This window comes from Moschus berezovskii, chromosome 7 (assembly GCF_049115385.1).
Source record: "Moschus berezovskii isolate FMDL1 chromosome 7, NW_MosBer_1.0, whole genome shotgun sequence".
NCBI lineage: Eukaryota > Metazoa > Chordata > Mammalia > Artiodactyla > Moschidae > Moschus > Moschus berezovskii.
In genome coordinates, this window is record NC_142466.1 from 71307395 (window position 1) to 71431224 (window position 123830).

The 123830-nt window shown below is 47.5% G+C and overlaps 1 protein-coding gene across 1 annotated transcript; it reads left to right on the plus strand.

Moving 5' to 3' along the window:
- Positions 1–2205: 2205 nt before the first annotated feature.
- Positions 2206–107679, plus strand: COL15A1 (collagen type XV alpha 1 chain). Its single transcript, XM_055427133.2, has 41 exons — positions 2206–2680; positions 2765–2850; positions 38166–38713; positions 40221–40295; positions 41824–41904; positions 46931–47078; positions 50781–50890; positions 54159–54311; positions 55233–55385; positions 57346–57495; positions 58012–58152; positions 61698–61757; positions 62913–63005; positions 64606–64731; positions 65311–65373; positions 71327–71362; positions 71777–71917; positions 72099–72164; positions 72965–73000; positions 73104–73187; positions 74604–74669; positions 76925–76960; positions 79482–79544; positions 81942–82010; positions 82120–82155; positions 86375–86428; positions 86523–86582; positions 88051–88119; positions 88235–88276; positions 90611–90656; positions 92430–92510; positions 92922–92971; positions 93075–93185; positions 94051–94195; positions 98539–98603; positions 100103–100231; positions 100379–100438; positions 101200–101259; positions 103661–103846; positions 105446–105561; positions 106533–107679. Exons 1-41 carry the CDS (start codon positions 2670–2672, stop codon positions 106744–106746), a joined length of 4119 nt encoding a protein of 1372 aa, XP_055283108.2. The 5' UTR covers positions 2206–2669; the 3' UTR covers positions 106747–107679.
- The last annotated feature ends 16151 nt before the right edge of the window (positions 107680–123830 follow it).

A 123830-nucleotide genomic window follows, 5' to 3' on the forward strand; every position in this document is an offset into this window, starting at 1 on the left:
ATTACGGGTGGATTCTTTGCCAACTGAGCCATCAGGGAAGCCAGGGATGGTGGGGACCATGGCAAACTGGAGAAACTGGCCTTGACTGAAGGTAGCAGCCCCTTTCAATGCAAATCAATCACTGGCACAAGGAACACAAGTCCTATGTTACCAGGTTTTCCAAAAATTTAAAAAGAAGCCAGAAATCTGGATTTTAACATAAACCAACTAATTATCAAATGTATTGCTAACTAATTTAATTTGGAGATTGACACCAAGCACCTGAACAATACTTATCTATGGGCTAAACTGAGCCACCAGTTCACAGCCTTCAGTTTTAAGTGTTAAACAGAACAATAGAACTATTATATAATCATAGTTGATGTGGCTCTTTCAAAGCAATATAGAATTATAGTTCTAAGAAAGTCAATTACATTCCCAGTCAATATGGTACTTTATAAAACAATAAAACATATAGAACCAAGAAGGCAAATTCCTTATGGTTAGTAAATCATAATAAAATGATATGTCCAGCACATCGTGACTGCAAGTGGGAAAGAATTCATATTCACAGAGTATATGAAGAGAGTAAGAAAGAAGCCTGACCGTGTTGTTAGGATGCACTGGATCTGGTGTATTAGTTTCACGGGGGGCCATCCTAGCTCTAGAGCTCCCTTGGCTGTTTTACTGCTCCCTCCTGCTTGCACCCGCAGACCCCCAGTCTGGGTTAACTTTACTACTCTCTTGAAGCTTCTCCCGCCTTCTCTAGGCCATGCTGAATTTTCTTTGTTTTGAAGACTGTGTGCATTAACCCCAGCCCTGACCCCTCACATCTGTACCGCACTTTACGAGGGACATGCAGCACTGCTGCATGCATGTGACCTCACTGAGACTCAGTCACGCACTCACGGCAAGATCATCACATCCATTTTATAGATGATGAAATAAAAAGTCAGGTAAGGACAGGATCTGCCCAGTGTGGGCCAGAACTGGACGAGAATCCAGGCTCCTAACTCCAGGCTTGAGCTCCCTTTGGAGCCCTTACTGCCTGTGCGGGTATTAACCCCTTCATGCCTGAGTTCTCCATAACTCCAGTGTGATTTTGCTCTCGAGGGTGGGGGAATGGGTCTAATCTTGTTACAGACACGTAGCATGACAGAGTGGTGAAGAGCACAGGTGTTGGCCAATGTCATGCACTAGCTTGGGCACTTTTTAGACCTCAGCTTCCTCATCTATGAAATGAGGATCACTGAAGTACCACCTATCCAGGACCGTTGTGAGTAAAGCATTTAGCACAGGGCCTGGGACACAGTCAGCACTCAATGCATGTTAGCTACTATGTCCACCACCATCCCATCTCTGCAGGGCCAACTCGTATTACTGTCTCACTTGGCAGGTGGTGACTTGTCATCTAGAAATGAAAACCAGGAAGTGACCACAGAGCCACAGCCCAGTGTGGCTACTTGGTGCATGAGGGAGAGAGGACCCTGCGCCTGCCTGGCTTCAGAACTGTCCAAGTTTCAGCTGATCTCAGCTGCGCCTCCTCTCCCCCAAATATCTTACACTACTGGGCCTGGTGGTAATCATAATAAAGAGCCACCATTTGAGGGTTTAGCCAGTGCCAGGCCCCGTGCTATGCTCAGTGCATGTGGAACAGTCTACCCTCTGCTCCTCTTTCCCCTGTGAACTCTCCTGATAGCTTTTGGAGACAGACTGGTTCATCTTTCCCGTCATCACAGTGCCTGGAGTAGTATCTCACTTAAAAATTGCGTTGCTTCCCCTGTTTATTGGCATCTCCTATGGCCAGGTACTATTTTAGACCGAGAACAAACAGATGTAAATTCTTGCTCTCCCGGAGCTTATGTTCTGGTGGTAGGAGATGGTGGTGCAGGCAAGGCACAAAGAGAAGCTTGGAATATTAGATATATTTACGTTTTTTTAATTAGGATTCTCTTTATTGCATTTATTTATATGTATCACTTATTCCCCCCCAACCCCCACCAAATGGGCCATTCCTGGGCGTTCAAGGGGGTTGCGAGTCAGGGGTGCAGGGTAGGGTCCAATCCAGCTGTGTGACCTTGGGACATTCCCTGCATCCCTCTGAGCCTCCAGGTTCTTCGTTGTCATTTAGGGAAATCACAGCGATTCCTGCCTCCCTTGGCTAGTGAGAAGATTCCATTGGCCTGTGAAAAGGGAGTGTTTTGTCGGCCGGGCAGCCCGGACACCGACAGACTAGAGGGCGGGAGGGAGCTGCCCGCTGACCCAGACGAGCGCGGGCGCGGGGCTTTTCTTGGTCCCCCAAGGCCGCCCGGGTGGAAGCTGCGGCTGGGGGGCGCGCATCCGTCGAGGGGGAAAGGGGCGTGGGCAGGCGGTAGTTGCAGCCAGGAGTCCCGGGGCTTGAGTGCGCCGCTGCGGCACTGCCCGAGGTGGGGCGCGGCACTGCCCGAGGTGGGGCGCGGCGCGGCGCGCGCGGGAGCGCCGGGTGCGGCGGGGTCGGGTTTCAGAGCGCGGGTGACTCAGGACGCGGGCCGTGCTGGGATCCTGCCCGCCGCTGCCGCTGCTTCTGCCGCTGCCCCTGCCCAGCGCCGCCTTTGTTCCAGGCAGGAAGGACGAGCGGCCCGCGCGCAAAGTCCGTTGCCGTCTGCGGAGCTCGGCTGCCCGGTGCCCTCGGGGGCTCGCCGAACTGCGGGATGGCGCCCAGGTATGCCTCGCTACCAGCCCCCCGGCCCCTACCGCCCGCCCCTACCGCCCGCCTCACCTTTTCTCCCTCGACCACTTCTTGCAGGAGGGACGCACAGTGCTGGCGCCTGCTTTTGCTGCTTTCCACCTCCGCGCTTCTCCCCGGTGTCACTCGGACCCGCGCCGCAACAGGTAAGCAGCCCGGCCGGAGCGCTGCACCGGCAACCTCCGCGCCCCAGAATAGTTGGTCTTGGCGGCTGGAGCGGCTGCGGTGCGCGCCTCATTCCTGGACATAAAAGGGAGTCCTCGCCGCTCGGGGCGCACTGGCGGTTCGGCTGCGGCTTCCCCAGGCGGTGCAGGGGGTTCGAGGGGGTGAAAAAGAGTCTCCGGGCGGCCGAAGCGGGTGGAGCAGTATCCTGGAACCCGAGGAGTCTGAGCTAGGGGCAGCCCTTTCAATCTTGGGCATAGAGGGACTTTGGAAGCCCAGTAACAGTGCCAGCGGTCTCCGCTGGAATAGTTCGCTCCAGCTCACCCCGCGCCCGCGCTCAGGTGGTGCGTGCTGGTTGGCTCGTTGCAAGGGCAGATGTGAGGACCCGTCTGGACACAGGTGCGGAGGCAGACCGCCGCCACCTGGCGCTTTGCCGCGCAAGAAATAACGGGACCGAATTGCTCTGATAGCTAACTTAGCCCTGAGTTACCTGGAGAGCCCCATCCATCGTGGGCAGTGACTCTCTGGATGACTGGGAACCAGGGGATCTGGTACCTTCTGTTCCTTGGTCTCTCTTTCCCCACCAGGACCCGGGCGGTTGTATGACAAGTAAGAACCTGAGTTAAAATAGTTTTGACCTAAGGTGTGTGCCTGGGTTAGGTGCCACTGGACAATGACTCTCACTGCTCTGTGCCTCACTGTCCACCTCTGAAAAGGAGAATACTTACTTAGACCACCTTTCCTCCTAGGGATGCTGTGAAGATTAAAAGAGATATTAGAAATAATATGCTTTCCACACCATGGCACAGAGTAAGTGATGGAAACTACAAGTTGATCCTTGCAGTAGCTGTGTTGGAAAGCATTGCAGGCATTTTTACAGCAGAGGATACTCAGGGTGAGACAGACTTTAGAAACTGTTCTGTGCAAAAGGCAGGGCTTGGGCCCAAGTCCCTAGGCTTTCCTTCCCTGTTCAGCCCTTTCTCCATGCAGTTTTGCAGGAGAACTGCTGCTCTCCAAATAGTAGTCTCTGACTGCTTTTGGATTTAGGAGATTAGTACACAGTCTCAACAGGATAAGTGTGCAGTGTGCAGGGAGACTGTGGTGGGAGAGACAACCTCTAACCCTGGAAAGAAGCTGAGAACCGCCTCGCTGGCTGTGTTTAACTCTCTGTGTGCCAGAGGAAAGCTGGGACAACCCAGACTGTGTCTCCTTGGGAGCAAGACTCAAAGGCCATGACAGCTTTTCCTGCCAGAGCGTCCAGCCTGGCATTTCTTATAGATCAAAGGGCAGCTGGAGCACAGTTTTGGCTTCTCAGCACTGTGGCCCATGTCAGAACGTTGTACTGTGATATAGGGTACTGCCAACTCAGTGGAGGAGGGCATCTTAAGATTCTGTGGTCTTTTGTGAACTTTGCTGTAACCCCATCCCCCAAATGGAGAGGGTTCTAGAAAAAGAAGTGTTTCTTTCTCCTCCTGCATTTGTAGGCTGGCTCCCTCAATGCCAGGTCAGGGCTGTTTTTCTAACACAGAGGAAGTCCTGTAAATATCCATAATGTGGAAAGGGACTGCCAGGAAGCCCTCAGGAGATGAAAAGGGCCTGGAGAGGGCCATTTGCAATTGATGGGTAATTGATGAATATTCGGTGTCCCTCTGGGATTCCAGAGAGACTCTTCCTAGATGTGGAATAGCCTCTGCAAGTCACATTTTGCATGAAGTTTATTGAGGCTAATGCTTGTAAACCACTTCATAGGTGTGTATGATATGTTCATACTTCATTCACCCAGTCCTCACAATCACTGCAGGAGCTGGGTACTGGGACTGTGCTCAGATGAGGAAACAAGGTCCAAAGTCCCAAGGCTTCTCAGCTCCCGGGGGTTTCCTGGCCCACCCTGTTTAAAGAGACCCTTGTCAATGGGACCCTTGTCCCCCACATCGACCTTTTGTGTCTGATTTCTTTCACTCAGCATGTTTTTGAGGTTCATTGATGTTGTAGCATGTATTAGTACTTCATTTTTTTATGACTGAATAATGTTCCATTGTATGGATATAGTGCAGTTTGTTTATCCATTCTTCCACTGATGGAGCCATTTGTGTTGTTTCAGCCTTTTGGCTGTTATGATTAGTGGTTTTGCGACATTTGGTACAAGGACTTGAGTGCTTGTTTTCAATTATTTTGGTTGTATACCCAACAGTGAAATTGCTGGGTTATATCATAATTCCAAGCTTAAATTTTAGCAAACTCTTAAACTATTGTCCATAGTAGCTGAACCATTTCAGATTCCCACCAGCAGTGTGCAAGCGTTCCAATTTTTCGTATCCTTTCCAACACTTGTTATTTTCTGCTTTTTAGGTTACAGCCATCTTAGTGGTAGCATTCTGTGGTTTTCATTTGCATTTCCCTAATGACTAATGATGTTGAGCATCTCTTCATGTGTTTCTTGGCCATTTGTGGGTCTTTTCTGGGAGAAACTCTGATTACTAATCAGGGCAGGTTTAGGATTTCCCGCTAATCCTCTCACTCTTGCTGGTGGCCAGCTGATGTGCTTTCCTGAGTGAGAGACAAGGGGATAAGAGTCACACCTAGGATTTTACGTCACTGGCCTCCTGGCTTACCTGTGCTCTAGCCTGTAATGAGTTCCTGTTGTCCACATACCGTTAGAAGTTGTGAGGAATATGAATGATTGTAGTATTTTAATTTCTGGCTAAATTTTTGGTTTTCTCTAAAGTTGGGAATGCCTATGGTGGCATAAGGTCCTGCTTATATGTTTTACAGCAGATTGAAAACTGTTTTACAGCGGATGAGAGTCCCTTATACTGCAAGGAGATCCAACCAGTCCATTCTAAAGGAGATCAATCCTGGATGTTCATTGGAGGGACTGATGCTAAAGCTGAAACTCCAATACTTTGGCCACCTCATGCGACGAGTTGACTCACTGGAAAAGACTCTGATGCTGGGAAAGGTTGGGGGCGGGAGGAGAAGGGGACGACGGAGAATGAGATGGCTGGATGGCATCACCGACTCTGTGGACATGAGTTTGAGTGTACTCCGGGAGTTGGTGATGGACAGGGAGGCCTGGCGTGCTGTGATTCATGGGGTCGCGGAGAGTCGGACACGACTGAGCGACTGAACTGAACTGAACTGAACTGAGGCTGAAAACCCCCAGCACACTGAACCACGCATAGCTCCCCATGTATATTTGGGATTTTGTAGTTCCCTTGACTGTGCACAAGATGTGAATGAATCTCCCTGTCCAGAGTACATTTCCTCACCCTGTTTCTCTTTAGGGTCTAATTCTACCTCCCAGCTTAAACAGCATCTCTTCCAGGGAGCCTTCCCTAGGTCTCCCCAGCTGATCTTTCTCATCACTAAGCCACCACAGCCCTTCATCTATCTTTCCAGCACCAGCCACTGTCTCACCCTGTGCTGAGAATGTATTTATTTCACACTTTTTTTCTATGAGGACACCTTGAGGTTGTGGATCATGCCTGATTCATCCAGAGTTGGCCACTTGGACTTTGGCCATTTCATCACTGTGATAAATAGTGCTCTTGGGAACATCTTCAGACTTTGTTTTCTTTGGGGATTATTTCCTTTAACTAGATTTCCTCAAACAGATGTGCCCATCAAATAACAGACTAGTTGGATAGTTCTTAATATATATGTAGATGGGTCTTTCTGAGATACAAATTAAATCATGTTGCTCCTTAGTTTAATTGCTCTTGCTGGGTTCTCCGTGCACCCAGGATGGAGTAATACTTCTTGCCTCCAAGTCCCCCTCGTGTCCCACCTCTGTGTCTTTGCATGGGCCAGTCCCTTTTTGAGAATGCCTTTCCCCTTGTTCACCTAGCACCCCCTCATTCATCCTTTAGGATTCCTCTCTGGGAAGCCTTCCTGTTCTACCAGGCATGTTGAGTGTCTGTCCTCTGGGCTAACACTATATATCACCACCTCTCAGTCACAGGGCTGGACCATGACCACTGATTACTCATCTGCCCCCCCTCCTAGACAGGGAGTTCTGTGAGCCAGGGACTGGGCCTTGCCCAGATTCTGAATCCCAGAACCTATCATTGGGCCTGGCACAGAGTAGGTGCTCAATGACTCAAAAAGGGAAGGAATGGGCAGGTCCAGCCTGTGGTCTAGGGAGAAGGCACCCATTTACTATTCCTCTACTGTGTCTAAGTCCTCCCCGATTTTCCACGGCTCTGCCAACAGTGGAGTGGCCATGGCTGAGTAATCAGGGCACGTTATAGGGCTTTTAGTTTTATTTAATGACTTTAATAACTAGTTAGGCTGGAATTTACCCTAACGTTACTTTGCTCTTTATCTTTTTTCCATTACATCTATTTGTGTAAACAGTTTATTTTCTAGCTTATCCCACTCATACCTGAAAGCCTCTATTGTGTCAAAAGCTGTGCATTTATCTTTCTCTGCTAGCTTAATATATGAGCTTATTTTCAAGTTTTCCTTGAATGTCCACAGCTTGATCCATTTAAAATGGACCATTGATTAAATAGATTCCATAGAGTGTATTCTGAGGTTAGTTCTTTTCCAAACTGGAAAAGATTTCCTGAAATACTAATTAAAATGTAAACTATTTTTCCATCATAGCATTGCTTCTGGTTATCTTATAAAATTTTCCTTTTCATGATAGAATTTTTTTGTGTAATCTTTATACTATTCTTATGCATATGTGTTATTTTTTTAAAAGTTTCACGTGGTCCTGATAATTATTGTTTTGTAATATGTCTTAAAATCTGGTAAGGGAAGTTACCCCTTCCTCCTTCACTAAGTCATAAATCCCTAGCATAGACTGATTTATCACATAATTTTCTCATGAAATGATTGGATACTGGGAGTGTTGTAGTGGTGGTGGGTGGGTGAGGGTTATAAAAAATGAGGTAATCTTACAATAAGATTCAATTTAAGACCTTAATATGCGGTAAGGAGAACAGATAAGCAACTAAGACTTCAAAGGCAGAGGAGCAGTTTGTGGGGCCTGAGTTATTGCTTTTGATATAGAGCGCAGTTTGCTGAGATGGGTCAGAGGTGTTGGGAGGAGCCCAGTTTGCTCACTGATCTCCTCTTCCTCTCCTTTTCAAGAGAAAAAAAAAGGATAGGGTTAGAGCAGAACCTGGAGAAGGCCCAGATCTCTTTCTGGGCAAGATCTAACGAGGCAACACATGAGGCTTAGGTCACCTAGTGAGTACAACCCACTCCTTACCTCCAATCAGAATCAACTCAACTCAGCCCAACCTAATCTCAGTGTAATCCATCCCAACCCAACTTTATCCAGTCCAATTCATCTCACACTTGTTAATGCCTTGTTACATGGATGACTTAAAGAACTGGACAGGGCAGAAAATTGTTCTGAGGGCCTTCATATCTCTCTTGAGTGAGCAGGACCCTTGATTTCAGGTGTTGGGGAGTCCTTTTCCAGTTTGGAGAGCTTGGCTAGAATCTGGCCTGCAGAAAGCAGTGCTGCCTAGGTCTTTCCAGGAGTCACCCCTCCTGTCACTGAATGCCTCAGATAGGGCCCAGCTTAAAAGCCCGCTTCACCACTGGGAGTTCTTTGCAAGTAATCTCCTCCCAAAGTAAATGTCTGCTGAGGTCCTCAAAACTGTCAGCTCTGTTCTGTGTTCTAGCTACTACTATAGATTTCTGTCTTTCTCCTGTATTTCCTGGCTGCCTGCCCTCTGTAAGGCCCACTGGGGTGGGTGGCGAGGTGAGTAAAGAGCCACATGGGACCCTGTGCCTGTCCTGGAGGGACTCATAATCTAGTAGTAGAGACTGAGGTGCAGCAGCTGGCTTGAATGCTGTGGAGCTTGTCCTGAGTGTCCTAGTGTGGATGCAAGCAAGCCTCTGCACCACTAAAGTGGGGGTGTCCATTTACACCAGAAGATGGGGGAGGTGGAGGGAGGTGAGCAAGCTGTGAAAGAAGAGATTTGTATTTTTCATTAATATTAAAATGTTTTGATAATAAAAATAATAGTCACGGTACAAATCTAGGTTGAAAAAAAAGGAGTTTTAAAAGGTCACATGTTATCTCATGACTCAGAGATAAGCTCTGCTAACATTTGTGGACTGTTTTTCAAGTTTATTTTCCTTGCTTAAATATGCACATGTTATAACATGAATAGGTCATTCTGTACATTGTATTTTGTTGCTTGATATTTTTTCCCTTAACTATTATCTAGACACTTCCTCTGGAACATTGAATTTTCTTCCCTAAATCCTTTGTAATTGACATAGTATTTCATTATGTGGATTTCCTGTAATTAACCTAGGCCTCTTTTAATCCTTTAGGCTGTTTCCAGTGTTCTTTCCATAAACACTATTGTGATAACCCTATTCTTCTTTTTTTTTTAATTTTATTTATTTTTTATATTAATTTTTATTTATTTATTTTGGCTGCACTGGGTCATCATTGCTGCGTAGGCTTCTCTCTAGTTGTGGACAGTGGGGCTACTCTCTAGATGCAGTGCTCGGACTTCTCATTGCAGTGGCTTCTCTTGTTGCAGAACACAAGCTCTAGACGCACAGGTTTCAGTAGTTGGGTTTCCTGGACTCTAGAGCACAAACTCAATAGCTGTGGCATACGGAATTAGTTGCTCCGCAGCATGTGGGATTTTCCTGGACTAGAGTTTGAACCTGTGTCTCCTGCATTGGCAGGCAGATTCTTTACCACTGAGCCATCAGGGAAGCCCAGTGATGACACTATCCTTGTATCTTTGTATTTGACATTTTCTGTAATTATTTCTTAGCACAAACTCCTAAAACTGTTGGGTCTGGTGCTTGTCCAATTTTTTCAAAGTCTTTCATTGTGTGTTTTTTTTTTTGAAAGGTGTAGTAATTTATATTCCCTGCAACGGTGTAAGAGAATACCTGCCTAACTTACTTCACTGTTGTCCACTGCTGCTGTTTTTCTCACTGAAAGGAGAAAATGGCAACAAGGCAATGGGACAGTGCCCAGCATCACTGCTCCAAATTGTCCTTAGTTGAATGGTGTTGGGGATTTCCTCCTCCTCCCTACTGTTTGTTCATCAGTTTGGCATGGGCCTTGTGGGAGGGCTAGAGGAGAAGAGGGTTATTCAGGAAATTAGAATGCAGGAGCTCAGGTCACAAGGACTTTGGTGGTTCTCAACCCTGGCTGTACCTTAGACCCTGATGCCCAGTCCTCCCCACGTCCAGGGTTCTTAATTTTCCTGGGGTCTGGTCTTCTGCAGGTTTTTAAAGTTCTTGGTGTGATTCTAAAGTGAGGCCAGAGTTGAGAACAAGCAGTGCAGTCCAGTGACTTCCTTTCAAAGCTGACAGTCCTGAGTCCTAGAAAGGAAAGGTCTTACCCGTGATTGTAACACAAATGAAAGGCCGAGTTGCCACTGGACCCCAGAGGAGCTGTGGGCGCCCACACCCTGGGTTCAGATCTCAGCTCTGCTACTCCCTGTTGAGTGCCCTCTCTTGTCCTTATTTTCCTTGTCTGTCAATTGAGACAATAATTCCTACTATCAGGAGTAATGAGGGAAGCTTGGGGCCTGTAATTGGTATAGTTCAGTGCCTCTTTCCTTCCGGCTCCCACATCTCCGTGAGTCCCTGGAGGGCAGGAACCCTACATTATTTATCCATGTTTCCTCAGCGTCTGACATGGCACCAAATGGACACAATGAGCATTTGAACACATTTATGAAAGGATCATTCAAAGCCTGGGACTGTGGCGATCTGAGTGAAAACCAGCATTAGGAACCCTGGACCATAGCAGAGTCTATGTGAACCTCCAGCTCTGCTGGAAGACCACCCACAGCCATCCACTGTGATGAGGGTGCTGCTGCTGCTGCTGCTGGTGGAGGGGCCAAAGCAGAGCGGTAGCAGGGGCTGTGTGTAACAGATTCGTCAGGGATGGAGTACATTCCATGAAAGAAAATTGAAGGGATGCTTTTCCAGTCCTAAAAAGTTATAACCGTTACATTCTGTAAAACAGAGAGTCCAAAAGCGGGTGACAAACGCAACCTAAATCCATGCAGTTTCAACAGTGCCACACACTGTTGGGTCAGCCAGCTGCTTCTCCCCTTTCAGCTGTGCAGCCTTAGTGCTAGCTTGTCCTGTCTTTGTTTTAGGCAAGCGTGTCTCCTGGCCTCCATTCTCTCCACCTCTCCCCTGTATTGCAGCCATAGGAGTCTTCTAGCTTCTTTCCACTTAGGTGTGACCCACCAACCAGCAGTATCAGCATCACCTGGGGACTTTGTTGAGCTGCAGACTCTCCAGTCCCGCTCACAGACCCACTGTATTAGAATCCACATTTTAACAGGATCTTAACCTTTGAGCATCAGTGTAAAACCAGCTCTTAACTATGTTACCCCCTGCTTTAGAACCTTTTGTCATCTTCCCAAGCTAACCAGCTGTGATAGGCAAAGTACTGGCCCTCCAAATATGTCCACGTCTTAATTCCCAGAAACTGTGGATATATTAGGGTACCAGACAAAGGGGAATAGAGTGCATATGGAGTTAATGTTGATAATCATCTAACCTTCAAAAAAGGAGAGGACCCTGGGTTACTCAGGTGGGCCCAGTGTCATCACAAGTGTCCTTGGAAGTGGAAGAGGGAGGTGATGTGAGAAGGACTTGACCTTCAGCAAATCAGTTGTATTTGCTGATGTTGAAGATGGAGGAAGGGTCCATGAGCCAAGGAATACATGTAGCCTCTAGAACCTAGAAAAATCAAAAGAAAAAAAAAAAGACTTTTTTCTTTAAAGCTTCCAGAAAGGAGCATGATCTGCTTAATTTTGATCTAAGATCTGTGTTGGACTTCTGACCTACAAAACAGGAAGGTATTGGTCAATTCCATAACATTGTATGGAAAAATCCAAACAAACTTTTGAACCCAATAATACATTTATGTTGATTTAAGTCACGTAACTTGCAGTAACTTGTTACAGCAGCCATAGAAAATGATTTTAACTCCCCTTAGCATGGCATTTGAGACCCTCTGTAGTCCTTGCAGTATGCTGTTTTAGCCGCATCTCCTGGAGTGTCCCTCCTCATAGCCTTATCTCAAACTGCACAGTCCCCAGGGTGGCTGGAATGTTGGGAGGCAACCTGAGAGTCTGGACTAACGTTATTCTCCCTTGTACCTCCAGCACCTAGCCCCATGCCTGGCTCTGGCAGGTACTTGGTCAATGCTTGTTAAATGAATAACCCAGTGGAAACCTGCTGTATTCTTTCAGATCGCCACCAGCCACATAGGGTCCCTAGTAGGCTGGAGGCAGATATGGCAACAGAGGGGCTCTGCTTCGATGTTCCCCTGTTCTTTTGTTTTGGGCAAATTGTTGGCTCTCTATGAGCCTCAGTTTCCATATCCTGGAAATAAAGGAGTTGGACCAGATGAACCCTAAATGCACTATTAGCTGGAACTTTCTAGGATATCTGAGTTTATTTTGCCCAAACTTTGCGGCGGCTGTGGGAGGTGATTCAACTCAGCAGCTCTCAGTCTGGTTCCCACCCTTCACTGACATCCTTTTCCATGGGTCAGGGTACAGAACTGTGCCCAATGGCTGTGTGTATTTGGTACAAAACGGCGACCACAGATTTTTCGCCTTTCCTCTCGAGTTAAAATGTCAAATTACTCACTCTCTCACAGGACGAAAAAGGGAGGGAAAAAGAAACCATTTCTCACTGCAGAGTTTTTCCATGTGACACATTTTCTAATTTTATTTCAGGTTTAACTGGCTAGAGTAGGTGGTGCCATTTCAGCGTCTCCCCCTCCCCTTTTAGAATATGAGCTTCCAGTCGAAGAAGTGGAATAGTTTTGCTTGTTTAACATTTGTAAGTGTGGGCTGCTATCAAACTGCAGCTGAATGTCCTCATTTTCTCTGCTGGAGAAAGTGCCTTTAGGTGCATAGCACTAAGCTAATAGTAGGATTCCTGGGGTCTGGACCCTCTGTGGGGAGCTTGACCAAGTCACTTCCACTCTTGGACTCAGACACTTAATCTGCAAAGAGAGGGAAAGGCTGGGTCACTACAGAGAGTGCATGGCCCATTGGAAGAACTGTTTGGTGGGCCCTGTTTCTAAGAGTAATTTTGTTTGAAACTTTCCTGGAATCATGTGCACCTAAGTTTATATTTGCCATCAGCTTTGTCATCTCTGCATTGTCGCTAGAAGTGCATGGAATGACTGAGAAGTTTTCAGTGCCTGGGAAGAGTGTTGTGACTTTGTTTCAGAGAAATTGATTCTGCCCCTGCCAGGTCGGTTTCATCCAATCTTATCCTTTCATTCCTTCACCCCACTGGGTTTAGGCCTGTGTCATGCTCAGTAAGGGACTGTCACAGCAGCTGCCTGTCCTGGCCAATAAGACCCCCATCTGTCTGACCTCTAGTGCATTTTCTCACTGCAACCTGAGTGGCAGGTGCCATCATGTCACATCCCATTAGAACCCTTCCCTGCTTTCCATTCAGTTCAGTCACTCAGTCGTGTCTGACTCTCCGCGACCCCATGAATCACAGCACGCCAGGCCTCCCTGTCCATCACCAACTCCCGGAGTTCACTCAAACTCATGTCCACAGAGTCAGTGATGCCATCCAGCCATCTCTTTCCATGACAGCACCTGAAATTCTACCCCAAAGCTCTTAGTAGAGTGCCTGGAACACCGTGAACCCTCAGTGAACGGTAATGGCCATGGTGATGAGGTTCAAACTCAGTGCTAACTGGTGAGTTAAACTAACTGACGATCCCTAAACCTTCCTGTAGCCTCTTTCAGAATAGCTTGTACCTGGTTTCTTCCATCAAAATCACTTGTAAGTCCATCTCTCTAAGGACTGGGAGAGCCAGGAAAATGCCATTCATCTTTGGAGTTCAGAGTCATTGACCTTGCAGTGGAGGGAGATAAACAGCCATAATCCGATGTGGGAAAAATGAGATATAGTTAAGCATGGACTTTGCAAGTATGGTTGAGTGAGTTGGATAGATATAATGCCAAAATTTCATGATAGAAATGGTCATCCTGCCTATCACAGCCTGGTAGGTTTTTTAGTCACTCATTTGTTCCCTCACATTTATTTAATAAATATTTATTATCTGCTTACTGTGTGCAAGGCAGTGTGGTACATCCTGGGTATAAAATGATGAACAACGTAGGCATGGGTCCCCACCTTGTGGAGCCTAGACTCTAATGAGGGACATAAACACTAAACAAAGGGTTGTACAAAAAGCACTAAATACCTGTGAAGAGTAAAAAGAAGTGTGGAGAAGTAGGGAGCTATGAGAGGCTTCCCAGGTGGCTCTAGTGGTAAAGAACTCGCCTGCCAATGCAGGTTAGACATAAGAGATGCGGGTTCAATCCCTGGGTCAGAAAGATCCCCTGGAGGAGGGCATGGGAGCTTTCCAACCCACTCCAGTATTCTTGCCTGGAGAATCCCTTGTTCAGAGGAGCCTGGCAGTCTGCAGTCCATGGGGTTGCAAAGAGTCGGACACGACTGAAGCAACTTAGCACACACGTACAGAGGGAATTGTGAGAGCACATTCATGGCTGCTCTGATCTGTACCGTGGTGTCAGGAAACGCTCACCAAGTCACGACAATTAAGATTAAGATCTGAGGTGTGACTAGATTTAGCCAGGAAAGGGGTGGGGCTGGTGGATTAAAAGCGAAGGAGAATGTTCTAGGTAGAACTGAATGAGAAGAAGATGGAAGCAGCCTCCTGGTGTGTGGCCTGAGCAGTTAACTCTCCAAGCCTAGTCAGGGAGGGAGGCTGGGATGGGACAGGACAGGGTGGGACGGGATGGGGCTGGAGTGTGTATGTCGGGGGGCGGTCTCCAGTCTCCAGCATGAAAGCAGAACTTCTGTACAGTGGCTGCTTTCCTGACCCTGGCTCTGGGCGAGCTTCTGGGCTTCTGCCATGCCTGAGTCCTGCCCAGTGCTCACAGCCCTGGGTGCTCCTTCCTGCCCGGCTCTTGCCTCTACTTACCCAAGAGCTAATGGCTTCAGCGAGGGGCACAGGGTCTCCACCTTTGTGTTGCCCAAGAGACATGTTTGTGAGGGACTTGCAGTAAAATGATAGGGAAGCAGGAGTGAATGAGAGCCCAGAGCAGAGTCTCTGGCCCCACCTCGGCCACCCAGAGCCTCCTAGGCCAACCCAACTGCCCAGCTGAGAGGTCGGGAAGGTCACGGGGAAAGGATTCTAAGAATTGCCCTCTGCAGTTAGTCTACAGTTAGTCTTGGCTCTGAAAAGCTTCTTCCTGTCTGAAATGAAGGGTTGGCCCCGCCCTGAGGCTCATCCAGATATTATCTCTTCTGATTTCTCTCTCTGGATGTCTGTGTTCAGAATGTGTATCCACAAGCGCAATACAGAATTCTCTTGCCAGGGAATGGAGAGGTCTCGGGAATAACTCGGGTGGGAAGTTTTAGATGTTTTCACTTGGGGACCAAGTCCTTTAGAGACGGCAGCAGAAGAGTGATGCATTGCCCATTTCTGTCCTGGCCGCCCCTTTGCAGACCTGCTTCTCAAACAGGGTGTGCTCATGGTCCCTGGCTGTGTGACAGTGACGTGCAGAGCCACGTTGTTTATTGCCGCATCCATTTGACCCGGCGGTTGGTAACTTGGGGAGTCCAGTGACAACTGGGAAGTAATTTAGAACATTTTTCTACTAAACAGCCCACAGTTATTATGGAGTGGAGTGCAAAACTTAAGTGCTTTTAGCAATAAAGCAGGAGACTGATTAAATTTCCAAGCTCTGAATGGGGTTGGGGCAGGGGGTGGGAGGGGTAGCTCATTGGGTAGACCCAGGCCCCACGGTATAGGGTCCCCTCTCTCTGCTGGTAGGATGCTTTAGTGGAGATAATGTTATATATAAATTTGAGATCCCCAACTGGTGGGAGGCTTGGCATTATTGTAGTGGCTGCCAGAATCCATTCTTGTACAAACATTTCCTCCATCGATAGTTACCTAATGCACTTGTGTGTGGAAAAGACTATGGATGTATTTTTAGCTATTGATAAGATGGAAGTCACTATTCTCCATAGCTCTTGTACTAGAACTTTCAACTCCACGAGGGAAGAAACTTGTCTGTCACTGTTGGATCCCCAGTGCTTAGAACAGAGCTACCATACAGTAGGTGCTCAATAAGTGCTAGTTGAATGAACAGATGTATGTGTGTTGGTGGCTATAAAAAGCTTCCCTCTCTCAGTCAGGAATTACCTTTCCAGGAATAAGTGTGTGGGGAGCATGAGCATGGGAAGGTTGGGTGGAATGTGAAAAATGCTGTTCATGCATATGCATGCAGGAGCCTGGCCAGTCCCACTCAAGTTCAAGGTTTCTAAGAATCCTTTTGAAGGCAGCCTCCTACCCAGTGTGGTCTGGGCCCATAGCAGCTCCTTGTGGGAGAAGGCACAGATCACCATTCATGCGCCTAGGGTAGCCGGGGATCCTAAGCTCCCTTCTTGGGATCCTTGTGTCCCTCAAACACCTAGCTCCTACCAAAACCCACTGGGGACCTTGAGGACCCAGAAAATGCTGGACTTTCAGGGTCCTCTATCTGGCTCTCCTAATTACAGAGAGGTGGGTGGAGGCTCAGAGAGAACAAGGGACATAATGAGAGTTGCACAGTTCAGATACAAGGAGCTGGACGCAGAGCTGCGTCTTCTGATGTCCTGGTGGCTGGCATCTCACCACCCTCAAAGTCCCAGGTTTTGCTGCTGTTTCACCATAGACACGTTGTCCCATCCTCCTCAGGGATGTGGAAGGAAAGATGGGGACAGGACTTCGCACATGCTAAGGGTCTCTTCTGTGCCTGGCAGCCTATGGTTACAGCTAAGCCTTGGAAACATCATGTGCACGTGCTTAGTCCCTCAGTCATGTCCTACTCTTTGCGACCCCACGGACTGTAGCCCACCAGGCTCCTCTGTCCAGGGAATTCTCCAGGCAAGAATACGGGAGTGTGTTGCCATTCCCTTCTGTGGGGGATCTTCCTAACCTAGGAATTGAACCTGGGTCTCCTGCATTGCGGGCAGATACTTTACCACCTGAGCCACCAGGGAAGCCCTTGGAAACATTAGATGGATTTCACATCCCAGTTCTTCCATGTATCAGCGGAGTGACTTGGGAAGATGGCTCAGAAGGAAGGCTGGTTCCCTCATCTGGACAGGGGGTAGTGAAGGTCCTGCCTCCCGGGCTGTGCGAGGCACTCGGCGTAGAGCCCGAGATGGCACAGCCTTGGTGGGTGAGGGCGCTCCCTGAAACCATGAACCTCACCCTGTACATATAACAGCATCGCTGGGGAGCTCTTAAGACATAGTGAAGCCTGAGCCTCACCCCCAGAGATCCTGACTGGGGTGGAGCTGGGTATCAGTCTTCTAAAGCCCTCAAGTGGTTCTTCCAAAGCCCAGCTAGGAGCTCAGTGCTAGAGCATACATGCTGTGAGGGCAGGGGACACGTCTGTCCTGTTCACTCGTAAATCTTCCACAGTAGCAGTGCCAGGCATGTGGTGGTTGGTGCTTGAGAATATTTGTGATGAATGAACAAACAGATGACCAAGGCAAGCTTCCCTCTCTCAATTTACACTTACCTTTTCAGGAATAAGTATGTAGGCTCGTGAGTTCCGCATCTGACATTACCCTGTACCATCACCCTGAGAACTGGCAGTGTCATCTCTATGTCCAGATAATGAAACTAAAGCTCAGAGGAGTAAACGAACTGGCCCAAGGTCACCAGCTAGTAAGTGATGAGTTCTCTCTGGAATGGAATTTCATGTCTTTCCCTGCATCTGCTGGGCAAGGCTCAAGGCTCAAACTCCTGGGGTCCTCTGCTCAAGGTCACCCTCAGTTTCGGGTCTCCAGTTAGGGGCATCTCCTGGGTACCCAGCTTGGAAGGGCTCATTCCCTCTCCCGTTACTCCAGAAGTGCACAGGCTCTTCTTCCAGCTAACATTTGGAGGCCATCAAGCTGTACTTTCATCTAGATTGAACAAGAGTCAGCCTGTTTCAAAATATGACTTCAGGGTCACCATCTGTTCTGGCTGTTCCCTTAAACTCCAGTCCCATTTCAGAGCCAAACAGGGTTCCAGCAGCATGCAGAGAGCACTTCTCGGCACAGTGGAGCAGAAGAACCTGTATAAAGCAGCGGTGTGCTTGATAACAGCTGTAGGACTAGGTTCTTATGTCATTCATTTCCCCCTACTCAGTGGCATCAGGTCATTATATGTGTGGACCACAAACCACCCCCACCACCACTATGCATCCATTCCCATATTGGGCACCTACTGTGTACCATGCACTTCCCCATGCCTCACCTTCTTAGGGAAATGGGTGAGAGTAGCCTGGATGGTGGGAACATGATATGCTGGGCAAGTCACATTGTCAGTCTGGGCCTCAGTCTTCTCATCTAGGGGACACTGGACTGAAGTCCTTCCCAGCTCTGGAAGTCACCCCAACTCTCCAGGCCTCTATCAGCCTAGTCAGTGTAGGCAAGATTGCACAGTGCCTGCTGATGCCATGAGCTCATTCTGCTGGCTTCCTCCCTGCTCTGGCTAAATTCACACAAGCTCATCTGTGGACGCCCTGGGCCATTCCCAGGGCAGCTTGATTTTGCCCAGGGCATAGCATGCCAAGTGTTGAGAGGCTGCAGGAAAGTATGTCTCCTGCTGTTGCCAAAAGACCGCCTTCACTCCGCATTCCAAATCACCCAATCCACCCTCTCCTTGGCAAGGGAAAGGAAGGGGCCCGACTGCCGGGGGCAGCAGCTCGAGGTGAAGTGGCGATGCCTCCTAAAATGGGCAGCGGCAGCCTTCCTCAGAAACCTTGCAAGGCACCCCATAGCCTGCAGCATAAATTTTAGTCTCCTCAGCTTGACATTCAAGGCCCTCCCTAATCTGTTTCCAATCTCCCAAGTGAAAAAGTGATTAAGAGTAGAAAGAGCTGGGAAGGACCTCAGATGACCCACACGTGGGCTGCAACCGCCCCATTCCAGCTCTGTGGTCTTGATCTCCTTCAGCCTTGATCTGCTCATCTGCAAAATGGGAGAGTAATAGTCCCCACCTTATCAAATTGTCCTGAGAGTGAATAACCTGATATTGGCTTTACACTTCTGAATCTGGCTTTGTAATTCTCTCCTTGCTGCTCTAATGGTGGAGGTTACCTGAGCGTCCTATTGCCCCCATCCTCCAGGACCACTCACGAACCCCTCAGTTTCCTAACTCCATGGGTTTGCCTGTGCTCTGCTTGTTCCACTGTGTTCACCTATGCAGAGTCCTCCAGTTCAGCCACCTGTATCAGGGCTCTGTGTGTTGATGTCTTGCCCCCTTTTCTAGGCTGAGAGCTATTCGGAACCAGAGTCTGAGTTTTCGTGATCTCTCAAAGTCCAGCCAGGCCCGAGTCCAGAGTGGGTGGCCACTGGGTACTGGAACCCTCGACTGGGACCAGGATAGAGGGAAAGACAGGGAGGTCTGCTCCTGCCTTCCCTTCCAAGATCCATCCTCCCTTTGTGGCTGCCTTCTCTCAGGGCGGCACAATGTAAATTCTGACTAAATTGCATGTGGTTAGCAACTCTGTAGATTTTATGGACCATGTGGTATCTACCATGGGAAAACAACTCAAATACCTAAGGACATGCCTCACTTAGAGACTTAGAAAGCTCCAGAATTACTCTTGCAAGCTCCTCCCATCCCAGTGATGCCCCTCCCACCTTAGTACCTTATATCAAGAGGCTGCGGTGGGGGGAGAGTAGGACATGGCAGCGAGGAGCGGGAGTCTTACCTTTCTTCCAGGACCACGAGAGCTGGCCTGTCCCATCCCATCTTGCCCAGTGGCCCCAGCTCATGCCCTAGCCCCCAGGTGGCAAGGAGCAGCCTCCCTGAGGTCTCCAGCCAAACCTCAAGAACCTTACGGTATATAACGAGAAGGGGAAGCATATGTGGTTCACAGTCCCTACCCAGACGCTTGTTTCAGAGAGGGAGGAGGTGGAGGCAGCTGGAATTCAGTCTGAAGTCTAAGAGGCCAGTGTGTTTTAGAGCGGCACTCCCAGCTCAGTCGGTGGGTGAGAGCCAAGGCAGGCATTTTTCAGAAGACTGGTCATTCTGTGCCCTCCTGCTTAAGGGTCAGCCAAAAGGATGGAAAATCGCAACACTCAGGAAAGTTAACATCAGGCCTCTGTGTGGCTATTAAGATTACATTATGTTTCAACAGTGGGATCAGCTGAGAGCTAGACTATTAAGTGCATATTGAACTAAATGGTGCTGGTCGGATGACTGCGACAACAGCTGGTGTTCATTAGAGTTCTTTGTAATTGACGACAAAGACTATTGATTTTATCTGTTGATGAAAATAAATGTGATATGGCAAGACAGATATATGGTCACTCTGGTCCAGAATCCGTCAAGCTCCGTTATTCACTCACATGCGCGTTATTCATTCATTCATTCCTCCATCGATGCTCAATTCTTGCCTAACTCAGGCAAGCCCTGTGCTTGAAGGGTGGGGGTGAAGTTGGGAGATACAAACATGAAACAGATGATGCCTGCTCGCCCAAGGGCCCACAGACTGGTGGGAAACATAGGCAAATAAACAGATAATAACAGAGTATTGAGGAATTGGACCTTCCTGGGAAATTTACCAAGGGAGGGTTTCTTGGCAAGATTGGGTGATTCATTTGTAGGCATTTAGGAAAAGTCAGCCCCAGGCCCGCCTTCCCGTGTGGCTGGAGAGGAGTTCCCTGGAGTCTTCAGGCCCCTTAAGCCCTGGGCAGGGCAAGGGGACAATGCGGGGGCAAGGGAAATAGTTGTTGCTACCCCTCCTGGAAGGCGTGGGCTCTTGCTTGGGACAGGCTTTCTCTAGGGGAGCAGCCCCCTTGGAGTCACAAGTTTCCTCTTGGCTTCAGAACCCTTGCTGACATGCCCAGTTCCCCTGGGCTGACCTCCCAAGCCTCTCTGCATCCTCAGACCACCAGCCTCCTTCCCCCAGCTGGGTTCACTTGGCTGCCTCTCCCTGTTAGTTAGTGGGATCTAGTCACTCAGGGGACTCAGCCTCCCATCAGCCTGTCTGGGAAGCAGCCCATTCACTGTGGCTGTGCTGTGATCCGAGGGAAGCCCCGTCTCAGCTGGGGCCCTGCCTAGCCCCGTGCCTGGGTCTCCGCCCCTACAGTGGACTTCTCTGCTGCTGGCTGCCTGCTCGTGTCTCCTGCTCCATGATTCCCCCACTGCTGGCCTCTGTGCAGGTCACAGGCCTCCAGCTTCTGCTCAGCAGCACAGTGTAGGGCAGTGGGTCTCAAACTTGAGTGTGTATTGTATCATTACCTGGGGGGCTGGGTAAAACACAGGGCGCTGCTGCCCTCTTCCCTGCACAAGGTCTGATTCAGTAGGTCTGGAGAAGAGCCAGAGCATTTGAATCTCTAGTAAGTTCCCAGGTGAGGCTGATGCTGCTGGTCCGGGAACCGCATTTTGAGACTCGTCGTTGTGGTTAAGCAGGTGGGATATGGCACATGGACCCAAGGTGGGTCCTCGTCTTATCTCTGTCACTTACTAGCTGTGTGACTTCCTCCCTCTGCATCTCGGTCTCTTCATGAAGAATATCCGGTAGTAACACCTTCCTCACTGACTCAGTCCAGGCGCTGCACTCAGAATAAGATTGGGCATACAGTTCAGTCGCTCAGTCGTGTCCGACTCTTTGCGACCCCATGGACTGCAGCATGCCAGGCTTCCCTGTCCATTACCAACTCCCAGAGCTTGCTCAAACTCATATCCATTGAGTAAGTTATGCCATCCAACCATCTCATCCTCTGTCGTCCCCTTCTCCTCCTGCCTTCAATCTTTCCCAGCATCAGGGTCTTTTCTAATGAGTCAGTTCTTTGAATCAGGTGGCCAAAGTATTGGAGTTTCAGCTTCAGCATCAGTCCTTCCAGTGAATATCCAGGACCGATTTCCTTTAGGATACTTGGCACACAGTAAGTAGTCAATGAATGCTTTAGGTTCCTTGTCCGCTGTAACAAACTACCACAAACTGGTAACATTCTAGAGGCAAGAAGTCCAAAATCAAGGTATCAGTAGGGCTGCACTGCCTGTGGAGGCTCTGGAGGAGAATCTTTCTTTGCCTCTTCCAGCCGTGAGGGCTGTCCACAATCCTTGACTGCATCACTGTATCACTCCAGTCTCTGCCTCTGTCTTCTGTCAGATCTCTCCTTTGTCTTATAAGGACATGGGTTATTGGATTTAAGGTCCACTTGGGTAATCCAGGATCATCTCTTCTTCTCGGGATCCTTAATTATATCTTCAAAAGACCTTTATTCCAAATAAAGCCACATTCACAGGTTCCAGGTAGCTGGCATTTTAGAGGCCATCATTTAGGTCCTCTGCAGTGAACACGGGCAATTATTATTATTGTTTAGTTACTGTTTCTTCCAGCTGCTGCAGTTAGCCTGCCTTGGGGCCAGCAGGGGATTGAGTGGGAATGCTATACCGATTTCTAAGTTGCAGCTCCCCTTGGTCAGCCCCATTTTATTCACGCCATCTCCAGGCTGGGGCAGGAGATTCTGTTTTTGAAGTTGCATTGGCCACATTACAGCATTTCAGCATGTTCAGATTTCACGAATCTGAGAAAAATAGCAGTCTCCTCCCCCAGACACCAGTTTAGAGTCCTCTGCCCATTTTAGTTGTTCCTCATACCTGAGCAGGCTAAAATTAACAAAGCATTTTCTCATGCAGACCCACATTTGACCCTCACTGCAACTAAGCTGAAGGAAATCATATCCCCCCATATTGCAAGTGAGAAAACTGAGACCCAGAGAGAAAATCGCACAAACCTACCTTTCCTGGCAATTATAGACTATAGTTCAACAGGGAGAGAAGAAGGCTAATATCATTGACGATGACTGCAGTAGCAACGCCCACTGTGCTGTGCAGAACGTATCCTTTGCTAGGCCCTCTGCTTAGTATTTTATGTCTATTTCTCAAAACTCTCTGCTGAAGCAGATGGCATTACTCCTGTGTTATGGGTGTAGACTCCAAGGCTCAGAGAGATGAAGTGCCATGTCCAAAGATGCACAGCTTTTAAATGATGAGCTGGGACTTGAAGCCAGAGCCGGCTGACTGGACTGCTTGGAGGTCCTTTTCCAGTTTGAAAGATAAGTTAGAGCAGCCAAGATTAGAAGTGGCTCTCCAGGTCCCTCCCTAGATCTGCTCAGAAGCTGAAGCTCGTGAGAGACTGTCTCTCTCTGGTGCTGCGTGCTGATGCTCAGAGCGGTGGGGCAGGGCAGCAGGGCAATGGGAATGGAGAGGCAGATGGACCCAAGGTCACTGAGGGCTGGGACAGTCGGGGTGTGCTCCCTGGAGTGGGCCCCCCTTGGCTTGAAGTGACATTCCTGGGCAGCAGAGGGAGACTCAACTCCTCGCCTCAGGCAGATGGGAGTTTGGAATCGCGAGTTCTGGGACCTGATAACTGTGTGCCCTTGGGCAAGTTATGGAGCTTCTGTGTGCCTCTGTTACCTCATCTGTTGACTGAGAGCAGTGAGAGTCGAGTTGTTGTAGAGAGCTAGGTAAGGGGAACTGTGAATCAGCACCAGTTGGGGTGCTGGTTCCCAGGCCCTGCCTGGACCAACTGAATCAACATCTCTGGGGGTGGGCCTCTGGCATCAGCATTTTCAAAAAATCTCCCCAGTGATTCTGTGCAGCCAGGGTTGAGAACCACTGCTCTGCAGCTAAAGTACATGGCACCCAGGACACAGTAAGGGCTCAGTACACATGGTCCGTCATTATTCGTCCCTCATACAGTCATGAGATTAACATTTATTGGGGTCCTACCTGTGCCAGGCTCTACCAGGTGCCCGTATCACCTGCAGCGCATACTTCTTGCTCAACCGTTTCTAGCACTCATTCCAAGAGCTTTAGTTAATTGGGTTCAATGCTGTATGAAGACATGGTCCACATCTAATATTCTAAAAAGAAAGTTTTACTGACAAGGGGGAGAATCTGGAAAATGTGCCCACATCAGAGAAACAGAAACCCTGTGTGTAGGAAGAGCAGTCAAAGATCTCCAGCCCTTTACAAAGGCAACTGGAGAAGGAGTGGGCTGCAAACTTGCTGTGGGTCCCCTGGTGAATACCTGCCCCTACAGTGCCCTCACTTCAACATCTATAATGTGGAAAGGTTTCTATTGGGTATCTCTGTATTGGGGGGTTAGTTTTTAGCTGCAAAGTTCTTTCCAAATGAGACCATAATTGGAACCCAATAAATTAAGCAAGAACTTCCCTGCCACGCAATCCCTGGGGGCGTGGTAAAGAATCTGCCTGCATTGTAGGAGCCGCAGGAGATGTGGGTTTTATCCCTGGGAAGATCCCCTGGAGTAGGAAATGACAACCCACTCCATTATTCTTGCCTGGAAAATTCCATGGACAGAGGGACCTGGTGGTCTATAGTCCATGGGGTTGCAAAGAGTTGGACATAGCGACTAAACAAAAGCATTTTAAGCAAATCAGATCTGAGTTGCTTTGGTGTGAGTGTGTGGATCAGGATAGGTGAGTGAGCATGTGTGAGAGTCTCCATGAACAATTTGCAGGTGGATATGTGTGTGAGTGTGTGAAGGCGTCAGGGTGCTTGAGCATGGGATGAATGCAGGTGAAGGTATGTGTCAGTGTGAATGTGTGTGTCTGGGTAACTGTAGTGGGGTGAGTGTGTTCATGGGACTGTTGTGAATAGGTGAGAGTGTGTGTATGAGTGTGGTTTTTGAGTGTGAATCTGCATGAGTGTGTGGGATGCATGTATGACTGTCCGCATGTGTTAGGGGCCTGGGGGGCAGGCCTCCTCCTTAGCCTCCCCTCTCCTGCTGGTGGCCTTCTGCACATCCTGCCCTGCACTCCTGCCTCCCCTGCCCCCGGGGAACAGTTAGGAACCATCTGGTCCACACATCTGTCCTGACCCCGCCACCCTGCCAGCTTTGGTTCTATGTCCCCTTGCAGTGCCGAGCCAGGCATTGTCAGGAGCTCCTGAAATTGCCTGCTCCCAGCAGGTCGCCACCTATTCCTCTCTGGTCCCTCTCATGTGCCCCAGGCAGGCCCCTTCTCCTCCAGGCCAGTGAGTTTTCCTTGCAGATCCGGGGGCCGAGTCCTCCAGAGCTGCTGCCTGGGGTGATGACTCACCACAGCTGATGTCATCCTCAGGAGCCCAGGCCTCCATCACACTCAAAGAGGCTTTGTTCCCCCAATGGAAAAGGACGGGCCATAAACTGAGAGAAGTTACTGCAAGACTCTTCCCAGATGCCCACGGACCTCGTGTCTGCCCACACCTGCCAGCCTTTACTGTACCACATGGTACATGTGGTCCCTGCAGTGGCTTTGAACCCAGGTTCAGGGAAGGCCATGAGGAAGGGGTCTGAAGGCCCTCACTGCAGCAGGATAGCAAGACACACTGCCTGCTTCCTGGGGCCCAAGTGTGGCTCTTACACTGGAGTCAATTCCGCTTAGCTCACGGTGTGTGTGTGTGTATGTGTGTGTGTCACGGTGTGTGTGTGTGTGTGTCACAGTGTGTGTGTGTGTGTGTCACGGTGTGTGTGTGTATGTGTGTGTGTGTGTGTGTGTGTGTGTAGCAGGTGGTGCAGGCCCTGGCCACAGGATGAGAGTCATACCACTCTCCAGGCTCAACTCGTCAGTTCCCTGGTCTCTGGGCCTGCTTGTCCAATTCTGTTATTTATTCTGTAATGGCTAACAGTTGCGGGATGACTGTGAGGGGAGCTGCAGAGACCACAAGGGTACCTGGCTCAGAGTCCGTCTATTCGCTGGGTCCTGAGTGCTCCTGATGTGCTGAGCCCTGTGCTGAGCACGGCCCTTGTCGGGTTGTCGATTCTCTCCAGGACAATAGAATGCTGTCCATTCTCTCCAGTCTCTTCTCTTGTTGCCTTGCTCTACAGATTAGTCTACAGCTCAGACTTGAGCTTGCCCAATCGGCTTGCCCACCCCAGTTAGTGGTGGACCTCGGGCTCACACCCAGGTTGTTCTGCTCCCAAAGCCCAGGTGGTTAACCCTTACCTATGTCTACCAGCCAGGCGAGGGCATTAGACTCACCCAGGCCAGACTCTGGAAGACTCTGATTTGATAGGGCCGGGCAGGAAGAGCAGACCCCTGTCTTTCCAGAAGCTCCTTGGGTGACTCTGATGAGTGGTTAGGACTGGGACCTTCACACCACGTCATACTACATAGTCAGATTTGAATCCTGACTCCAGTTACTCATTATCTTCATGACCTTGGGGGCAGTAATTGACTTTTCCAAGCCTCGGTTTTCTGTCTTGTAAAATGAGGTTAATAATATTACCTACTTCACAAAGAATCAAGGGTGAAGAAATGATGAAAAGCTCTTTGAATAGTGCCTGTCGCACAGCACACCCACAGTAAATCTTGGCCACAGATCTTATTGTTTCTTTTCATCCCTTTATGGGTCACCCTTGCCAGACTGTGCTGGTACTGGGGACCGAGAGATGGGTCTGCATGTTCCATGCCCAGGAGCCCATGTCTATGCATATCAGGGAAGGAAGGGAGCTAACCACCAGAATGCAGAGAGGAGTGTGTTGAGGTGGAGGGATGGTCAGGGACTGTGGGGACGCAGATGGAAAGCCGTGGGGGGAGCCAGGAGGCACTGGGCTATAATAGGTTGGCTCCTGCACTGTGGCTTCAGGCGAGTTACTTCCCCTCTTTGGGGCTTGATTCCTTCCTTTGCCAAATGGGAGAATGATCCCCATCTTGTCTCCCTTCTGGCAGAGGGAACAGATGAGAGGATGCTTCAGAAACCACAGGGGATGCTGCTGGGGCTCCCAGCTGGATCCAGCTCCTTCCAGCTGCCAGGCAGGGGAGCCAGGCTGCAGAGCCCAAACCCTGCTAGGTCGCTGACCACCTCCAGGCTCCTTCAAAACCATCCTTTTCTCAGTTGAGGTCAGAGGCCTGAAAGAAAGAGACAGAGCGAGAGAGAGAGAAAGGAAAGCTCGTACAGTAACTTCATTGAGCAGGAAAATTCTTGCGCTATATATGAAAACCGGAAAAGGGAAAGAGGCGTTCTAAGTTTACATGTAGAAAAATGCTCTTCTGTAATTCAGAAAAATGAGGTCTTTGATTGTTGGCAAGCCCAGGTCTCCCTTCTAAGTTGATCCAGGATTTTTTTTCCCTGGCAGGGAAACAGTTCTTTTTTCTAAGAAATGCATTGGGTGGTAGGTTTTTCTAAGAACCTCTTGAATCTTTGCTGGGTGCAGATAGAGCCCCTGCAGCAGGAATTCTGTTGCACTAATTTTCCTTGGGAAGGGAGTCAGGTAGAGCTGGGCGCCTCAGGGACTCCAGGCTGGGTGGGGTGATGTTTCCTCCCAGGCAGAGCCATGACATTTTCCTGGGCACAGTGCTCATCGCCTCTGGCCAGGTTGCGCTGCCCAAAGGCAAGGACATCTGTGGAGGGGGAGGGCTGGATTTGTGCTGGTCCTTTTTGGAGTCATTTCTTCCAGGCCTGAAAGCTGTGGGCTGAAGGAACCGGCAGTTAAGAGTGGTTAGAGAAACTGGAAAACAGATGGGAGATGAGGATGCAAAGTTGGAGACATTCAGACCTGGCAAGGGCCTTTGGAAGCCATCTGATGCAAGCCTCTCATTTCACAGATGAGGAACCTGAGACTCAGAGAGAAAGGAGACCGCCACATTGGGCTGGTAGCAGAGTCTGCCTTGCAGGCCAGGGTCCCACCCTGTATAATGTCTGAGAGGCCATGGTGTGAAAGTCCAGGCTGACTCATGTGTGGTCCAGAGGGCAGAGTTAGGCCCAGCCAGGTGGGTGGGGGCTACAGGGGGACATGCCTCAGCTTACTGGAAGCTACAGGGGGACATGCCTCAGCTTACTGACTTCGATTTGCCCAGCAGTGGCCAGGGTTGCCCTGGAGTGGGAGATGAGCTCCTGGACAGTGGACATATGCAAGCAGTAACCAGATGGACTTTCGTTGTGGGAAGGGAATGTGGCGGAGGAAGCTCTTTCTCCAGATGATGAACTGCACATTTTCTGCATCAAGTCTGTGGCTTGGTGAACTTGCAGCAGGCAGCATGGGAGATATTTGGGATCTCCCCTCTGAGTGCAGGGAAATCTAGGAGAGAGATGCCCTGCTGGGGCCCCCAGGACAGTCACGCGCACTTTACCTATACATACTAGGCCTGCTGGCTCCAGTAACCTGGGGTCATCTGGACCCCTGTCCCTGCCCCAGTGGGAGCAGGAGGAGTCAGTGAGTTGCTGTTTAAGCTGACTGAAGTGTTCTGTAGTCTTCACAGCTACAGGTGGAAGTGGGATGTAGGGAGGGAAATACCCTTTGCCTTCCCAGACAGCCAGGGTAGGAAAGGGGCAGAGGATGGGAGGAAGGCACCTGGGTTCTAGTCCTGGCTTGTCCACAGTTTCCAACTGACCTCATGCCTGCTCTCTACCTGACTGTGAGTCTATTGCTGGGGCCACATTCTCCCAGTTTCCCCAGGCTCAGGCAGTGTCCTTCTCAGCTGCAGCCCAGGAAGCTTTTCTTGCGTTTCATGGGTGCAGTTCTTTGTATGGCCACCAGGGGCCGCTGCCGCGCGCGTTCCTGAAGTGTCCTCAGCCTCCCTGTCTGGCTTCTCTGCAGCCCTCTTTGACCTAGAGCCAGAGGAATGCTCTTCAGTCCCTTGGGGCTGACAAGCATGAGCCTTGGGCTCAGGTCCCAGATACTCATCTGTGAGATGAAGATGGAGCTTTGCAAAGCCAGATTCAGTTCCCTAAGGAGGCAAAGCTCCATAGCCCAGGCTAACCCCAGGCACTGCTTCAGGACCCCACAGGTGGGAGGGCTGAACCAGCCCATTTCCCAGAAGGAGAAACTGAGGCCTGCTTGGGGAAGAGAGGTGTTAGCTATCCTGGAGAGGAGGAGAGGGAAGGGTTCCAGTTCTTCACCTCCTCTGGCCGCTGGTCACTGTCATCTCTGTGGAAAGAAAACCTGAACCCTGCCCTGTTTTGTTTCTTCATCACTAGAATTCTGTCCCAGTTTCCATGGAAACTGGCTTTGGCCCCCTGGGAGGAAAGTTGCACCATGTGGTGACTGTTCAGATTTTCCTCTGCCCAGTCCACCTCTAAAGCCGTCTGATTCCTCTTCCCTGTGCCCTTGGGAGGGGCTGCTGCAAAGTTGTACTCCGGTGCCCAAACCAAAGACTTGAGGAGAGTGAGGCCCAGTTGCATCTGTCTGTCCCCTTTCCTCAGGCCACAGCACGGAGTGCCTGCTGTCTGCCAAGCTCTCATGTGGGTATTTGAATGGGGGAGTCATGCCTGTGGCTCTGTGTATAGTGTAGGAGTGAAGCTGCGGGGTCTTGGGGTGCAGCTGAGTGCGCTTAGAAAGATTCAGCTGTGAGAAGACGGGGAAGGTGTTACCAATAGAAAGAACAGAGTGGGCAAAGACAAGAACAGGAAAAGGGAGAGAATGAAGAGATGAATCAGAAGGTGTCTGGAGTGGCATTTTGACTTGACTCTGAGGGTGCTGGGGAGCCATTGAAGGCTCTGGAGTTTGTGAGTAGCTGACTGCTAACAGAGACATCTAGATCAGGAACTGCTTGAGAGCCTGCATTCTGGTTTCAGTTCCACATCCCCAGCTGCACGCAAGGCATGATGTGGGGACTTCACAAATGTTACCAAATTCACGAATGGAAAAGTGGGTTGAAAAACCCCCATTGAAATGAAGCTGTGTGTGTGCGTGCCAAGTTGCTTCAGTCGTATCTGACTCTTAGCAACCCTGTGGACCACTGCCCACCAGGCTCCTCTTTCCATGGGATTCTCCAGGCAAGAATACTGGAGTGGGTTGCCATGCCCTCCTCTAGGGGACCTTCCCAACCCAGGGATTGAACCCACATCTCCTGCATTGGCAGGTGAGCTCTTTACCACTAGTGCCACCTGGGAAGCCCAGAAATGAAGCTATCCCTATGCATTAATGAAGTGAGATTAAGACTGATGTCAGATGTCCTACAGGATAGGCAGTTATCTATGGAGAAGTGTGGCATCCTCCCACAAAGGGCCCCAAGCTTCCTGAGGCTACAGAGTTCTATGATCAGTCCCCTATTAGCACCACCCCCTCCAGTCTTGCCCCTCAAGGATGGTGGAACATCCTCCCACCAGCTGTGATCTCCACCCCCCCGCCTCCCACCCAGCACAGAGCCATCCCAGGACAAGCCTATGGACCTAGCTGCTGGGCCTGTTTGTCTTGGCTTCTTGGCTTCTCTCCTCTCCCTGGTGGCTGCCTGAGCAGGTGGCCCTCCTGCCAGAGGCCAAGGGGAAGTGAGCCAGTAGGCCCAGGCGCAGCCCTGAGCATGGGTCGGTCCAGGCCAAGGGTCATTCCCTGCCATACCACAGCATGCCGTGGGACAGTGTGTGTGGAGGGAGGGGGTGGTTGCTGAGCGCACAGCAGGGACTGACTTGGGCTTCCTTTAGGTTGTGGCTTAGCTCCCCCTGTAGCTGACCCAGTGGAAGCAAGACCTACTGCCTGCTGCTTGCACGCTGGTTCTCCCTCATAGCTGAGGTCTGGGCAGCAGGCGGCAGGTAGGATTAGGAAAGTATCTCTTTGCAGACTTTGATTTTTACTAAGTTTATACCTTTGGATCAAGCAGAAGACCAGTTTCTACTGTTTGTTGAGCCCTTGTACTTTTCCTCCATTATTTCATTTGGTCCCAATGTGTGAGATGGGTGGAACATTCCTACATCACCAGTAAGTTATCCGCCCAAAAGCTGCCCACTTGGTAACTGGCACAGGCTGGATCTGAACCCAGCTCTGTCCAGCGCCAAGGCTGTTCTCTACAGGCTGCCTCTTCCGTCCACTCTTGACCTGGCCCACCAGTGGCCTGTGCCTAGCGTGGCTAGGGCAGCCCAGGGGTCGTGGAGGGGCACCAGTTGCGGGTCACCTGCCACTCCAGGTCACCCCAAGGCAGAATCACATCTCCCCTCAGCCCTTTCCTGCTTCACTGCTCCACCTGTTACTTCCTGGATGTGTGTCCTGGTCATGAAACTCTCTCCTTAACCGTTATTTCCCTGTCTATAAAATAAGGAGGTTGGCTAGATAGGTGTTTTGTTTTTTTTTTTCCTGAAGCAGAATCTTCCTGGAACTAAGAATTCCCAAAATGGCCATGTGGAAGCCTGGGCTTTACTGCTTTACATGGCAGCACTGGGCTGCTTTAAGCAGGCTTCTGGATGGGAACCTCTCAACCCCTGTCCCGGAGTCCCTGAACCCCTACCTGTTCTTTGAGCCCTTGGGACACCACTTAGAAACAAGCCTCTGGATACAAGGCCTGAGTCATATACCCACTGTGGAACCATACATCCTGCAAACCTGGAGCATCCCACTGGAAAGGGGCTTCCTCTCCTCAGTAGGAGAGAGAGACGAGCTGGAGGAAAAGCTTTCACCAGATCAGATGCAGAAGACAGAAAGCTATCAGCAGGGTACTCATGCTTTTATTTGGTTTTTATCTTTAAACTGTGGAGGGGAGAAAAGAAATCTCAGTGGGGTCTTTGCTTTTATTTCTATTTCTTTTCTTTTCACTGTTTTCCCCTTTCTATACAGAAATGGGCTATCTTTGAGTGAGGAAAAACATGAAGAGAAGATTTTGTACTTTCTAAAAGAGGATGTAAAGAGTTAATATCTTTCTTTTTTTACTTTTATTTTTATTTATTTTTTTCAAGTTGAACAGACTAAATTTCTTTAAACAAACTTACTTATACTCCAGAGTCCTTTAAAAACTTAATAGCATTTATACATTGAAGGTATTTGATTTTCTTGTAACTAGCACTTCAAATGCAACAAGCATTTGAAGCAACAAGCATTTGACCCAACAAGTAAAACTTTCTACAGTTCATAACTTTTATAAATAAAATAAATTAAATGTACAGTGAATAAGTTCTCTGAAATATTTCAATATTTGTGCAGGTTTAGTAACATCGTAAAATACATTTCAACTAAAATTCACAAATCTAAAAACCTGTTAGGCATTTTTAGGCGTTTTAAGATGGAAATGAAGACCAGTGTTACATCGTAATATGCCAATTACAAATAGTACTTCAAATAGCAAATACTACAGTTTGTCCCAAACTTTAAAAACTATTCATGAACTCAACACTGAACTATTGATGGCTATGAGAATTGTTTCCTAGCCTTTTTGAAAATTTCAACCCATTTACGTTTAAGGTAATTATTGATAAGTACGATCCCGTAGCCATTTTCTTTATTGCTTTGGGTTCAAGTTTATACACTCTTTCTGTGTATCCTGTCTATAGAAGATCCTTTAGCATTTGTTGGAGAGCTGGTTTGGTGATGCTGAATTCCCTCAGCTTTTGCTTGTCTGTAAAGCTTTTGATTTCTCCTTCATATTTGAATGAGATCCTTGCTGGGTATAGTAATCTGGGCTGTAGGATATTTTCTTTCATCACTTTAAGTATGTCTTGCCACTCCCTTCTGGCCTGAAGAGTTTCTGTTGAAAGATCAGCTGTTATCCTTATGGGAATCCCCTTATGTGTTATTTGCTGCTTTTCCCTTGCTGCTTTTAATATTTGTTCTTTGTGTTTGATCTTTGTTAATTTGATTAATATGTGTCTTGGAGTATTTCGCCTTGGTTTTATCCTGTTGGGGACTCTCTGGGTTTCTTGGACTTGGGTGATTATTTCTTTCCCCATTTTAGGGAAGTTTTCAACTATTATCTCCTCAAGTATTCTCTCATGGTCTTTCTTTTTGTCTTCTTCTTCTGGGACTCCTATGATTCGAATGTTGGAGCGTTTAACATTGTCCCAGAGGTCTCTAATATTGTCCTCATTTCTTTTAATTTGTTTTTCTTTTTTCCTCTCTGTTTCATTTATTTCTACAATTCTATCTTCTAGCTCGCTTATCCTGTCTTCTGCCTCTCTTATTCTACTGTTTGTTCCCTCCAGAGTGTTTCTGATCTCATCTATTGCATTATTCATTGTATATTGACTCTTTTTTATTTCTTCTAAGTCCTTATTAAATCTTTCTTCCATCTTCTCAATCCTTTTCTCCAGGTTATTTATCTGTAACTCCATTTTGCTTTCAAGATTTTGAATCATTTTCACCATCAAAATTTGAAATTCTTTATCAGGTAAATTCCCTATATCTTCTTCTTTTGTTTGTGTTGGTGGGCAATTATCTTGTTCCTTTACTTGCTGGGTATTTCTCTGCCTCTTCATCTTGCTTATATTGCTTTGCTTGGGGTGGCCTTTCCCTCTTCTTGCAGTTTGTGGAGTTCTCTTTATTACGTAGTTTCTTCGCTGTGTGTGGGGTTGGATTGGTGACTTGTCCGGGTTCCCTGGTTAGGGAAGCATGTGTCAGTGTTCTGGTGGGTGGAGCTGGATTTCTTCTCTCTCCTTTAGAAGACAATGGGCTGCTTTTCTGGGAGCCTGATGTCCTCTGCCAGTATTCAGAAGTTGTTTTGTGGACTTTACTCCGCATTCAAATATTCTTTTGATGAATTTGTGGGGGAGAAAGTGGTCTTGCCATCTTATCCCTCCGCCATCTTGTTCCTTCCTCGCAGAACACTGGATTCTTATATTCCACTTGGTCGTGGAGTATCTCTTCCCAGCTGCTCCAGCAAGGCGCAGCCGCTGTACCTTACCTTGGACGAGGGGTATCTCCTCAAGGCCGCCCCTCCTGCTTTGAATGTGGATCAGCTCCTCTCGGCCCTCCGGTGCCCAAGGCAAGAGTTAATATCTTTAAAAATATGTAAATGTCTATTTTTCACATCATGTACTTGAGGTAAAATTCAAAAAGTACAAAAGAGTATCCAGTGAGAAGAAAGTCTTCTGTTGTCACTCAGCCACTAGCTTCCTTCTCTGGAAACAGTCTCTGGCCTCAGCTTCTTGTGTATCTTTCTAGAGATATTCTAATATATATTTTATGTATTTATATGTATTCATATATGTACTTCAATGGATAGCGATTCTATTCTGCACCTTGTTTTTCTATTTGTTTCTAGTTAATACATCTTGTTGTTGTTCAGTTGCTCAGTTGTGTCCGACTGTTTGTGACTCCGTGGACTACAGCTTGCCAGGCTTCCCTGTCCTTCGCTGTTTCCCGGAGTTTGCTCAGATTCATGTCCACTGAGTCGATGATGCCATCTTCTGTCACCCCCTTCTCCTCCTGCCCTCAATCTTTCCAAGCATCAGGGTCTTTTCCAATGAGTCGGCTCTTCTTGTTTCATATTAATACCTAAGGAATCATACCTTTTTAAAGGCTTCACAAGCGGACTTCCCTGGTGGTCCAGTGGTTAAGAATCTGCCTTGCAGTGCAGGGATTGTGGGTTTAGCCCCTCATTAGGGAACCAAGATCCCACATGTCACAGCACAACTAAGCATGATCAACTAAGACCTGAGGGAGCCAAATAAATAAATATTTTTTTAAAATAAATAGAGGCTGCATTGGATTGCATTGTGTGACTATAACAAAAGTTAGTATTTCTTTAACCATTCCCTGAGAATTCCAAGATGGAATGGTTTAGATTTGTTCAGATACATTTTAAACAGTGCTACAATGGATATTCTTATAAGTTCTTTATATGTCACATATACAACTTTATCTCTTTTAAAAATTCATGGAGGTATAACCACTGCGTCTAAGTACATATGCACTTTTAGTTTTGATAAATATAGTGAAAGTGCTCCTCCCACAGATGTTATCCACTTTATACTTCTACCAGCAGTGCATGCAATGGCCTGTTCCCTCAAACCCTTGCTAAACAAAATGTTATCCAACATTTTGATCTTTGCCAGTCTGATAGGGAAAATGCTGTCTCTTCATAATCTTATCTTGTATCTTTCTTGTTCTGAATGAGGCTAAGTATCTCTTCATAGGTTTAATAGCTGGTTTTTTTTTTTTTTCTTTTACTGTGGAAAGCGTTTCCTATTCTTTGCCCAGTTTTTTCTTTTGGGTTATTTTGCTGTTGTTCAGTCTCTCAGTCATGTCCTACTCTTTGCGACCCCATGGACTGCAGCACACCTGGTTTCCCTGTCCTTCACCGTCTCCTGGAGCTTGCCAAACTCACGTCCACTGAGGCAGTGATGCCGTCCAACGGTCTCATCCTCTGTCATCCCCTTCTCCCTCCTTCAATCTTTCCCAGTATCTTTGGATTATTGACCTCCTGCTTATTCATTTGTTTTGTGTGTAAAGGTAATTTGTTTGTTGTCTGTGATATGTGCAGCAAATATTTTTGTCCAGGTTGGGATTTTATTTGACCCTGTGGGAATTTATTTTTGCTATGGAGAACTTTGAAAATTTGTGTGTCATTAAATTTAACCAAATTTATGAATCTTCTTATTTTTGCCTCCTTGGGCTTGCTATACTTTACTTTCTGTTTTAATGCAAATTGCAAAGTGGACAGAAAAAGCATTGGATTGAGAATCAGGTCTGTTTATAATTGCCAAACCCCTTCCCTCTTTTAACCTCAGTTTTTCCTTCTTTCTGTAGACTGAAGAGGTTGAATTTCATTTATTTGTTCATTTTTTTTCATTCATTCATTCCTCAGCACTGAGCTGGATGCGGGAACATAGAGATGAATGGTGTGGTCCAATGGGGAGAGAGACAAGTGACCCAGCAGTGACCTGCAGTGTACAGGGGGTGAAAGTAGGGGACCCTAGTGTGTTTTGAAGGGGGAGGAAGTAGGGATTTTGAGGGGGGTGAAGAATATTCTGGTAAAAATAGCCAGTGGGATGGGGTGGCGGAGGGAAGAGCATTTGACATTGAGGGGGGAGGACCTGAGATGGCCTGGGGGGCTGGAGGGACCTCATCGGCCGTGCTGGGGAGTCAGAGTGCTGCTGGGTCTAGACCACAGAGGCCTCTCCAGCCAGATGCCGAGGGCCGCTGGGGACCCTGAGAGTACAGATGACCAGAGAAGCCTTCTCATCAAGGCCTCAACATGATCAGACTCGCCCTTTTGCTGAAGATTTAGTAATCATTTTCTTTAGTGTTGTGAAATGTTTACCATGACAGTTTTTAACAAAGAATACTACAAGGAATACTTTCGAATATCACCTAGTTTAAGAAATAACATCATCGTTGTTGAAAAGCCCCATGGACTGCTCCCCAAATCTTATCTCTGTACCTCCCAGAGATAAATGTTGCCAGGAACATGCTTCTGGTGGGCGTGTAAAATAGCACAGTTGCATCTTAATGAAAATTAAGATGATAATTGCATCAAAAAAGAAATGATAATTATGGCATGTGATGTGGGCGTTAACTAATGCTAGAGTGGTAATCGTATTGCAATATACAAGAGTATCAGATCAACACTTTGTTCACCTTAAACTTGTACAATGTTATTTGTTGCTTATATATCAGGTTTTTTTAAATGGCACAGTTGCTTCAGAGAGCAATTTAGCCGTACTCAGTGAAGTTACAGGTGCAAATGTCCATATCATTGAATAATTCCACGCCTAAGTGGTGGACTCACTTGCACAGGTAAGCACAAGGAGATGTGAATAAGAAAGTCCGTAGCAGCAGTGGTTGTAAGAGTGATGGGAAACCTCACTTTCCATCAGCAGAAAGATGAAGTAATCCACAGTGACTTATTTATACATAGAATACTGCTGTGAAAACATGAGACTTGGAGCCACACTCACCAGGAATAAATCACAAAAATACAATGTTGAGTGGGATAAAAAGATTCCAGAATACATGCAGCCTGCCAACACTTGTATGAGGTTAGGAGACAGACACTGCAGTGCTGTGTTCTGTTAGAGACATATACCCATGTAGTAAACACACAAAGGCATGCCTGGGGATGATAAACAGCAGACCCCTAGAGTGGCTGCCTCTGGGGCATGGGCAGGGGGAAAGGATTAGAGAGTTCCTGAGAGCTTTGGCTAAGTTGACATTTCCTTTCTTAAGTGGGGTGCTGGGCCCATGCCTATTCCTCATGTCATTCTTGTCTTAAAAATGTTAATAATATATTTTATATAGCCCAGAGTTTCCCCAAATTATCATCTCAACAAGTAATCAATCTAAACAGATTAAATAAAATGACTATCTTACATTCCTTTTTTCAAACATTACGTTTTCAAAATCCAGTTTGTATCTATTGTCCATCTTCAGGGTTCCTGTCCACCTCTCCCTGGGACCTGCATTCTTATCTCATCACTTTAGGTGCATGTGGGTGCAGGTCACTGCAATCCACCCTGCAGCCTTCTCCCAGGGAATAGTGGTTGGGTGGCTCAAGGCTCGTGAGCCTAAGTCCTCTCCAGGCTACCACAATGGAGCCCTATATTTCTCCCAGCAAGGGGTGGTGGTTAAGAGCACAGCCTCTTTAGTCAGATGCTCTGGCTTTGGACTTCGGATGGGCTTACTTTGGGCAAATTTTTTTACCTTCTCTAAGTTCTCTCTGGGGCTTCCCAGGTGGCGCTAGTGGTAAAGAATCCACCTACCAGTACAGGCGATGCAGTTTCAATCCGTGGATTCAGAAGATGCCCTGGAGTAGGAAATGGCAACCCACTCCAGTGTTCTTGCCTGGCGAATCCCATGGACAGAGGAGCCTAGTGGGCTACAGTCCATGTTGCAGTGGGGCACAACTGAGCAAATGAACACACACGCACGTTCTCTCTGGAATAGAATGGGATAATAGTGCCTATCCTCAGCGTTGGTGAGGGGTAAATGAACTAATATACGTGAAGAGCTTAGAGCCTGCTAAAAATGAGAGATCAGGGAATGTGGGTGATGCTGTCATAATGACGACAAGTGACAAAGGGAGTTGACAATGCATGACAATGATGCAAATTTCAGTTGTCCTAAGGTTTTCCTTTTGTCTCTGCTTTTCCCCCACATCCTGAGGCACTTGAACAGTAGACCTCATTCAAAACACAACAAAACAAACCTGCCCACTTTTACAGAGAGAAATGGGGGGAAATCCCTATGTTGATGTGGGGGAACATTGTAGAAATATTCTAGAAATATTCTTATATGTTTTCCAAACTGCTGATCATGACTTGTTCATGGGTAATAAAATCAACTTAGTAGGTTGTTTCCAGCATGCTTTTAATAAAATAAAAGAGAAAAAGAATTGTTAAATGGAAAGGAAAACATCATAGTGCCTGGTGAGTATTAAAAGTAAATAATGTTTTATGAAACATCTGTTTCAGGGTTACAGATATATATTTGTCTAAACGTGCATATTGGGTGGCCATGTAAATGTATTTCTTATTATGGAAAATGTTTGACAACCAATAATTAAGACGCTGCAGTGGGGCTCTTGAAGGATCCCATTTCATTTCCTGAGTGTATTTCCTCCTTATTTCCAAGCAGAGCAGAATGTATGTGTGAAGCATGGCCTCTTCTCTCCCTCCCTGCAGAATTTGCTTCCCAGGGCCACCTGGACCTCACGGAGCTCATTGGTGTCCCGCTGCCATCATCTGTGTCCTTTGTCACCGGCTATGGTGGCTTCCCAGCCTACAGCTTTGAGCCTGGTGCCAACGTCGGCCGCCCAGCCAGGACCCTCATCCCGTCCACCTTCTTCAGGGACTTCGCCATCAGTGTGAGAGTGAAGCCCAGCAGCTCCCAAGGCGGTGTGCTCTTTGCCATCACGGACGCCTTCCAGAAGGTCATCTACCTGGGCCTGCGGCTCTCGGGCGTGGAGGACGGCCGCCAGCGGGTCATCCTCTACTACACGGAGCCTAGCTCCCAGGTGTCCCGCGAGGCCGCCGCCTTCCTGGTGCCCGTGATGACCCACAAATGGAACTACTTTGCTGTGGCCATCCAGGGCGAGGAAGTGACCCTCCTCGTGGACTGTGAGGAGCACGGCCGTGTCCCCTTTCCGAGGTCCTCCCAGGCCTTGACCTTCGAGCCCAGTGCGGGAATCTTTGTGGGCAATGCAGGAGCCACGGGGCTGGAGAGATTCACTGTGAGTTCAAGTCTTGCAGACGAGGAGGCTGCTGGACACTGCAGCAAACACAAGCGACTGTTCTTCTTATCATTTTATCCTTATGTCCGCAAAGGGGCATGCGTGCTAGTGCGACGAAAGCTAGGCTCGAAACTCAGACCTTAGATTCTATTCCTGAGTTTTATTAAGTTATTTAAAGTGTAGCCTGATGATTTTAAACAGCAGCTGAATTCTCTGATCCTCTCTGTGTTTTCTTATCTGTGAGTGGGGATTAGAAAACTTAGGCTATAGGGTTGTGGAATCGTGTGAGCTAGCCTGTGTGAAAGCAACTTTGTTTTTAGGCATTATAAAAAGGGTAAGGTTTGTAATATTTTGCAGTGATTTTATCTTTGGAAAAAGGTGACAGCTGCATATAATTTCTGCAAAGGTGGAAGAGCTGAGATGAGAGTGTGAGGTAGTTACTCTCTCTCCTTTGGGACAATGTGCCTTGAAAAATATCAGAAGACTGATTCTACTGTCAAAATGGATTTTTATGAACGAGCCATTTTGAAGCAAATCCCAAGTTACTATAGTCATTCATTTAGTCAGCACTATTCTTACTGGGTGGGGAGGATCCCCTGGAGGAGGGAACAGCTACCCACTCTAGCATTCTGGCCTGGAGAATTCCGTGGACTGTATAGGGTTCGCAAAGAGTCAGACAAGACTGAGCAACTTTCACTTTCACTTTGATTCTTACTGATACCTTCCCAATTGATTCAAGACAGGACTGGGCTGGAGTTTGGGTTTATCTGTAATACAATGGAATATGGATTTTAAGAAGGTAGAATCCAATGAACAGTTTTGAAACTCTCACTTGGAGATGGGCTTCCCTGGTGGCTCAGATGGTAAAGAATCTGCCCACAGTGCAGGAGACCCAAGTTCAATCCCTGGCTCGGGAAGATCCCCTGGAGAAGGGAATGGCAACCCACTCCACTATTCTTGCCTGGAGAATTCCATGGACAGAGGAGCCTGTCAGGCTACAGTCCATGGGGTTCACAAAGAGCTGGACACAACTGAGCGACTAACACCACCACCACATATGCAGAATGGGCTGTCGGGGGTAGGGAGGGGAGGCAGAGGGGAAGCAGGGAGCCTGACTGACAGCTACTCTGGGGACAAGTCCTCCCAGCTGGGAAGCTTTGAGCCATGGGGGAGAAACACTTTCTGGTGGGGGAGGCGTGTACTTTAGGGGTTCATTGCTGACAAGTTAGGGACCTGGGGACCTGTTAGGAGGCTGCTGTTATTCTGCACTTTGAATACTGAGCTCTCCAAGGACCTCTCTGGTTAGTGGGGCTCATTTTACATTGTCCCAGGGAGAGTCCCCCTTAATGAGAGCAGGCCTGGAGATGGCATGGTTTTCTTTCCATGGCCTTGGGCAGCATTTCTCACTCCTGTCCTTTCACTGGTTCTGCTCTGTATAAAAACAGTCATGTGTCCCAGGGGCTCTTGTGCTGTAAACGTGGCCTCTGACCCCTCTGCTTTCCTCTAGGGTTCCATACAGCAGCTCATCATCCACCCTGACCCCAGGACTCCCGAGGAGATGTGTGAAGCTGAAGAATCCTCGGTGAGTCCTCCCACTTCTCCCTGTAACTCCCTCTTCCCCCTATCACCCCCACAGTGGGCCCTGAAGCCCCAGTAGCCAGAGAAGGGCCTGGCACCCAGGCAGTTTTTCACCCCAAACGTCATGGAGTCTCTGAAATCCCTTATCTTGGCAAGCACTGCATCAAGTCCTATTTTGAGCTTTTTGGCTTCGTTATTATTTTTGAGAACTTCAGCCATGTCTCTGGTGTATGGTGGCGGGTTGGTGGGGGGGAGTTGTGTTTCTTCTAAGGTGTTAGGTTCTCCCATGGCTGTGCCAGTCAATGGCCTGGTTTCCAGACTTCCTGCCAAGAAAGGGTGTCAGGATTCTAAAATAAAAGTTAAAACTCCAAGACATTCTGAATGTAAATTCTTGTAAAAACAAACCTAAATTTAGCTTTTATGCTTGGCAAATGAATCAGTTCCTCAGTTAAAGGGGGTGGTGAGCAGGGAAAAAAAGATGGGTCCTTTTCCCTCTTCCTCCCTCTTCCCCCTCCCTCCAGGACTGACCGAGTAGCTGCAAGGTGACAGACCCGGGGAGATGCTGGAGATAAAGAGATGAACTGGGGATCGTCTGCATCCTCAAGATGCTCAGACACACCCAAAAGCAGAGATAGAGCTGAGTGTGATTGGTCCTCAGACCCAAATTCTGCAAGTCAGGCAGGGGCAGGAAGGTGGAAGAGGAAGACTAGGAAGGTCAGGAAGGAGTTGATACCTGATCAGTGACGAGCAAGAGTCAGCCAGATGAAGAAGAAAAGGTATTCCCAGCAGAAGACACCGCACAAAGAAGGAAAGTCATAGGCCAGCAGAGCATGGCGTATCCGTAGACCTTCAGATCCTCTATCTGTCAGCCCCAAAGCTAAGCATAAACTGCTTTCATTTATTCAGTAAAAAATGCTGCCAGTGTAGTTGGAAAGCCAGCCCCTCAGAGGTAGAACTTGGCCCTGGGAGAATATTTGCTCTCCTCGAGTCCATGATTCCAGCCTGGCATTCCCATGACGCTGAGAGAAGGGAAAACTTGTGTGTATATATTGCTTCACCTCTATGGTGCTATTAATATTGAACAAGCAGAAACAATCCAAGGGTCCACAAGTAGGTTACAAAATCATGGCACACGGTGTCCTGGCTGCCATCAGGGGGCTAATTGTGAAGACTAGGTAACAAGGGGAGGATGTTCTTCAAATGTAATGGTTCCCAGTGAGAAATTCTGGTAACAGTCACCAAACAGGGAGTGCCTTTTGATCAAGATAGCAGGGCACCTGGGCAAAATGTAAGTAGGCATGTTGGAGAGACTACATTGACTGTATTTTTTGTTTGTTTGAGCAATAAAATGTGGAAGGAGACAAAAAGAATAGCTAAACCGCATGCTTTCTCCTCCATCCCACTTTCTCTGTACCCCTCCATCGACATCTTTCCTTTTACATGCGCCCTGTTTCTCCATAGGAGTCTGTTTCTATGACTCCCCGGTTATAAACTTTTCTCCCTCTCTGCCCACATGATTTGTTTCCACACAGGCGTCTGGAGAGACCAGTGGGCTCCAGGAGGCAGATGGAGTAGCTGAGATCTTGGAAGCGGTCACCTACACTCAAGCCCCAGTGAGTACTGGATACTGTGCTGTGTTATCTTGGTCAACTTTTAGAGGGTTAGGCATTGTCCGAGAGGACCCAGAGTCTTGGTCTGAAATCTCTGTTCTCACACCTGTGACTTCATTCGACAGCTCATCTGGGGAAGTCAGGAAAATACTGGCCAGTGGGCATTTTGCAAAATCCTCAGTGTAGGCGAATGCCGGTACCCAGATGCCACCCTCTGCTATGCCCAGGGGAGGGCTGTCCAAAGGCGAACTCTGTGCTCCATCGCTCCCAGCTGTGTGAGCTTATTTGACTTACTCAGCCTCTCTGAGCCTCAGCCCCTCTTCCACCAAACGATAATTAGAGTGCTGTCTTGTGGGGTCCTTGCGAGGTCCGATGAGGCTGTGCAAGGGAAAGGTCTCGGTCCAGTCCTTGGCACAAGGGAAGTGGCTGTTGTCGCACTTGTTCTGGCTCTGGCTATGAGAGGGAAGTTGGGGCCCTCACTCCTATGAGGTGCAGAGCCCTCCCAGGAGCTCATTTCTGGTCCCATGGGAAAGGCAGCCATCCTCCCAGTGGTGTGGGCCTCCTCCCTCCTGGGAATGTGCCCTGTGGCCGAGACAAGGAAGTGGTTTTGAAAGCACTGAATCAGACTGTGGAGACACGAAGGAGCCTGTTCTAATAAAAACAGCCAGCAGTGTCTGAGTCACTGAACACGGAAGCCCCAGCCATCTCCTGGACTGCTCTGGCTCAGTCTATGGACACATCTCTGGTGGAAGAAAGCAGGGAGCTGGAAAGAAGGTGGAGGCTATAAATCATAGACCTCCAGTGACAGAGGTATGGGTGGAGCAGAATAGAACCAGAGTCTGTTAGTGCGAGAGGGACTTAACGGTCACCTCGTCCTGTTCAGAGATGTACAGAAAACTGCCCTTGGTACTACCGAACAAACTGTGAAGTCCAAAGAAGGAAAGAGACTCGGCCTAGAGTGTGTGGCTGACCTGAGGCTAGAGCACAGGTCCCATTATGCCCCATCAAGGATTTGGCCATGACCCTGTGCTGCTGGCCTGGGTGGTGTGGCAGGGGTGTCCCCTCCCTGGGACCACAGCCAACTTGGGGGTAGTTGTGATGGAGAAAGTGAAGGGTCCAAGGTACCTGCCTGGGTGGTGACTCAGGATAGCTGTGCTGAGCAGTGTTGCAATCCCATGAGCCCGTCATCCCTTGGCCATCCACTGGCATGTCCAGGTCGTAGGCAGCAGGGCACAGAGCCATGGTCCTCTAGGCTTTCTGGTCTGATGCTGCCCCCCAGTGTGCCAGTTCACAGCTAGTAGTGAGGCTGACTCGGGCAGAGAGACTAATAACCCAAGGTGGTCCTGAGGGACGGACATGAAGTGGGGCTTAAGAGCATGGGTCGCCATGGAGGTGGCGGTGGGTCAGGCATGGCTATAACCTCCTTCGCAGGGCGGTGTTTTCCTTTTCTTCCCCAGAGGAGGCACTGAGGTACACGGGAGTGCAAAGCTTTGCCTGAGGGTGTTCAGTCTGGAAGCGGTAGAGCCTGGTCTCTAGTCTGGGTCCAGGCCACTGTTAGTCATGTCAGCCCCAAACTGGGGACTGCCCCCTTTCACCCTCCCTGGCTCCCCGCCCCAGGACAGGGGAATTTCCCTCTTTGGCTCAGACATTCCCCTCCCTTCTCAATCTGGCTTTTCTCTTGGAATGAATCTCACTTCCCTGTCCTTACCCTTTCCAACCTGCCACCCTCTAAGATACAAGCCATGACCCTCAGACTGAATCATGGACTGCCTGAGCAGTCAGGGACTTAAAAAGCCAGCCCCTCCTCACCTCCTTCCCCATTTAGGGTAGGAGTCCCTGCTGCCCCATTCTTCCTCCTGCTAAGTCAGTGTCTGCTGACACACCTTTCCATTTCTGGAAAGTTCTATCTTTGCTGAGTTAGAATTAATACCCTATGGTTCTCAGCCCTGACTGTGCATCAGAGTCCTGAGTGTGTGTGTATATGTGTGTGTTTATATATAGTATGTGTATGTATGGCAGGGGGCGGAGCTGGGAGATGGTCTTAAGAAAAGCCCCTTGCCTGGGCACATGCCCAGACATTCAGATTTGTGAATGAATGGAGTGAGATCAAGCGTCTGTCTTACACAGATTTCTGCAGAGGATTTTTCTCCACATCCAGGACCTCTCTTCCAGCCACACCCAAGGGTCGCAGATTCCCAGCACACCCCGCCCTTTCACCCCTCGTCCATGCCTTGGCTCCTGCAGTTCCATTTGCCAGGCGGGCTCTCACCCATCCCAGCTCTACCCGGCCAGTTCCCACTCCTTCAGGGGCCAGTCCAAAACCCCTCATTGGAGGCCACGGCCACACTCCCCTCCTCATGTGTGGCTCTCCATCCTGTAATCTCACAGCGAGTAGTGTCTGGGTCTGTGTCTCCCCGATTGTCCAACAGTTCAAGGACAGATGCCCTTCTTATGAATTCATTTCCATATCCCAGGGATCAGCCAAGCCGTGGAACACAGTAGGGCCTCAAGACATATGTGTTGAATGAGGGCCAGCAAATTACCACATTTTAATTTAAAATTAGAGACTCAACATTCGTGTTTTGTCACAGACCACACTGGTTCTCCATCTACACTGATCCCTAAAAACCAACAGCAGCCTGTTGGAGGCAGGACCCCTGACCCTGACCACCAAGGGTTAGCTCACCAGCTCTTCCCTGAACCCAGGCTTCATGGCTGCCTTGGTGGAGTTTGTCTAAAGAGGTTTTTAGCTGACAGGCTGGAGTCAGTGATTCCCTGTAACTCAGCATTTGCCACATTGAGTTACTAAGCTGAGCCCACCCTTTCCTGACTGTCCTTTGTTTCCGGCACCCTGACCTGCCCTGCCTGCCTCATCTCAAATTCCACGTCCCTTATGAAGCCACTTGGCTTCCAGCACCAGCAGCCTTGTTCCAAGATAGACACAGGCTTTCTTGGCCCCATCAGGGAACCATGTGAAGTGGCTTCCCCAGGACCCTTGGCAGGGAGAGGAGAGGAGAGGACCTGCCTGGGCCAGAGGTCCTTACTGCTCTGCTAGATCACCATACGGCTGGGAATGAGGAGCTCTTACTTGGTGTTCTTCCTAGCCTCTCCTGGGTGGGAGTGTGCCTGGGTCCTGCTTCTCCTCCTCCTCCTGGTTCCTGCCTCACCAGGCTTCTTGAGTGCATCCTCCTGGTCTCCCGGCCTAAACCTCAACCCCCCAGATCCATGCTCTCATGAACACCAGGGTGAACTCCCTAAAGTACACACCTACCCAGACTCCCCCATCCTGATACCCGCGGGATGCTGTTTGTTGCTCCTGGTACAAGCCCAGATTTCTCACCTAAGAGCCAGTCCTTCCCTCTTGCTGCTTCCCTAGGCTTTTTTCCCTGCTACTCCTCCAACCCTCTCCAAGTTCAGGTTGTCAGACTCTGTCAGTGCTTTGTCCCTTCTTAACTCAATGCCTTCCTCCATTCCTGCTTTCTGAAACAGTTTATTCTTCAAGGCTCAACTTCTTGAAGCCTTCCATCCTTGTTTTCACCTTGGAAACTTTATAGTACAGTAAACTACATCTTTTTTTTAGTACATAAATATTCCATATTCATTATTGAAAAAACTACAAGTGCAGATGAGCAAAAACATAATTCAGTTCAGTTCAGTCGCTCAGTCGCGTCCGACTCTTTGCGACCCCATGAATCACAGCACGCCAGGCCTCCCTGTCTATCACCAACTCCCGGAGTTCACTCAAACTCATATCCATCGAATTACTACCTTTAATATCAATACCCAGAGAAATCACATCTAGTTAATGTGGATGATGGCTACCATTTATGGGCTCATGCTCTGAACCTGGCCCTGTACCAGGCACCTCCATGCATTTTATACCTTTTAAGTAGTTATTATTGGCCCCATTTTATAGGGGAGGAAGCGGAGGCTCAGTGAGGTTATATGACTTACTCAACATAACATAGCTAATAAGAGGAGACTTGGGATTTGACCTGAGTTTGATTATGAGAACTGAACCATTAAATCCTAAGTTATGGGGCCCATAAGAATCTTTCTTGTTCTGATGGACCAGAGACTCATCATTTATATACTAGTTTCTGACATTAAGGAAATAGCCTTCTGTTATTAGTCAGGATAGGTAAGTGATGGTTGTGGTAAGAACTTTACCCTGAAACCTTAATGTCTTAGTTATTTCCTGTTCTTACCACAGATCCAACACTGGTCAGCAGGATCCTTCTGTTCACCACTGTCTCTTGAGCTCACAAAATGATGAGACTGTCTGACCACCGATAAGCCCTGGGTCAGGAACTGCTATTTGATTCTGGGTCTGGGGCTGACCTTTGCTACCCTTTATCAGGATTTCTAAGGTCTCTTAACTGTTGTTTCCAACTATTGGTTTCTTTGTTTGTTTGTTGTTTCCTAGTTGGCAAAGGTGGTTAAGATATAGGTTGGCTTTGGAAAAGCTACACAGAAACTGAAGTTTCCTAGAAAGGAAACCACACCTGTCTTTTCTTTTCATAGGCATGCATGATTAGTATACATCTGGGATTGGATTTATCCACCTTTCACTGAACACAGCCCTCTTCCCCATTGCTCCCTCTCTTCCTTCCTTCTTCCCTCCCTCCTTCCCTTCCTTCCTCCCTCTTTCCCTTCTTTTCTTCCTTCCATCCTTCCTTCCTCTCTCCTTCCCTCTGGCTCCTCCCTCTAATACATCTTTACTGAGCACCTCCTCCGTGCTGGCCTGGGATGCCGGGATCACAGGAATGTGACCTCTGTGCTCCAAGAGCTTCAGCCAAGACCAGCAGAGTCTCTCTGTAAACTGAACAAAATTTAATTACCCCAACATGTACCTTTTTCAGGGACTGGGGAAGATCAGTGATGACCCAGGTACACAATAGGCAGGATAAGGTTTTCTGGGTTTATTCAGCTTTTGTGGAGATACTGTTTTCTCCAGTGATACTCACTGCCATCTTTTCTGCTCTCATGCCAAGTAAATCCTTTTGGGTCTCATTTTTCCTCCCTGCAGGCTAAAGAAGCAAAAGTTGAACCCATACGCACACCTCCAACTCCATCCCCTGCCTCTGAGGATGCAGAGCTTTCTGGTGAACCTGTACCCGAAGGGACCAAGGAAACCAGCAACTTGAATGCTGACCTGCACAGCAGCCCTGAGCAAGGCAAGTCCCTGGAATTCCTTCATACTCAGTGGGTTATACTGAGTGACGACTGGGTGATGTGTTTATGTATAGATGATGTGTGTGTGGAGCATCTCACTTGACTTTCCCCTCAACCCTGAGTAAGGAGCTGCAATCATCCTCATCTTGCAAATAAGAAGTCAAGTCATGGAGAAGTGATGTCACCCAGCTGAGATTGTATAGCTCATAAATGGCAGAGCTGGCGTTTAATCTTGATACCAAGAACTTTTAACCCCCAGACTCCACCCCTCTAGGAGGGCCTGGAGTGTGAAAAGCTTGTGATCATTGTGACTGTTTATTAAATACCTACTGTGTGCCAAGTGTTATATACTTCCTCTCCAATCCCTACAACACATCTCCTAGTTGGTAGTGTTAGCCAGGATTTTACAGATGGAAAAACTGATGCTTGGAAAGGTGAACATCGTGTCCACAGTCACACAGCTAGTGAGTGGTGGAACTGAGCCAGCACTCAGGCCTGACTCCAGAATCCCTACTCTTTCCAGCCTTGGCCACAAACTCACCGACTCTCAGAGGATCAGGTCATCTAAACTCCTGTTGGCTCTTATCGGAAACTAACGGATGACCAGAGAAGGGCAGATACCCAGGAGGTTATCAGCAGGCCTGGCCTCCTGGTTCCCCATCCAAGGCTCTCACCATTGCTCAGCTATACAGAGGAGCCCCGGCAGAAGTCCAGGGTCTGACAGATCCCCCAGGCAGCAGCTGGACATGTGCCCACAGCCTGAGATCACCCTGCGTTTTCTGCCCTTTATCAGAGGGGTAGCCATTCAAATTGAAGTAAGTTATAGCCAACATCAGAGCACCAAGATTTAGGTACAAGACCCCCCCACATTCACACGTGCAGCCCTGGAACTGGTGACACAGAAGATTTAATTACCCAGGGACATAGTCATGGTGGACTCCATAAGAAAAGCAGCTTTCAAAACTATATGTGTGCTATTACCCTAAATTTGAATATATGTTACTTATATCTATTTATATATAGCCACATAGAGCTGTGTATGTGTCAGTGTGTTAGAATGATATACAACAAAATGTTGTGAGTAGTTATCTCCGGGTGGCATGATTATAGGTGGTTTTCATTTTCTTCTTTCTTCTGTATTTTATAATTCTAAAAAGGTGAGTTAGATGGTTAAGAATCTGCCTGGAATGCAGGAGACCCAGGTTCGATCCCTGAGTCAGGAAGATCCCCTGGAGAAGGAAATGGCTAACAACTTCAGTATTCTTGCGTGGAGAATCCCCTGAACAGAGGAGCTGGTGGGCTACAGTCCATGGGGTTGCAAAGAGCCAGACAAGCCTGAGCAACTAACACTTTTACTTTCATCAGTAAATGAATGTTATTTTAACAAGTAACCTTGGGAAGTCTGTTTGTGAGAGAAGGTATACAGTACTGAATAAAAAAAAATTGTATAATAATTTAATAAAGTTACAATACCAGTATGGAGTCAGGGTGTAGCTATGGAAAGACTGCTGGCTGAGAGTAGACCCTTTGGATGAAAGCCCTGCTCAGCCACCTTTCTGCTGTCTGGGCAAGCTGCTCAAACTGCAAGCTTTGGATTCCTCCTCAGTCCACTGGGAGCATTCACAACCCCTGCCTCCCGGGTGGATGAGAGGGTTGAATGTTGCTGCTGCGGGTATGGAAGTGGTTTGTGAGCTGCGCATGCTGCTCTCCAGGGGGTGATTAGGATCTCCGAGAGAGGAGCAAGGAGAGGGCAGAGACTGCGGGGTTGGGAGGCGAGGCCTCTCCTAGACTGAGAAGTAAGTGCGTAGGAGGTGGGACCCAGTCTGAGCGCAGCATCTACCAGATTCCTTCTGTGGCAGAGAGAGGCCAAGCGAAAACAGCAGAGCTGGCTAGAGATCTTTAGAGGAAGGAGCTGGACCCCAAGCCCCAGCTCTGGCTAGGGAAAGCCTCCCAAGAGTTGTATTCCAAGGGTTGCCGACACCATCCCTGCCCAGGACATTTGCGCCACCCTCACCTTCATCCTTCAAGGGGAGGGGTGGGTGAGCAGAGACCTGGGGTCCCTCTGGCTGCTTGCACAGCACCCCCTGGTGGCCAGAGTAGGGAGAGTGAGAGGGTGAGGGGCTGATGACTCCAGGGCATTAAGGTTTTTAAAGTGCACATGGGCACAGGTTCCCATGAATAGTTCAGCACCTCCCTTCGACACCGTCCTTACCGCGGGATATGGCTGCGCACAGCATGTGTATAAATGGCTGGCTTCAGGGCCCCTCCCAGCCTCTTGTGTGGGACCTCGTTCTTCCTCTGCAAAATGGGACTAGTAATCACAAGGTGCTAATATGCAGGTCAGAGCAGGACACATGCCATGGGATGACAGTGGGGAGACTGAGAACGTGGAACTCCTACCTTGGTTCTGCCCACCGACTGTGAGGTGGTGGGAGGTCCTTGTAGGGAGCACTGATGGGCCAGCCAGAGGATTCCAGGAGGGAGTGCATGGCACGAGTTAGCCTGGGACCTAGCCCATAACAGGCAGGCATTTGTGTTAGTTTAATGTCTTTGTCTTTGCTTTAGGACTCCATTTGTTTTTTAAATTGCAAAGGAAATATGAACTTGCGGTAACAGTTCAATCAATGCAGAGTTGTACGAACCAAAAAAATGGTAGTTTCCTCTCCTGTCCTCCGGAGGAAACCAATATTAAGTACTGTGGTTTAGCCTCGTATGTGTGGTTTACCTGCACACACATATAGATGTATGTATCTATATATTTTATATATCATGTGTCAGTTCAGTTCAGTCGCTCAGTTGTGTCCGACTCTTTGTGACCCCATGAATCACAGCACGCCAGGTCTCCCTGTCCATCACCAACTCCCAGAGTTCACGCAAGCTCATGTCCATCGAGTCAGTGATGCCATCCAGCCATCATAATATATTAATTATATATTGATGATAATATATCTAATGATGATAAAGCATTTATTCTCATACACATATTTTTTTCCTTCATTGGAAGGACTGATGCTAAAGCTGAAACTCCAATACTTTGGCCACCTCATGTGACGAGTTGACTCCCTGGAAAAGACTCTGATCCTGGGAGGGATTGGGGGCGGGAGGAGAAGGGGACGACAGAGAATGAGATGGCTGGATGGCATCACCGACTCGATGGACATGAGTTTGAGTGAACTCCAGGAGTTGGTGATGGACAGGGAGGCCTGGCGTGCTGTGATTCATGGGGTTGTAAAGAGTCAGACACGACTGAGCGACTGAACTAAACTAAAAAACTAAAACAAATATAGAACCACACTAACAATGAACATTTATCCGTTGCTAACTGTATGTCAGGCACTGTCCTCAATGCTTTTCTTATGTTAGCTTAATTAATCTTTGTAACACATAATCTTAAAAATGACCCTATGAGATAGGAATTACAATCCTTTCTTTATAGGCAAGCAACCTGAGCCACAAGTTAAATGACTTGCCACAGGTCACATTCCTAGTAAACAGCAGAGCTGGGTTCTCACACTACAGTTGATGCTGGAGCCTGTAATTGAAACCACCTTGCAATACTGCCTTCCAGTGTCTGTCTTTCTGCAACACCTTTCCCTCTTAATCCTGTATCACGAACATCTTTTCAAGTCATAGATGAAAAGAAACCTCATTCTTTTTCACTTGCAAAGTGCAGTTATTCATTGAAAAATGCCTGCTTCCTGTAGGGTCTGGTGAGATCCTGAATGACACACTGGAGACAGTTCAGACTGTGGATGGTTCCCCGACTCCAGACACTGGCTCAGGGGATGGGGCCTTCCTTCATGTCACTGAAGAGGTGAGTGAATGGTAAATTTCATATAAGTCAGTAGTACATTTGCTTGCTTATTTCAGACTTGATGGTGACTTGTCTTGGGCACTGCAGAAGGCTGCAGGGGTTTTAGCTGAACACCATGGAGATGGCCTCCCTCTTTCTGGTACAGAGGAGGTGGGAGTCCCAGGGCCCAAGATGCTCCCCAAGGATGTGCCAGGACAGGGGAGGAGACACAGCTCCAGCTGGTCCTCAAACCTCCCCAGAGGTGAATACTGGGTTCTCAATGCAGAACCTGACTCCCTCCTGTCGTGAAGATGCACAGCCTCTTCTGCTCTTTGAGCCCCTACAGGACAGAATCAGATTTATTGCAGGTGTGTCCGCTGTATTGTTTGGAAGTTGGCTTTTACACGTGCAAAGCCAGTTGTTTAAAATGCTGGACGTGGAGGGTGCCAAATTAAAACATATTGTGTTTCTTACCTCTGTGTTAGTGCTCAGTCGTGTCCGTCTCTGAGACCCCATGAACTGTAGCCTGCCAGGCTCCTCTGTTCTTGGAATTCTCCAGCCAAGAATACTGGAGTGGGTTGCCGTTTCCTTCTCCAACTCAGAACCTTCTTACTTCTGGCCTTTGCTAAGAACAGTGTGTCAGCTCATTCCTTCCCCTATCCTGGGACAAAAATTCAAGACACTTCTCTCCCAGTCAGTGTCTGGTAAACAGCCTATTTTCACAGCTATTTCCAAAATCCACTCCAGCATAATATCAAAAATCCAATAAAAATATAGATACAACCAGGAGCCAGGCAGGGAAGGAAGCACAGGAACTTCCTGTCTATTTTCTTATTTCTTTCTCCTCTCTCTCATCACCCCCCCCCCCAACAGCTGTTTTCAACATCTGCAGAGCCTGGCCCATCTGGAGAAAAACGACAGTTTTATGTGACTGGTCAGACTATGATCTGGGCCTTTTGTGGGGGAAGATGTCTTATTGTTGGAATATTCTCTCGGGGGGCTTTTATGATTCCCCAGAGGTCCTCCTGCAAGTCCATTTTTGACCTTTTAACTTCCTCCTGGGCTTCCACCCTCTGGTCACCCTGAACCTCTAGGGGGCCCTGTGGGTTGAGTTCATCTCAGGATGGCTTTAATGGCTCTTTTTGGAGCGGTTGTTAGCATTCTATCACCAGGAAAGCAAGAGCAGGACAGTTATCTCTCTCTCTCTCTCCACTCTGAATCTAGATGGCTCCCTGCTTTTGCCTTTGGTATTTCCCTAGAGGAATTAAACACCAGTCCCTTTGTCTCCCAAAGTCCAAAGACTATGCATTCTGCTTAACAAATGGTGGAGTTGGGGGGCGGGAAGCCATAGCACAGAAAATTGTCTCCAGAGAAATCTTTTTTTAATAATTTTTTAAAATTTTATTTATTTATTTTTGGCTGTGCTGGGTGTTCGTCGCTTTCACTAGTTATGATGAGTCAGGGTTTCTTCATTGTGTGCGTGGGCTTCTCGTTGTGGTGGCTTCCCTTTCTGCGGAGCACAGTCTCTAGGGCAGGTGGGCTTCAGCAGTTGAACTCCTGGGCTCTAGAGCACAGACTCAGTAGTTGTGGCACACAGGCTTAGCTGCCCAGCAGCATGTGGAATCTTCTTGGACCAGGGATCAAACCTGTGTCCTCTGTTGGCAGGCTGAGTCCCATCCACTACGCCACTAGGAAATTGCTGAAAGGAATTCTTATTCTCTAATTGCTTAGCCCCTAAATGAATTCTTTCCCTTTTCTTACGTAGCCCAGAGGCAGGTGGAGGGCGAATGCCGGTAGGATAGGATAGAGCTGATTCCGTTTCCTTTCATTGTCTCTGTGCGTGGCTCTTTTGTTTTTTTAGAGGTTAACAGAGGTTATCTGAAGCCTGTTGAATTATACTTGCCCTTTGGAACTTTAGCTGACACTGAGTCAGAATAAAATCTCATTTTAACAATTTATTGACCAGAGATGTATTAATGCGTCTTTTGCTACCCAAACATTATTGACTGGAGTGTTTCAATATTCACTTATATAACAAATCGCCAACCAAAGGCTTTCAGTTCAGTTCAGTCGCTCAGTCGTGTCCGACTCTTTGTGACCCCATGAATCACAGCACGCCAGGCCTCCCTGTGTATCACCAACTCCCGGAGTTCACTCAAACTCACCTCCATCGAGTTGATGATGCCATCCAGCCATCTCATTCTCTGTCGTCCCCTTCTCCTCCTGCCCCCAATCCCTCCCAGCATCAGAGTCTTCCAGTGAGTCAACTCTTCGCATGAGGTGGCCAAAGTATTGGAGCTTCAACTTTAGCATCAGTGCTTCCAATGAACACCCAGGACTGATCTCTTTTAGAATGGACTGGTTGGATCTCCCTGCAGTCCAAGGGACTCTCAAGAGTCTTCTCCAACACCACAGTTCAAAAGCATCAATTCTTCAGCGATCAGCTTAATCCCCTGGTCAATAATATGTTAAAATCCTATGACATCATCTTTTCTCTGTTTTTTGGGGACAATAATTCTATAACGATTTAATGTTCTTTGGGAAAAGAGTTCTGTAGCCCAGTGAGTTTGGGAAATGGTCCTCTCTGTATTCTGGTTATAGGCTTTAAGTCCTACAGCAAAGAAATCTAACTCTGATCAGGTTAGTGTTTTTAGTATCAAAAGAACTATTTTCTGCAATGAAACAGAGCAAAACCCCACCCCAAATTTTTTTTTAAAAAATAAACCTTTGTGAAACCGAGATAAAGCACAGTAGGTTTGGTGACACCAGCAGCCAAAGCTGCTCTCTTCATATCCTGCATCTGCTGTGTAACCTTCAGAGAATCTGCCTGTGAACTTTCTAAGGAAACTAAGTCACAGGGAAAGAGGGTGGTGTCCAGTCTTGAGAAGGCTGAGGAGGACAGGGTTTCTGCCTACATATCCCTGAAGCACTGTCATGGGGGAAGACACTCACCCTGTTCCTATGCTCCTGGATGGGCACACAGGAGAGGTCACAGGGAGGCAGACGGGGCTAGACTGAAGTGTCTAGTACCCGAGCAGGTGTCTCAGGAGGCAGCGATCTCCCAGTCACTGGTGTGGCAAACAGATGCTTGGAATCAGGTGGAAAACACAGGGACCTTGCAGTCTCTCCTGCCACAGGGATTCAAGGGGCTTTTGTGGAGCTGGGGCAACATCATAGATGAGGAAGTACTTTGAGTAAAGAAGCTATAGAGATGCACATTGCCAGCCACAGCCCTCTTGATCAGGGCTATGGGCAAGTGATCCAGTCCCTAGTATGTCTTTGTTCCCAGGGTCCATACACAGAAGATTTGGCAGCAACAGCAGCAGCCGGTGAGGCCAAGGTGCCCATCAGCACTGCTAGGGAATCAGAGACCAGCAGCGTGCCCACTGAGGGACTGACCCTCTCCATGTCCACCGAGGACCCCGGGGAGGGGGTCACTCTGGTAAGCAGCTCAGAGTGCATGCTCTACTTCACTTGTTTCTGGAGTTTGGCGGCATCTCGGGTGGGAGCAGACACTGGTCTTTCTCACCTGCTTGCAAAGTACAGAGTGATAGCCTTGTGGGGCCAAGTCCAAGTAGACTCAGATTTGGAGGCCGGGGCCTCTGTTGACTGATTCAGCAGGCATTTGTGGAGTACTGCGCTGTGCTGGGCACCAGGTGAAAAGGACAGATCCAGCCCCTGGGGACAGAGAGGGAAGAGGTACGATAGGAGAAGCACAGGGGAGCACCAAAAAGGGGGCTCAGAACCCAGGGTTGGGGGTCCAGGAGGCCTATCTGGGTAAAGGATGCTGAAGGGGAAACTGGGGGGTGCTTAGAAGTAGCCTCGTGATGGGAGTGAGACAGGTATTTTAGGAGGTAGGCCAGTAGGAGCAGAAGCCAGAGGCATCAAGATGAACACAAAAGACCTACACAAGTGCAGCATGCCTGCAGGGCCAGGCGTGAGCAGTGGGGAAGGGAAACTCAGCTGGAGAGGCCTCTGAGACCACAGATGCTGTGAAAAAGAACCTGAGCGCTCAGCAGAAGTGGGGAGTCACTGAGGGGTATTTCGGAGGAAGTGACATAGTCACAGAAGGATCTTAGATCCCTTGACTCCTGAGTAGGGAAAGAAGGAAGTAAGCAAGCTGGGAGGTAGGCAGGTGGGTTTGGGGGGCCATGTCTAGGTCTGGACCAGGAATGTTGCCTTGCTGTAGGAATAGTTGATGATGCCACCTCCTGCCAAGAATCCCACTGAGTAAAGGCCTGAAAAACATCCATCAGATCTGTCACAATGATGGTTGGTGACCTCAGGGAGGGCAGTTTCAGTTCCTTCCAGCCATAGGGCAGCAAGTCAGTGATGGTGGCCCTGGTGATGTCTGCCTATTCAGGGTCCAGAAAACGAAGAAGGTTCGGCAGCAACAGCAGCAGGAGAACCCGAGGAGCCCGTCAGCATTGCCAGGGAAGCAGAGGCCAACAGCGTGCCCACCGGGGGACTGACCCTCCCTACGCCCACCCAGGACCCTGGAGAAATGGTCACTCTGGTAAAGAGTGTAAAGTGCTGGAAGGCTGTGGGTCACAGCTGGGAGCAGATCCCAGCCTTCTGAGTGGGCTGGTCTCCATTCTGTCCAACAAATCTAGAAGAACCTGAATGGGGAGGGGGCACCTGACAAATACTCCCTCAGAGGTGGGGTCTGCCGGTGCCTATGAGTGTGCTGTGGAGTGTGCTGTGGCCCCTGGAGGCATGGGGACAGCGCAGGGCTGATGCAGGGCTCAGGAGCGGGAGTGGAGAAGTGCTGGGTGTGAGTGGAGGAGGTGATGGCAACCACAGCCATGCCCATTTCTGGGCACAAACGCAGGTGGTCAGAGCACGGTGGAGGGTCCAGGTTCAAGCAGGCCCTGGCAGGGTCCAATGGCCTGGCCAGGCCTTCTCAACCCTCCTTTCAGGCATCATGGAGAGACACTCCCATCTCCTGAAGGCAGGGTGCAAGGATCCGAGGACACTGCAAGTCTGTCCTGTAACACTGTCATGATGGCTGTCCTGCACGTCCTTCAGACTCAACAGATTCAAACCTAGACTCCTTATTTCCACTGCTGGATTCCTGTCTCAGATGATGGAGTCCTCATCCCCCAGCTGCCAAATCCATAATTCTCTCCCCTCTCCGTGCTCCCACATTCTGTCACGTGTCAAGTCTTGTTGATTTTCTGCCTCAACACATCACACCTGTGCCTCTTTCTGCCTTTCTCCAGTGCCGGCCCCCTGGATCGAGCCAGCGCATCCCAGCCCAGACGACGGCTCAGGCCTCTCCTGGCCACCTGCCCCCTCGCTCGCTGCTCCTCCTCTGTGGGAGGCTTCCCACTGTCCTGCCTGCAGTCCCTGCTCCCCAACCTGGCCGCCGCGGCTTGCAGGGTCCAGCCTCGGGGCCACACCTTGGGCCACTGTCCCTGCTCCTGGTGCGCCAGCCTCACTGGCCTTCTTTCCATTTCTGGAACGTGTCTCACTCCTCCTTGCCTTAGAATCCTCCCACCCCACCTCCTGTCTGTCTGGACCTTTTCCTCCTCACCCTTCCCTCCTTTAATTCCTGCTTCTCCTGAGAGTTCAGCTCAAACATCACTTTATTAGGAAGGTGCCTCCCAGGCTGTGAAGTCTGCCTGTCAGACACATTCTCAGCACCCACGAATGTCTGCTTGGAAGGCCTCATCACAATTGTAATTAAGAGTAGACTGGTAAATTGCTCATTTCTGGCTCTCAGCTGGGCTGTGGGCTCTGTGAGGCTGGGGAGCACACACATCTTGCTCATAGATCTGTCTGTATCCCTACAGATGCTGGGGACTCAGTAGATGTTTGCTGGGTGCGTGAAAGAAGGGGGTCGTCAGGCCGTCACATACCAACACTGGTCCTTGAGATCCTTCCACACATTCGTTCTCAGCCTTTCACCTCTGGTACTAATGTCCAGACAAGGAAACTTTACAGTGGGGAGGGTATGCCCTTGCCAGGTGATGCAGCTCCCCAAGCCACTTGGTGGTTACATGGGCTATTTTAATTAACTAATCGTCACTACCACCTGCTCTTTCTTTTTCTCCCTCTTCTTCTTCACCTTGCTTCTCTCCCCCCTTACCTTTCCTTCTTTAAAGGCAAATCCCTTGTCACAGGGTGAGAAAACTGGGGATCAGGTTCCAGTCTTTACTCAAAAGAAACTAAACTAGTAGAGTTGTCTGGAGATAGAAGGGCTTCCTATGCAGGTGGGGAGTTCCCGTTACTGAAGATGTGTATCCAGCAGAGATGTCTTGGAGGGGTCTCCGGGGCACGGAGGGGATGACCTGAGGGATGCATTCTAAGCCTGGAGTTCTGGGTGGGGGGGGTCTGTGGGCTAAGGCTGGTCCTAGATGAGCTATGACCATGCTTTTGTCTGATGACCTTAGTAGTTTCCTCCCTGCAGTCACACACCCAGCAACCCGGGGTATGGATGCAGTGGACGATCCCTTGCGCCAATTTCCTTTCAGAGTCCAGTCAGTGAAGAAGGCTCTGCAACAGCAGCAGCTGCAGCAGATGTGTCGCTTGGCACTTTAGAGGAAGAAGAGGCCAGTGGGGTCCCCACCGATGACCTGGCTTTCATCACACCCACAGCGGCCTCCAAGGAAGGGGTCACTTCCGTAGGTGTCTCCTAGCATCCTCTCCAGCTCACAGTGGGGAGGGAGGTCAGGGTCATGAGACAGGAGCAGTTGCTGGCCTTCCCAGAGCCAAATGCACAGGCGACTTCGTTAGGGCACGGATTTAGGTCGGCACCCACAGAGGGAGGCAGGATGTAACTGAGGAGCATGGCAGAGGGTGTCAGGGGAGCAGGCTTGGTCCTGACCCTACCATGCCCAGCTTTGTCCGAGGAGAACTTTCTCAGAGTGTGGTCCAAAGTTAGACAGCGTTGCTGGGGTAGGGGGAGGCAGTGAGCACTGCTAGGGAGGAGGGCTTAGCAGAGATGCACATTTCAGAAGAGGATCATGAACCTGTGCTTTGGTGAGTATGTCGGGAGTAATGACAGTTGTAGGTAGGCAAGTGCTTTGAAACTGGGCTAGCACCACTCAAAGGACAGTCGACAGAACTCCCCAGCAGCAGTGTGCACATGGCATTGTGGGTGAGGTGACACGAGTCCTTATGTTGCTTTGCCTTCTCAGGGTCCTGGAGATGAAGACTTAGCAGCAGCCACGACAGAGGAGCCCCTTACTGCAGCTGGGGCAGACACATTGGGCAGCACTCCCCCTGAGGGGCCCCCACTCCCCTTACCCTCAGTAGCCCCTGAAAGAGGGGCCCCTCCGGTAAGTGAAGATTTCACTTCACGTAGGGGTGTGAAGATTTGACTTGGCCAGTCTTACAGAGGAGGGAAAGAAAGGCCAGCATCATGGGAAGGGCCTGGGTTTTCATCTTGGTTTGCAACCTGCAGAATTGGGGCTTTTGAGAGAACGCTCTGCAGTTTGTAGAGATAAAGCAAGAGGTAAGAACCTAAGGCACCTGGCTTTGTGTCCCAAGTTGCCCACATCTTTAATTGAAGTGAGTCTAACGGGCAGACGTGCCGAAAGGTACAAAGGCCCATCTCAAATGTCATGAGATTCCCATTCTGGAGGTGAGAAAGCTTGTAAGTTGTGGCAGAGACTATAAAGGAAATAGAAGCATCAAAGATGTGTGTGTGTGTGTGTTGGGGTGGGGAGAGGGTCAAATTACCTTCAGGTGCCTTGTAACACGAGTTTCTATAATTCTGGGTTACAACTATACGACCTCAGGCAAATCCTTTTCTTTGGCCCTCCATTTCCTCATCTGTAAAAGAGGGTAGCTGTGACATCAAGTCAGAAATGCAGGTCAGAGAATGTTTGGAAAGTTCTGTGCACAGGTGTGAGGTTGTCACTACTTAAGGGCTGTGACTTTGTCTTTTAGAAGTGGGAAACCCACAGCCAGTCTTCAGCATGGGCTTGTGTGAACTGGGGAATTAAATTGCCCTTTAAGTGTCAATATTTTTAAAGGAAAGTGTTCCATTGGTGACCAGCTTGGGCTTGCCAGTTCCCCGAGTAGCACTTGGTCACACATGCTTTCAGAGCCTTGAGTCAACCTTCAGGCACGTGGTCCCTCAGCCACAGTGCTCCAGGGCTGACCCGGGACTGGAGGGACTATGGGATGGTACATCCGAGGGCCAGCTGCAAGTCCCAAATGCCCACTGCACCAGCACTGGTGCTTATCAAACACTGCTTTGTCTCTTTACTTTTTGCTCATTCACTTGTCATGACTCAATGCACAGCAGCTCAGTCTATATACTTGGAAACAGATGAAGATGACCTCGTTCCTGTCCCCAAGGAACTCACAGTGAAGGGGCAAGAAATAAGCCCTTTGCACGGACATTAAGCACTCTGGGTTCCAAGTTGATCTGATTCTATGCACAACACCACTCTGGTGCAAGGAAAGTCATCTCTGTTTCCCAGGCAAGGGGAGTGACATTTAGGTAAAGGAACCTGCCTGCCGCCCCTAAGACCAGGGCCAGAATTTGAACCCAGGCATACTGGCCTGCAAAGCTCATGCCCTGGAGCATCCCCAAGAGTGTGGTGTAGTGAAGAGTCCCCAGATTGGGAGCCGGGAGGCTGAGGTTCTGACTTGTGGTGAGTCTTGATGTTGCTTTCTATAAAAGGAGGAGGTGAGCAAGAGCTCTGGTTTTTTAACTTTTCTGCATCTTGGAGACACCTGGGATGCTTAGGTTGCTGCAGGTGTCTGAGTCCACTGCCCAGCCAGTTGAGGAGCTCCTGGTGCCAGGGTTCATGCTCCCAGGAGACTCGACTGGGCAATGAACTTGGAATCCACCAGGCTGGCTGTGATGCCTGTGGCCCCCAGCTCCTGTTCTGTGACTCCCTAAATGAAGTCCCCCTGCTCCTCTGCTCCTCACCCCAAGGAACACACAAAATCCCAAGACTGCATCTCCCCACAGAGATGCCACATCAGGTGCAGCATGCTGGCTGGCCATGTGCCTTTACGTAGAGTCAGTTTTCCGTTTTCTTTTTCTAAAACTTTTTCATTATGGCAACTCTAAAAATTCCCAAAAGGACTTAGAATAGTGTAATAAACCCCCTCATATACATCAGTCAGCAACATTATGTGTCTTGCTTTTATCTGTTCCACCTCCTACAGCTATCTTTTTGGAGTGGAGGGAAGGGGAAGGCTGAAGTGTTTTAAAGCAAATCCAAAGCATCGTATCATTTAACTCAAAAACACATTAATATGTATTGTTAAAAGGTTGATCTTTTTCCCTTTGCCACAGTATCATCCATCAGTGGGTGATAATGGATGTCATTATCCATCTAACAAAGCTGACAATGGTTCCTTCACATCATCTAATATCCTGGCTATTTAAAAGTGCCTTTTTATGGTTAGTTTGGATCTGAATCCAAACAGGGTCTACATTGTTTGGTTGATGTGTCTCTTAAGTCTGTTTTAGTCTATGATTTTCTCCTACCTACTTTGTTCTTTTTGCCATTGATTTGTTGGGAAACCTGGTTCAGTTGTCCTTAGAGCCTCTGTTTTGTGCTTTGAGAAGCTGGTGTTTGGTGAGGACCTGGTGAGACCAGCTATGCTGGTGGCAGTGTCAGTGATTGACTACTTCTGAGGAGTTCTGTGTCAACACATATAAACACCATAAATTGCATTTTGTTGACCCAGACACTTCTCTTCTAGGAATCGATCCTAAAAGAGGTAGTCTTATATTAAAAAAAGCATTCTGTACATGGATGTTAATCTTAGTATTGTCCCTAATGGAAAAAGAAAACTGGATACAGTTTAGCCAACAATAGGGAGGTTGACTGAATTAAAGGATGTTCAAATAATGGGACATTATGCAGCTATTAAAATTAAACCTACTAGGAGTATTTAATGACAGAGGAAAATACTGTATAGTGCTAAGTGAAAAAAGCTGGTTATGAAATTTAGTATACTGTATGGTCTTAACTATTTAAAAATAGATACATGCAAAAGCCCGGAAAGGAAATACCCTTTCTAAATGTTAGCAAGTATGGCCTTAAAGTAGCAGAACTATGGTGGTTGATAGGTTCCTAATATATGGTTGTGATTCCACCAAAGTTGCTTCTGACTTTTCCAATGAGATTTTTAAAAATTTCTAAGAAGAGAGGTGGCTCAGTGGTAAAGAATCTGCCTGCCAACACAGGAGACATGGCATCAATCCCTGGGTTAGGAAGATCCCCTAGAAAAGGAAATGACAACCCACTCCAGTATTCTTGCCTGGGAAATCCCATGGACAGAAGAGCCTGGTGGGCTACAGTCCATGGGATCACAAAACAGTCGGATGTGACTTAGTGTCTAAGCAACAAGAAAAAAGAAGGGAGGGGAGAAAGGGAAGGACGAGCATGCAGCATTTCATCCCAGCATATAACCTGTAAAGATACGCCACCCTAAGTGCCTGTGTCTGGAACCTGTGACGAGCTGCAATAGGTACCCTGCTTCCTCAGCACATGGTTTAAAAACACAACAAAGCAGGAACAGGAGCACCCACTCTGAAGCATCTTTTGGATGATTTTGAATCTTAGACTCACCCAAGGTAGTGGGTGAGAGGGACACCCACGTCTGGCCCTGCCACACCCCTCTCTGTCTGTTCGTGTGTATAATGGGGATGTAGACCTTCTCCCTGGGACGTGGTGAGAATCAAATGAGCTAATACCTGGAAAATTTTACCAGGCATATGGTACATGTTCAACAGATTAGGTATATGAAATTCCTGCATAAGCCTCCTCTGAAGATGAGCATGATTTCTGGAGAGAGAAGGGGACAGGAGGAGGGGGTGCCCAGTGCTCCACTGACATCTTGTTCTCTTTAGGATGAAGCTGAGGAGGGGTCTCCTGGCCCCTCTGGACCTGCTGGGCCTCCTGAACCCACGGTGAGATTCCTACCCATGCTTGTCTGTGCACAAAGCGCCGGGACAGGGATGCACGAAACAGCCGCAGAGGATTCTCCCTCTCAAGTGCCCTCCAGTCAGAGCTCAGTGCTCACTCCTGTACCAGGACTCTCTCCTGGAGCCCAGGAGTTTTATATTTATAAAGCTCCTTTATATCCTGTGCCCTGAAAGGCCCCTGGGTCTCTCACATCCCAAGCTGAACTTGTCACCATGCTCCTAGGCCTGCTGTCCATGCAGGGCTCCCCTGTCCTGGGAATGGTACCCCATCTTCCTGATCACCAAGAGAGAAGCCAGGAAATGTCCTCAAGTGCCTGCCCTCACTCCCTGATCCAGTCAGTCCCCAAGCCCCTCAGTCAAGTTGTGCAGCGCCTCCTCATCCCTCGGATGGTGACAGCAGCCTCCTAACTGTCTCTCCACCTCCATGTCATCACACGCACACACCATCACAACCCGCCCAGACTCAGCTCTAACCCCTAACCCAGATCCTCCTTACTTAATGATTGAAGGAGGCTTTGCCTGGTTCCCATCCTCAGGAATTAAGTACCAAAAAGGTGTTTTGGAAGTTTCCTTTTGTTCTTTGGAGGAATTTGATGACATTCAACAAGTAGACATTGAGTGCCTTCTTGGTGCCAGATCTCATGATGGACCCTGGGCACCCAGAGGTGTCTCAAGACTGGGCCAATTCTGGAGCCCTAGCCTAGTGGGGCCAACAGATAACACACAACTGAGCTTCAAAGCCAGGTGTCCCCATGGCCAAATCCAGACTTCCACAGAGGCTGGTGGGAACACAGAGCAGGAGAGATGAATTCTCTCTGAAAACGGGGTTGGGCAGGGCTTCCTGGAGGAGGTGACCATGGAACTGGACCTTGAAGGATGAGTAGGGATTGGAAACGCAGGAAAAGAGAAGATGAGCGGCTGTGAAAGTGTCCTGTGTTTGAGCACTGGCCGTATGTTGGCTGCGCAGCTGGGAGGGAGAGAAGAAGGAGGGCAGCTGTGGAGGGGACCGGGCATAAAAGCCAGAAGGGAAGTCAGCAGCAGCAGGAATTGGGGCACAGAATACTGGAAAACTGTCAGTGACATGCCTGTCCTTGGAGAGTGATGGTGAAACCAAGCCGTGGGAACTTTTTCTCTCTGCAGGTGGCAGTGGCGGCTGAGGGCTCCGGCCTGGGCTGGGGCTTGGATGTCGGCTCTGGCTCCGGTGACCTGATACACAGTGAGGGGCTGTTAAGAGTGAGTGTGAAGGCCTGTTAAAAGGCCTGGTGTTGGGTGGTGGTGGGAAGGCAGCCTTCATGAGGATCCAGGAGGGGGGACACAGGGATTGATAACAGATGAAGCTAGCTTGGCCTCTGTAGATGATGACTGCTGAGGCTGATGGTGGGCTGCTGGGACTCATTATACGTACCATCTACATTTATGTATGCTCAGCATTTCCATCTTTGGTCAGTTTTAAGTGAGTCAGACCTTAGTTTATAGTCAGGAGCCCCACTTTACACTTGCCTCCTTTCCCTGACAGCCTTCTCCAGCAACAATTCCACAGAAGGTATGCCCATGACCTTCACCTCTACCACCGGCTCTGCCCTCTGCCCCCTTACTCATCACAGAGACCTGCTGGTCTCTTCTCTACCTAGCATTTCACACTTTGACTTCCCGACCCTTCTCAAAAGCCTCCCGACCCTGAGGCAGCCTCCTTTCTACCTCTCCAGACCACTCTTTCTGCCTCCTTGGCAACTCTTGCTCCCCCAGCCTCTTGCCCAAGGCTGGGCCCCACTGGTCTCTCTAGATTTCCCCCTGGGACCACCTCTCCTCTCTGCTGAATCTCATGCATCTGTCCCCAGAGCCCCAACCTCATTCCATCCCTTCCTCTGAGCCCCTGTCAAGAATCCCCATCTAGAGGGCTCTGCTCAGCTGCCTTTCTGCCCACTCATCATGACAGGGCTGGAAGGGTTCAGGACTCACTGGATGAGTGGGACAGGACCCATTTAGAACGTTCAAGCTGGTGGCATCAGCAAACCCAGCCCCAGGCTTAAAAGACTAGTACATTGCAGGGGTATTTTAATAAGGCTTAACAATAGGCCTTAACTCAGACACTAAAGAATCTGCCTGCAAAGCAGGAGACCTGGGTTCGATTCCTGAGTCAGGAAGATCCCCTGGAGAAGGGAATGGCAACTCACTCCAGTACTCTTGCCTGGAAAATCCCGTGGACAGAGGAGCCTGGTAGGATGCAGTCCATGAGGTCGCTAAGAGTCGGGCATAACTGAGCGACTTCACTTTCTCTTTTCACTCTCATTCATTGGAGAAGGAAATGGCAACCCAGTCCAGTGTTCTTGCCTGGAGAATCCCAGGGACAGAGGAGCCTAGTGGGCTACTGTCTATGGGGTCACACAGAGTCGGACACGACTGAAGCAACTTAGCAGCAGCAGCAGGCTATATAGTCCATGGGTCACAAAGAATCGGATACAACTGAGTGACTAACCCTTTCACTTTCTAACAATAGGCAGTTTTGGACTAACCTCTCAGGTAATCAGAAAACTAAAGTAGAACACCTCTGAGAATTCCAACAAATTGCATCTTTATTGTATACATATATCTGGGGAGAAAACATTATATAATGGGCTTAAAAAGACTTGGGTCCAAATCTCAGCTCTTCTCCTAATTAGCTATGTGTGTGAGCTCTTAAGCAAGTCATGTCATCTCACTGAGCCTCAGTTTCCCCATCTTCTAAGGAGCAACACCAGTCTCTACCTGTAGGGTAATTGTCAACAATGGAGTGAATGTAACATATTCATTTGTCCCCTCCTGCCCTGTTTTTTAACAAGGTGTCTTTTTTTAGGGTCCTCCAGGTCCCCCAGGCCCACCTGGCTTACCTGGGATCCCAGGAAAACCAGGAACTGATGTTTTCATGGGACCCCCTGGATCTCCTGGAGAAGATGGACCTACTGGTGAACCTGGTCCCCCGGTGAGCTACTGAAGTCATCGCCCCCTCTCTGTACCCATGGGGCTTCCTTTAGCCAGCGAGGGGGTACAGACTGCAGACCCCAGTGCTAAGGCTTATGACTAGACATGAGCAGCTAGCTGGCATTTGTAAACAAAATCCTCCTCAGCCAAGACATTACTATTACGAAGACTCCAGATAAGAAGCCACAGCCAAGGAAAATATCATCCTACACATTGTTTCATTGCTTCGTCTTAGTCTGTGTAGGAAATACAGGCTCATGTAAAATCTTGGAATCGTAGTCCATCAGTGCTCTGCCTGGGGTGGGAGGCCCCAGAGACCATCTAGTCCAGCCCTGCCCTCGACTCCCCTGCAGAAGAGAAAACACAACCCAGAGAGTGAAGGACACTCGTCTACAGGCGCACAGCCAGCAGTGGCCGAGCTGTGGCCAGGACAATTGTTCCACTACAGACTGACACAAGGCTTTAGACCCACCAGCCTCACCCACTGGGTCTTCTCAGCTCTGGCCTCCTTTTCCAAAGAGGGTTTGTATTTGATACTTATCAAAGATATTGTAGGCTGATTGTCCTTGATGTTCCTCAGGGCCCCGAGGGAAAACCTGGACTTGATGGAGCCTCTGGTCTTCCTGGAATGAAAGGGGAGAAGGTACGGGGAAAGGGGGAGGGGTGTTGTTACATAGGGAACCACCAGGCCCATCCTGCCTCTCTGTCCTCTAAGCCTGACCTTGCCTCTGATCCCATCCTGGTCCTCCCTGCTGGATGTCTCTCCCCAGGGCTCTCTATACCCAAACCTGCACTCAGCATCTTCTCCCGTCTACTCCTGCATGTTCCCAGCTTCCAAGAATGGCACCGCCATCCTCCCAGTCACCTGGACTCAAAAACAGTCTTCTCTAACTCCTCCCTCCTCTCCCTTTCCTGCCACGATCAGTCCGTGGCCAGGAGTGGCCAATCTTAAGTCCACATCTCTTACGCCTCTCTCTGCCCTGACCTGACATTCATTCTTCCTTGCCTACAGGGTGGCATCAGACCCCTCACTGATGCCCCTTCTCCCCACTCACAGTCCAGCTTCCACCCACCTGCCAGTCCATCTTCCTAGAGCAAGCTCACTGTCTTTCCACTGAGAAAGCACCATTGGTTCCCTCATGCCTGCAGGATGGAACCTTCACTGTGTGCAGATCTTCAAGTCCCTTCCTGACCTACCTCTTGGCTCCCTACCACTGCTCCCTCACCTACCCACCTCCGGGCTAGCCAGTGCGACTGAAAGGCCCCAGGCTTGCACAACCTCCTGGCCTCTGCGCGGGCTTCCTCTCCTTTCCCTTTCCTCATCCTCCTAGGTCCAGTTCAGATCTGTTCTCTGGGAAGTGCTCCTGGACTCTTTATGAGCAGAAAGCACCCCTCCTTCCTCCACTTCCTTTAGCTCAATATTGATTCTGCTGGGACCCCTCCAGCCAGGGAAACTATGGCTGTTAGTTTACCAGTCTGCTCCCCGCCTACTCTGACAACCAGAGAAGCACCGTCTGTGTCTCCTCAGAATCTAGCACAGACTTCTGTGAGCAGTTTGATGAATCCTCCATTTCCGAGTCTCACACGTCTTCATTCTCCTCCTTCTCCATAAACCCGTGTAATCGTCTGTCTGTTAAGTCCACTTAACAGTGGTGCTGTGGGGGTGGGGTTCCTGCCCATTGTGTTCCTGGCCTGGTCGATGAGATAAGCTGTGTTCTGCAGAGGCAGACAATAAAGATAAGGTGAACTTCCTTTCAGAGATGTAGTCTTGAGCTTCACTGGGGTTCAGAGGAGGGAGGGTTCATCCACATGGCTAGGGGAGTGGAGACCCTCTGTGTACCCCACCTGGACAAAGCTGTGGGAAATGCTGGCTCCCTAGACACCCCCATCATCACCGAACTGAATTTCTGTTTTCAGTCAGCTCTCAAGTGTGTTTAATTGAAACAGTAACTCAATTTTCATGGAAAGCTCATTTCTCAGAAAAAGAAGAAACAATTGTCAAGTTTTACAGAACTCATTTTACGTGGACCAGCTCTTTCGTAAGAAATTAAAATTTGCAGGAAACATTACAAGACTTACTCTCATCTTCCCTCCTCTTCTTACCAGCTCCCCTGCAGCTGCCCCACACCCCTTCCCCTCACACTTCTGCCCCCTCCACACCCTTCGCTGCTCTGGTCTCAGGCTGAAAAATGCCCAAGCCCACGCCCACATCCGCCCACAAACACCCGTGCAGGCACACTCTGCAGCTGCTCAGACACTCGGTCATGCACAAAAGCGGCAGGCTTGCCCAGAATAATTGTGGCAGATAAATCACTTTTTTCTTCCTGGAATTTGCTATGAGATCTAATTTGTTGCTCTGTGTGTCTATGATGGTTTCTGGTCAAGGAAAAGCGGATTCTAGAAAGACTTGGAAATTTGCTGCAGGAGAGCTGAAGGGAAACCTTGTGCATGACATTTACCCACCCGCACCCCCCAAAGTAAACCAACGAGAATAGTCTGAAGTTGAAATAACAACAAAAACATGCTAAAGAAAGTGAATAATCTCAGGGATGTAATACCACATAAAATCCAATGGTATGTGTGATCCTTGACTGTCTTCCAATCTCTGCTTCAGTTTACATGCCTCCAATGCCAGAGGACTCATTTCCTGCCCAGGCAGTGCCTTCCATGGCTATTGGGACACTTGCAGGGAGGTCGTTCCTCATTGTTACCAGCACATCAGCCTCTCTTCTCAACTGCAGGACACACAGACCAGTCTAGATAGTTGAAAACCCCAAAGAATAAGATTTGGTTTACTTGGCTGGAAATAATATTGGCTGCAAATAACATTTTCAAATGTGAGATTGTCATCAAAATGTGGATGTCATTAAGAATTCATCAAATAGATTATTCTGTGTCGAGTTTGATCATAGGAATATTCCATAATTTATTTTCCCCAAATTAAGATGAGCAGCCACTCTGAGATCTTTAGCCCATGAAGGAATGGGCAGGGGATGGCTTGCTTTCTCATCTATAGAATAGTTCTGGAAAGGCTGCTGAAGAATACACTGGAAATGGCTCTCTGAAAAATTTCTTTCTGCTTTTGCACTTTAGATTCTGCTATCTTCAGCACAGACCTAGGACTCATGGTTGTCATTCTTTTCCTTCTTTCATAATCTGACTAATACATGTTATTCTTCCGTCTCAAAAGGCACTGGGATGCCCAGGCAGAAGAGAGTTTATGTTTTGAAATTTTCTTCAGTGCCCAGGATTGCTGAGGACTGTTAAGCTCCCAGTAACTGGCTGTGAGTAACCTCACTGAGCTCCTGAAATGTCATTGCTGGGCACTGTAAAACCAGCTTTTTCATGAGATGTGTGAGGAATGCAAGTAAATGACCATCACTTTCCCTTTCTGCAACCAATCCCAAATTGGCTTCGATCAATTCTCTAAATCTTGTGTAGGAAGGAACAGTGTACCCCCTTCCCAAGAGCCTGAGTGGTGAGCTGCTCTTAAGTGGGATCTGGTAATGGGTTTAGAGCTTATAACAGCTTGTTTCAATTAAACTCTATGATACTGGCTGGATTTCCTATTTTATATCTTCTTTAATCATCAAATGTATTTGGTAAAAAATCTGAATTGTAGGCCTCCATGAAGCCATATAGAGCATAGTCGATTTTAATTGTAACAAATTGAAGTTATCAATGTAACACTATACACAAAACCAGCAGACTTGATAAGGCAGTAAGAAACCACAACTAAAAAGGTCTTTGATGTTGTACGGTGAAGTCTAACATTGTCCTTAGCAACCCAGCTACCATAATGAGCCAGAATTTTAAAAAATATTTATTTAGCTGAGCCAGGCATGTGGGATCTTCAGTTAGTTATGGCATGTAGGATCTTTTAGTTCAAACCCGTAGTTGCAGCACATGGGATCTAGTTCCCTGACCAGGGGTTGAACTCAGGCTGCCTGCATTGGGAGCATAAAGTCGTAGCCACTGGACCACCAGGGGAGTCCCCAGAATTTCTAATAGATTCTAAACCATCATTTTGCAACATGCAGCACTCCCACACCTGGTTCTTTCACAGTTCTGCTGTAGATCTGGTCTCTCCATACCATCGTCATATTCTGACGCGCAACTCTGCTGGTTGGAATTCTAAGACAACGCATAGCCTCACCACACAGTTCTCTCACTGAGGAGTGAAGTATAGGTCTGCCTTCACCATTTTACCTATGGGGTCTTTGCTGATCCTTTAAATTGGAGCTACCACTTTGACTCTGCCTATTCATGTACATTACAATAACATAAGCTCTTCCATCCCCAAACTGATCTACTCATATTCCAAAGTGGTGGTCACCAAATCTGTGAGCCAATGAAATGGGTCCAGATACTATCTCTTCATACTTACATAAAATCATTTGTTTCTGAGACACATAAATCAAGGTCTAACATATCTTCTGGAACTTCCTTTGTAACTGCTACAAGATGTACTCTTGATTTGAAAAGTCAGAAAGACAATTGAAAAAGTACAGTTTTTCACCTTATGAGCATCCTTTTCTTGAATAGAGTCAACAGTAATAATGTTTTCAGAGGACAGAGTCCAAAAATCAAGAGACTGGGCTAAGTTACCTTCTATTTCACAATATCTCTGACTGAGATTTGACTTATTACTGGAAAAATACATAAGAATGGTACTTGGTACTTCTTTCAAAGACAAATTGCATCAGATAGCGGACGATGGTGGCTGGTCACACCCAAGAAAAACAGACACAGAAACTGTAGCCTGCAGGTTGGGCAGCAAAACTGGAACCCAATTCTTTCTGTTTCGGCTCTGGATGTAAGATCACACTTAGTTTTTCCCAGGTCAGGTCGGCAGGCAGGGAGGCAACAGGACCCCAGTTACCTCTGCTTCCTTCTGCAAGCACTTCTCTCTTCCCGCCACCCCATAGAGTAGCCAGGTTCACTCTGTGGTTCTCTCTTTAAGTATGTCTGTTCTGTTATTCAACCTTTCTATAGAGTGTTTCCTCTCAGCAGTTACATATCTTTGTCTCTAAGATCTCTAATTGATTTTTTTCTATAACCACTGTTCTTATTTCATAATAGTTTGTCCTTGTTTCTTGGCTGTAATAATATCCTCCCTTTTCTCCCTGAGAGTACATAGTATTTACTTAGAGTGCTGATTGGTTTGTGTTCTTAGCTCTGTTTCCGCAGGAGACATTCCATGGTTGATGCTGTTCTCTTTCAGAGTGTTGCTTTTGCTCAGATGTGTAGGGTTTCTTGCTTGTGTGTTTATGCTTTAGAAATTGGAATCCCTCTTTAATCTGTTTTCTTTCTGCCTCTGTTTATACAAAGTACTGGCGAGTTGGGTGGTAGCTACTTCTGCAGGTTTTAGGACAGGAGGATTAGGATGTGCCTCAACAGCTGATCTTAGGTGTTTGGGGTACCCTTGGACCTCCCAGAGCCTGCTAGCCACCTGGGGCTCTGCCATATCCCTTTGCTTCAATAAACAACTCTTATTGTTCTTGTAGTGAAATTGGAAGGTGAGGGGAAAGGGGCAGGGCTCCATGGCTATCGAGCTCCGGAATGTCAACTTCTCCCTATTAGAACCATAGTCTGCTCTTGGCTTCCACTCCTCCCTTACCTGATATTTTTCTCCCTATGGTTTGTCTCCATGGCTGAAGCCTCTGGCTTCAGCTTCCTGTGTTTTCTCGTTGGCATTCCTCACTGTTTCCGGTTCAGTGAGGAATTTTGAGCATGACTGTTTTGAAACTGTTCACTCTGTCACTTCTGTGGATTTGATATAGGAAGGGGAGGAGGGGTTTTGGAGAAGGCGCAGCCTTAGACTGTGGCTTTGTCATGGTGTCAAGAGCCTTCTGTGTGGCCATGCGCTTTCTGGCTTCTTCTCTTGAGGGTGTTTGGGTGGTCTTCCTTGGAGGTTCTCCAGCTGGGGGCCCCTGACTGCAGTCCTCTGATGTAGGGCAGTGTATCCTGTGGCTGACCACTCCTGACCATCAGCTCCCATTGGTCCTCCCCTCTGCTTTGAGCTCACAGCCGGTTCTATACCTCCCCCCAGAAAACCTCTACTGTGGCCCCCATTGGTGGTGGACACATAAGCTGTTTTAGAGACCCTCCCCCTCAATTCTGGGGCTATTCCAGCCAGCTTTTGGTCTTTAGATTTTTCCAGAAGAGTCAGCCATTATATACATATCTCCAAAAGCCTAGGGAATACAAATTCTTGAAGCCCCTTTTCTCGGAGGAGAAGAGGCACCCCTTTACTTCCATTGTGGGAGGGTGGGGAGAGGGCCCACTCAGTACACTGACAGCTCTCCAGGGAAATCCTTCCTTTACAGTCTTTCCCTGGTTCATCTTCAACTTCTGCTTTTCACTCTTGAGGTAGGTAATGAACTAATGGTTGAAAAATGGGTTTCACAAGCTTTCGGCATGACCTGCCTAGCAAACTCAAAATTACTGTAATGGGCTCAGGTTTGAGACATCAGTCAAAACTGCACAGGAAGAGTCCCATTTTAATGTTCTGTTACTTAAGTGTCTGTAATCCTGCGTTTTCTTCTGAATGTACCTAATGGAAGATATATTAATTGACCATCATTTTTTTTCAGGGAGCTAGAGGACCTAACGGCTCAGTTGGTGAAAAGGTAAAAATGAAAAAGAAAACTTTTCTCCTCCTTTTTCCTGTCTGTCTGGGTTTAGTATAATTGAACTGTTGAGCTGAAGTACTAAACATGTAAATGTCATGGATCAGAGAAAAACATCTGGATGGAACTGCTTGGGGAAGGCAGAACAGCTGGAGCTGGAGGAGAGTGTATAACCTGCCAGGTTTTCTCCTTTGTCACTCCCTCCACCCAAATCATTCAATGAGCGCCATCAGCTTATCTCCAAGTAAAATGTCAATTGGCAAGATGGCTGTTTCTGTACCATTAAGCAGCACCAATCAGAGAATCCATCCATCTAATGAAGTTCAAAGAACAATTTTCTGACTCAGGTGTGAATGTTGTTCCTTCCATGAATGAACCCAAGACTAGATAGTCAGCCTGTCCCCTTCCTCACAGGGTGATCCCGGCAACAGAGGCTTACCAGGACCCCCAGGGAAAAATGGACAAGTTGGCGCTCCTGGGGTCATGGGACCCCCGGGGCCTCCTGGACCCCCTGGGCCCCCAGGCCCTGGATGTACAACAGGACTTGGATTTGAGGTATTTTCCTTCATCCCTCTGGTTAAAGAGCAACGTGTGTTATGGATGACTGGAAAAGCCAACTAACTGGACGCCATGGTGCTGCTGGTTCCCCGCTGAGCCCCAGATCCCAGCACCATACCTGGCACAAGGAGGTGTCTGGGAGTCAGATCTGAACTTCTTCTTCTTCTTCCTTCCCTAGGATACCGAGGGCTCAGGAAGCATCAGGCACTTACATGAGTCCATCTCTCGGCCAACGGCTTCAAGTGTAGGTTGACTTTTGAAACCTTCACTTTGAGGATTGTCATGCTGAAGTGGGGAAGCTGTGGGGTGCCGTCCTGCTCTGTTGCTTTCAATAATTCACACTCTCTGAGCCTCCAACTTCCAGCTGTGTGGTGGGGAGACCAGGTGCTCTTTATAGCTTATTTCTTTGAGGAAAAGCATAGAGGTTTTGCACAAGATATAATATGGGAAAACTTGAAAATTATCTTTCTCTCTCTCTCCCCAGTCCCTAATTATCAAGCATCTCTGCTTCATTGCCTCCTTTCTGCTTCCCTTTTAAGACTCACACTTTGCCCCATTTCAGAATCCCATGATCCTAACAGGTCTCCTGGCTGTTACATCTTGCCCCAGGGAGGTGTGGTCCATCTTCTGCTATGATACTTCTCTCAAGAATACCAGTCCCCAGGATCTCATTATGTTTGTCAAGTGGTACCCAGTGCTGACCACACTAGTACAGGAGGAGCTGAGCCTCACAGAGGAGAGCATCACTGCCCCCTCCATGATTGAATAAGAAGACCTCCCCCACCTCCCAGATGCAGAGGGCTCTGAGATTCAAGGTCAGAGGACACTCAGCCAGTGCTGGGAGAGGACCTCTGTTCCTCTCGCTGTCTGAGATGTTCCTTCCTTCTGACTCCATAAGGGGAATTTGCCCTTCATCTTTTGCTACCATTATCAGGGATAAAATCCTTGTGAGAACTTAGGGAGAGATGGCAAGATGGAAGGATAGATGGCAAGTGGGCAAAGTAAATAGAGAAAAATTCAAAGCATATCTGTTTGTTTTTCCAGGGTCCCAAAGGAGAAAAAGGAGACCAGGGACCTAAGGTGAGGTCATAGATCTGTAGTAGGAGTGAGAGATTTTCATCCCGGTTCTAGGAGCATTTTCCATATACAGTGAATTTTTTCCCCCTCTCACTGCTATATCCAGGGCGACAGAGGGATGGATGGAGCCAGCATTGTGGGACCCCCTGGGCCCAGGGGGCCACCAGGGCGCATCGAGGTCCTGTCTAGTGTGAGTATCACCAGGTCCGAGCATGGCTTTGTGTTTTGTGACTTTGCTAAAGGGGAGGGAGGGTTGTCCACAACTTCAGCTCCTTCAGGGCTGCTAGTTATGCAGGGGGCGTGTAGCTGGCACCTGGTATTGGAGTTTCTACCTGCCAGCATGGGCCATCTGTCTGTGCCTACTATGATACCGCTATTGTCTCACATAGTGTGTCCCCAACCCTCTCTTCTGGTTGGCAGCATTTGCAGTGGGGAAAATAAGTACAACAGAGCTGTAACCGACAGGCGAGGAGCATAAATGGGGGAAACAGGGAGGAAAGATGGTTTAGGATATGAGAAATCAAGACAGATTTTCTGGAAGAAGTATCTTTGAAGAGGAACTTGAAAGCTAAGCAGGATTTACCAGGTAGGCGTGGAGGACAGGACTTCCAGAACTCAGGGGGTCGGGACTCTCAGAGCCAAAGCACAGAATAGAAAAACATGGGTGTATCCAAGGCCCAGGGAGCTGATGGGCATGGGGGTGTGTGGAGAGTGATGGAAATTTGTAGAGAAGACTGGGATGTGGGCTGGGACCCAATCGCAGCCCACTAGACCTTAGAACCTCACATTTGTGAAAAATCGTGGCCCTTATGAGAGAAGTAACATCATACTGGTAGATGACAGAAAGACAAAAAGTCCCAAATAACTGAAAAAAAAAAAAAAGACTAGAGATTTTTAAGTGTAATTCAAAATTATCAATGTAGATAAGGATGTGGTGAAATAGAAAATTCTCTTTATTGGAAGTAAATTGTACAGTCCCTTTAGACAGCTCTTTGGCAACCTGCTAATATGTTCATACTGAAAATTTCCACATGGAAAGACCTCCATGTCATATGATTGAGTAAAAACAGAAAGTTGAAGAATAACACATATAGCCTGGTACCATTTATATAAAATAACCACTTGGACAGATACACATAAAATACACACAGACACACCAACAACACTATTTTCTGTGGGTATTATTAATTTATAATTGTATATTAATAATATAAATATAATATTAATTGTTTCAGTCACTCATTCGTGTCCAACCCTGAGACCCCATGGACTGCAGCATGCCAGGCTTCCCTGTCCTTCACTATCTCCTTCACTATGTATATATTTTAAATTATAAAAATTTATAAAATTTTAATATTTAAAATTATACAAGAAAGGAGACATTCATATACTGTGCAATTTTAAGATTAATCAAAAGAGAAAAGTGATAATGTGGCTCAGGGCCACCTTAAGAAGTGGGTGGAGTGTGTGTATTGGCAGTGGGCGGGTGTTGTCAGTGTCTGCCTGCATCTGCCATGCAGGGTGACTTCAGTTAAAGCCTCACTGCCAGGAACAAGGGAGAATATGCGCCACCCTCTGTCTCTTTGTCTGATTTTTCTCTTTTCAGTCTTTGACCAACATCACCCAAGGATTCATGAATTTCTCGGACATTCCTGAGCTCATCGGGCCTCCGGTGTGTATCCACAGCTGCCCTGGAATGAGGGTCCTACCCAGATGCCCCAGTTGAAACTAAGTTGGGTGGGTTTGGAATATTTGGGCTCCTGAAGCACAGAGCTTAAATGTCTCAAAGTAGAATGGAAAGAGAGTTTGTGTCTCTGAGAAGTTGCTGCAACATTAATTTGATTGTGCTGGGAGTTTTATCCAATGCGGTGGAAGCTTCCAGTCCTTTGCATCAGAAATATGTGTAATGGAAATCAGAGAATCATAACTAACAAGCTAATTGATGACTGAGCAATGCTTTGGGCCTGCTTTTATTTACGTGGTCTCATTTCCCAGAAGGGGAGGAGCCTACTGCTAATGGGGAAACTGGCACATGCAGAGGGAATGTGACTGGCTTCAGTCTTCCTGGCCCCGTTTAGAGATCAGGAACACACAAAGAAGCTACCTCATTTCTTCAAGTCCACAGAGTCGGTGTGTGACACACTAGGACCTCAGAGGAAGGACACTTCCTCCTGCAGCCCGTGTGGTGGATTCCCATTGCATCTTCCACATCTGCTGGTGACAGCTGGGGAGACAGGAAAGATCTCTGGCCTTGAAAGCTTTGGGTTCCCAGGCCCCAGTGGGGTTGGCCTGAACCCCTGCCATCCACATCCTGGGGAAAACTCAGCTCTCTCCCCAAGGCTCTTGCAATATATATCCTGAAACCAAATATCTGAGAGATTCCGTTAGAGCCAGTGTCCCCTGCCATGTGCCTCTGTTCGTGGCACTGTCTCTTCCCTACATCTAATGGGGCTCCCTTTCCTTGATTTCTGCTACAATCACCCAAAACACCCCAATAAGCAAACCCTAAAGCAAAAAAGCAAAAGTCATTTCACAAAGTTTTCTTCTAATTGTTGGAAGTTTAGAGCATTAGGTGACTTCATTCTAAAGCAAAACACAGCCTAAGATCTAAGAATTGGCATCTCTTTTCTGAGTCCTTGGGCCTTGTCTGCCTGTACCCCTTCTCTCTTTCCCACCCCAAGAATCTTCTTTCTGTCTCAATCCCTGGCTTTCTCTTTGGCAAATCCAGGCTTTCAAGGGTATCTCGAAGGGAGGATCAAGAATTTCCTATTCAGATAGTTCCCTCCCAGTTGCACCCTTATGCTTTCCAGTCTGTTATATCAATCTCTGGGTTGGGAAGATCCCCTGGAGAAGGGAATGGCTACCCACTCCAGTATTCTGGCCTGGAGAATTCCATGGACTGTACAGTCCATGGGGTCGCAAAGACTCAGACATTACTGAGCGACTTTCAGTTTCATCTATTTTAGTCTGTATACTATATATATATATATATTAGTATATAGTCCTTTGTACCTGTTGCTTCTGCATCTACATATTCAACCAACCTTGGATTAAAAAAAGACTGAAAAAAAATCCCGAAAGTTTTAAAAAGCAAAACTTGAATTTGCTGCATGCTGGCAGCTACTTACATAGATTTTACATTGTATTAGGTATTGTAAGTAATCTAGAGATGGCTTAAAGTATATGGAGTATGTATATGGGTTATATGCTGACCATTTTATGTAAGGGGCTTGAGCATCTGAGGATTTTGGTATCCACAGGGGATCCTGAAACCCGTACCCCTCAGATACCCGGGGATGACTGTACATTGGGAAAGTTGTTGTCATTCAGTTATATCTCTGTATGTATATTCTGCCAAACTCTTATGCCTTTAATAGATATGTGGGTAACTGGGCTTGGAGGAAAAAGTGTCCTGGCACCATGTGGAGTGAACCACAAATTTTCTGTTTCCTAGAGCCTTTAAAGCAGCTGGCCATTTAAAATTCTCCCTCTCGCTGAGGGAAGAGAACTGTCTCACCAACTGCCCCCACTGCTGACCCCAAATACCCCAGCACAACTTTGGGGCCCACTCCTGAGTTTGGGAACTTCTGAGAATATTTGTGAAGGTCAAGCACTGCATTCATTGCCCAGGGGTTTCTGAGGTCGAGAAGGAGGAGGAGTGGGGGTTGGGGAGGCTGGGATTTATGGAGCCCAGAGTCCTGACTGGGGGTGCAGAGGCTCCAGGCTTCTGGGCATTTCCTGGCTCCGTGCTAATTAGCTGTGTGACTGCATGGTTCCTCCCCCTGTGGAATGGGTCATGAGTCCCACTGGGTGGGGACATGCTTGGGCCTTTAGGAGGTGCTAGAGGAAGTGAGCCCCTGAGGTGCAGGTTCCTACTGGCCTGGAAGTGCTGCTCCTGAGCTGCCTCTTTGTCTTTCTGTGTCACAGGGTCCTGAGGGCATGCCTGGGCTGCCAGGATTCCCAGTGAGTACCACCGTAGCCATCTTCCTTTGTGCCCTGTGGCTGTGTACATTCTGTTCCTCCCACCTGGAATGCTGTTCCTCACCATCTGCACAGCTGAGCTCTAGTAGTTCTTGCTTATGTAGCCTTTCCTACTTGCCCCCACCTAGAGTGATTGTTCCCACCTTTGAGTAAATAAAAGGGTTTTATTTTCACCTCTTTTCTGCCTTGAATAACAATTATTTATGCCCCTATTCTTTTTTCCTCAACTGTACCATGATCAGCTTGTAGAGGGTCGGGTCTTGTTCATCTCTTTCTAGCCTAGGGCCAGCCAGAGCCAGAGGTGGAGCCCATGGTTGGCTTCCTATAAATGCGAGTAGATGAATCAATCATTTTAGGTAGCTAGCGTCAGAGTGGCAAATAGATGGGGAAACAGTGGAAACAGTGGCTGACTTTATTTTTCTGGGCTCCAAAATCACTGCCAATGGTGATTGCAGCCAAGAAATTAAGACACTCACTCTTTGGAAGGAAAGTAATGACCAACCTAGACAGCATATTAAAAAGCAGAGACATTACCTTGTCCACAAAGGTCTGTCTAGTCAAGGCTATGGTTTTTCCAGTAGTCATGTATGGATGTGAGAGTTGGACTGTGAAGAAAGGTGAGCGCCAAAGAATTGACACTTTTGAACTGTGGTGTTGGAGACTCTTGAGAGTCTCTTGGACTGCAAGGAGATCCAACCAGTCCATCCTAAAGGAGATCAGCCCTGGATGTTGATTGGAAGGACTGATGTTGAAGCTGAAACTCCAATACTTTGGCCACCTGATGCGAGGAGGTGACTCATTTGAAAAGACCCTGATGCTGGGAAAGATTGAGTGCAGGAGGAGAAAGGGACGACAGAGGATGAGATGGTTGGATGGAATCACCAACTCAGTGGACATGAGTTCGGGTGAACTCCAGGAGTTGGTGACGGACAGGGAGGCCTGGTGTGCTGCGGTTCATGGGGTCGCAAAGAGTTGGACACGACTGAGCAACTGAACTGAACTGAACTGAGAGTCAGAGTAGATAAAGTTCCTAGAAAGAGAGGATGGTGGTGATGGGGGGTGGAAAGTGGGGAATCAGAGCCTGGAAGTCCAGTAGTTAGTAGTCTGTACCATGCTATGGGGCTTCCGCCATGGAAGGTGAAAGTGCATCTCAGGGTAGGAAGTGACCAGTTGAGTCTAAATGTTTGAGCCTGCTCTGAAGCCCAAGGCTCCAGAGGGAAATCTGCACCATTTCTCTGTACAGTGCAGTTCTGAAAAGGCCTAAATGCCACTGGTGACATGTGTGCTGTTTCCAGGATAGATGAGGGAAATTTATCAAAAAATGTAATAGAAATTTGTCATTGATGGTAGAATTATAAGTGGTGTTTTTTTTCTACTTTTTTATATTTTCTGAAGTTTTCTATTTTTGTAAAGGAGCATATGCTATGCTGACACTAAAAATACAGACCTCGACATTAAAAATCAGGAGAGAGTGACAGCCACAGGGAAGACCTCTTAGTTAGGAAGAAGAGGCGAGACCTCTGAGCTCCAGGCCCAGCTTGGCTGCTCCAAAACCAGACTGTGTTCCAGACACATTTGCCTCTGAATGACTGCTTCTGTGTCCCCAGGGGAGCCTTGGGCTTCCCAGAGGAGCCTTTGGGACCACTTGAAGAGTAAGGAGGGGGCCAAATAAGCAGGATCCAGGGCCCCAACAAGGCTCCATTTTATGTATTTTGTATATTGGGCTTTTGTTTAAGACTTTACTTGAAAAAAGGAATGAAAAGAGTTTCCCTGCTAAAAAATAATAACAAATATTTGAGGGCCACAGCATTAAGGCAGAAGAAAGGGACTTGTAAAAAGCTAAATTTCATAAAAAGTGTTGAAACCCTTTTTTGGGGCAGACGTCTGGCTGTGTGAGTCATTGTCACAGATCTTAAATGTCTGTTGGAGTTGAGATGAGGTCACCTCTGACCGGGTGTGCAGAGTTTGGTTCTGCAGAGGGAATAGTAGAGGCAGTGGTGGGAGTTGGGGGTGGGTGCAGAGAGGCTAGGGGACAGGCTCACCCCTGGTGGAGTGACGGGAGTGGAGGATGAAGTGCCGAGACCAGCTGGGATCACTTTGGGTGTCAGACTAGGATGTCTGGATCCCATTCCTTAGGTAGTAAGGAGCCAGAGAAAGGGTGGGAATCATGGGGGATGCATGATGGGGGAAATGGGCTGCAGGACAGCCCCAAGGACCCATGGGTAAGCAGAGGCAGCAGGCAAGGCCATTTCAGTGATGCCCATTGCAGGAAACCATAGTTCAAAGAGAAATGGGGCCTCTAGGGCTCCTAACACTCAATGCTGTCTTCCTTCCCCCAGACCACAATTTCCAGACCACTTAAAATTAGGAAAATATCGTAACTGTGACTTCCGCTGGCACTCTGTGTTCTTTTACTTTTGGGGGGAAAAGAAAGAAACCTTTGTTTAGTTAAAGCATTTTAATTTTTACAAACAACCAAATACTCTCCAATAACTCCTTCTAGGGCCCGAGAGGTCCAAAAGGTGACACTGGCGTGCCTGGATTTCCAGGACTAAAAGGAGAACAGGTAAGAAGGGCCAGGTATGTGGGTGGGAGAATTTGCTAAATATTTCAAATGGGTTGAAAGTAGCTGTTAACTTTTTTAAAGTTTGAGATACAACTCACGTACCATAAAATGCACCCCTTTCAATTGTGAAATTCGGTGATTTATAGTATAGTTGCAAGGTCATGCAGCCACCACCACTACCTAATTATAGAACATTTTCATCATGTTGGAAGAAACACTGTGTCTTGTAGCAGCCACTCCCCAGCTGTTCACTTTCATGATCTCAAGATTCCTCCAAGGTGCAGGTGTGGTGCATGGAGAAATAGATTCTCATCATAGTTGGAAAGAGAACTCAGCCAACACTCCCCTGAATGCTCTTCCCACGAGTTCTGTGCTCAGTCTAATTGCCTCCGCTGGACTCTCACATTAGAATGTGCACTCCCCGAGGGCAGGCACGTCCACTTCCCTTTCTGTGGCTCCAGTACTTAGCACTGTGCCTGATACATGAATGGCACTCAAAATATTTGCTGGATGAAAGGATGCATGAGTAATGAATGCAATGAATGCTAACATTTAGAAATTCTTATTATGCTATTAAATTATCATGATTATTATAAGCTGGGGCACTCTGCAGTTGGTTAGCAGTCTTGGTCCAGAAGTTTTGGAATAAATATTTAGCATGCAGAGCACTTCCTGAGATTCCTAGGACATTGAAATGACCTTTTTACCCTTCCACATTTGCCTCTTAGAATTGATTTCCCAGTTGGTTTTTATAGGTAAGGGGAGAGTAACATTTTCATAAACAGACCGCAGTGACTATGCATTGGATTCATTTGTTCATCCATCCATTTGTATACTCATCCTGCTTACAGCCATTCCCTTTGATGTACCAGCCAGGTTCCTATGCTAGGCGCTAGGAACAGTGAGATAAGATGTGAGGAACAGACATGCAGAGAGCCACAGAGAGACTGGTTACTGCTGTAACAGGGCTCTGGACAAAGCCAGCAAGAGCAACTCTGAGCCTGCCTTGGGGTGTGAGGGAAGGTGGGTGCGTCTCTAAGAGAAAGGACCATTTCACACTTCCCGAACCATTTCACACTAGCCCCAAGGAAGCGGAGAGAGTCTCTAGGGTCTGTTGGACCACAGTTTAGGGGGCGGAGGGTTCAGTGTGCTGGGTCTGAGTTTAACACTACATGAGACCTTATCTTGGGGTGCCTTTTGCTGCCTTGGGCCTGCAGAGAGGGTGTGGAGCCAGGGCAGCTCTGGCTTGCTAGGAGGCTTGGTCAAATCAGATCAGCTCTTGCTTTAAACACTTTGTTTTCCATGTGACAAGGTCAGGTGGATCTAGGAGGACCTACTTGCCATCGCTGCCCCAATCCCCTGCCACCTTGAAAACTGGGAAGAGCACCCAGACAGCTCTGCTCTGACCTCTGCGGCAAACGCACTTTCTCTGGCTTTACCTCTAATGCTTTTGTGCTTACTTCTTCTTGCTGCTGGCGTGCTCAGGACTGCTTTTCCTCATCAGTTGAGTGGTAAGATCCAAATATCAAGCGTGGGCATGGGGGACAGAGAGGAGAGGCTGCTTGGATTGCTTTGGCGCCACTGCCCTGGCTGCTTCCAGCCCTGTTGAAGGGAGACTTCCGTGTGGTCCAGCCCAGCTCTTCAGGAGCCAGCATTGAAGTTCAGAGCCAGAGCCTTGAATGGCTCCTCTCCCTGGCCTTTCTGTGGACATGTATCTTCTTGAAAGCCTCTTGGGATGGTAGGTAGCCCTGCAGAGTGCAGGATTGGAGGCAGGATTCTGTGTCCCTGCCACCAGTCTCCCCGTCTCCCCTATGTCCAAGCAACTGAGATAACTTTGCCTGATCAGGTGAGTGTTTGTACAGGAGCCTGGAGCTTGGAGGCAAAATTCCACATAGAGACTCAGGACCCCTGTGTTGAGAGAGGCCTCCACTGATCATGCTCTCATGGCTTTCCCAATTTTAGATATTTTAACAAGAATAAGGATTTTAGGGGAGAACAGATCTCAAGTTGAGCTATTAGGAACACAAGCCACCAAATATATTAATGTTAGGAGCCAAAGGTTCTCAGCGGGGAGCATACAGCCAGAGGTGGGGTGGACCTTGAGGATTAAGGTTCCTGGAGAATTAAGGTGGGGATGCTGAGCAGGCAGCAGCAGGAGCCTTGGAGTGGCTTGCAGGACCCCGATCTGTGCTTTCAGACAGTAGCTGAAGTACATAGAGGCAACAGAGTAGACAATATTTAACCACTTAGGAGGCTGTGCAATATTTCAGCAAGAGGTCATGTCAGGGCAGTGGGGGTGGAGAGGCGATTTGAAGGCCAAAGAAATCATGGCGGCAAGCTTGTGGATAAGGTGGCGAGGTGAGGCCCAGCTTCATCTGAAGGTTCTCTGAATTACAGGGTGAGAAGGGAGAGCCGGGTGCCATCCTGACGGGAGATGTTCCTCTGGAAAGGCTGAGGGGCCAAAAGGTAATTATTCTACCAAACCCTGAACGCACATGTCTGCTTCAAATCCTATCTTTGTTTCTGCTGCTGACTGTGTTCATCTGAGTAACAGGTCTTTGTCTCCCTGTTCTAGGGTGAACCTGGAGAGCACGGAGCCCCGGGACCAATGGTAAGCCAGAGCATGTTGCCCCTAAACTGGGGTTTGAAGCATTTATCGTACTTTGGCTCAACCCGATTGAGTTGTGAAAATAAAAATGATATGGCAATGTGTGTATCAATGTATCAAGGGTAGGCTGACTGCGATTAAATAAAATCTCAGTGGTTTAGCACAGTCATGGCTTAGTTCTGACTTTTACAAAATCCGCTGTGATGGTTGCCAGTTGGGTATCTCCCCTCCCAGCAGTGACTCGGGAGCCCATGGTGCTTGTGTCCTGTGACTTCACTGTCTGGTGGATTCAGATTCACACTGGCATCTTCCAGCTGGCAGGCCAAGCTTGGGGAGGTGACAGACCATGGAAGATGATGAGCTCCACCTCTGGCCTCCACTGATGCAGGAGGCAGTGGCGTGGATGGTAGGGGACCTTGGTCTAGCTGTGTGTCCAGAAGGAAGTGGGGAAGCAGATGGTGGTGAGCCCCACAGTTGTGCCATGGGTCTTGTCAGCTACAGATTACCATTGCCCAGGCAACCTGGGCCTTTTGGCTTCTGGTCTTAGATCTGCTGCTCATTTGCTGTATGACCTCAGACAAGTCCTCTTCTCTCTCTGGGCTTCTGTTTTCCCATCCGCAAGTGAGGGTGTTGACTGAGTACAAAATGACATGGTTGGGCCTTTCTTGCTTTACTGTTCCAGGAACCTATAACTCATTCAGACTTCTGAGCAGTTTTAAACTACCAGTTCTCTTCAGATGAACCCTAAACTTCCCTGTCATATATTTCTCCTCAAAGAACAAAGAAAACTCATGCAACATCCACTATGGGTTGGACAACACAGATCATCTCATTTAATTTTCACCACCCTGAGTGGTGAATGTCAGAATGCCCATTTTATAGACCAGGAAACTGAGGTCAAAGCAGTTAAGTAACTTGCCCACTGCCACACAGCTTGTTAATAACAAGCAAGAATTTGAACCAAACTTGTCAGAGTCTGTGTCCTGGTTTTTCCCAGCACACCTCATTGCCTCCAGTGAATACCTTCATTCTTCTGAAACATTTGGGGCTGGGAAATTGCACACTAGGATTTGAATGTGGGAAAGCTGAATCTGGACTGGGGAGAAAGGAGCTCACATTGCTCTAACAGGCACATGTCCTTGATGAATGGTGCGTAACCTCCAAGGTGCATCCTTCAAAGGACTTTCTAAGGCCTTTGGTCCCTTCAGTTCAGTCGCTCAGTCCTGTCCGACTCTTTGCGACCCCATGGACTGCAGCACACCAGGCTTCCCTATCCATCACCAACTCCCGAAGCTCACTCAAACTCATGTCCATCAAGTCAGTGATGCCATCCAACCATCTCATCTTCTGTCATCCCCTTCTCCTCCCGCCTTCAATCTTTCCCAGCATCAAGGTCTTTTCCAATGAGTCAGTTCTTCACATCAGGTGGCCAAAGTATTGGAGTTTCAGCATCAGTCCTTCCAATGAACACCCAGGATCGATCTCCTTTAGAACGGACTGGTTGGATCTCCTTGCAGTCCAAGGGACTCTCAAGAGTCTTCTCCACCACCACAGTTCAAAAGCATCGATTCTTCGGCATTCAGCTTTCTTTATAGTCCAATTCTCACATCCATACATGACTACTGGAAAAACCATAGCTTTGACTAGACAGACTTTTGCTGGCAAAGTAATGTCTCTGCTTTTTAATATGCTGTCTAGATTGGTCATAACTTTTCTTCCAGGGAGCGAGCGTCTTTTAATTTCAAGGCTGTAGTCACCAACTGCAGTGATTTTGGACCCAAGAAAATAAAGTCTGTCACTTTTTCCATTGTTCCCCCATCTATTTGCCATGAAGTGATGGGACCGGATGCCATCTTAGTTTTCTGAATGTTGAGTTTTAAGCCAACGTTTTCACTCTTCTCTTTGAATTTCATCAAGAAGTTCTTTAGTTCTTCTTACTTTCTGCCATAAGGGTGGTGTCATCTCCATATCTAAGGTTATTGATATTTCTCCTTGCAATCTTGATTCCAGCTTGTGCTTCATCCAGCCTGGCATTTCACATGATGTATTCTGCATATAAGTTAAATAAGCAGGGTGACAATATACAGCCTTGACATACTCCTTTCCTGATTTGGAACTAGTCTATTGTTCCATGTCCCGTTCTAACTGTTGCTTCTTGACTTGCATATAGATTTCTCAGGAAGCAGGTAAGGTAGTCCAGTATTCCCATCTCTTGAAGAATTTTCCAGTTTGTTGTGATCCACACAGTCAAAGGGTTTGGCCTAGTCAATAAAGCAGAAGTAGATGTTTTTCTGGAACTCTCTGATTTTTCGTAGATCCAATGGATGTTGGCAATTTGATCTCTGGTTCCTCTGCCTTTTCTAAATCCAGCTTGACTATCTGGAAGTTTGGTCCCTTAAGTCAGGCAGAATGGATGCCCTGGAAAGGCGTCCTTGGTCCTAGCTGCAGGCTAGGGAAAACTGGGAGAGTTTTGTATTAACCACTGGTTAACCACTTACTGCTGCTGCTGCTGCTAAGTCACTTCAGTCGTGTCCGACTCTGTGTGACCCCATAGATGGAAGCCTACCAGGCTCCCCCGTCCCTGGGATTCTCCAGGCAAGAACACTGGAGTGGGTTGCCATTTCCTTCTCCAATGTGTGAAAGTGAAAGTGAAGTCACTCAGTCGTTTCCGACCCTTAGCGACCCCACGGACTGCAGCCTACCAGGCTCCTCCATCCATGGGATTTTCTAGGCAAGAGTACTGGAGTGGCTTGCCATTGCATTCTCCGTAACCACTTACTAGGGCTTCCCAAATGGTGCTAGTGGTAAAGAACCCACCTGCCAATTCAGGAGACATAGGAGACTTGCTTTCCATCCTTGGGTCAGGAAGATCCTCTGGAGGGGGCATGGCAACCCACTTCAGTATTCTTGCCTGGAGAATCCCATGGACAGAGGAACCTGGTGGGCTACGGTCCATAGGGTCTCAAAGAATCGTACACGACTGAGCACTTTGCATACATAGCCTGTCTCAACACAGTCTATTTGCCATTTTTTCAGGGCATGGATGAACATGTTATTAGAGCAGAAAGAAGTGGCTTGATAAGTCCCAGGGTTAAACCAGTCATTCCCCTGGGAGACAGGACAGACCCAGCTTCAAAAAAAGAGATGTCCATTGGACATAGAACTTGTTCTAGAAGGAGATCATGCATTGTATGCATCCCAGGCACTGGAAGGCATGAAGGCTCCTGCAGGAGGGTGGAGCAGTGTCTTTGGGAGCAAGGGGACACAGAAAGCCAGCACTGGAATGGGGTCCATGGGCAGGGGCTCATCTGGAGAACTGGGATGCCAGGCCAAGACTCTGGCCCTTAGGGACAGGTGGGAGCAAGGCAGGAACCAAAACCTGGAGCAGATTATTGGACTGGGCTGACATGAGGAGTAGGTCTGGGCTCCATTATTCCAGCAGGGGGTATGGAGAGCCGTGGGACATAAGACGGAAGGCAAAGGTCCACGTTCTGAGCTGGCCCAGCATACAACTCCCTGGGAGCTGAGGCCTGGGGCTCCTGACCTCTTGTTTCCTTGTTATTCCTGACTGGCTGAGAAGGTTGGGTCCTGTGTCTGCGATGGGGTAGAGCCTGTAGGAGGGATGGAGCAAGTGGGTCTAGCTGGACTCAGAGAGACCAGCGGCCAAGGAGCCAGGCAGGTGGATACCTCGTAGGTTCTTGTCCTCCACACTCCTGGCAGTGGTTCATTGTCGCCACTGCCCACAAAGGTAGGCTGGACATCTCCCAGCTCCCTGGCCTTTTAGTTTCTGTTCTTTTGGGTTTTTTTTAGTTGAAACATATGTGACATACAGCACTGTGTACATTTAAGGTGTGCATGTTGATTTGATACATTTATATATTGTAATATGATTGCCATTGTAGAGATAGCCGCTCTCTCACATCACATAACTATCATTTCTTTTTGCGGCTGGAATAAAGATCTAGACTCTTAGCAAGTCTGAGGATTATAATACAGTGTTGTATTCCCTGCACTGTGCATTGTTAGCTCTCCAGGACCTAGCTGTACTAGTTGCAAGTTTGTACTTTAAGCTAGACCTCTCCTATTCACCCACCCTCCTGGCCTATAACCACCTTTTACACTGTTTTTTTTTTTTTTTCACTATTTTGGCTTTTTTAGATTCCATGTATAAGTGACATCATATATTTTTCTCTTTCTAATCTGGCATATACTTTGCCTCCAGGGACCCAAAGGACCACCAGGACACAAAGGAGAATTTGGCCTCCCTGGACGACCTGTAGGTATCTGAGTTCCTCAGACTGCATGTGGAAGAAGGACATGTGGGCCAGGCCGTCCTGTGGGTTTACTAAGGCCTCTCTCATGGGTTTCAGGGTCGCCCAGGACTGAATGGCCTCAAAGGCGCCAAAGGAGATCGAGGGGTCATGATCCCGGTAAGTGCCACACCAGAGGGCCAGCCCCACAACACCCAGGGATGCAGCCCTAGGGCCAGTGTCAGGAGGAGGATTGGTCGGGTCCCAGGTCCAAGTGAGCAGACAAATTGCTCAGGAGTGTTCTTCTTCCTCTGCTGCCACTTCCAAAGATCTGCAGCCCAGCCCTGTCCTCAGGCTCATTCTCAGGAGGTCCTGCACCAAATCCACCTTAGTGGAACATAAGCTTCCTCGTCCAGACCCAGAGGAGGGTGGGAGAACATGATTTGGGAATCCTCAAGAAGTCTGGTTTCAAATCCCAGGACTTCTGACTCGGGTTATATCAGGTCTTTCCTGCATTACACATTCCTGGGGGTTGCATAGGTCACTGGTATAGGTGGGGTGGGGCTGGTGAGCATTCTTGAGAGAACATAGAAGCTCAATCAGCTGCGTACACAGAGCCTCACAAGATGGCAGACCCTGGAACATCCCTAGTGTCCCGCATCTGCGATAAGGAAGCCAGTGTTTATTGGTGCTTTTGAGGACAGGATCTCAGTCTTGATAATAGCTCTCCTGAGAGACACTCTGTGGAGTCCTTGTTCTACACAAAAGGAAAGTAGGGCCTGTAGAAGTTAGTCACCCGCTGGAGGCCCCCCATTTGCTACATGCAAGTGCAGCTTGAAGTATGTTGTTGATGCTGTCTGTCCCTCCTGGTCTCCAGGAGGTCTCCAATTGGTCTCCAGAATTGGTCTCCAATTTTGTATGCCCAGAATTGCAGAAATGAGGTGGTGTTGAATCACTGGGCACTGACTCACTCACCAAGCCCTTGGGGCTGCGGGTACAGCAGACACCAGTGCTGCCAGTCTAGTGATCACGTGGAGCCTCCACATGGGCCGGGCGCCTCTCACCTACGGTCAGAGCCTCCCTCTCCGCCACCTCTACTTCAGGTGCAGCTTGGGCTCCAGGACTGGCAGAGAAAACATTGCATGGCTTCACAGCCAGGCTGACCTGGCTCTGCCATGGACTCTGCCATCTAACAGAAGTTGGTGTTTATCATTACATTTATGAGGGGCCCTTTCAGGCGCCGTATCCCAGCAAGGCCCCACCCCCACCACTCCCTCCATATGAGGGATACACTGGTAGAGGTGGTGGGCTCTGTATCCGCTGAGCACTGCTCTGGGGGTCAGAATCTGGCTTCCAGTCTCCATTCTTCTGTGAATTGCTGCATGGCCTTTAGCAGGTCACTTCCCCTCTCTGGTCCTTGTTACCTCCAATTGTAAACCAGCAGTGATGCTTGCTCTGCTGTTGCGAAGATGCAGTGAGGACACAGAGGTAGGCATGCTTCAGGAAGAGGCTGACCTACCCATGGGAAGTTAGTCGGATTTAGAAGACCCTCCTTTCCTCGCCTCCAAACCCTGGGGAAGTACCCTGCAGCTGCCTCTGTGCTTACCACAACCCAAACTCAGGAATGGCCTTTCTCGCCCCGCTTCAGGGTCCACCTGGCCTACCTGGTCCTCCAGGCCCCCCAGGAACACCGGGAGCTGTGATTAACATCAAAGGAGTAAGTTGGGGTGGGAAGGCAGAGTGACCTCCTGGGAAAGCGGGAAATGGTCCCCTACTGGCCTAAGCTGGAGGCGGGTGTCCTCAATCCCTCCTCTCATTCTCATTTCCAACAGGCTGTCTTCCCAATTCCAGTCCGGCCACACTGCAAAACGCCAGTAAGTAGCAAACAGTCATGGCCCTAAAGAGCAGGCTTTGGCATAGAAAGCAACTCAGAGAAGAGAAGTTTTTAGTTTTCGCTTTGAGCCACTCTGTCAGTGTTCTCTCTGATGTCTTCAAGTGAGTAGGTGGCTCTGAATCATATTAGGGCTTCTAAGGGCACACATGTGGACAGTGTTTCTTTGCAATCAAAAAGCAGTGTCTTTTGTTATCTTCATGTGGACATGTTAACTTCGTGCTTGGAGCAGTATGAAAAAGGGGGAAATAGATACTTTAAAACACAGAGGAGAATAAAAAGGCAATTCTGACTAGTGATGTTCACACTGGGAGCTTCAGGCTAAAATCTATAACTGTCCTTTCTTAACTGTCATGTTTCTGCACAGTACACAATGCTGAGAGGGGGGACTTCCTTTCCGTCTTTGTAATGACAAAACAAATTGTGACTCAGACCAACTCACCAACTTGTCTGAGGTCACAGGAGGGACACAGCTGGGCCATCACTCAGGTCCCCTGGCACTCCTTGGTACCCCGAGGGGTCAGGCACATGCCTGTTCACCCCACTGGTCAGTGCACTGTCCCTGAGGCCTCACCCATATGAGGAGGGTCTAGTTTGTGTGGGGAAACGCAGGGAGGGTGGGCCTCTCCCCATGCACAGGCATTAGTCACTGAACATAATCGTTCACTCAACAAGTATTTATCAAAGATTTACGAATGCCAAGTACATGTGAGGCCCTAGAACTGCAGCGGTGAACTAGATAGGCGTGGCCTCTGTTCTCGGGAGCCTGCAAATTACAATTTAGAAAGGTTCTTTGAAGCGGGTTCTTAATTGATGTCTGTAAGGGTGGTGATGAGACTTGGGTCAAGGGCTTTAAAATGACACAGTTTGAGTGTTTTCCCAGACATCTGTCCACGTCTAAACTTTGAAACGATCAATTCTGCCACCCAGGGCCTGGGAACTCTGGTCTCGAAGGCAGAGGATGGGACCCACCTGTATAGGGACCTACCTGTGTAAGGCGACCTGAGAGATGGCTGCCTCCCACCATAGACAAGGAATCATAGCCTAGAGAGGCAAGGTCTTTCTATGAATTGGTGCCCAAAGCCCCTCCCAACAAACGATATCAGGCTTCAAATGGATTGACCGTGGGACAGAACTTGGAAAACTCGAGTATTGTATAACGCTACTGCAATTACTGTGACCTATGCTAGGATCGTTTGCAGTGACCATGGCCATTGGGGGTCATGATGTTACTCTTAAAAAGCCAGAGATGAGCTAAGAGCATTTGTTTTTTATTTCATGTTGCCTGGCTGGATACCATGCAGGCTTGAGTGTGGATGTTTCTTGACCAGCTCTCAAAATGGACAGTTGAATAAGAAATGCTTCCTCTCACATCCAGCATTTCACAGGCTTCTTCTCATTTCATCCCCTTTCTAATACCATAACAATTAACAGCTCACCCCTGGAGTGGAGGAACTTTATCAACACAGCTGTAAGATACCTGCTTGGCACTACTGCCTTTGTCCTTAACTTAGAAATGTTTTTCCTGGAAGATTACTGTCCCTTTCCCACATCTTCTGTTGGTGACACCTGAGCAGCTTGTGACCCTCCACCCAAAAGTATGGGAGGATCTGGGATCAGAGGGATCATTTTGATTCACATATTAACTTGGGAAAAGCTGGAGGTGGGCTTATAAAAGGAAGGTGGCAGATAGCTCTGTTATTAAAAAAGAAAAAACAAAAGAAAGGAAGAAATGCAGGAAACTGGGGATGAACTGTGAAGGAATATTATCTTGAACAGCTTTTACTCTAACCCCTGGCACTTAATGGGAAGTCCAGAATAGCACCCCAATCTAATGATAACTTCTCTTTATTAATTATCACCACTATCAACTGCGGGTGCTCATCTTTGATTACACATGGTAGCAAAGCTAACGGCTGGTCCAGGTTCATGACTTGAATACATCACTTACCATCACTTGACCTCTCATATGAGTCAGTCCTACCTGATCAGAAAGGAGGCCAAGAATGCTCATGGTTGGGCAGACCAACATTGCCATGACTTATCTTTCCCTTTGCCAAGTTGTTCAGCCCATAGATCTCACCCTGGCTCAGCTACATGATGCACCCCCACCCCTACACCTGCCAATTGAAGCCCTGAGATGCTTTGCATTGAGGGGCACTGGGGAGCTCAGGGCTTTTGGGGGCTCCAATATCCAAGGCAAACCTAGCTCCACAAGCTTGTCCCTTGCCCCTGGGACAGGGTACTAGCTCCCTGTGCATAAAAAAACCAGAACAGGGTTTACAGTGTATGACCTTGGCTTTCTCTCTCTCTCTAGGTTGGTACCACGTATTCTGGGAATTCAGAACTCATCACTTTTCATGGTACACACTCCTGTCTTCACCTTATGTTTCCCTGGGATGTTTCCTGACCCTCCTGTCTCTGTAGAGGTGGTTTCCATTTGCCCAGTTCTGGGTGTAAACTAGGTGCTCTGAAAAGTCTGACTGCGTTGTGGGAGGGGTGGTAGTTGAACCAAGGCTGAACCAAGGGCACCTCTGTTTGCTTGTGTCACGCAGCTGCCTATTTTATGCATCTTGTCTGAGCCTCCTAGCTAGTAGCCAGCACTCCATTTTTCCATTTGTGTTAGTTTGTTCATAATGCATCCGCTGATAGCTTCTCCTCACCTGATGCTGTCCCATTCACTGGGCTGAGACAGATGGGTCCCATGCTCTTCTTGCCACCCAGGCCCTTAGCCTCTGCTGGGCGAAACCATTTAAAAAGTCATTACAGTGAAATATACCAAGAGCTAAGGCAGGGCAGCCCTAGCAGCTCAGAAGGCCTTTGCCTGAGAGTGTTCCTGGACCAGCAGCATCATCACTCCTGGAGCTTGTTAGGAATGTAGACCCTTGGGCCTCACCTGCAGGGTCAGAAGCTGCGTTTTTCATAAGCTCCCTCTGAGGTGTATATACACACAATGCATTGTGAGACACGCTGGCTCTGAGTGATTTGTAAATATCCACACATTTGCAGCCAGTGGGAGCTTATCTACCACTCATCAGACAGGAGATAGACCAGGAGATAGGAGCCACAGGCGAGCAGTGACTCTGGTCCTCTGTCCCCACACTATCACAGCAGGTGTAGCTTTTTCATTGAAAAGTCTGGACACTTGCGGTTTAAACAGGGAAAGGCCCAATTTTTTTTCCCCAATACTGACCTCTGGCTCAGCTCTGTCACCCCTGGCCTGCCAGGTCGTGGTCTCCCTGATGGTATCTAGCTTCACGGGTCTTTGGTCACATTTGGTTACAAAATCCAGGATGTTCTCTGACTTCTTGTTCAGATCCAATTCAAGGTTCTCCCTTCCTCTGGTGCCAGGTTGACCTTGGGGAGGAGCAGGTGGAGCTGGATTTGTTTGTGTCGGATCCCCTGAGTGTGGGTACACATTGGTCAGTCTCTCTCAGGAACCAGGAGTTCAAAGCTCTAGTGTCTACCCACTCATCCAGGTGGGGAAAGGACACTGCCTCCTTTTCCAAACTCTGTACTCCCAGGAGGCTCCCCTTGAGCCCATCTTCAAGATAAAAAGCTGGGGGAGAAGGGAAGGCTCTAAGGCTGATTCTGCAGAAACAGTGCTTCTCATAAGTCCTCTGGGAAGTGGGATACGGCACTGTTGGTATTCTTCCAACTGTGAGTGGAATACTTCCCACCCTTAACTGTCCTCTGCGGCACTCCTGGGACATTCCTCCCTTCCCCTCACACCGCTGTGCTGCCCAGGCTTAGGTGATATGGGACTGAGTGCTTGACTTGGTATTGAGTCTCAGTCACGTGCATGAGGCCATCCAAGGGAGCTCACTGAAGCCTCTGTGTGCGCCTATGATACATTGCTAGCACCTTGATGATGGTACTTATTTCATCCTGCCTGGTGCTGCCTTGACTGTGTCTGTTTCCCTGAGAGCTTCCCAAGGTCAGGAATTGTGTCTACTGCATCTCCCTCTGCCTCTCCATCCTACAGCAAAGGATTTTATACCCTCAATAAACTTTTGTTTGTTGATTGGACTTAAGAGGCTCCATTTCAAAACCTGTCTCAGAAATGTCTTATATAGAATGAAGGTGTTTTTCCACTATCTTTTTTTTTTTTTTAACACGTGTGTATTTGGTGGCAGGTGTTAAAGGAGAAAAAGGATCCTGGGGCCTTCCTGGCTCAAAAGGAGAAAAAGGCGACCAGGGACCCCAGGGACCACCAGGTATCCCAACTCTTGTTCTGGATATTGCCCTTGATTTTTGTTCTCAAGAAAGCCAATAGAGCCAGTAAGTGAGGCTAATTACATTACCACCCTGCCTGCAAGCTCCATGAAATTCCAGAGAGACCCAGTCATGGGTGATAACGTGTTCAAGATGGAACATTGTCAGGACAAACAAGAATTTCCCATCATTCCAGCTTCATATGCAGAACAAGCCCTAGAGAAGACCAGGGAAGAGCCTAGGATCCCACAGGGTCACAGATCCTGGACTGGGACTCATTTCCAAGCTGTGTCCCCTCTACCAGCTAAACCAATATGAGGTCATTTCGTTTAGGCACTCATGATGTTCCTAGACGCTTTGGTGTTTGAACTTCTGAGACTGATTGCCAATTTTAGAAAGCATTTCTTTTTCAGGCCCTCCTGTGGATCCAGCTTACCTGAGGCACTTTCTGAACAGCTTGAAGGTGAGCTTTTCTGAACCTTTGGCCTGTGTTTCCAAGTTATCAGGCTTATGTCAGAGACTCGCTCACCTGACTCTTTCTGAATGTTCTCTGGATGATCTTCCAGGGGGAGAATGGAGACGGGGGAATCAAAGGAGAAAAAGGAGACTCTAACAGTGGCTTCTCTGGCTTCTCTGTGTCAGGGCCACCGGGCCTGCCGGGAAGTCCAGGTCTGGTGGTGAGTAGTGACCCCTCCGAGTCCCTTCCCTCAGTGAATCCTAGAGTTCCTGGAAGCCTCCCAGTGTGACTAGGCAGCTGGGAAGCAAGGGCCAGTCACAGGCTAGAGGCAGGCCTTGGCTGTCAGCCTCTCTCCCCAATACTTGCTAACTGGTGGGGAGCCTGGCTGAGGCCATGAAGGAAAGGGAGCTGGCCAGGCCATGTGCATGTAGGTAGCTTCTGTTCACCCACTGCATTGCCTTATTCACACCAGTGGTAGAAAATTTGCTCAATGCAAAGAGTTGTTAATGGTAGACACATCAGATAATAGAGCAAGGGTGAGGAAAATATTTTAGAGTGGCTATTTGATTCTTCTGGAATTTCATCAAACAAGGAGCCCCTAAGTCAGCTTGGTCTTCTTAGGATGAAAAGCTTCTCCAGGTCAAAAGAAAGAAATTCAGTTTATGTCTCCAATGAGATTATGATGAGATCATTTACCCTCAGGGGCCTGGAACACGCCATGAGCAAGACAAAGCAAGCCGGGAGGCCAGGATTCTCCTCCAAGCTCAGCTGCCAATTTGCTCTGAGACCTTGGCCAAGCCCTACCCTTCTCTGGGCCTCTGTTTCTCCATCTGTGAAATGCCAAGGCTGAACTAGATGACCTCCGGTGGGCCTTGTAAGCCCAGGGCTTCCTGGGCTTCTCTCCTGTCATTCAACATAACGACTAGGCCACTGCTCTTTAAGTCTTCCACCACCTAGCCTGTGTCCAGGATTGAGGACGAAGATAATAGCGGGAGTTTACTGACTTCTTGCCAATGTCCTGACAAAAAGACCAGACTCTAGTGACTGATGGTGCTTTCTCTCTTCTGTTTCCATGCACCTGACAGGGCCAGAAAGGCGACGCCGTTGTTGGGCCCCAGGGACCCCCAGGTACTCCTGGCCTGCCTGGGCCACCTGGCTTTGGGAGACCTGGTTCCCCTGGGCCCCCAGGACCCCCAGGACCTCCAGGACCTCCAGCTATCCTAGGAGCAGGTCAGTACTATGAGTCACCGCTTCTGGGTTGCATGTCGGAGCCACACCATCTGACAGAGGCTGTGTCCTGGATTGAGCCGTCTTTCTTTTTTGTTTTAAACTGAGATATCATTTGCATGCCAAAAAATTCACTCACTGAAGTGGACAACTGAATGGTTTTTAATATATTCACAAGGTTGTGCAGCCTTCACCTCTCCCTAACTCCAGGACATTTTCATCACCTCAGACAGAAATCCTGTACCAATTAGTAATCACTCCTCTTTTCAAACCTTGATCTTTCCCTGATCTTGGAAACCACTAATCTACTTTCTGTCTGTATGGATTTGCCTATTCTAGACATTTCGTATCAGTGGAATCACACAGTATGTGACCTTTGGCTTCTTTCACTTACCATAATGTTTTCAGTGTTCCTCCATGTGTAGCATGTATCATTTTGCTTATTCATTCAGCAGGTGATGGACATTTGAGTTGTTTCCACTTTTTTAGCTATTTTGTATAGTGCTGCAGGGAACATTTATATACAGGTTTTTGTGTAAACATATGTCTTCAGTTCTCTTGGGTTCATACCTAGGAGTAGAATTGCTGGTCATATATGTGATTGAAGGTGAAGTCACTCAGTCACGTCCGACTCTTTGCGACCCCATGAACTGTAGCCCACCAGGCTCCTCCATCCATGGAATTTTCTAGGCAAGAGTACTGGAGTTGGTTGCCATTTCCTTCTCCAGGGGATCTTCCCAACTCAGGGATTGAACCGGGTCTCCCACATTGCAGGCAGACGCTTTACCATCTGAGCCACTAGGGAACATCAGTATATGTGATTACTCTATATTTAACCCTTGGAGGACCTGCCAAACTGGTTTCGAAAGTGACTATAACATTTTGCATTCCCACTAGCAGTGTACAAAGGTTACAATTTCTCCTTGTTGTCATCATCATTTGTTATTATTATATCTTTTTTATTCTAGCCATCATTCATTCTTATGAAGTAATATCTCATTGTGGTTTTGGTTTGCATTTCCCTAAAGACTGATAATGTTAGACATCTTTTCGTGTGTGGGTGGAAACTTCTTAGCTGCTTTGTCAATGCCTGGGCCTTAAGGGACTTGAGGACCAGCATTGATTCTAACCCTCTATGTAAAAAAAAAATTTACCCCTTGGTACCTCACTTCCTCAAATGAAAAATGTGTGAAATAGAAGACAGTCTCCATTTATTGAATACTTACCAAGTGCCAGGCCATCTGCTAGTCACTCTCCGACATTATTTTATGGATTCCTACAAAGCCTTTCAAGGAAAGTATTCAGTTCAGTTCAGTCGCTCAGTCGTCTCCGACTCTTTGCGACCCCATGAATCACAGCACGCCAGGCCTCCCTGTCCATCACCAACTCCTGGAGTTCACTCAAACTCATGTCCATCGAGTCGGTGATGCCATCCAGCCATCTCATTCTCTGTCGTCCCCATCTCCTCCCACCCCCAATCCTTCCTAGCATCAGACTCTTTTCCAGTGAGTCAACTTGTCGCATGAGGTGGCCAAAGTATTGGAGTTTCAGCTTTAGCATCAGTCCTTCCAGTGAACACCCAGGATTGATCTCCTTTAGAATTAGCATCCCCATTTTATAGGTGAGGGAAGTGAGGCCCAGAGATGTTTAGGAACCTTTCTAAGGTCACATAGCCAGGAAGTGACACCAGATTAGGACCCAAATCAGTACCCAGGTCAGAGTAACTCTGAAGCCTACATTCTTTCCACTATGCCCATGGTGGAAAATAACAGTAGTGGCAGTAACAGCATGAATACCTCAGTTTTTGTTGTTTGGGTCGGCATGAGCCAGGTGTGGTGGAAGCACACCTGGGAAGAGACCTACAATGTCTGGGGCATCTGGGAGAGCTTTACACAGGAAGTGACTTTGGGGCAAGCGACAGAAATGGAACTCAAACTAGTTCAGGTAGCAGGGAAGCTTACTGCATGTGAAGGAGGGGTGAACAATCAGTTTGTGGGAGGGGCAGGCATGCAGTGAGACTTCAGATACAGCCAGAACAGGGATTCAGTTCCTGTGAGGATTCTCTGTCTGTCGCTGTCTGTTGCTAAGCTTCTCTCTGAGCTCAGCTTCATGCTTCTTCACCACAGACCACATCCTCTGCATGGTGGGAAATACCGACAACCTACAGCTTCCACTGTCATCTACAGATCTTGGCCTCCTTTCTCAGTTTTCATTTGAAAAGCCTTGGCATAGGGATGTTCTCGGGACAGATTCTGACTGACCTGTCCTGGGCCAGATGCCCAACCTTGGACCAGTCACCTGTGGCTAGGAGGTGGGATCACATGAGAACATGGCAGCTCCTTGTGGACCTGAATGGTCATAGAGGTGAAGGGGAAGCTCTCAGGAGCAGGTAGGGATGCTGGTCCCATAGGTGCCCATACAACCTTGAGGGATAGAAGGGAATTGCAAGAGGTGGAGGGGCATTGCATGGTGAGTACAGGATGCAGAGACTCTGTTGTCCACAGTAGCCCTAAAGTAGGGGCCCCAGGATTCCTTGCTCCGTTGGAAAGAATTACCCTTCACGCAATATATGATGGTTCACAGTTTACAAAACAGTCCCATATCCATTATCCCATTTCATCTTCACAGCAACCATAGGAGGAAGATGAAATGGATAAGATTATAAAACTCATTTTATGGATGAAGGCAGCAAAGCTCAGAGAGGTTAAGAGACTAACTCAAGGTCACAAATGCTAGGAAGAGGCATGGCTGGGGTCCAAATCCAAGTCCTCAGGCACTCTTCCCACTAGAGACCTTCACCACCTGTGTGTGAATGTTCAGGTCCTGTGTCAGAACTTCAGGCTTGTGTGCACAACCTGAAAAATCTCATGTGGTAGTTTTACTGTGCTGAATTGAGTCGCTTCAGTTGTGTCTGACTTTGCAACCCCATGGACTGTAACCCGCCAGGCTCCCCTGTCCATGGGGATTCGCCAGGCAAGAATACTGGAGTGTAGTGCCACACCCTCCTCCAAGGGATCTTCCCGACCCAGGGATGAACTGAACCTGCATCCCTTACTTCTCCTGCATTGGCAAGCAGGTTCTTTACCACTAACGCCACCTGGGAAGCCCCAAGTTTTACTGGGACTTGTACAAATATCCTTAACCCTGCCAAGAGTTTTGTAGATTTTTGAGGGGAAACAGGAGGTTAGAAAGATGGAGAGCAACAAAATAGCTTTAATGATATTTGTGTTTGCCCATGGGTGGAGGAGCCTGGTAGGCTGCAGTCCATGGGGTTGCGAAGAGTCGGACACGATTGAGCGCCTTCACTTTCACTTTTCTCTTTCATGCATTGGAGAAGGAAATGGCAACCCACTCCAGTGTTCTTGCCTGGAGAATCCCAGGGACGGGGGAGCCTGGTGGGCTGCCGTCTATAGGGTCGCACAGAGTCGGACACGACTGAAGCGACTTGGCAGCAGCAGCAGCAGCAAAGTAAGGGCTATTCATTTCGGAACCATAAACTCCTAGGAATTTCAAGGATGTGCCTCAGAGAGCTATCGTCCCACTAACATTCTAAGTAGAAAATTACGTGTGTGTGTGTATGTGTGTATATGTGTATCTCTATCCTAGGGGAGAGGGCCTTGATCTGGTTTTTAAGGGCACTTTGGCTTTTCAAAAGCTAGGAATCTCTGGGTGGATACTATACAGTTTGCAAAGCACATTCCTAGTTTGTGTTTTTCTCAGTTTTCAACATAGGCTAGTGAAGAAGAAATATCTGTTTATATTTCACTGATGAAGCTGGGGTTCAGAGAACTTGTTACTTCCCCAAGCTCACACAGCTGAGAACCAACAAATCAGGGTCTTCAGTCTTCTGGCTGGAAGGCAAGGGCCCTGTCACTGCCCTACCCTGCCCTCCTGTTGCTTGGCATTGCCCTACCCTGCCCTCTTGTAGCTTGGCACCTTTTCTTTTTTCTGAGTCTTCTTCCTCTGTTCAGTAATTACCTGTTTGTTTCTTGGGACAAGTAAGTTGTGTGAATCAGGGCATTTGGGGATGCAAGGGACAGAAAACTCAACTCAGACTGACTTATACAAACAACAGAAACAAAAGAAATGTATTCACTTACAAAACTGGAACGTCTTAGGCATGACTTCATTCAGGGCTACAGTTAAGAATCTCAGCTCTCCCCTAAGCCAGCCAAATGTGGCTGAGTCATAAGCTGGGCACCGAGCTCCCAAGATTCGGTTACAAGGTGCAACATTTGCAGTGTTGTGAGTAAGGTGGTGAACACTCTCTCGGTAATCGGCTAACATCAGAGGCATTTTGCAGACAGTGTGCTTTTCTGTAACTTCTCTTTCCTTCTTTATCTTAGCTGTGGCCCTTCCAGGCCCACCTGGCCCTCCAGGACAACCAGGGCTTCCCGGATCCAGAAACCTGGTCAGTATTATCATCAGGGAGTCTTTATCCTTCTGCTTTGGATGAGTTTGTTTAGAACTGTGGCTGCAGTATTTAGGGGCTGGCACACCTTCTATGTTGGAGTTGGGCCTCCATGACAACAGAATTGGTATAATTCCACAAACACATTTATTATCTCTTTGGATGACTTAGTAAGTAAAATGATACAGACAACAAAATCATTTATGATTTAGGTTCCACAAGAGCCAATTGTATTCCATCAAAAAACACAAGTACAAGAGTGTCTCTTGTACCTTCATCACCCTGTGGACCGCCTTACTCTGTATGGCACACGGAGACTATTGTGCTGCACAGAAAGAGGAACAAATGCCTCATTAGGATGTCAGGAGTCCTAGCAATGTACATTGGTCTTTGATAGATTTTAGCTGGAAATTTGGGCTGCCAGATGAAAAACTGTCCAACAGTTGATGAAATTTGGTTTCTTTGGGGGATGTCTGGGTCATTTGAATGCACAAAGTCATTATCTTCAAAGCTAGGCAAAAACTAAGTTTTTATAATCTTTCTCAGTTGAAAAGAAAAATAAGAGTTTCCTTGTCTGATATTTCTCTGAGACTTGATACTTCTTGATAGATTTTTCCTGCTTTTATGTCTGTGCCTAGAGAGGACAAGATGATTTTCTAACCTTTGGCAATTGTCTAGACAGAGAAATTATAGACCCTTATTTTCTTCTATGTATTTATTATTGGAACTACTCAGCCAGGCAAAAAAAAAAAATGGTTCAGGACCTAGTTAGAGCCACTCTCTTGTTTATATTTCTTAAACCAAATGGAAACACTTTTGAAACCCTGTAAGGAGCAGCATGAGCTAATATAACACATGTAACAATGTCTGTGCCTCGGTGCAACTCATGCAAATGGAAGCAGCAAAACCTACCCATGATTTCCCAATACCAATGCCCAACAGAGCCAGCTCTGTTGACAGTTTTTCAGTTCAGTTCAGTCGCTCAGTCGTGTCCAACTCTCCGCGACCCCATGAATTACAGCATGCCAGGCCTCCCTGTCCATCACCAACTCCCGGAGTTCACCCAAACTCATGTCCACAGAGTTGGTGATGCCATCCAGCCATCTCATTCTCGGTCGTCCCCTTCTCCTCCCGCCCCCAACCTTTCCCAGCATCAGAGTCTTTTCCAGTGAGTCAACTCGTTGCATGAGGTGGCCAAAGTATTGCAGTTTCAGCTTTAGCATCAGTTTTTAAATGTCTTCAAACTCACAGGATATTATCTTCTTTGTTTAATTTTTTTGTTGTAAATGAGATTTATGTTTCAAGGTAATGTTTTTGTTTGATCAAAAGGAAAGTCCTTTGGTTCTTGATGAAGTTATATATCTCTCTGTGGCACAATAACCTTTTCATTGACTGTGAGGGGATGGCTCATATTTGACTTTACAAAGAGACTGGGCTTTCAAATCGTGCCCTTGCTCTAATGGTAACCACAGTGTTTGGTATTTAAAATTACCTAACAGGTTACAACATTTAGCAACATGGATGACATGTTACAGAAAGCACATTTGGTCATAGAAGGGACATTCATCTACCTGAAGGACAGCACCGAGTTTTTCATTCGGGTCAAAGATGGTTGGAAAAAATTACAGGTAATTCTTAAACTCCTTTTAACAGGCTGCCTGCAGGTACCCTCTAAAAATCACAGTCTACGCCTGTAAATGCCATTTTTCTGATTTGAAAATGCACAAACAGTTTCCAGTTGATGTTTCATTTTCAACATCCTCTTTTCCTTAAAGCTGGGAGAACTGATTCCCATTCCGGACGACAGCCCTCCTCCCCCTGCACTTTCCAGCAATGTGAGTCCTCTCCCCGCCTTACTTCTAGCTCCTTCATTCATCAGCACTGACTGAATCCCCTTGGCATCCAGTATCAAGCTCTCTGACTCCAGACAGCCAGCCCTGCAGGGTTCACTATCTGGCAGAAGCCCAGAAATTACCAAGTGCCAAAAGAACGTTCTCACACTGGATGGCAGGGGCAGGGCGGGGGCGGGTAGGGGTGGGAGGGTGGAGCTGGACCCAGAGGCTGGAGACCTGCCATTCCCGTGAAACAGCTGAATCCTCTTGGGCAAGGGACTCGCCTTCTCTTGGCATCAGTTTGTTGATCTGTGAAAACATGGTTGGCATAAGCAATCTAGAAGAACCCTTTAATATTTGATGCTGAGACTTCCTTACCTGATTAGAACATTAACAACTTGCATTGTCCACTGTTTTAACCTTACACCTACCCTTTCAGGTAGGTACTATCTTCCCACTTTGCACGTGAGGAACCTGAGGCTCTGAAGAGATGCCTTGCTCTGTGAAGTGAATGAGTTGTTCGTAAAACATGGGAATTCTGCTTTTTGGTTCAGTGCTCTTTCTAAAAGTCTTGAGAATATTGCTCCCTTTCTGAGGATCATTTTTCGTTCATGCATAAAATTCTTCGGTTAAGTGTGGTCCAAAGACCATGTGAACTGTTTAAGACAGCTTTTTAAGAAACAGTGCACTTGTACCTTAATGTATGGTAAAGAACAGAGTGAATGCATGTTCAGGACTGTTTGTTTTCTTTTTTTACCGAACAGCCTCATCAGCCTCAACTTTCACTGACATCTTTTTCAAATGTCAATTACGACAGACCTGCGGTAAGTACGACTCATGAGTTTACAGATGCCGAAAGTGTGTCTACCATGTGCCGGGCCCCATGCTTGGTATGCAGTGTGTTTAGATAATTGCCGGAACCTCAATTGCAGGAAGTACAACAAGACCTGTGACTCTTGTCCCTGTTGAGTCTGCTCCACCGTCTCTACAGACCAGCCTCTGCAAAGGTCTTTCCTCCTGCCTCCTCTCCACCCCACCCCAGGACACAGACATAGTTTACATCTGCAAAGCTTGCACACAGCTTGGGGTTGCCATGGCACTGATCCTGGCCCCAACTCTATGTGATCTTACAGCTGCAGGGCCCAGTACTACCTGGCTCAATTCAGAGTCTTGGGAGAGGCAGTCCACATGGCTCCGACTCCCTCCCAGCCAAATCGAGAGCAGCCAAGAGAATGAAATTGAATGGCCTAAGGCAACTCTTTAGCAAGTATTGTGGGGACACTCTTCAGAGCACAAGGCATGAACTTGGCAGGCACCGGGAGCGCATTTCCTGTAGTGCTGCCCTCTGCCCAGCAGGAGATCCTATGGGGCATGGCGAGTCTGCAGTACCTGTAGGATTCCTGAGTGGAGACCCCCAGAAGGAAGCAGCGTCGGAAGGTCTGCAACCCTGCAGTGGGTCTAGTCTGGAAATGCAGACTTGGGAGTCTTCAGTAAAGCCATGGCTGTTGTGTTGGGGATGGAAGGATTTCTAAAAGAGAATCTATATGGTGAGGAGAGACTGGATTGTGAGGAGCAAAAATAAAATTTTCTGACTGGAGAAATATGAGAAGGAAACTGAGAAGCTCTTGCCAGAGAGGAAAGAATGCCAAGCAAGGTAGAAGCCAACAGTGTCAAATGCTGCCAGGAGGCCCATGGAAAGAGCTAAAAGGTGTTGTTCAAATTGAGAAACTAGGGAAGAGCATTTCCGTAGCATGGAGGGACGCCAACAAGATTCTAGGTGGTGGCAGAGTAGGTGGGGGGTAAGGAAACAGAGAAGCAAGAATAGGTAAACCTTCAAAGCTTAGCTATACGGGGAGACATAAGGGCAGTAGCTACAAAAAGTTTTTAAACAGTGTATTATAAATTCTGAAGCAATACCTATCCATTTTAGAAAGTCTAGACAATGAATAAGAAGAATGGAGAAGAAAATAATCACTTATAATTTTACAAAACTATAAGTATCCACAAAATAACTATTTTAGCATTTGATTGTTGAAATGTCATTGTCTTCATAAAAATGATAGCTATTCATTGTAGAAATGTTCCAGCAGTTAAAGATAAAGAAACATGAGAACACGAAAGCCCCCAATCCCACATTCAGAAGCAGCCACGGTTCCAGACCTTTTTCTGCATCTCCTTAAAGAGGGAGAAGTGGTAGTGATGGGGCTAGAGGTGTGGCAGGGAATCCCCCTCTCACCACTGCCCCTTTCCTAGGTGTCCCCTAGGAAAGCTCGTTCTATCGAGGCCTCTTGTGCCTGCCCTTGGGTGTAGTCCCCAGAAGCACAGTGTCTGGAAGGTGATGAGACCACAGGGCCTCTTCCCTCATGTGGCGCGGTGTTCAGAAATATAAGAAGAGGAAGACAGGTTTAAGATATTTTTCTTCCCTGGGGACTTGGGCCCAGGTCCTGCACCAGCTCTGTGCTTCCCCAGCTCTATGCTAATGAAATAAAAGTTACTTCTGACATGAAGTTGAGGAGGGGGATGACTGCTCCTTGATTATGAAATGTGATTCAGCGGCTACAGCAGAAAGGGCTGGGAAAGAAGGGCTGGGTTTGGGGAGAGAAGGTGTGGAGGAATAAGATTATGGAATGGCTTTTATTTAGGCTACTGGCCAAGGTGTCAGGAATGTGAGGCTAGAATTATTATATGATCCCTGGTTTCTAAGACTCTATCCCAACAGTCTTCATAATAAATGTCACGACCTTCTACTTTCAAGGCCTTTTTCCTCTGGTCCCCCAGGATCAGCCCCAGACCTACTCAGGAGGTGGAAGAAAGGGCAGGAAGCAGATAGTTTGATGCACCTCTGAGATCTAGGACCAAAGCCAGCTTAAAAACCTCCTAGAAACTCAATGAAGGGCAGACCCAGAGGTCTCCAACAGAAGGCTGAATTCAGATCTCTTAAGTGCTTTAGTTTGCTTTTCTCGTACATTTCATAAGAAATGTCTACTAGTTAGAGCCGTTCAGATTGCTGAACCAGACTGCTTTGGGAAACCTGGGCTCTCCTTCACTGGAAATGGTCACACCTGGGCTGGGAACCAGTGTCAGGTAGAGGTTGAATAAGGTGACCTCTAGCGTGCCTTCCATTGCAGCAAGTCTGGGATCTTATTAGGAACATGTGATGGTTATGGGAGTTGGAGTTTGCTATCAGTTCTCCAGTTGCACTGTCTTTTCTTTCACTTTTTGCAGCTACACTTGGTTGCTCTGAACACTCCATTTTCTGGGGACATTCGAGCTGATTTCCAGTGCTTCCAGCAGGCCAGGGCTGCAGGACTGTTGTCCACCTACCGAGCATTCTTATCCTCCCATTTGCAAGATCTCTCCACAGTTGTAAGAAAAGCAGAGAGATACAGCCTTCCCATAGTGAACCTCAAGGTAAAACTAAATATGGTTCCTGTTGTCTCCTGGATGTACTGTTCTCTACAAGGACTAAAGGCAGTTGCCACTCCTAACACCTTCAGAAGTGTGCTATTTCGAGGCCCTGATTAGTTGTGTGACTTCGGGTGGGTTACCTTTCCCCTCTGGGCCTCAGTTCCCTTATATTTGCAATAGCCCTTCCTGCTTAGATGGTTTGTGACCCTTGGAGCAAACAGGAAGGATAGTAATAACCTCTCTTATTCATATAGCTTTTTCTGTTTGTTTACAAAGCACTTCATATCTGTTCTAATAGATACTTCCATTAAAAATGGGAGTTATTCTTTTATCAGTTTTTTAGGAAACCAAGGCTTACAGGGAGAAACAGTTCACTCAAAGTAACTATAAACCGGAATTGGTTTGTTTGATCCCCATGTCCAGGGCTCTTGTTTCCACCCAAGGGTGCCTGCTGTAGAGAACTGCTTGAGTGGCACCAGAGCCACCCTGTCCTGCACCCTGGTTTGCTACCCTCAGGCATTTCTGTGCCCTTGTTCACTGGCAAGGCAGGGCCTCACTGCATCCTTCAATTACACAACGGAAATAGCCTACTCCTTTAAGGCTACAGAAGAGCAGCTCTATTGCTGCTCACACATATCCGGGGTCCTGATTCCTAACCAGATCTTAAAGGTACTTTGAGACCCTTTGGTCCCTGTGATCCCAGTACTCCAACCTGGAAGCTTGAGCCTGGCAAGTTCATCCTTACCCCACACACAGCACTTCCTATCACCTCTTCCAAGGGTTTGTTCTACCATTTCACCCACTCAGATTGTTTGTTTTCTTAGAAAACAAATAACTGAAGGAAAAGGAGTAAGAGATTCATCTCCACATCACCCACTTGTACTGTGCTTAGTCGTTTAGTCATGTCCAACTCTTTGTGACCCCATGGACTGTAGCCTAGCAGGCTCCTCTGTCCATAGGGATTCTGCAGGCCAGAATACTGGAGTGGGTTGCCATGCCCAACCCAGAGACTGAACCCAGGTCTCCCACATTGCAGGCAGATTCTTTACCATCTAAGACACCAAGGAAGCCTCACCCATTTGTATATTAGCACAAATTTGAAGCTCAGTATATAATTATAAAGGCTTCCTTGGTAGTTCAGATGGTAAAGTATCTGCCTGCAATGCAGGAGACCTGGGTTTGATCCCCTAGTCAGGAAGATCCCTGGAGAAGGGAATGGCAACCCACTTCAGTATTCTTGCCTGGAGAATTCCATGAACTGACTGTGGAGTCGCAAAGAGTCAGACATGCCTGAGCTACTGACACTTTCACTTTCATATAATTATACAGTGTTTAAAATAGCAATAATAAAATAAAGACCTAAAACACACTTTTGATGGGGAAGAGACATTATGCACATATAGTAAAAGAAATTACCTCAAGAAATAAGACCATAAAGCTGAAAGGGTTCCAAGGATAGATCATGAAATCAAAGTATTTCCCAAGTTCTCACTCTGCCCGGGATATGGGATTAGAGTTGGGGGCTTCCGAGCTTTGAAGAATGGATAAATACTTGCAAGCTATTTGTATAATGATTCTAATGTAGCATTTTTGTCTCCACAGGGCCAAGTACTTTTTAATAATTGGGACTCAATTTTTTCTGGCCATGGAGGTCAGTTCAATACACACGTTCCAATATATTCCTTTGATGGCCGAGATGTAATGGCAGATCCTTCCTGGTAAGTAGAGGTTGAAGCCTTTGAAGTATATCATATGATAGACAACTTTAGGAAACAGTCTAACAATGGGATGCCCTTATCAGCTACTCCTCTGAGATGTTGCTGGATAAAACCCCAGTGAGGCAGCCAGAGGCCCTGGAGAGAGCCTGGCCTTGAAGTTAGGAGACTCAGGTCCAGTAACTTTATATGGGACCTTGGGTAAGGCACTTTCACTATTTGAGCTTCAGTTGCGTCACTTGTCAAATGGGCAGAATAATCATATTCATACCATAATAATGCTGTGAGAATAAAAATGTAAGTGTGAGAATATCTAGTATACAGTAGGCACTTAATTAGTGGTAAGTAATGCTATTGTTGGTGATTCTTTAACCCTCTCCTCTGAGTTGCATTCTAATTCTTTGAAAATTATGTATGCTTTTAAGAATACAACAACTCAGTAAGTCTTTCCTCATTGTCTACTGTATGCCAGGCCTGGAAGGCACAGTAATAAACCTACACAGCTCCTCCCTTTTCAAAGCTTATAGTCTGTGAGAAGACAGACACAGACTAGCTACCATTCTAGACATGATACTGTCATTGGACAATGAAGAAACAGATAAGATGGTAGAAGCACAGAGGAAATAATCATCATTCCTTAGCAGTGAGAAGAAGGAAGGCTTCCTGTAAGATGGGGCATTTAATGGACTTTGAAAGATGACAAGGAATCGCTGAAAATGGAAGTGAGGCCATTCCTGACTAAGGGGACTCATGTAGAGAGTATGATTTCGGAGCATGTCGAAACTGGATATGGTCGGAATGCAGTGTGTTCAGAAAGTTGGAAACAGTGATAAAGACAGAGAAGTGATGTGCGGTCAGACCCTGGAGAGTTCAGGAGTTTGACTTAACTCACTAGACTTAGGCGGATTTCCTCGCCAAGATATGCCACAAAGAAGGGTCATTTCAAAAAGTAACACAACAAACTTCCTTTGTAGGCCCCAGAAGGTCGTTTGGCATGGCTCTAGCACCCACGGAGTCCGTCTTGTGGATCAATACTGTGAAGCGTGGAGAACCGCCGACATGGCAGTCATGGGCTTGGCCTCCCCGCTGAACACGGGGAAGATTCTGGACCAGAAAGCATACAGCTGTGCTAACAGGCTAATTGTGCTGTGTATCGAAAACAGTTTCATGACAGATGCGAGGAAGTAACAACCTTCCCATGCTTCTTAAGAGTTTTCCAACTTTTTTATGTGAAGAGTTGACACTGAAATCTAAAATGTTTAAGTGTTGTAAATATTAGGTTTTTATTACACATTCGTCACAACAGCAACCAAAGAAAACATACCTCAATACACTCAAAACTGAAGACATAAAGGACTCAGATCAAAGACAAAATCTGATCCATCTATTGGTGCTAGATTCTGCAGGAAACCCCATGCAGTGTAAAGACATCCCAACACGGTTAAGAGCAAGTTAAAAAAAAGAGCAGGTTAAAAACAAAGGCCTTGGCATTCTGCCCACTGCATCCTTCAGAAAGTGATTTCCTCCTTTTAACCATTGTTAAGTATAAGATGTCCTTCATGTTTTCTTACAAAGTCAGTGTTTAGAAATATTACCCCTTTCTAAGTTATGTGCAGACCAAACACTTTGTTCTTTAATATAAATCCATTGTTTGCAACTGCTGTTTATATAGACAGAACTGCTCAAAATGATCTTATTTGTATTTTCTGATATTACCAGACTTTAATGTTTTCTCCCTAAAATATTATTGCCATCATACTTTAGGAGTTTTATATTTTTACACAATCATATTTCAGTATGGCATCTGTTTACATGAATGACTTGCTGGAAAAGTTTAAGTTCCCAATGATCTGAAACTAGAGAAGAAATACCACAAAATTACTTCCTTTCCCTTGGTGGCCCTTTTCCCCATCCCCACCCTGATTTTATGACTTCCATTTGGCAATTCTTGAATTATAACTCCTTTTGAACAAACAGGTTCACGAGGATAAATTTTCTGAGACACATATATCTTCATGCTGTATACTTTGGTTCTTTTTTTTCCATGTAATAAGTGAACATAAAAACATCTTTTCCAGGCGCTTTCTTCTGTTTGACTTTTTCCCCTCGGTTCCTTTATTTCTCATCACTGATGTGGAAGTGGCCCTCAGGCAGGATTGCTAACCCTGTCACTGCCACTTGTGTGTCCCTTCAGGAGATGATCAGAAAACAGGAAGATTTTCCCATCATCCTCTTCTGCTCCTGTGTGTTGTCTTCCACTCGGTGAGGGCAGCATGGGGCACGCAGAAGAGTCCCAGTGTGACAAACAGGATCAACTGTATCTCAACACATGATTTGCGCAGATCTGCCTTTTTCTCTCAAGGAGGTTGAGATCAAATAAGTAATGTCAGCTCTCAGTTCCTAAATATCAGACTTACATAAGTCCCATTTATCTTTCCCAATAACCTGCAAGGTAAGTATTTTTTATCTCTGCTTTACAAATGAAAACAAAATTAAAAAGTTGAGGCTCAGGAAGTCACTTATTCCAGGTCACAAGGCTGCTGAGTGGTGGGGCTGATTTCACACCCAGGGTCTGTCTCACTCCAGTGCCCAGGATCGTTTCAAGGAGCAACTGCACAAGGCTGCCTTTTTGCTCCCTCTCAGTTCCTAGGCTGTGACTCTCTGGCTCTTGGCTTGATGCTACAGAAGAAATAGAATCGCCAGGCAAGTAGCATGCCAGGATATTTCCTCCCATTCAGACAGGCTGGTCCAGAAACTCAGCAAAGTGAATCCAACCTAATTTTCCGTGAGGTAGGAAGGAAGTGGAGGACAAAAAAAAAAAAAAAAAGCAGACAGCCCAGGACCTCCACTTAGGGGCTTCCTACATGGCCATCTCATGCGACGAGTTGACTCACTGGAAAAGACTCTGATGCTGGGAAAGGTTGGGGGCGGGAGGAGAAGGGGACGACCGAGAATGAGATGGCTGGATGGCATCACCGACTCTGTGACATGAGTTTGAGTGAACTCCGGGAGTTGGTGATGGACAGGGAGGCCTGGCGTGCTGTGATTCATGGGGCCGCGGAGAGTCGGACACGACTGAGCGACTGAACTGAACATGAAAGAGTGGCGGGAATCTGAGTCATGGGCTAAAGACACATATAGGTTGGAAAGACCCAGAGGTGGACTGTTGAGGACTCACACACCCACCCAGTGACTGGGGCGGGTGGTGGGGTGCCTGGCGTGCACAGGGGCTGCAGGAGGAGGGAAGTGGGAGGTGCTGAGGTCACGAAGTGAAGGTGCTGTCCCATCCATTTTAGCCAGAGCCCGCCGAGGTCCTGGGCCACAGGAGGGACAGGTGGGCTGACCCCAAGAAGGAGGTTGACATTCGTGCCCTGGCTCCTCAGTCCGCTTTGTGCACTGAAGGAGGGTATGACCAACTGTCCTTCCAGCAGAGGCCTTGAATGAACCCCAGCCCTGGTTAGACTCAGAGTGACAGTCAAAAGCCTGGGTCTAGTATTCAAGGCCCTTCACTGAACCTCAGGTCTCCTGTCATTTGCCAAAGGCCACCAGCCTAAGGCCCTCATGATCACTTATGTGAGCCATACAGACCCCTGTGTGGGGCTGCTGTCCATGCCCTGCCTCATCTTGGGAAAGCCTTAGCTGCTCTAGGTCTAGCCTGGCCCTCTCCCCAACAACCAGTGCAGATTCTGCTTCCTCTGTGACATCCCCTGCTCCTCTGAACCTGCCAACCTTTTATCATGATTCCTCCTCTGAAAACCTAGCATTTTTAACACCTGGATCTTGTCACACAAGTAAAACACAAAGATTGAAAGGTCTCCAGCCTTCACTTTACCCCTGAGTGTCCTGCAAGTCTGGGGAGCAGGCTAGCATTCTCTGGCATAATATGGCATAGAAGATACTCCTCACTTGTTAGACTTTACAGTGTGAGAGGTCTTGGGATACTTGCTCTGAGCCCATACTGTGGACTCTCAAGGTCTGCAGCTGACAGCATCCACAGTCCCCTGTCCAGAAGCAGAAGGACAGAAACAGCTGTCCCACATCCACCCACATCAGGTCCCATGGGGAGGCAGACTCTGGAGGGCACAAAGCAGCCGAGAGACTGGCAAGGAATGGGAGGTATGGGAGACAGCACGAAGCGGGAAGTGCAGGGCAAGCTCTTGGCCAACCTGAACGTGGCCACATGGTGGTGCCTGCAGAAGAACCGAGGGAATGAGGAGAATGGATCACAAGAGTCACTCTCAAATTTCCTGCACCCTTGCACTTAGATGGCTCGGACTGTGTTGCTTGAACCTGTAGGGAGGGCAAGTAGGAGACAGCATGGACCCCAGGGAGTGTCAGCAGTCCAGTACAGCTGAATATTGATCAGTGAAGGAAATACAAGTCAAACGCATAAGCCAAAAAATGAACAACCAACAAAAAGGAATGTATTGACTTGTGAAACCAGAAGGAAAGACGGAATCCAAGAGATTCAAGCAATGTCACTTAGTCTATTTTTCCTTCTGTGTGTGTCTGTCTGTCTGTTGTGCTTTTGCTTTTCTCTATATGTGGCTTCCTTATGGTGAGAACAAGATTCCTTCATGTGGCAGGGATTATTCCCAGCTCAAGGCTTACGTTATCCCAGCACCCCAGGGAGTGACCTCAGAGAAAAGAGAAGACTCTGTCTCCTGTCTGGAATTATATTAGTTCCCAGAAAGAATTCTGTTTAGTCCCACTCATGTTGTGTGCCTTTGATTGCGATTGGCAGCTCCACCCAAGATGAGTTGTGCAGAAAAACTATTCCTCCACCCAAAATGTGAAGGAGGTTTGCAGTGACCAGAAGACAGGGCTCAGGAGGTTAAGAAGACCAAAGAGAGAGAGACAGATCCCAACACCCAACAACAGGAAAAGGCCGAGGGTGGGGGATGTGGTAGTAAATGGCACACTGGCCTTGAATTCTAGGGTGTGGTGTGTGGACTTCATCCTGCTACTGATAGAGCACCTTTGGAAGACTTAAGAAGCTGAGACTTGGGATCAGTTTTATGTTTGAGAAAGATCAAACAGGCCTTTTGCTTGTTCATTTATCCATCCAGAGATATTTTTCAGTAATGCTTTTTCACCCAGAACCATGTTTAAATTTGGAGATGCTAAGATTGGCTTCCCCAGTAGTTCAAACAATAAAGAATCTGGTTGCAATGTGGGAGACCTGGGTTCGATCCCTGGGTTAGGAAGATCCCTTGGAAAAGGGCATGGCAACCCACTCCAGTATTCTTCCCTGGAGGATCCCATGGACAGCGGAGCCTGGTGGGTTATGGTCCATGGGGTTGCAAATAGTTGGACATGACTGAGCAACTAACTCACTTTCAAGATAAATGGTGCCCCTACTATTCAAATCCATCAAGCCCATTCTGCCACAGATGGTTTCAAATCCCATGTGTATCTTCTCTTCCTCCAAATCCTCAAAGACCTTGACAAGTGTATGTGTGCAATTCTCGCCTAACCCATCGATGGAGGAGTACCTCTCTGGTTATTCCTTGAGCTTCTGAGTCACCAAGACACCACTGCACCTCCTCAGAGCTCTTTGATCTCCATTGGCCGATTTCCCCTTTTACCTCCCATCCGTACTCTTAACTTACAGGGCAGTTGAATGTAGACAGGCCTTTGTCTGGGTTTGAATTTGAGCTCTGCCACCTACCAGCCATGTAATCATAGGCAAGTTACTGAAAATCATACCCTACACTCAACACTTGCCTGCAGCTCAGTTTCTTCATCTGTAACATAGAGGTAGTAAATGAAACAACTCTCCATTAAGTTAAGTTATTGGAAGCTCTAGGAATGGGGTTGTGACCCTGAGTAAGAATCCAGTAAATGCTGACAGTCCTTATGACCTGCCCCAGATGTCTCTCAAGATGAGCTGGGGGCCCTTTCTCTAGACTTGCAGGGTGGTGTCTTCCAATCTGGTTTCTCTGCCTTCAAGCCCAGGGCTCTGACTCAACCTGTATACACTAGTGCAGCTGTTACCTGTTGATGAATATCCACTGTCCCCAGCCCCTGGGTGTCCTGGCTCCCCTGCCCCTCTGCTCATTTCCCCCCTAATTCTACAACTAAAATGTTATCATCTGTCCCAGTAGGGGCTCCACGGTTCCACTCTGGCACTGGGGCTGGATTCCTTCAGATTGACAGGAGCATGTGCCATAATGACTGTGAGATAATCTGATTATTCCCCTGCCGAAGCCTACCCAGCACCCTTAGTTCCCAGCAGGACCCGGAATGCCCTGTTACCTGATATGTTCATAGAGGAGATGCCCCACCCCTTCCTCCAGACTTGCTCCTTCTCCTCTGGTCCTTCTCTCAGGGAATGGTGCCACCAGCCAACCAGCAGCCTAAGAGTCATTTGCTTATTCACTAATCAGGATATTTTCTGAGTGTTTTCTTAGTAATAACAGCAAAAATAATATTACAACGTAATGTAGGTGCGAGGAAGTTCAGCAAGTTATGGCTCGTTCCATGATGGCTACGTCTTCTAAATGTCAAAGTATTTTTAAAAAGATCTCTCTGGGGAGTCTTGCTTTGCTGCACATGTTGGTCCTCCTTTGAGATAAAGAGCTTGCTTTTACTTCTGTAGGACTGCATCTCCCATCATGCTGATCTCCTGGCCCACAGCTTCTCCCTTCCAACTCATTCTCTACACCAGGAGAGACATCTTTCTCAAAAACCTGCCACACTGTCAGTGTTTGGAATTGGCATCCTTCTTAGATGAGGATTCATTTGACAGTAGTTTATGTGGGAGGTGATTCCAGGACACCGGATAGGGGAATGTGGAAGTGAGACAGGGAAAGGAAGGCAGGCTTTAAAGGTGGCATCTAGTCTCTGCTGGGAGTGACCAGATAATCCTCTCCTTTCAGGAACTCTAGGATTCAGTGTAGGACAGGCACCTCAGAGTTTCCCACCTAAGGGACAAGGAGCTGTGGTATTTATACACCAACCCACAGCAGTCACTGAAAGGTAGAGTGCATTACCTTCCAGTACATCTGACCTGCTGTGCTCAGTCACGGTGGGCTCTGACTGCCAGAGAAAGCTCTCAGGCAGAGAGATACAAGTGCTGGCAATCAGCGGTCTGTGGGCTGGCACCACAGAGCCTGTTTTATCAGGCTCATTTAACGGGAAGCCATGCAACTTTTATTTCATGATAATAATTTGAGCTTACAATAACTTTCCCAGATCTCATTGAAGCGATAAAATTAATAAAAATAAGAGGAGGTAAAAAGTTCTGAAACACCACTGTTGCAAAGGAAGAACAACATCAACCAGGCAGAAGCCTCGAGAACTTCCTGGAAGAAGTGAACCTGGTGTGATTGGTTATCTTACAACCACCGCAAAGGCAAGGCCTGCCTGTGAGTCTGTCCTGGGACGCTGGTTTGCACAGCACTGTGCCAGCTGGGGCTGGAGGCAAAGACACTCTGGGACCTGTGAAAGGAAGCTCATGGTGACCTGGGCGGTTGCTGCAACACTCAGAAGAGTTATCCATCCTTTTCAATACAGGCTTTCATACTTATAAATAGCAACATATATTTGATTTGACAAGTCTCCAGTCATCTGAGAAGATTAAGCAGTCTCGAAAAGGGAACCAGCAGATCATTCAGAGCCAATGGCTTTTATTAAAAAGAATTATTACAGAAAACAGGAGCAAATGTTTGAAAAATTCAAATTTGCTTTTCAGTGAAATGTCAGAGGATAAAAGAAGCATAAGACAGGATACTAGGAAAACAAGAAACAGTCCTTGAAAATAAAATACATACTTGTATGAGCCCAAAATAAGACAGGACTGCAGTATATATACCATTGAAAACTGATTTAGTGAATTATCAGTAAACTCGTAAGAATTAATATAGTCCTCTCAGAACACAGAGAAGTAGATAAATTCATGAGATAAAAATAGAGTGATAGATATAACGTCCCAATGTTCATATAGCAGGAGTCATAGAATAAGAGAATGGACAGAAGTGAAATATTAGTTAACAAAATAATGAAAGGAGATTTCCTGAGCTGAAAGAGTTTTAGTTATGGATTGAAGAGATTCATTAGTCCTGGGAAAAATTGTTGCAAAAAATTCACCCAAGGGCATATCTGGTGAAATTTCAGAATTCCAAGGTTAGTATATCCTATAAACTTTCATCCAGGAAGAGATTCAGACTGGCACTGGAGTTCTCGTTTGTGATATTACTGTTGGCTCAGACAGAAAACAATGGAACAATGTATAAATAATCCTGTTGATTAAGAATTATGGCATTAAAATTTTGTAGCCAAACTGAGAACAAAAGAGAGATACTTCCAGGAATGTCATATAACACCCAGGTACCATCCTGAGAAACAAACTTAGTAGAACAGTTATAACCCCATAAAAATGAACAGAGAATTAAGATCTCACAAAGTAGAGGGCACTGTAATACACTAGAAATCTAAAGAGAAAGTAATTTTTAGCTAATCAGTGTTTCCCAAGTTGTAATATGTATACCACACTAGATTGATTTTTCCTTTAATAGTTATATACTTATTTTCACATGTGATCGAAATATACAGGGAGCACCAAATCATAAGTTTCACATTTATTTTTAATTCAATATGAAGTGTTCAGCGGGTAGTTAAGTTTTTAAAAGTTTGTTGATTTAGGACTTTCCTGGTGGTCCAGTGGTTGAGACTTCTTGTTTCCAACGCAGGGGGTGCAGGTATGATCCCCAGTTAGGGAACTAGGATCCTGTATGCCATGAAGCACAGTCAAAAAAGATTTTAAAGTATGTTGGCTTAAAGAAAAATATTAAGTAATTAATAGTACAAATGGTATATTGTTAAGATAGTAGGAAAATGAGCAAGTTTGGAGAAAGGCTGGACTAAACGATTGTTGACATTGTGGTTATAAAATACGTTCCAGACTTACCAGTTTGTGATGACAGAATAGGTTCAAGTTTCTTTTAAAACCCAAATTACAAGTCTGATGTCCTAGGTGGGAAACTAACACAAAGTCCAGTCCTTTTCTTCCCCAAATACCCGTCAATAACTCTACCTTCAAATAATCCACGCTTGCTTATATTTTCCCCTGAAATCAGGTCTACTCATTTTTACCTGTGGGTACCTGCTGGGAGAGAAGAACTCAGGGATGTCTCTTGTGCCAAACTCACTTCCCTGGTGTCAGGGCTCCGTCCGCAGTTGGTGGGGACCTCATGATGCTGAGAGCTGTGCTGATGTTACTTGATGCAGGTGATCTTGGGGAGCAGAAGAGACAACGGGGAGGGTGAGACAGAGAAGGGGGAAGAGTCCATCTAAGGATGCATCATCACGGCCACCACTGTCGGCAAAGGGAGCTCAGTCCCACCAGGACCTCTGAGAATTGTACAGAGTAGTCTTCAAGTTATCCATCTGCTGGACAGGAGGCTGGATCCTTTGTCCATTGGCTGCCATTCTGTATTGGTCAAGTGCTGCCTGTACGGTACTAACTGCGTTTCGCTTTTAAGCTGAGCTTATAAGCCAGCCCAGAAAGTTCCCTGGCATTGAGAGAAGGCCCTAGCACAGTATGGAGCAGACAAGTGGTGTGAGTCTAAAGGCAGAACACGAGCAGCAGAAGGTGAATGGGAACTACCCACTACAGCTAAGGCTGAAATCGAACCTGGTCTGGAGGGGCTGCTAAAGGTGCAAACACAGAGGTGTCTACTACAATCCCTTTAGCAGGTCAGCTCCCCTTCTCCTTAGAGTCAGTTTCAAATCAGGGCCCCAATATCCACACTGTTCTATAAAATATAGATATAATCAATCACGTGCTATGAAAACATAATGATCATATTCTAACAACAAAGTAAATGTAAAATATTATAAAAAATCTCACCTCCCCATATCCTGCATTCTTAGTTTTATGGCCAGGATAGGAGTGATTCCTCAAAGAAAGGGGGATGCTACAGAAGAAAGGAAAAGTGAATTGGCAAATGAGAAAATAAAAGGTGCCTATTACATTTGGCCTCTCGGGTTTCTCTCTTTCTCCCATATCTACAATACAGTTAACTCACACACAATAAAAATGTACTCAGCTCCCCCCTTAAGATTTGACAACCAAAGTGACATTCAGCTGTCACACCCAGCTGTTGCGAGTTGAGGGTCTCTGGATGATGTACAGTCCATTCCACCAGGTCCTCAATTACTAAGTATTTATTGAGCAAATTGGGATATTGTTGTTGCTGTTGTTTAATCGCTAAGTTGTGTCTGACTCTTTTGCAACCTCTGGCTGTACCCTGCCAGGCTCCTCTATCCTTGGGATTTCCCAGGAAAGCATACTAGAGTGGGTTTCCATTTTCTTCTCCAGGGGATATTCCTGACCCAGGGATTGAACCCATGTCCTGTGTATTGGCAGGTGGCTTCTTTGCCACTGTGCCAGCTGGGAAACCCAAACTGGGGATATAGAGAAAGAGTAATTGCCCTCAAAGATCTTATATTCCAGTGTGAGGGGAAATAGATCATAAGCATGCAAACAAATAAACAGATAAGAAGAAATCAGGTACTGATAATTGCTAAAAGTAGACCAATTAATGCGGGGAGGGCAATGGCACCCCACTCCAATACTGTTGCCTGGAAAATCCCATGGATGGAGGAGCCTGGTGGGCTGCAGTCTATGGGGTCGCTAAGAGTCAGACACGACTGAGCGACTTCACTTTGACTTTTCACTTTCATGCATTGGAGAAGGAAATGGCAACCCACTCCAGTGTTCTTGCCTGGAGAATCCCAGGGACGGGGGAGCCTGGTGGGCTGCCCTCTATGGGGTCGCACAGAGTCGGACACGACTGAAGTGACTTAGCAGCAGCAGCAGCAGACCAATTAATGAGGTGTGATTGGAGGTGGGGAGGATGCTGAGATACCCTTCTGAAGAGATGGCATTTAAGATGAAATGTTAGCAACTGATGTATTGAAATATCTTGATTAAGGTGAAAACATGGAACGATTAGACTACAGACCCTCATGAACCTCTGGGGAAGTATATGAGGTAAGGTCCGTCCAAAAGACCAAAAACATTCTTAATATTTGAAACAGAGGGAATCTAATGCAGACAATTAGCTACACAAGTTCTGGGAAAGCCGAGAAACTGTACAGGACACAGTAAGACTATCCAGATATTACCAAAAGCGGGGCAAATGAAGGAGGATGTGTTACCAGAGCTTAGAGATGAATACCAAACAGCAAAAGCTGGACCACATTGGGCCTGGAGTCATAAAGGAAGAAGAGCCCACAGCCGGAAACTGCAGTAGGTGCAGATAAGGTGGAAGAAAAATGCCTTGATTCATTCCTTCTGCTTTCCAATCCCTCACTTATCAAAGGTAGTCATAGGAGCCAACAGCTTAGGCAGCATGGCCAGCCAGGATCAGGTCCCCACCCCCAAAACGGGGCAGAATTGGGAGAGAGAAATACACCTTGAGGCAAACAAGTCTGGACAGACATGGGGAGATTCCACAACTTCCTGGTTATTAAAAGTTTGCTTTAATATTTCAGTTGCAAACTATTAAAATCTCTTCTCCCTTTTCCCCTTCCCTCACGCTGAGCATTCTTGAGCTAAGTTCCTGCCTTCTAGGATGAAGATGGGGAGGAATGTGATTAGGGTCTAAGGTATCTTCTCCTCTTCCTTCATCAAGGCTCAGCTCTTCAGGTGTGTTTGCCATGGAAAAAAGGAAACAGGACAAGACTTTCTTTACTCACCTGGCCAGGGCTGTGGTCCTTTCGAGGCTGGATGTTCCTACTTGTCTGGCTTACAGGGGCCTCTGACACCCTCTGTGGCAGGCAGTCAAATGCTGCTGAATCCTCTGGAGGACCTTCCTATGGGAGATAGGACCAACTGCCTTCTGGGATGTCCGCTTAGCCCAGTTGGGAATCTCACCAGGACAACAACAGATCATATATGTAGCTCCACTTCTGCCCCAATTCCCACCTTGAAGCAAAATCAATCTTCTTCCACCTGACTCAGCTAAGCCCAAGGGCAAATTAGAAAATGATAACCAACTTTGGAACAGCACATCAATTTCCCCTCTCGGGGACAACCCCCATGGCTGAATCTTTGAAGCCGCCCCAATCTTTAGTTTGGGGGAGAATTATATCTCACCACAAACACTGCATTCCCCACAAGGCAGAGGGTGCTGACTCTAACTCCCCTCCTTCTCTCCTTCCCTGTCATCTCAGCGAAGATTAGAAAGGAGGGGTAGCGGGGAGGGACTGTTTGACACCTTTCTGTGTGTCCCAGGAAAGGAACCTGGTGTCATGGTGGGCTGCTGTCTCAAGACAGAGTCATGCTCTGGTCTTCATCTCTGAGCTTTAGCTGGAATTACTGGACAACGGGAAAAGTTCCAGTGAGTATCCTGTTGCCTTTGAATGATGGAAGGGAGGCAATCTTGCAGAGACCTAAGGGTAGAGTGTCTCAGGAACGAACAGCAAATTTTGTAAAAGTCTTGAGATGCAAGCTCACTTAGTGTGTCTAAGGGACAGAAAGAAGCTGGAAGGCGCTGGAGGGGCAGTAAATGGGAGAGAAGACACAGCAAGCCAAGGGAGGCCGGGGAGGCACCTGCAGATCACCTTGGCTTTTGTAGATGAAGGTATACGGTATGGATTTTATGTTTGGTTTCTCTGAGAAGCTCCTGGAGGCCTTCAAGAGAGAGAGGGACATGAATTGGTTTTTACTTTTATTTTTTGAGGCAGTAATATCATCAAGACATTTTTTATTATCAGAAAATACAAAACCGGCCTTGACTCTTTAAATACATAAAGAGAGTCCTCACAAACACATACCTCCTACAGCTAGTGCCCATTTGATTGTGGAGATAGATACAACTATCTAGATTTTTGCTGTGAACAAATCTGTTAGGTTTAGAAGTATATGAACTAATTTTTTTTGGAAAGACCACCACGACTTATGTATGCTGAATGGACTCTGGAAGCAAATGGATCAGTTAATGAACTGTTGCCGTAATTTAGCTGATTGGTAATGATGTCCTGGGTTAGGGCGGAAGCACTAGAGAGGGTGAGAAGTGGGCAGATTTGGGATGGATTTAAGTGGAGCTTTGCTGAAAAGTCTCAGTTATGAGAGAATGATTCCTGGGAGTTGAGCCTGGCTGGGTGCCTGGCTAGTGGTACTATTCCTGGTCTGGGAAGGAAGATAAGGGCATGCGATTTGGTTTTGGTTGTTTGTTTTCTTCATTATCATATCCTCAGGGTCTAGAAGAGTATCTGTCACTGGTAAGTGCTCAGTCAATATGTGTTGAATAATTGAAAAAGCAATAGTTTGATCAGGTTCTAGTTGGGAAGCCAAATGGCCACACTCATGCTCTTGCCACCTGTAATTAAATGGTACAGTGAACCATTGTATATATTTTGCAAAATTCTATTTAAAAGAGGGATTGCCAAGGGACAGCACAGGGACAGCAAAAACTCATTTCTCTGGCAGAGGAACAGATTCCTTCTGTCCTCCCATAGGTTCTTCTTCTTGGGGGACTTGGGAGAATTTCACTGAGCAATGGCAACCTGGACCCCAGAGCAGAATAACCTCTGCTATTCACCACAGGCCTAGAAGAGGGTCCATTTTCTGGGGACTCAGCCCCTTGGCCTGAGCTTCCTTGGAGCTCCGAGAGATGATGAAGGTCCCCACAGCTCCCGGGCTATGTTCTAGTCCATGTGGATTTGGGATGAGATTCTCCTTCTTACCCCAGCTCCCCCAGGGTATCCCTCTTCCCGGCCACAGATTCCTGCTGTTGAAATACTTTAAGGAGAAAGATCATCAAACTCTGCACCCTGAGAATCTCACTGCAAGGAGAAGGGCCTCTCTTTTATCTGCTTGCTGTTCCCTTCTGTTTTCAAACAGCCCACCTTCAACAGAAGCATACTTTTGGATAGCACATAGCCAACCCTCTCTGACGTCCTAACATCCTAACATCTTTGGACCTCGACCTCTTGTTAAAAAAAAGTACTTGTTTTGATGTACATATACATAGTAAAATGATTACCCCTCTTGTGGCCAGGGGTCAAGAATCAGTGACTGGCAGCCTCACTAAATCTACCACCTGGCTGTAGCAGGGGAGGAACAGATCTGTAAAGGAAGAAGGTGAGTGTGCTGTCCCTTAAGAAAGGAGTTGGTAGACAGGGGAAAACAACAAATCCCTCTTACAGGAAGTCACATTTAATGCCAGGAACCAAAGAAAGAGTACACATTCAGACACTGGTTTTGTTTTCTAAGTGAGACCAGAGAAATGAACTTTGTGGGCAGGAATTGTAATGAGGAAGTGAGCGCAGGGGTCTTACTCCGTGAAGAAAGATTCTGAAGGGGAAGTTGAGAGGAGGCCTGCCCTGCAGCCCGGCCCACAGGAGGCTCTGGGAGGTGGCCGCCATTGCAGGTGATGACTCAGTGCGGTGTAGCGCGTCTCCCTCAGTTCTGCTTGGTCCAATTCTCCAAAGCCAAATAAATAGGAAGTGTGGTAGACTGGGTTCTTTTTAGCAGCAGTACACTTGGGTTTGCTTTCTTGGGCAGGAATCCAGTGGAAAGCAAGTATTCTCTCTTGCCTCTTTGCTACATCAGAGGAATGGAGCAATTTTAAAGACATTTCAAAGAAACAATTTTGTAACTTACAAAATGGAATCTCAGTAACCACAAAGTTGTCTGTGCTGATATGTCCCAGGACTGGTTCTCCTTTTCATATACATTTAAAAAAAAAACCATAAAAATTCTATATATTTAAAATGGACACGTTTTGGGAGTTCCCTGGTGGTCCACTGGTGAGGACTCAGTGCTTTCACTGCCAAGGCCCAGATTCAATCCCTGATTTGGGAACTATTAAGATCCTACATGCCACATGGTATAGCTGAACAGAAAAAAAAAAGTACTTGTTTTGATGTACATATACACAGTAAAATGATTACTAGTCGAGCTAATTAACATATCCATCTCTCCACATGGTTACCATTTGTGTGTGTGTGTGGTGTGAGTACCTGAGATCTATTCTTTATCTTTATCTATCCTTTATCTTTGTTGAAAGACACAGGTTGTTTCCATATCTTGGCTATTGTGAATAATGCTTCAACAAACAAGGAAATGTAGACATCTCTTCAAGGTACTGATTTCATTTCCTTTGGATATATACCCATAAGAGAGATTGCTAGATCATATGGTAATTCTATTTTTAATTTTTTGAAGAATCTCCATACCATTTTCCATAAAGACCAATTTACATTCCCACCAATGGCATACAAAAGTTCCATCTTCTTTACATCCTCTCCAATACTAATTATCTCTTGTCTTTTTGATGACAGCCATTCTAACAGGTGTGAGGTCTTACTGTGGTTTTGATTTGCATTTCTCTGATGATTAGTGATGTTGAGCATCTTTTCATGTACCTGTTGGCTGTTTGTATATCTTCTTTGGAAAATTTTCTACTAAGGTTCTTTGCCCATTTTTAAAACCAGATTGTTTTTGTTTTGCTATTGAGTTGTGTGAGTTCCTTATATTGTGGGTATTCACCCCTTACCAGATATATAGTTTGCAAACACTTTCTCCTATTGCATAGGTTACTTTTACACTTTGTTGACTGTTTCCTTTGCTGTGCAGAAGCTGTTTAGTTTGATGTTGTCCCGCTTGTTTGTTTTTGTTCTTGTTGCCTCAGCTTTGGTTTCCTATCCAAAAGAAAATTACTGCCAACACCAGTGTGTCAAAGCTTGTTCTGATCATATAGTTTCTATGAAAATCTTAGCATGTCAGAATCAGAAGGGATCTTAGAAATCATAGCCAACCCTCTCACATTCTAGAGAAGGAAACTGAGGCCCAGAGAGGGGAAGAGGGGGATTTAAAGGACCCAGTGTGTTAGAGGCAGAGTGAAGCCTAACCCTGAGGTCTCCTGAATCATTTCACAAAGATCTTTCCATTATGTCACTCAAAGATGCTTATAAGGGAGTGTCTGCTACAAATTTGCTTCTAAATGTCCTTGAAAGCAGTTGACGGGAAATTTCAGCCTGCCATGTTGAGTGAAATTGCTAAATGAATTTGATTCTTGCATGCCAAAAATATCTCTGCAAAGATGTGACTTCGTCATGGTTTAATCACAGGACACTTGAATTCAGTCACCAAGGTTGTGCCCTCACCTCCCAATGGCCTTTCTGTCTCTGAGTTCCTGTGGTCTGAAGGTAGTCTTTCTGAACCACCTCCTTGATTGTGCTTTTGTCCTCTGGTACCCTCTGGGTTCCCCCACCATGACTATTGGGCTCTGTTGCTCAAGACTGGCCCCCATTGAGCTGCCCCCCAGTTTCACAATGAGGCTGTATGAGCCAGTTGTTCCATCAGACCCACCTGGCTCTGTGCCCTGCAAGCTGATCCATCTGGAACACAGCAGTAGGGTTCTCTTGCCCTGTGGTGCCCAGTTATGTTTGGCCAAGTGGCGATGGGAAGAAGGGAGGAGAGTGAGCTCAGGGTACTTATTTGCCAGGTTCCATGTCTGTGGCTTCTCCAGGTCTGGATGCCTCTCTCTGTTGAAAAGCTCAGCTCGTGTCAAGCAGCTCCCTGCACATGACTCTCTCTCTCTTGGCACTAACCAGCAGCTCTGCTCCCTCCCCTATTCAGCCTGGACTGGTGACAGCACCTTCTGGTACCAGTGCCTCCATGAGCCCCTGGTGTTCCGTATTCTCCCTTGTGGTTTCTCCATACCCTGCCATGCCTTTGAAAAATAACCTTTTTTAAACTCCCCTCAAATGACCCCATTGAGTGTGCCACCTATCCAGCTGGGACTTGGGCTGATAAACGACCTGATTCTAACCTGGGGTCTCAATCTTCCCCGAGCTCTGATATATATTCTATCCCAAGAGAGAGAACCTTCAGAGCCTCATTTCAGGTATCAGTTTGTCTGTGGGGTGCTTGAACCTGAATTCCTATGTTTTAATAACAAATTCTAACCTTATTCTAGAGACCAGGCCTCTGAGACCTTAAGGTGCAAAGGAGATGGCAAGGAGCCAGAAGGCAGGACCTGGAGTAGGAGCCTGCAGAGCTGGGCTGGCCGTTTGTCTGGTGTTCGGTGTGACATACATTAGAGGACCAGTAAAGGCAATGGCAACCCACTCCAGTTCTCTTGCCTGGAAAATCCCATGGGCGGAGGAGCCTGGTAGGCTGCAGTCCATGGGGTCGCTAAGGGTCTGACATGACTGAGCGACTTCACTTTCACTTTTCACTTTCATGCATTGGAGAAGGAAATGGCAGCCCACTCCAGTATTCTTGCCTGGAGAATCCCAGGGACGGGGGAGCCTGGTGGGCTGCTGTCTATGGGGTCGCACAGAGTCGGACACGACTGAAGTGACTTAGCATTAGCATTAGCATAGCACTCCTGAAAGAGAGCCTACTCTGGCAGTATTGGAAGCCAGAGTGTCCCTGAGCTTTCTGAGGCTGAGGAGGGTCGGGGGAGGGATTTGTGTCCATGTTTGGGCCAGAGACCTGGGGAGAAGCAGCACCTGTCAGGGCCCAGCGTGGTCATGGTGGCAGGAATCTGCCGACTGGACCGAAAGAGCCCCCAGGGAAGGTGAAGTGCAGCACTCTCCTCTCAGCTCTGCCCCTGCCCTCTAAAAGCCTGCTAATCCTGGGCCTCCATGGAGCTCTTAAACTCCAAGTCCTTGTTCTGATAATTGCAAGCTATTCAGTGGTAACCGATGTCATCTTTATTTGCTTCTTCATTGTGCTAGACACAAAATATGTTAGATTGAGAATAATTTACAGTTGCTTACAACCTGCTTCCTTCAGACTACCACTCGGGTACAAAACTGTGGGGTAGCGCCTTCACAGAAGAAGAAATAGACAGTTGCAAATATGCCCAAAGTGAAAATATTATCTCACACTTTTTACAGTTTCACAGTTTGTCAGAGATTTTTTTCATGCATCACATATCAATTGACTCTCACAATAAACCTAATGTATCTGTGTGTGTATGTATGTGTGTATATATATATATATATATATCTGTCATTTGTCTTGTTATCTGTTTATCTATCTGGAATCTATTTGTCTATCTGTAAAATGTATCTGAGAAGCCTGAAGCTTCAAGAAATAAAGTAACTTACCCAAGTTCATATGTTTAGCCAAAATGGAGCGCTTCTTTATATTTCTTATGATTTCATTGTGATATATATTCGTTGTGATTATGGCTGTCTTCCATTCAAATCTGTGAGGTCATTAAGCAGAGTTCATGGCTTACTATATCTTTTTGTCATGCATACCAACAGGTGTGTGTATGTGTATACAGACAGTGTGTCCA

What these genes read in the sequence shown, in the direction of transcription:
- COL15A1 (XM_055427133.2), top strand. An exon ending in CGGGGCTGGAGAGATTCACT is followed by an intron (nt 38,714 to 40,220) that starts GTGAGTTCAAGT and finishes GCTTTCCTCTAG; the next exon opens with GGTTCCATACAGCAGCTCAT. An exon ending in CTGGAATGAAAGGGGAGAAG is followed by an intron (nt 65,374 to 71,326) that starts GTACGGGGAAAG and finishes ATTTTTTTTCAG; the next exon opens with GGAGCTAGAGGACCTAACGG.